At 50.2% G+C, this 121,115-nt stretch overlaps 2 protein-coding genes across 3 annotated transcripts; both read left to right on the top strand.

The window, feature by feature from the left end:
* Positions 1 to 11,591: 11,591 nt before the first annotated feature.
* On the top strand, positions 11,592 to 28,200 carry OAF (out at first homolog). Its single transcript, XM_036887610.2, has 4 exons — positions 11,592 to 12,298; positions 25,878 to 26,012; positions 26,254 to 26,434; positions 27,436 to 28,200. Exons 1-4 carry the CDS (start codon positions 12,050 to 12,052, stop codon positions 27,699 to 27,701), a joined length of 831 nt encoding a protein of 276 aa, XP_036743505.1. The 5' UTR covers positions 11,592 to 12,049; the 3' UTR covers positions 27,702 to 28,200.
* Positions 28,201 to 37,897: 9,697 nt separating this feature from the next.
* Positions 37,898 to 117,153, top strand: POU2F3 (POU class 2 homeobox 3). Of its 2 annotated transcripts, none has more exons than XM_057490386.1 (13): positions 37,898 to 38,119; positions 44,389 to 44,457; positions 66,344 to 66,378; positions 90,716 to 90,820; positions 92,016 to 92,118; positions 94,315 to 94,397; positions 104,545 to 104,727; positions 105,120 to 105,261; positions 106,805 to 106,968; positions 108,598 to 108,759; positions 113,753 to 113,819; positions 114,913 to 115,048; positions 115,946 to 117,153. In XM_057490386.1, the coding sequence occupies exons 1-13, from the start codon at positions 38,092 to 38,094 to the stop codon at positions 115,983 to 115,985; spliced, it is 1,317 nt and encodes a 438-aa protein (XP_057346369.1). In that variant the 5' UTR covers positions 37,898 to 38,091; the 3' UTR covers positions 115,986 to 117,153. The 2 variants fall into 2 exon arrangements, with proteins under 2 accessions (XP_057346369.1, XP_036743535.1); XM_036887640.2 differs by having other exon boundaries at positions 37,900 to 38,119; positions 106,805 to 106,941.
* Positions 117,154 to 121,115: the final 3,962 nt, after the last annotated feature.

The raw sequence follows: 121,115 nt of genomic DNA on the forward strand, positions 1-121,115 counted from the left end.
GGGAGCAAGCAGCGAGTCAGGATTTGAACCCAGGCAGCTGGCTATAAGCCCAGAGTTTGGCCCACAGCTGATCTCCCCCATGAAAATATCTGAAGGACCAATGAGAACTGTTTCTCTTGCCCTGGGAAAGCCTGTGCGCAGTGACGTGTTCCCAGCAGCTCCCCCAGGGACACAAGCCAGCTCTGCTCCCAGCAACAGGCTTGGCCTGAGGATGTGCAGGAAGGGCAGTAGAGCATCGGCTACAGGGAGGGCTCGGCTGCGCCCTCACGCTCTGCAAGCCCCAGGGCCTACCTCGGACGTCCCCTCCTCAGGCCCACAGGCCCTCCCACCCCCAGCCCATCACAGCCTGGAGCAGAGTCACACAGTTAGTTCCAGACACATCTCCTCCCCTCATGGGTGCTTTAGTTTGCTTCTGTGGCTCCGCCTGCATGAATGCCCCATCCCTGCATGAATGCCCCATTACAGCATCCTCCGGCAGTGGGGTTGATGTCACTTTAATGAGAGTTACAGCTGTCTTCAACTGTGACTGCTGCCTTCCGATTCACCGCCTGGCCTCCAGGAGCCGACGGGTCTTCTCTCTGGCAGTGCCAGGAGGCCCTGCTCCCTGGCCTGGATTGGGGTGGAGGGTAGAAGACTGCAGTCTCTTCCTCGGGCCCGCAGATGGCCAGCCCCAACTGGAAACATGGGCCCCAGGCGCCTCGGTGGAACCTGACAACAGAGGACAATAGGAATCAGCGTGCAGGGCCTGATGAATGTCACACCCCGACACTGTAGGCTTGGGAGAAGACATGTCTCCACTTTCCCGGCCCCTTCTCCCTGCATGTGCCCTGTGAGAACCAAAGTTCCAAGCTGGAGGCCCGAGGGCAGGGGAAGGTGGGGCATTCACAGAAAGCCTGTTGTTCCCTAGTTGAATCCAGATGTGGCCGGCAGAGGAGGGGGCCAGGGCTGGGGGCGGGCTGGAGGAAGGGGGCGGACTGGGAAAACAGGACACCCAGCGGGAGTGCCAGAGAGGCCCTGGAAGCATTTCTGCACTTCAGGGCCCTCGGACTGCACCTCCAAGTGTCACCCCACACTGACCTCCATTGTCTGTTAGTTAATAGGTGGTGTTGCCAATGGCTCAGCCCCTCGGGAAAAACTGCCACCATGTGTAGAGCGCTTACCAGGTACCTCTTACTATGCAGCCAGGATCCCCAGCTCTGTGGACCTTCCCCTCTGCCCAGCGCCTCCGCTGGAGCCTGGCTAGGGAGGCAGATACCTGGCAATGACCAGGGACAGGGTGTGGGTGGGGGCCCAGGGCACTGAACACATACTTCAGTTAATTCCCACAACCCAGTGAGAGAGGAGTTCTTACATCCATTTACTCATGAAGAACTGAGGCCCTAAGTCTAGTTACTTGTCCAAGGCCACATAGCTGGGAAGTGGCAGAGCTACAGTTCACACCGGGGGCTATCTGATCTCACTGCCCCTGCTATGCCACCCATTTTGGAGCTCTGGCATTTGCCCTCTTCAAGCAAGCCAGAAGTTTGGGAGAGGCTGACTGATACCATCAAATGTGGAGAGTTTCTAGACCAGTTCCTGGAAAGCTGGAGTCCGCTCAGAGTTGCCCCACAGTCATGCTGGAGACAGGCTCGCAGGGACAGATGTTGGCCGTGTGTGTATAATGCCCCAGGCAGCTTCACCCAGCCTGTGGCCTCCTAGGAGGTGGGAGTCGTCTCCCACAGTGCTGCAGAGAAGGAGGCCAGTGCAATCCGTGCGGCACATGGCATAGATTCTCCTAGAGGTTGTTGACCCCGGGAGAGGTCAATGGCCTGCCCTTCCCTACCCACCTCCTTGTTGCCTAACCCTTCCTAGAAATGGGAAGTCCACGATCAGGTCCAAAGGCACGAGTGAGAGAGGGAGCCACGGGCCGCAGCAATGTGGACATCTCCCTCTGACAGCCGCCTGGTGGGACCCAGCATAGAGTGAACCCCAGGCCCTGGGCAAGAGGCCATAGCTGGGGTGGGGACCCAGGGCTGTGCGAGTGCACAGGAGCTCAGACGCTGGAGTCCGATGGCCTGGGTGTGGCCCTAGTTCTGCAGCACTAGCTGTGTGGTTTGGAAAGACCACTGCGCCTCACTGTGCCCCTCTGTGAAGTGGGGGAAGTCACAGTTCCTGTCTCTCAGAGTGTACGTGGGTATTGAGTGGGATGCCATATTAAAGCATCTGGGCCAGCTATGTAGTGAGCGCTCAAGAAATGTTAGCTATTATTGTTCCAGATTCCATTTCCCCTGCCCCTGCCAATTCCAGCCTCAGTCTCTGTGAGCTTTTATGGGTAGAAAGAGGCTTTTGGATGAAATCATTCAGTTTCCCTAGCTCTTCCCAAAGCTCTCATTCCAAGGACCCAAGGGACCATGGAGGTATTAATTAACAAAGCCTCTGGACAGGCCCAGGCGGTGAGGGAGCCTTGTTGATGTTAATTGGTACTATCAGCTCTGTGCCCAGTCACGATGGAGCAGTGCAGGCTGCAACAGCATCTCTGGCCTTGGGGTTCAAGATCCACCCAAGAGTGCCCCCCGCAGAGTGGGTGCGATGGGTGAATGGGCAGGCAGCTCCTCCCCTCCTTCACCCTCACAGGGCCCAGCTGCTAAGAAAGGCAGGGGCAAGCAGAGAACCAGGAGGGATGGTGCCACCGCCTCCCAGGAAAGAGCTGGGACCCTGTTCTTAGGCAGCCAGTACTCTTTGAGTTGCAGCCGTGATGTGGTCACTCCATGCATACCAATGCCAGGGGCAGCAACAGATGCCAGTCTCTGGCAATGGCTCTCCACTTATTTAATGAACCCAGAGGGCCTGTTTAAAATGCACAGTCCCAGGCAAGGCCCTCAGTGGTCGAGAGCCAGGGCCTGTAGCTTGAACAAGCGCCCAAGGGATTCTAATGAGGCTGGTCTACCGGACCACACTTTTTTTTTTTATTGAAGTATTGCCGAACCACACTTTAAAGAACACTGGTCTGATTTTTGTGTGTCCAGTATTACTGACTGCAAAGCCAAGCACACAATAGGTAACAATAAATGCTGATTGATGGAATAAACCAACGAATAAGTAAGTAAGCAGAATAGAAAGAGGCTATGCATGATTCTATAGAGTCTAAACCAAAGATCTGCTTCCTCTAGGAATTTCCTCCCTTGGAGAAGGGGTGGACCCTACATCCCTGGTTCACTCCCTTTTGTGGTTGGGACCAGAATTTTCCTACTGAAGTTGCAAGCTGCTAAATTCTAGGGGAAGCTCTAAGTCCACCCAGAAGAAATCCCAGAGTCCCTCTCCCACCTCAAATCTATCTGAGGATTGCATATGCAGAAAAAATGCAAACACACACAAAGGCTGGCTTATAATTTCCAGAGTTGTAGACTCTGAAGCTAAGGATCCCTAATGGGCATCCTTTGATAGTGAGTCATTGCCAACAGCAGGGAGCTGGACAAGGGGAGGGCTGGAGAAGGCCTGAGGAGGAGCTGGCGGAAGGGAGGGGAGGCCCCCTGGGGCAGGAAGCCAAGGCAGGGCTTGAGTTTCTCCCCCCACCTCCCTTCTCCAGGAGAGCTGAGGGCCAGCTGCGGCAGCAGGGTAGGAGCTGGAGGCCTGAGGAACACGGGGCAGGAAGCAGGTGAGGGGACCCAAGAGTGTGCCAGAGTGAGACTCCACACTTGCTCCAGGGCTCAGAGGACAGGGAAAGCAGCAAAGAGGAGGAAGAGAAATTCTACCAAACTCCATGTGGTGCAAGCACCATGATGACTGTGCTTCGCATCCCATTCCATGCTCCACAGGCACTAGGAATTAGTACCCCTTTTACATGTGGGGGCGTACAGACTCAGTGGGTGTGGGTGTGCTTCACTGGCCCAGTTTCACTCAGCCAATAGATGGCAGGGCCAAGATGTCAAAACCACACCTAACAAACACCAAAGCCCAGATGCCCCTAATCCGTCGTGGGACCCGGCAGCGCTCAAACCGGGAACCCATCCCTCCAAGGGGCAGTTCTGCTCTCTGTCCTCCTCTGTTGCTAGCTACAGCACTTCACAGGTCCCCTTCTGTAATGTGCAAGAAATAAGAGGGGGATCCCAATGGGTGGTAAGAGCCAGATTCCTTCTCTGCCCCCGCCCCCATGGCCTTGACCAGGTACGTCCACCTCACCCCACCGAAGGTCTTGGGTTTGAAAGCTGCTGTGGTCTCCGACTTGCTCAAGGGCAGTAGGATGACCATGAGCACAGAGAGGGACTTTCAGGTCCCCAACTTCCAGGAAGAAACAAAACTTTGTTTAAGGTAAGAACTAGCCTCTGTGCAGACGAGACAGATACTGGGACATTTAGGAAGGACAGTAGGCAGAGCCTGACGCCCAAGACCTTGGAAGTAGACTTGGATCTTAGGTCCAGCCCCACTCCTTTCTGGGGTGACCTTGGGCAAGTATGTTCACTTCTCTGAGTTTCAATTTCCTTATCTATTAAATACCTGCCTCCCAGAGATATTATAATAATTAAGTAAGAAAATGAATCCAAAGTTCACAGGTTCACAGCAAGCAAACGAGGAACAGCCACATGGCTTCTCACCACTTCATCTTTAATAAGTGGGGCATGTGGGGGAAGTCATTTGAAATTCCAAATAGGAGACATATAAAATGAGGAATAATTTTTAAAAGCTGGGAATTGATTGAATCATCTTCTTTTCTCATATGTAAAATGGAAATCATAGTATACGTACCTCATAGTAGCACCCACCTATTTGGGATCTGATGAGAATTCATGAAAAGCCTATGACATTCCCCAGCAGAAAATGAGTACACATAAATATTGTACTCCTCTTCTCATTCACGTAGGGACACTATATGCAGGTCTTATAAGAGACACTGTCCACACTGAGGAAAAGGTGGAAACGTTAAATTCAAGTCAAAGAGATTTGTGTTGTACATTAGAAAGAACTTTCTAGTTGAAATTTGGCTAAGATGCTGTACTTACATAGTAGTAATTAAGTCCTCTCAGGATGTTATGAGGTCTTTCAAATCACAGACATTAAATCAGAAATGGAGCATTATCTCAGGGGCTACAAAATATGGCCCTGGCTGGAGGCACGCACCCAAGCTTATTTCAGGGGGCCCACCTTTGCAAAAATCATTGTTGTTATTCATATTATATTGATACATAGTAGAACCGTATTCATATCTCTTTTTAAATCTTTAATACAAGATTATATAGGAGCAAATGAATGATTAGAGTGAGCTATCAACTGTTCACACCATGGCATGCTCTATCACTATTAAGAATGACACATGAACCGTGTCAATATATGGAAATACGTGTACGAAATAATGTTGAGAAAAGCAGATCAGGGAACACAGAGCATGCAGTAATCACTTTATAAAAGCCAGACAGCTCAGATGATAATTTGGAAGCAATATTGATCAGGTTTTATTTTCTCTCAAGTAGCCAAAGGTCATTGTATACAATAAAAATATATACATACATGTATACATACATATGAAATGGGATGAATAAATGAAGCACAGGGGATTTTTAGGGCAGTGAAAATACTTTGCATGACGCTATAATGATGGATACATGTCATTACATTTGTCAAAACCCATAGAATGCACAACACAAAATGTGATTCCTAATGTACACCGTGGACCCAAGGAAGCAGTAGTGTGTCAGTTGAGGTTTGTGGTCTGTAACAGAGGTACCACCCTCTGGGGGATGTTGAGGGTGTGGGGGAGCTGGGTGTGTATGGGGGCAGGGTGTGTATGAGAACACACTTTCTATTCAATTTTGTTGTGAACCTAAAGTTACTCTAAAAAATAAAATCTATTAAAAAAAAGTTTAACTTTGTGGGGACATTAATTGCAAGTACACTAAATGTGTATATTACATATTATTTTCCTACCAATAAACATGGTATAGCTCTTTGTCCAGAAAAAAAAAATTTTTTTTAAGTCATGACAGTGATGGTGGTTCTGAGATCCCAGTTTGAGAGAAGGGGTGTTCTCTTTTCCCTGAGATGAGGAAAAGAGGTGACCCCCAGCTCCAGCCCCAACTGGGACCTGACCCTCCCTCTCGGGGGTAATGCAGGCCCTTCCCAGACTCTCCTGTCTAAGTCCCCATGACACCATCAGCCAGATAGGAGCCAGAGAAGCAGAGAGGCTCAAGGGCCCCAGGAGCAACTGAGACAGGAAAAGCTGATGACTTGGATCAGAAGTGGCCCCTGTCCAGGCCCACCCTGCTCCTACCCAGCCTCCTGATGAGAGGGCAAGACCTCCCCTCCCACGCCAGAACAGGTACATTCACTCTGTAGGAGCAGCAAAAAGCTGGGCTAAACATCCACTCTGTATAAATTTCCTCAGGACTTTGCATCAAGGAAAGGATATTTACCCATGAAAATCATAGTAAACACAAGGCACACCACCCTACCTGTTCCCTACTCTTGCTGAGAGCAAACTAAGGTCTCCCCTGGAGCTGGGAATGTGGCCCACAGCTCAGGAGCCAGGCGCCTCTTCTCTGGAGTCCCAGCGTGTGCGTCTAGTGATAGAATTGCCAGGGCACGTTGGGCCAGGACGTTCTCAGGGGCAAGCGTCTGTGTCTCCTGTGGTCTGCAGTATACTCTGTGCTTTTTGTGGTTGTCCAGGGCTGGGGAGCATCTGCAAATGGCCTGAGGTCTGTTTTGATGAGGTGAGGTGGCCCAGCCTGCTACTCTGAGGGACCACACCACCAATAAGATTCTTGAGGGCAGGGACTGTGCCTCAGATTCTCTTCCCCACAGCACAGTGCCAGGTACATGGGGCTACGGAAAACCTTATTATTGAGTGTTTTCTGTGTACAAGGCTGGAGTACTTGAGGTGGTTACAAAGAGGAGCCAGATCCAGGACAACCTGCCCTGAGTAAGGCAACAGAAACCCCGAGTGGTATGGCGGAAGGAGGCTAGACCGGGCTGCAGAATGCTAGGCTTCTAATCCGAGCGGCACCACTAACAGCGGGCCTCAGTTCCTTTGTATCTTTTTGTTCGCAAATACTGTGAAATCATTATAACAAAAGGAAGAGGGTGAAGAGCTTCCAAAAATGTAATCTAAGGGCTTCCCCACAAGGCTTCTCCACCTCAATGCACGGTGCCACCTAGTTGCCCAAGCTAAAACCAGGAAGTTGCCCTTGACTCCTCCCTCTTACTCACTCCCAGGGCCAAAGTTGTATCAAATCCCCTTTCTAAATTCTACTTCCAAAATGCAGCTGAAGTCCAACGCCTCTCTACATGCCTGTTGCCACCACCGTGGTCCAAGTCACCATTATCTTTCATCTGGATTGCTACAATCTACTTCCAGAATGATCTTTTTCAAATACAAGTTTGATCATGTCACTCCCTTACATAATGCATTTCAGTGACTGCCCATTGCTCTTAGGAAAACAAAACAAAACAAAAACCCACATCCTAACATGGCCAGCAAGGCCCTGCATTCCTTGGCTCCTGCGTTACTTTGAGCAACTCCCCCCCTCATCACACCTCGGGTGCTCTGTGACATTTCTGGGGAGCCACAGACTCAGGCCCCATACACAAGCTGTGCCCTTTGCCTGGCACATCATCCTTGCCAGTCAATCCTAATTCATCTTTTAAGCTGGCCTAGATATTGCTGCCTTCTAAGGCCCCCCTGGTCTAGGTTACAATCTCCTCTAATTCTCCATTGTACCAGTTAAAACCGTTGTAATTTAGGTACTTGCTTCTGCACTTATTTCCGTAATGACTACTTCCCTTGCCGCTGTAGGGTTCCATCTCGGGATAAGGAATTGTCACCTCTGCCTGTTCTGGCACAGTGTCTGACTCTACATGACTGGATGAATGAGTGAGTGTATGAATGAATGAGTGTCCAAGTGGAGGAGCAGGAAAGGCCTCCTGGAACAAATGCCATGGAGAAGATGGCTATGTAGGGAGCTTAGGAGTCCCGGTCCAGGTCCGGGAACAAAGACGCTGAGGGGCGCCTTCCCTCGGAGCTGCAATTACTCGGCTTCCTTCTCCTTCCTGAAAGTCACCGGCTCAGCCCAGCTCCATCCAGGCTTCCCCTCTGCAGGGCTTTCTGCCTGCGGAGAATGGCTGCTGTCCCTGCCTCTCTTTCCTCGCCACGCTCTACCCCAGCCTGCTGCCTCTGCAGTCCGCTTTCCCACCACACCCTTGGGTGTATGTAACTGAGTAATTGGGCGCTGCTGTAAAACTAACTCGTGCCTCTGCTTAGGCAGTGAAGTGACTGGAGCTCTACACATGGCCTCAAGAGACAGAGGAGAGCAGGCCCACCCCTCCCCAGGTCCTCCTCAGACTCAACACACATGGCCAGCCCTACCCGCAAGGGCCCAGTCACGGAGGGCTCTACCTCCTATCGCCCCAGCCGAAGGCCAGCCGCGGAAAGAAACTGCAAGAGGAATCTCTCCACGGTGGCCAAGACCAGCTCCCCATCACATCTACACATCTCTGGCTAGAGGCCATTGCTTCAGTTCCCTTTCAGCATCTGCGGGCCTCTGTCAGCACCCTTTTTCCTGGTCACAGGCTGGGATATGGCGTGGCTTTTCTCTTCCTGCCAAATTAAGGTACATTAAGACCAAAAAGCAAAGGCGAGGTGCCTCCTGAGGTTTGGCTGCCTACTTCCCGGTTTTGGAAATTTCCAGCAGCATAAGTCTGGAAGAACTAATGAGAATAAAGAGAAAAGGTGATCCTGAATGAGTATGAATATCTGTGCAAGGGAGGAGGGGGTCAGGTGTGGATCACACGAGGATTTAAGATTTGATATAGCAGGAGAGAATAAACTATATTAAATAGTAATAGCCACCATTTATTGGACCTTTACTACATGCTAAACACATTGTGAAGTGCTCTGTGCACATTTCATTTAATTTGCAAAAAAACCCAGTGAGGAAGGAATGTATGTGCCCATTTCACAGAAATAGGCCCACTGACTCACACAGCTCGTGAGCAGCCGAGCTCCAGGATTGACCTGGTGTCCTGCTTTGAAACTCTACTAGCAACAGCTTTCCTGGGGCAAGAGATCAGAAAAGAAAGGAAATTGGTTTATGGTATGGCAGAGGGCTTGAGATCAGAGGTAAAGAATGTTCTGACAATGAGGGCTATTTGGCTGTAGTCAGGGTAATTGGGCTTGTTAGAGCTCTTCCTCTCAGGGCCTTTACACTGAAGATGAATGGATGCTTCTATGCCTGGCTGGTTTAAGCAAAGCACTCTTGTGTTCCCAGCACGGGGCTGGCCTGTTTGAACTGACAGCCTCAGTGGGGTACAAGATTGCCACACATGAAACCATTAAGATTACGGTAGAAGATAGCACGGGCTGTGTGCCCGGATGGGGCTGGAAGAAAGCAAGGGCTATAGGCGGGCACATGCTTCTGTGGATAAAAGCAGCCTCTGCGGTCAGGCGGACTTGTGTTTGAGTCCCTGCTAGCTCCCCTTCTTGTGCGACCTTGGGTTCATTACTTAGCCTTTCTAAGTCCCAGTATCCTAATCAGTAAGAAGAGGCTAAGAATAGAGCCTACTTTCGAGGGTTGCCTGAAAATTAAATAAGATAATATATGCAAAGTGTTTGGACAAAATAAGGATACCATGAATGGTAACAGCTATAATAAGTATTATTGTTAGAGTCTAGAGACAGGAGAAAACAGCGCTGAGAGGAGCCATAGCTAGGAAGTCTTCCTGGGAAGCTTAAGTTTTGTCCTTGATGAGTTGCTCAGGTAAAATCAGAAGGAATAAGGGCATAGATAGGGCTCACAGGTGGAGTGAGACTTCACGTTCTTTTAAAAGAAAAATCTAGTTTGATCTGTGGTTGAACCAAAGACCTACTTGAGTATGGGGAAAAGGTGGGGGAAAGAGAGGTTCTTCTATCCTTGTTTGCAAACCCAGAATTTGAATAGAGACAAAGCTAGCCTCAGAGACCTAAAAAGGATACCAGACACACAGGGCTTCTTTACTTCTTGCTTCTGGGATCACCCTGGGTGAAGGGGAAGGAGCCTGGGAATATGGCTGGGGGCAGAGCTGACGATAGGTAGGGAATGGGACCTGAATCAGGGGAAGTTAGGAAACGTGGGTGAGTTCCTAATGACTGTGTGGGCTGACTCACTGGGCAGACCCAGCTCTGAGGCTGGATTGGGACGAGCATCCTGTTAGGCAAGAGGCCAGTTTTTAAGACCCTGGGCCTTTTAAATTCTACCTGCTCAGGGCTGGATTCTAGGGGAGCATCTTTGGGCTAATCCATCCCTCTCTGACAGCCTGCCTTATCTCCCTGATGTGAAGATAAACTCCCCCGGGGCCAGGATGGTTTTCCCGAGGAAAGATGCTGTTTGTTTTAGATCCTTTTTGCTTAACCCTCTGTCCATCAACCCCTTATATCAAGCATCATCCAGGTCTTTGTTAAAAATGCACATTTTCAGTTCTTTTCCACACAGAGTCTGACTGGCTAGATTTAGGGACCCATGTATCTGCGTGTCCAATGAGCACCCAGGTAATTCTTTTGCTAAGGCAAATTTGGAAAACACTGGGATACTCTCATGAATCCCTTTCAGCCCTAAATTTGGACAGCAGAGTGTAATAGGGGGAGCCCTGGGTTGGTAGTAAGGAGGCAGGTTCTAGGCCTCACCTTGCAATTCAAGGGTGCCTGGCTTAGCTGCTGGTGCCCTCACACTACCTGGGGGCCTGGATACCTGTTGTCATCTTTGGGATTAATAAGAACCCTCTGCTAAGGAACACCTAGAGGAGAAGGAGGCTGCAGAGCAGAGGAGAGTGTTCACCTTCTGCAATCAAGATCTCAGAAAGAATAGCAGGACACAGAATAAAGAGAGGTGAAGGGTGCAGCAGGTGGTGAGCATCCCCCCCGCCGGAACTTTCTCTTCCACAGGGTTGGCAGGACACTGTAGGTCTCAGCAACTCCCACTATACACACAGGGCACTTAGGCCCAAAGAATTTTTAAACATGCCCAAAGCACACAGCTAAGCAGAGGTCCCCCACCTTCACCCAGGTCACTGTTGGGGTACATGGCAGAGCAGGCATATTTTTGCAGTTGTGGGACAGCCCCTGACGGCCAAGTGCCAGTGTCCCGTCCCTGGACATTCTCCCAAATGGTCTGGAATCTAACATTTCCTGGATTTGCTCAGCTTATTACTGGAAGAGAGAATGGGGGGTCTGGGAAGGTAGGCAGGACAGAAAGGCTGTGGATGGGGAAAGCGAGGGACGCTGGTCTGAAAAGGAAAGTCTAATAGGGGCTCACAAAACGGGGGTGCTTTGAGGGCCGAGTCCGGAGAGGTGGTCTGACTTATCAAGATGTCCCACCGGACGGATGTCAAAGCAAGGCTACCAACTCATCTCCTCTGTCCCCACTTAGGGCAGTCAAAAAGCTGAGTGTGAGGTGAGGTCTGGCTTTGCAGAAGGTCTTAGAAATTCGCTGTGTCAGAGAAACTAAAAGACCAAACAAAACCCCTAAAACCCCAAGCCCGATTATTTCATCCACGTGGCACAAGACCCAGCCAAAAAAAGGGGGCGGGGGTAAGAGTCACCCAGCCCGCCCTTGCTGGGAGGAAGGGATTTGCTGGGAGAGCCAACTCCTGACGCAGCCCGGGCGCGGCCGGGGGGTGGGGCGGGGGTGCCGAGAAAGCCCTTTCCCACCCGGCCGCTCGGCGCGGTCCCCTCTCCCCGCCCCGCCGCCTCCCGGGGCGCCGCCGCGGGCCCTTTAAGGGCCGAGAGGTGCGCGGTCTCTTTAAGGCAGGTCCTGGTGGTTTCTGTTTTCTGAAGGAAGTGACGGGGGGTGGGATTGAATGAAAAGTGCAAAACCGAGCCTCGGAGCGCCGGAGTCGGGGGCCGCGGGAGCCGCGGCGCTGGGCCGGTGGGCGGGGGTCCCGGGAGCGCCGCGTCCGCCTCGGAGCCGCCGGGGGCGCGCGGCTGAGCGCAGCCCACGTGCGTCCGCGCCCCCCGAGGGGCCGCTCCCGGGCGCCCCGAACTAGCCTCCAACTTCGGGCGAAGTTTGGCAGCGCCGGTCCCCGCCCGCGCGCGGCGCGCCCGCCCCCGGGGATGCGCCCGCCCGGCCGCCGCGGGGTCCCCCCGGCGCCCGCGGCGCTGCTGCTCCTGCCGCTGCTCGTGCCGCTGCTGGGCGCCTCCCCGGGGCCGGGCGCGCCGGCCGAGCTGCGGGTCCGCGTGCGGCTGCCCGACGGCCAGGTGGCCGAGGAGAGCCTGCAGGCGGACAGCGAGGCCGACAGCATCAGCCTGGAGCTGCGCAAGCCCGACGGCACCCTCATCTCCTTCACCGCCGACTTCAGGAGGGTGAGGCTCCCTCGCGCGCGGTGGCACCCTCGACCTGAGCGCCCCCGAGTCGGGTCGCGCTGGGGCCTGCAGAGGGGACACGGGGCCAGGACTGATACGACCTGCCGAGGTCGCCCGGGCTCCCCGCCACGCCTCTGTGCCCGCTCCCCAGCGTCCACGCCCGACCCTTCACTCCCCTGCATGCTCTCCAGCCCCTCGCATTCTTTTCCTCTTTGCCCCAGGCCCCTCCTCACTGCCTGTCAAGCCCTTGCCCCACTTCCTCGTCCAGCATCCCCTCCGGGTTGCTGACCCTCCTGCAAAATAGCTGATGTGAATAACCCCCACTCCCTTCTTCAAGTAATTTCCATGTGCCTTAGCTGGAAAAACCCCAGGCATCAGAGGTCCTGGGTTCTCACTGTGTGATCTACAACAAGCCATTCTTTCTCTGGGCCTTCTTTCTTACCTCTATACAGGAAAATTAGGGAGCTCCTTGCCTCCCAGCCCTGACAATGTGGAGTGTGTGAACCACCTCTCCGTCTGTTTCACTTTCCTGGGCTGGGGAACAGGGGGTTCTCGGGCAGAACCGATTGTCCCTGGTGCCTCCCAAGATGAGAAGCAACCTTTCCTCTTTGGTCTGGACGGTTGGGAAGCTCGCAGCAGGAGGACCTGGGGAGAGGCCCTAAGTGAGGTCCCTATGCTTTGGTAGTGGTGCCGCTCCTTACCCTGCCTGACAGAGGTGCTGCCAGCCTGTATGTTTTAGTCCAGGTGGCAGGATGGAGACAGAGAGCAGCTTCTACTCACTGTGTGTGCGCGTGTGCATTGTGGAGGGAACCAGAGGCGGACCTGGCTGCTAAGGCTGGGGGGTGGTGAAGAGTCAGTGGGCCTAGGAGGCCTGTGAGTGGCTAACAGTGATCCCCAAGCAGGAATCCTGGAGGGAAAGAGGGCGGGTGGGGTGTAGTTACTCAAAGAGAGTCTGCTGATCTTCTATACACACTGCCCACCCCGCCCCCAGCCCCTTTCCTGGTAAAAAGGGGCCCTGTGAGGCTCCGTCTCTGGGGGAGTAGGCGAGGCTGATTAGACAGCACGGCAGACAGAGAAGCCCAGGCCTGCGGGACCATTGCGAGCCACCTCTCTCCCCTCCCTCGTATAGACAGGGCAGTTGAGAGGAGAGGGAGCAGAATTCGGGGCGTCAGCTCAAGAACCAGCAAAATTGCCATAGTTAGCATGGGGTGGGGGATGAGGGCCGTCCAGGTGACAGTGGATATAGGGCTTGACTGCTGATCTGTCCCAAAACTACTGAGTTGTCACTGACATGGGACAAAGGTGGACTTTGGCAGGAGGTGCGGCTCATGGTTGGGAAAGTCACAGTTGGGAGGTCACAGTTGGGAAGATCCTGCGGCCCTTTGTTACTCAGCAGGGCCAAGCCAGGTTCTCACATTCAGGTTGGGGCAGGTGAGGTTGTGTGTGTAGAGAGAACTGACAGGGCCAGAACACCTCCTGCCTCCCCATCCCTACTTCAGGGGCACTTTGTCAAAGGTGTCCTTTTCTTGGAAAATCCAAATAGTGGCTGAACTCCTTAGGGGGCATCCATTAAAACTTCCCCTGGAACTTTCCATTGAAGGCCTTTGTCCTTGAGGATGAGCCTTGGGCCAGGCTATGAGTGTCCCACCTTCCTGCCCACTGCCCGTTGTTCTGTGGCTGCTGGAACTCGGAGAGAGGCTTCCCCATCCCTGGGACCACCCCGGCAGCCAAGGCTATGAGCCGATGGGCAGGGCTAAGCTTTTATGGCCTCTAGCTACAACATGAAATATTTTATTGCTCTACCCTGGCGGCAAAGAGAGGGGAAAGCCCAGGTGGCAGCGGGATTACAGGGCTGGGGACTGGGCTTGAGAGTTGAGTGGGGGGCTGACCGCCCAGTCAGAGAATCCCTTTTGAGCTAACTCCAAGAGTTCCCTTTTAATCATGCAGCGGTTCAAACCTCCCCCCAGGTTTCTGAAGTCTGCTGCTGAGGTTGACCTCTGACCCAGAAGCTGGCATTTCACACCACCCCCTGGCATCTCCAGTTTCATCAGCAAGGGAGGGAATTGGGTGTGGAAGGTACAGAAAAAGAACCCGCTCTCCACGTTCCCTCCAACCGAGGTGAAGTGGAATAGCCTTCACCCCCACCAATCCGGCCTGCGTTGGTCAAAGCTTTTATATGGGCATCTCTCTGCGCCAGATCACTTCTCTAGTTGGTTGCTCAGTCCTCAAGGCCTCAGGCCTCACTGTCCTTGGCAGATTTCCACAAGAAGGTTCTATCTAGAAGTAATGAATTTTCCTGTAGAAAAAAGGTCTGGACATTGTGCTTCTTTTGTGTACCAAATCCATTTGGGGTGGTTTGGGAAAAGTCCCTAAGCCCACCTGGGAATAGTGGCATTTGCCATTTTATCACTTTGGGAGACAGCCCAGACTGAAATGAGACAGATCTGGTTAAACCCTGGGCCAGCTCCTTGATCTCTGCAAGCCTTCATTTCTTCATCTGTAAAACGGGGATCAGAATGTACCAATCCATGGTTATCATGAGACCTGAACAAGGTAATGCCTGTGGCCTATGAAATACTCTCTGTTCTTAGAGCTCAAGAGATAAGCCATTAGCTTTCATAAATGTGACTCATGCAGCATTTCAGCCTGGACCTTCTCTGCTAAGCTTGGACTCAAAGAGGTTGATTGATGAACCCACAGTCACACAGGAAGTTAGCACTGAGCCTGGGGAGCCTTGAGTCCCTCATTATAACCTTCTCCTCGAAGCACCATGTATTGGAGTTCTCCCAAGAAACAGGAATAAGAAGAGATACATACATGTATAGAGAGATTTATTCTGAGGGATTGGCTCCCATGGTATGGAGGCTGAGAAGTCCCACCATCTGCCATCTGCAAGCTGGAGGCCCAGGACTGCTGGGGATGTAGTTCCAGCTTCAGTCCGAAGGCCTGGGGATCAGGTGTGTTGGTGTCCAAGGGCAGAAGGTGGATGTCCCAGCTCAAGCAGAGACAGCAAATTCGCCCTTTCTCCATCTTTTTGTTCTGTTTGCACCAGCCTGGAAGATGCCCACCCACACTGGTGAGGACCATCTTCTTTACCCATTCTGCCAATTGAAATGCTAGTCTCTTCTGGAACACCTTCACAGAGACACCCAGAAAAGATTTTACTGGCTATCTGGGCATCCCTTAACCTGGTCAAGTTGACACATAAAATTAACCATCACACTCCAAAATTACTGGCCCACCCTCAGAGCATGGAGCAGCCATCTTGTTCCGCCAGTCTACCCAGGGCAGCAGTTATCCCCCTTGTTCTAGATGCATCGCAGCCCTCTGGCTGGCTGCTCCCAGCCCCCTCTCCCCAGCCCCTCCCACCTTGTCTGTTTGCCTCTAGCACGAGGCAGGGTTATAGAGTGGGCTGGCTCTTCACACACTGCCATGCTGCACTAGAAGCCTGTGAAGCAGAAAGAGTAATCAGTACACTGTATGACATGTAGCCTGCAACCCAGGCGAGGACTGCAGACTCCACAGGTAGCTTGGAGTGCTCAAACGGCCATTGTGCTTTACTGCAAGCCCTGCACGAAGGCAGCTGACCACCGGGCAAATTGAGGCCTGGCTCGGTGCCTTAGCTTAGTGACTCCCAAACTGTAATACACATTACAACCGCCTGGGGCGCTATGAAAAACCCTCATGCCTGGGCTGCACTCCATACCGACTGAGGGTGGAAGCCAGGCAACATTTTTTAAAGGGACCCTGATGATTCCAGTGGGCAGTAGGTTTGGGAGCCAGGGGCATAGCTGCTCCAGGGAAGGGGAGGGGACTTGGAGGAGGGGCAGGTTAGGCTGTTAAATGGAAGTAGAGCCCAAACTCAGTCGCCCATTTGAAACCTGTCATTCTTCCCACAGTAGCCCTAATGTGTTTGATGCAATGTATGGACATCAGGCCTAATTCTACATGCCTTAGGTACAAGAATGCAAATTCATAATGCACACCCAGCAGGCAGCGCTCCCCATATAGTCCATATGCTCTCTATGAAATGATCTCCATATGCACATACTCACTGGCCATATCCGATAGTGACGCGTCACCATCCCACCTCTAACCCGGCTTTTTGTCTGACAGGCCTCTGGTCTCCACCCCCCACCCTGCCACAGGCTGGTTTCCCTGTCCAAGTCTTCTTTCCTCTGCGTCCCCCCTCTAAGTGTCCAAAGGCTGGGGGAGGGGATGAGTCATGTTCCAGGCAGCGTGGTTCAGTGCTGACCGGATGGGGAGGGTGGGGCTGGAAGATATGAGAAAGTCATGTGCAGCTGCTCTGGGGCAGTGGGTGCAACAGGAGAGGGCAAGAAGGAGCCACAGAATCCAGCAGTGTGGCGGGCGGAGAGTATGAGGGGCAGCAGGCTGAAGACAAGATGAGGGGAGCCATTTGGCCATGCAGGTCAGCTCAGAGTCACTCCTGAGGGCCCCTGAGGAGTGGAAACTTGAGCACCCTAGGCACTGAGTGGCAGCGAGAAGGAACCGTCCAGAGAGTGCCGGAGTCCCTGCCTTGGGGCCCCTCATCTGGGGAGCAGGACCAACAGAGGAAGGTGCAGGCTGCGTGTAGTAGGACAGTGCTCACAGGGAGGTCAGACAGACGCTTTTAGGGCAGGCCCTCCCTGCCCTGTCTGTGTTAGGTCCCTGATAATTGGTGATTTGGTGCAGAGGCACGTGATGGATGGGCTCTCTTCTCGGGGAGCAGAGGGCAGTAGAGGTGCTTTCACAAGAGGGCCAGACCTTTTTGGAGTGCAGAGTGTTTTCTCCCAGGAGTTTCTGAGAAGTCACCAGAAGGAACCCCCCGGCTCATGCCCACAGGGCCCTCAGGTTCCACAGCCGTCCCCCTGCATGCCGGAGTTGTTCCCCCCGGATCAGGTAGCAGCCGCCTTGCCCCAAGGTTCAGAAGTGCTCCCTGGGGCTTGGCACGGATCTCCCACCCTTAACGTCTATGCCCAGGAGGAGTCCTGGCAAAAGATCCCAGCTCAGGCAGTGAGGACTGCTATCTGGGGACAAGTGAGTGGCCCGCTGGAAAGGAGGGGGCCAAGGGAGAAGCAGGGTTCTTCCATACCAGGCTTCCCAAGCTGCAGGGAGGCGGTGGCAGAGGGAGAATTCAGGACAGACTCTGTCCCACCGGAAGTTGGAGAGCCCGACCTGAGATGACAGTGGCATGTGTCTGTACGTCCTGCCCCGGGTCCCTCAGGCCACAAGCTGTTAGTAGTGCTCACACACGGCCTCGTTCGATCCTCACTACTACATCACAACGCGGGTACCGCCCCCACTTTGCAGATGTGCAAACTGAGGCTCAGAGCTATGAAGTGTCTTTGACCAGATCAAGTAGCTAATGATCCAGAATTAGGACCCAGGATCCTTCCACTGTACCCCGATTGTCTGTGTGTACACCATGGCATGTACATTGGCTCCTTCCAGAAGGCTGAAGAACTCTGAATAGGGGAGGGAAAGTGAAGAAGACAGCTGAAAAAACCTTGGGGCAGAGCTGCCAATCCACAGAGAACCCCTCCTCTGTGCAGATTTGGGCCGGGCCCCTCCCCCCTAGCTCAAAACCCCCAGGGGATCTGAGTACTGGCCCCTTCACAGCTTTGCGCCTGAGATGGCCTCTGGAGACATGCAGGTGAGAGGACTGGTTTTGAAAGACACTACTGAGGCCTCACTGTGTATATATTTTTTTGCCCTTTACTAGCTGTGTGACTTGACAAGTCACTTAATCTCTGAGCACCAGGCTCAGACTCAGCACAGCCACAGGGACAGTAGCCTGGTGCTCACAGGCTTGTTGTGAAAGTGGGTAGCAGGGGCAGCCCAGGCCTGGACAGGTCCCTCCGCCCCAGCTCTCCTTTGTGCTGTTAAGCAGATCATTTCAGCTCCTTTTTTCCTGCTCTGGGGACCAAAGTTCACTGGGAACTTCCATCCTTTAAGTTGGCAAGTGTTTAAGCGGCTGCCACGGGGGATCCTGATAAGGGGCACTGGGGGAGTGTCCGTTTGGGAATCTGGGTGGGAGAGGCGTAGAGCCCCATTTCAGGAGCCCTGAGTCAGCACAACAGCGGGGTGCAGTTGATCCACAAAAAGCCTCTCATTGTTCCCTGGGGCCGTGAGGACAGTGGTGACCTTTGCGATCAAGCTGACAGAGCGCTGGGGGATCTGGGGAGGGATGGGCAGGGGCGCTGCTGCGAGCCAGTTGCACTAATGCCCCGCAACAAGAAGCCTTTGTCCAGGTCCAGCCCTGAGGGTGCGCAGGCATCTCTAATGGGGGCAGTCTAAGGCCCTGGGCGCTGGCTTTGGGCTGACGCCTCCTTCCCTGTTCCTGCATGAGGAGACCGAGCAGGGAGGTGACCAGGCTCCTGGGCCTGCCCCGGGCTGCCAGTATGAGGCCAGCAAAGCATTGCTTCCTGGTTGCCTCTCCAGGCTGACCCCTCACCTTCCCAGCCCAGTGAAGCGGCCCCCTCTCTAGTCATAAAGCAGCCTCAGCCAGGAGCAGAGGAATAAATATTTAGATTGGCTCAGCCTGGGCCTCAAAATCATGCACTCTGGTGTGATGGGCCGGAGACCAAGATGGCTGAGGAACCTCCCAGGAGACAGCACAGCTGTGCAAGACAAGGGAGGATTGGCCCAGGGGCTTGTGACAACCTGGAGGAGGTGGCCTCCAGCCTGAGCTGTACAACCACCATGGGACTTGGGTGCTGGGAGAGAGCCACTGAGGGCAGGGGCTGCTCTGCGGTCTTGGCCCCTTTCATTTGCAGTTCCGCTGTGGGAGGCCAGGCTGACAGCAAGGTCTGGACAGGGGAGCTCGCCACCCCCGACTCAGAGCGGGCCATCTGGAGAAGGGGCTGGGGCAGGCGCCTGCAGGCTGAGCAGGCAGCTCCGAGCCTGAGAGGCTGTGTGCGATGAAGGGAGGGAGTGTGCCGCGTGTGAGGACGCTGTGAGACTGTGGGTGAGCAAGGGTGTGTGAGACGCTGCACATGAGCCTTGGGGGATTTCCAGGAGGGAGAGGGCGTGAGAGACTGTGAGGGAGAAGATATGCTTGGGAGACTGTCTGAGACTGAGAGAGAGGGGAGGGGAGGCTTTGCAGAGAGGCTGAGCAAGGAAATGCGACCATGTGATGCACCGAGTGGGCCACTGTGTGGGCCACTGAGTGAGCCACTGTGAGGCACTGAGTGAGCACCAAGTGGACCATGTGTGAACCTCTGAGTGGGCCACTGTATGAGCCACTGTGTGGGCCACTGAGTGAGCCACTGTGAGGCACTGAGTGAGCACCAAGTGGGCCATGTGTGAGCCTCTGAGTGGGCCACTGTATGAGCCACTGTGTGGGCCACTGAGCAAGCCACTGTATGAGTCACTGTATGGGCCACTGAGCAAGCCACTGAATGAGCCACTGTATGAACCACTGTGTGGGCCACTGAACGAGCCACTGTGCGGGCCACTGAGTGAGCCACCATATGATCCACTGTGTGAGCCACTGTGTGGGCCACTGAGCAGGCCACTGTGAGGCACCAAGTGGGCCATGTGTGAGCCTCTGAGTGGGCCACTGAGTGAGCCTCTGAGTGGACCACTGAGTGAGCCACTGTATGAGCCACTGTGTGGGACACTGAGCAAGCCACTGTGAGGCACCGAGTGAGCACCAAGTGGGCCATGTGTGAGCCTCTGAGTGGGCCACTGAGCAAGCCACTGTGAGGCACTGAGTGAGCCATGTGTGGGCCACTGAGTGAGCCACTGTATGAGCCACTGTATGGACCACTGAGTGATCCACTGTATGATCCACTGTGTGGGCCACTGAGCAAGCCACTGTGAGGCACTGAGTGAGCACCAAGTGGGCCATGTGTGAGCCTCTGAGTGGGCCACCGAGTGAGGCACTGTGTGGGCCACATGGGATGTACCACCGAACATAGTGTGAGCCCTGGGCAGGCAGGGAGGGCGTTATGGGAGGCCAGGTGCCACTGGGTGGAAGTGGGGGCAACTGCATGTGGAAAAGATTGAGAAACAACAAGTGTGTGTGGAAGGTCGTGGGCGTGTGGTCCGAGAGTGGGGGAAAGCAGGTGTCCGTCTGTGTATGTCTATTAGGGTTCCCCTTGGCTGTGAGCCGGGGACAGCCCCAACAGTGGCTGAAGTGAGAGAGCAGTTTGTTCCTTCTTTCCAGTCTTACCGAAGGCCGAGAGGCGGCAGCTGGGGGCTGGACTGACAGCTCCACGGTCGTCAGAGCTCCAGTGGGCTCTGTGGCACAGATGCTTCCGGGGGCCTTCTCCCCAGAAAGGCTGTGTCAGGGGCCTGGCACAGGGCACCTGCTTTTCCCAGAGCGACTCTCTGCTGTCTCTCAGGTGTTTACCTGGAGCCCCAGCACAGCTGAGCCACGGCAGCCTTCTCTCTGTGAAGCACAGTAGATATGGAAAAACAGCGTGGCAAGGGGTGGACACGGAGAAGAACAGAGTATCTGGACAAGGGCTAAGGCAGGAAGGTTAGAAGAGCATGAGCATCGCCAGGGTGAGAGTCACTGGTCCTGGCTCTGCAGCTGTGTGACGTGTGAAGGTCACATCCTTGCTGGAACCTCACTGGGTCACGAACAAAAGGATCCCCTAAACCTCCTAAGAGCCAAAATAGCAGCTATAGGACTGCCAGCTACAGGCAAGCCCAAGAGGAAAGAGCTGGTTCCTTGCTAGAGGCCAAGGGGTTGCCGGAGGCCCCAGAGCATTCGTTCATGCGTTCGGCTCATCAGTGTTGAGCTCCAGCCGCACCACCCAAGCTTCTGATTCGGCTCTAAACCACAGCTATGCTCATGTCACGTCCAGGCTCCAGACCCATCAATGCCATCCAGGGATCTGCTAGACGAAGCTCAGCCTCCTTGGCTGGGCTCTCAGCCTCTGAGCCCTGCCTCTCCTCCCGGCCTCCTCCTTCAGCCACATTCCCTGCCTCCCCCGACCCTGTCCCATCCCTGGTGCTCCCCACCACTTTGCTCAGAACCCTTCCATGTGCTTGTTTGTGCTTTGTTCATTCAGTATCAGATGCTTATTGAGGACTTGCTACATTCCAGGGGATAGTAATACACTGAAAATGAGATACTTTGCCAGCTTCAAGGAGTTGCTTCTGGAAGGAAAGACAAGTAATGAGGTCACTGCAGACCCAGTGGGATTCAAGCTCTAGGGGTTAGGGGTTGTAACTAGCTGAGACTGCTGGGGGGTGCGTGAGGGCAGCACTGGGGGGACGGGCCAGAGGAGGTGATGCATTGAACGGAGTCCTGAGGGATGATAGGAAGATGGGGACAGGGCATCCCCAGCAGAGGAAGCAGCTCATGGGAAAACATGTGGCATCATGGATCATTCTGGGAGCCACCACCTCTTTAGTTCAGTGCTCAGGGAGCACAAGAGGGGCGGTGCCCCGAGACCCAGATGCCAGCCCCTGTGGAGGGGTGGGTATAGTTTCTGATGAGGACAAAAGGAGGCTTTGAAGGGCCTTAGGTGGATTAAATGACAGTAGCATGGAAGGGTGAATCGGCTGGGGGTGTTCAGAGACCCTCACATTCTTCTGTCTTCTATAAATTCCTCTCTCTTTCTAGAAAGTCCCTTACCCTTTGGCTATCAAGGACCTCTAAGATGTCCCTCTTTCTGGGAACTCTTTCCTCCCTGCCACTTCCCAGTTTCCTATCCTTGAGGGGAAAGGAAGTGCTTCATCTGTCCTGTACCCCATAGCACTTAGCATACACCTCAACCCCAGGCCTTCTGTGGTGCACTGGCTGGTTATAAGAGCTCAGCCTCCCCCGTAGACCCTTCAGGTGGCCTTGGCCCCCTCCACTGCCCAGCCTGGGGCCTGAGAAGGCCCTGTCTTAGGGAAGGCTCCTCAATGTTCTCCCACTGAAGTGCTGATCACCTACAAGCCCCAGGGGAGTCACCTGACCTCTCTGAGCCTCAGGTGCATCTCTAGAAGAAAAGACTTAACTCTCTCCTCTGCAGGTCTGGAGCTGATGACAGTTGAATCAAAGCCAGGGGTTGCAACAATAATAGAGAAACTTAATGTTCAGCCCATTATGTTCTGAGACCTTTCACATATTTTTTACTCACAATAATCCCTTGAGATGTAAGTACTGTTAGTTTTACTCATTTTACAGATGTGGAAACGAAGGTACAGAGAGGTTAAGTATATTCCCCCAAGGTTACATGCCATCATCAAAGTCAGGATTTGAACTGGCTCCAGAGCCCTTGTTCTTAAGTGCTCTGCTATCCTAGAACATCGCTGCTCCTCTCCTTACTTAAAACTGCACGGGACTTCAGCAAACACCCACTATCTCCATGGCATATTTGCCACACTTCGCCTTGCCCAGATTTCAGCCTGGTACTGTGTGACCCACCTCTCCATGGTGGCCTGCTCTGGTGGCTGGAGGTTCCCAGGAGCTCATGGGAGAAGGAGCCTCACAGAAACCTCCCATCTTGGGAGTCCCAGCCTGTGCCCTGGTCCAGAGGAGCCTGCTTCCAGGCCCCTGCCATGGGATCTCCCTCAGCTATGCCACCTGCCTTGGGTGCTGGGCAACATCTGAGTCATCCCTGGAGACTCTTGGGTGAGGAGAGGAGGAAGCCTGGACCTAGCATCTGGCCAGATGTTCCCAGAAGCAGGAGGAACTGCCCTTCCCTCTGTGCTGGAGGGAAAGTCTGCTGAGCCTTCATAGTGAGTCTGAGGTACAGGGGGAGTAGAAGGCAGGAGGGACACGGACAGGGTGACAGAGCCAGTGGGGCTGCCTGTTCGAGGCAGGGGTCAGCAATTGCAATATGGCTTTCTGGAGAAATAGGACTAAGAAGACTGGAGAATGCAGGGTTTAAAGAGGCTCTGGGCAGGGTGGGCAAGCAGGATAGAAGGGTGGTCCTGTGTCATCTTACCCTCATTGTTGTGTCAAATGCTGTTGTTAGTCATGCAGAACCATAAGCAGGAGCTGCCACAGTCCTGGGGCAGGTCTGCAGAGGACTTACAGACACCGCCGGATGGGCATGGCTGGCAGAGGGAACTGAGCTCCAATCCTGACTCTGCCACTCGCCAGCTGTGTGGCCAAGGGCAGACTGCACTACCTCTCTGGACCCGAGCTTCAGCTCCTTTAGCTGGCATCACAGGAAATCAGACTAGTCGGTCTAGGAAACAGTTGTGCATTGTGATTGAGAGAGCACAGACTTCAGAGTCAGACTGCCTGGGTGAAAATTCCCACTGCATTTCCTCTTAGTCCCATGACCTTGAACAAGCTACCCATTCCAAACTCGGTAATAATCATCGTTCCTACTTCCTATTGTAAAGATTGTAAACAGGACAATACATCCTTTTTGACTCATAGTAACAATGACTTGTACCTTTCGGTTATAAGTGTCAATAAATCTTTCTCCTACACAAATAAATGCGAGATACAGAGGAAATGTATCTCAACAAGAAATCCTCATTCCCTCTCCTCACCTCCAGTCAGGTTTGCATTTTGGTAGCATTTTGTTGTTGTCTTTGACATTTGTTATTTAACATTGAGGCAGGGAAAATGACGCAAAATAGGTTCCTTTCACCCTGGGGTCTGGTCCAAGAATGCAAATGCTCTCTGTTAGTGGGCAGTGATGTCCCCAGGCAATAGACCTCAGACTGCAGGGTCTGGAGCCTGCCTATGGTGTTGAGGAGATGCTGTGAAACTCTTCTAAAAGGTCAGTGCTGAAAATCCCTGGGAGCTGGATTTTGGATCCTGCCTGGGGTCCTCCCGGGGACATCCGCCTGACTCAAGCTCTGTGAGGGGAAGTCTGGTATCGAGTCTCACCTGGCAGGAAGTGAGCCCACAGTGGGAAATGCACAAGTGTCCCAGCCTGCAGCCTCCCCTTGGCCGACCCGAGAGAATGCAGATCAGATGGCACAGGCTGGCAGGCCAAGGAGATTCCCATCCCATGGCCCAAGAACGGATATCCTGTTGATAGGAATCCAAGCACACTTTCACCTTGGCCACAAGTCTGGCATCGTAAGAAACCTAACCAAACCCTTCTTACCAGCTGGGCCTCAGTTTCCCTTGTTGCAATATTGATGGAAAATTTTCCCATACACTCCCCACACCTCATCATTCCAGAGATCACATATGGTAAAAGGAAGTGAGGGAAACACCCTCGTCAAGTCAGAGGACTTCAGAAGTGTGTGCAGCGACAGCAGCCACTTGTGTCAGGCCCCATGTAACATTTGCTGGTCTCCCATACTGATGGCAATCAGCCACGAGCACTTAGGGACCGAGTGCTGGGTGGGGCACTCTTTGCCCTCACAGCAGCTCAGTCCTCCCCACTACCCTGCCAGGTCAATTCATCCTCATGCCGTTGTGCAAGTGAGGCTTAGAGAAGCTGACAGGTAGGGCAGGGCACCGGCCAATCCGTTGTAGAGTTGGGGAGGAACCATGGATCCCACATGCCTTTACCAGGGACCTGGTGGCAACCATCAGCCCCTGTTCTGGAGCGCTCACGCTCTAGCAGGGGCTCAGTAAACATTAGTGAATGGGACCCCCTGAGTGACGCAGGCAAGGGCACGTGCACGGAAAGAGGAAGAGTCACGTAGGGCTGCATACTCAGTATCAGGCAGGGCCTTTGGGGTTCCTAGGGGAGAATGGTCACTGTAGTGATGGTACCTCCCTGGCAGGGGGCTCCTGACAGATTTAGACCACTTCTGACGGGGACCTGCTAACTTCTCACTGGGAGCAGTCAGCGGAGGTCAGAGAAGGGTGAGAGCGGGGATCTCGGGGGCAGACGGGTGGGCAGCGCACAGGATTCCAGCAGCCCCAGCCCACCCTGTGGCCCCTCTGCCTTCTCCCTCTGCTCCCCTGTGGCCTCTGCATCAAGCAGTGAGTAACAGGAAGGAGCTGTCGGCCTGGTGATGCCATTAGTAACCCGGTGGGGAAAGGAGAAGTGGGAAGGGAAGGGGGAAGGTGAACCATCCCAGCTCCTCAGGCGGGATGCAGCCAACCTGCCCTGCGTCTGCTCTTAATCCCGTCTTGCCCCGACTCCCTCCATGTGAGATGCAGGTAGCCGGAGCCTGGCTGATCAGAAGCACTGGGACATGTTGAGGAGCACCAGTCTTTAGGCCTCTCCCCAAATCTGCTGAGTAAGAATGTCGGCAAGAGAAACTCTAGAATCTGCTTGTAAATAGTGCAGCCCCCCCTCTGTGATGCCTCGGCCAGGGGGTACAGGGGCCCTGACTCACCCTGATTCCACTGGCATGGCCGTGCCACCGACGCATCGGCTACACAGGAACCAGGAGCCACCAGGGGGACCTGTTGCCTCCGAGAGGAAGTTGGTACTTTTGACCAGCTGTCTTTTGGAAAGCTTTCTGAGCACTTCATTATGTGAATTTTCCAGGAGGCTTTGGAATATCTGGAGTGTGTTCTCTCTTTTACGTCCTGGGTTTAAATGGGAAAGATACACATTCCTAGACCAGCAGGAGGGAAGTGTCTGCGGCAACGCAGCGTCCGAGCACGAGTCCCGTCCAGGGCCTGAGCCGGGCACTGGGCATGCTGGGGGGCCCTCCACCCTCGCCCGCTCCAGCCGGTCCCCATCCTAGCCTTCCCCGTTAGGATGTGAAGATCTTCCGGACCCTGATCCTAGGGGAGCTGGAGAAGGGGCAGAGTCAGTTCCAGGCCCTCTGCTTTGTCACCCGGCTGTACCACAATGAGATCATCCCCAGTGAGGCCATGGCCAAGCTTCGGCAGGTGAGTGTCCACCCCAGGCCAGCCCCCGCCCCGCTCCTGCCCCAGAGCCCCCACCCCTGCCTGCTGCCAGCCTGGCCGTGGAGCTGGACCTCCCCACAACCTCTCCCAGCCAGCGCCTGACCCACCTTAGCCCTCATCCCCGGAGCCCTGCTCCCCCGCTCTACTCCGGAACCCTTGATTTTGCCCCAGGACAAACCTCTAATCTGCGCCAAGGCCATAACTCTCAGGCCCCTCCATACAGAAAAACCCACGGGCAGTGCGGCAGGCCGAGGAGGTGCGGGGCCTGGAGCAGCTGCACATGGACGTCGCTGTCAACTTCAGCCAGGGGGCCCTGCTGAGCCCCCATCTCCGCAACGTGTGTGCCGAGGCCGCAGATACCATCTACACCCGCCAGGAGGATGTCCGGTTCTGGCTGGAGCAAGGTCGGCTGGAGCTGCCCACCGCCGGGTCATATCAAATATGATAGCATGCAAGGAGGAGGTGCAGAAGCTCAGGGGAGGCCTCCTGGAGGAAGTGACGCCTGTGTGGCTCTTCAGTGAAAGGAGTCAGCCAGATGAAAGGGCCCCTTTCCAGATAGGGACACACGGAACTGTGACACTGGTGGGCCCCGTGGGGTGGGAGGATCCCAGGCGGCTCCCGCCGCATCCTGCCCTCAGTGAGAACACAGATGGGACCTTCTGCCTTCCCAGCCTGTGCGGCCTCACTGCTGGCCCGTCTCCCGGTCCCTCTCCCAGCACTGTCCTCAGGTCCTCTGTGTAGAGGGGATGGAGATGTCAGCGGGTTCCTGTCCTTCTGCCCAGCTGGCTGAGCACTAGAGAAGTGCCTGGCCCTGTCAGGGCAGTGCTGGATTTAGAAATGCCCATAGGGTGGTCATGCCCTCCACACACACACAGCCCTCTCCAGTGGGTAGCTCCCCAAACCCAGGTGTAAGCCTGAGACTGTTCCCCAGAGGCTTGTCCTTCCCGTGGCCACTGAGCTGAGCCAGGGTCCAGGGTCCAGGTCACTGCCGTCACCCCCCTGCACCCCTCACACGCCACCCTGTGCCCTGGCCCCTCGACTTGCCCGGCATGTCTGCACTGGCCCTTCCCTGCCTGGCCCTCTCAGATATCCCCTCCTTTGCGTAGCCTTCCTCGGCTTCCCAGTCATTCTCCTCTTGCCTCTATTCCACCACATGCCAGTAGACTGATGTTTTTAAGCCAGAGTGGCGTCATGGCGGAGTGGAGGCCTTGAAGTCAGACACACCTAGGTTCTAGTTCTGACTCCGCTACTTGCTGTGTGACCTTGGCCAGATGAGAGGCCTGCCTGAGCCAGTTTTCTCACCTGTCAACCAGGGACGATAACCCTCCGATCATAGGGGTGATGGGATACCTAAGAGGCCTCCTCCCCCCTTCCCCCTGCCCTGACCTTTGCCCCTCTCCCCCAGGTGTGGACAGCTCTGTGTTCGAGGCTCTGCCCAAGGCCTCAGAGCAGGTGCTGCTGCCTCGCTGTGTGCAGGCGGGGGACCGCGGGAAGCCCTGCGTCTGCCGCTACGGCCTGAGCCTGGCCTGGTACCCGTGCGTGCTCAAGTACTGCCACAGCCGCGACCGGCCGGCACCCTACAAGTGCGGCATCCGCAGCTGCCAGAAGAAGTACAGCTTCGATTTCTACGTGCCCCAGAGGCAGCTGTGCCTCTGGGATGAGGGCCCCTAGCCCGGCTGCGGCCGCTGAAGCAGCTGCCTGGGGCCCGCAGCACCTCCGCCAGCCACTGGTGGGGGTGGCATCCCCCATCTAGGCCGTATTTCCCTCCCCTTCCCTCCCCGCGACCCCGCAGCCTCTGGGCCACCGCTCGTGACTGTGCAAAGGGGTGTGGTATGGGAGGGCTCCCACCCTGTGCCTTCCTGGAGAGAGAGAGACGGCGCTTCTCCAGACTCGCACCCCTCCCTTCATTTCCCCCGAAGTGCTTCTTTCAAGCAACCAAAACGTGATGGCCTGTGATTCCCCTCTTTAATCAACTCTCCTACGGTTTAGCCCCTAAATGGTGTCTAAGCCCGTTAACGGCCCCCCAACACCTTCAGATGCCCTGCCCCACGTGGGTCACTGCCCCAGAGAACTGGGGCGGATGCCACAGCCCCTGCACCAGCCCATGATGCATTCTCCTCACTGCTGGCCTCTGAGGCCACCCACGGGCCAGTGGGGCCCTCCCAGCCCCCGAGACAAGCCACGCGTGCCTTTCTCCTGACCCGGACTGCGCTGAGAGCAGGAGCCAGCTCTCTCCCTCTGAACAGGAATATTTTTGTAAGGTTCTGGGTAGGGAGGGAGCATGAAGTATGAGGAAAACTTGAATGCCAGATTTTTAATGCAAAGTATTTATCATTTGTACCAGAAATAAAAGTTTAAATTTTTACTTGACTGACGGGCACTAGACTCAAGAGTTCTGAGCAAATCTGTGGCCAATGCTGCCACCTGGTGGCAGCAGAAGTGTTCCTGTCCTCTACTGGTGACCAATCTTGGAACAACTTGTAAGGCACCTACTGTGTGCTCAACCATCGCATGGTGGGAAGAGAATGTCGGGGGGAGGGATTTCAGACAGAACTTCTGCACTTAAGGAGAGGTGACATGCAGAAATAAGAGATGAGCAAGCCGGTGGCATGAGATGGTATGAGATCTGTTAGAGGTAAGTGAAAACTCCAGAACCAGACTTCCAGGGTTCAAATCCTGGCCTTGCGTCTTACTATGCAATACTTCTCTGTGCCTCAGTTCTCTCTGCTATAAAATGAGCTTAACTGTGGGATTTAAGCGACTTGGGACACATCAAGGGCCCAGGACATAGCACTCACTGCGTCCCCTATTAATAATAAGGTTACTGTTAGTGACAAGAGCAGACATTTCCTCCTCTATAAACCTGAGACTAAACAAGGCAGCCTGAAGGCCTCTTTGCTATATAAAGAGGCTGTGATGTGAAGTGTTGCGCCAGACATTGGAGGGCCTCTAGGGAAGAGGAATTGCAGGCTGAAGTACCCGGTTGCCGGGGAAGGTTTCCTGGTGAGGGTGGGACATGCACTGAGGCTGAAGGATGAAGAATGGCCAGGGGGAGGGGTCTGTGTGAGCACCGGGCAGAGAGCAGAGCAGGTCAGGGGTGGGGAAGGTGCCAGGTGTCCCACTGGCGACCCGACTCTTTAGGAGGGAGGAGACAGGAGAGTCAGAGCCCTCCTCGGAGGCCTTGAGGAAGTGGGGGGCAGGGCAGACCCCCTCTGCTCCCCAGCACCAGCTGCTGCTGCCCCTGGGATCTGGGCAGGCCAGAGGGCTGTGGGAGCCAGGCTTGCTCGGCCGTGGTCAAGTCAGGGTTCGTGGGTGACATCCTTTTCAAATGGGCACACCTCTTTCTGAACCTGTTTTCAAGGAGCAGCTGAGCTGCTGAAAGGGAAGCTGCCTTCCCCAGGCCTCTTCTTCCTTGCCCACCGCCCAGTCTGGCCTTGGGTCCTGGGCCTGGACCCCTGCTCTGGGTGGGGGAGGGGCTTACTAGGAGAAGGCACCTCCCACCCTGTGTATGGGGTGGGGTCCCCAAATCATATACCTTCCCCACTCACTTCCAAGTAGCCAGAAATAGTACTTTTTTAAAAAAAAAAGCAATGTCTTCAAGACTTGCAGTGTTTTTCTGATCTCTCTTGGGAGTGATTAGCACCTCCAAGCTTGCTTATCCCTTCAGCGAGGGGGGCTTCTGGATACTGTCACCACAGACCACCCTGCCTGAGGCCCCTTCTTAGTTTTAAGGGATGAGAATTAAGATTCCCTGGAAAGTCCACTCCTGTCATCATTCCAAACCCTCCCAGCCTCCCCAACCTGCTCTGCCCCCCTTACACTCCTCTGCCCAGTGACTCACGTTTCAGTGTGTATTAGAATCCCTTGGGAGCTTGTTACGTAGCTGTAGATGGTCAGCTATTTAAGAAACACCTAGATAAGGCTCTGCTTTTATCAGGAGGGCTGTGTGGATGTGTGAGAACACCTGGGACTGGGAGAGGCAGTCTACCTACGGTGAGTATTCATTTCTCCGGTACTTCGGACTTTACAAGGCGCCTTCATATAAACTGGCTCACTGACTCCTAGTAGCAATTCGGTGGCATTTTATGGATGAGGTCCACCTATAAAATCATGTAGCACCAAGGTCAGATGGCTACTTAGAGCAGAGCTGGGACTCAACCCCTGGCCGCCTTACTCCATGCACACCCACTAGCCCGAATGGGTTTATCAGGTTGGCCAGCTGGAACCTCGCAGAGCGCAGCTCACCACGGGGAGGGCGGATGGGGAGTGTGGAGGACCTGCCAGGCCAGGCCTGCAGTAGCCATCCCTGAACACTTCAGGGGAGGGGGTGTCCACAGTTCCCCTGGAACTGGTATTGGCAGGAACAGGCACCTCATTGGTGCCCTTTGCCAAGGTAAGCAGGGCCATCGGGCGCAAGCCCAGGAGCACAGACCTCACTGGAGCTTCTTCAAGCCAGAGAAGATGAAAGTGGTGCCAGGTGCCCTCCAGCAGGATCGCCCTGGCCTAGGCTGGGCCTTGCTGTGCTTCTGTAGGTTTTCTTAGGCTCCTCTCCCTGCAGTCTTAGCCAAGGGAAGTCTCAAGGGGATGAACTGTGGAGCCACAAGGTTGGGGCACCTCTAACAGGGAGGGTCTTCATGGGACCTGGATGTGGTGGGTGGAGCCACTGAGGAGTCTGGTAAGAAGTGGGGCAAGAACCACTCCCAAGAAGCAGAGCTTGAAGCTAGCAGTGCATGTGAGGAATGTGAGTACCAGCCTGGTCCCAGCTCCGTGGGACCCCAGGTGAGTCCCGCCTTACCAGCCCCCACATTCCTCATCCACGAAGAGAGAGAGCCTTGCCGGACCACCTCTGAGCCCCGACATTGGTGAACAATGTGTATTTGCTGCCTGGCATTCTATGGCAGGTTATTAGCCATCTGGTACTGGTAGACAAGTGTATTAGTTACTGAGACTTACAAGCCACACCGTGCAGAAATGGCAAAAATGGAGAATTGCAATGGCCAGCACCTGGAGAGAATGCTGAATTGCCCTCCAGATGGGGCTCTCTGAGTTTGTGCTCTCACTGGCAAGTGTTTGAAAGGCCTGCCTCTTTATACCCCTTGCTGTATCAGTTGGGGTTCTCCGGAGCAAAAGCACCAACTGGGGAGAGAGAGAGAAAACCAGATTCATTTCAGGGAATTAGCCCATATGATTGTGATGATTGTGGGGTCTGGGTAGTCGGAAATGCTAGCAGCCCGGCAGCCTGGCAGCTTAGGCAACAGTTGGTATTGCAGTTTTGAGCCTGAAATCTGAAGGGCAGGTCAGCAGGCTGGAAATTCAGGCAAGAGTTCATGTTGGCTAATTGAGGAAGAATTCCTTCTTCAGGAAGCCTCAGTTTTTGCTCATTCAGCCTTCAACTGATTGGATGAGGCCCACCCCCATTATTGAGGGGACTCTCCTTGACTCAAAGTCAACTGCTTGTAGCTGTTACTGACATTTACCTTCACGGCAACATCGAGTGTTAGAGCAAACAACAGGGCACCATAGTCTAGCCAAGCTGACACAGAAAATTAACCATCACCCCTGCTATCACTGATATTATCATAGAGTATTCACCATTTTGACCTTAGGAAACATTGCATCATCCTAGGGTTTATTCTCAGATATCAGTTGTTGACTAAAGGCAGGGAACTGCCGTGCTGGTTGTTCCCCATTCCCCCCGACCCTGTGCTGGTCATTGCCCACCCTCGTCTGCTTTGCTCTGTACCCCAAGACACCAAGCTCTGGGTCAGCCTCACCCGGGTTCCGTCCCCTCTGGCTGAGCCAGTGAGAAGCATCAGAAATTGGGGGCAGCATGAGAGTGAAGCCTGGGCATGTACCCCTGCTCCTTGCCACATCAGCACCACACACCTGCACTGGCTGCCCGGCTCCACGGCTTCCACGGCTCCCTGGGCTCCTGGCCACTATTTCCTCCTCTTGCCCCCTCAGCCCCAGCTTCTCAGTGGCACCACCCTCTGGCTCCCTTGACCCTGCTTGCTCCTCTGTAAATAAGCAATGCCTTTGTTAAGGGCACACCGAGTGGAGTCGCTTCTTTTCCTGCAGAGCCCCTGACAGACACCAACAGCCGTCCCGCCCGGGATCCAGGAGCACGGACCGTGGATGGAAGAGGACAGCAGCGAGTGGGAAGCACAGCTCCCAGCAGGGACGTGGGCATGCCCTCTCCTTGGAGAAGGTCCAGGCCTGAAGGGGCTCCCAGGGGAGTGAGGGGAGGAAGGCAGCTCACAGGCCACCGCAGGCCCCGGCTCCTGCCGTGTGTCACGCTGGACGACCGGCCTGCCTCTGCAGCAGGCAGAGGCTGGGAGAAGTACCACTGCCCTTGGGCTCCCTCCTCTCCCGCCTCACGGGCAGCAGAAATGGCCGCCACGCTACGGCTGACCTACACCCACCCCTGCCTTTGGGATCCCCTTCTGTCAAAATGGTGGGGAAGTGTCCCTTCTCCCCGGTCCCCAGCCCCTGCCCCTTCCTCGCTTTACTTCTCTTTCCTGCCTTCCCCCATCTGCCCTGAGAGGACTGGTCTCTTTCCCAACTACGGGACCGAACAAAAGCACCTCACAACCAAGTTGCTGTCCACCTCTGTCCCCATTTCTCCCTGTTCCTCCACAGACTTCTTGCCAGAGACCTCCTCCTCCTCCCCAGCAATGCCCAGCCTCGGTGGCAGGACTCAAGGCTATGTAGCAATCAGTACCGACTCATCCGTTACTGAAGCCGGCCAACTGTTCCCAACCAAGTTAGGGCAGAGTCAGGGGGCCCCCTGCACAGGTACGCCCTCACTCACACGGGTGTTCCACCCCCGTGCTCTGCGATGTAGCCAGCCTCTCCTGCCTGGCGGCCACCCACTGTCGCTCACGCCCTCCTAGAGGACGCTGCTGCATATGCCTGGGCCCACTCCCACCTCTTCGCTCTTTGCTGGGGATGCCAGCTTAGATGTCTCTTCCTCCAAGTAGCCTTTCCTGCTGCCCGCCACCAGACTGTGGGCTTCCTGAGGGCAGGGGCTGGCCTGTGTTCCATTCCCAGCTCCTAGCCCAACACGCAGCTTCCGCAGGTACTCGGTGTACACTCTGAATGGCCGAATGGGCAAACAGCCGCCGACCTCCCGTGTGGTGGCGTCAGATGGGCATGTGCTCCGAAGCTCCCGAGGGCAGTGTGGAAGGTGGGGCGTTCCCACCAGCTCAGCTCAGCCTCACAGCAACAGGACAGCAGCCACTCCGGTGACCCGGCCAAGGCTGGCGAACTCCAGCTGGTGTTCCGTGGAAAAGCCCAGCCTTTGATGGGGGGAGTGGGCTAGAAGACCCACAGCCAGAATTCGATATTCCCAACTTACCTGGAACCGGGGTCCTCACCTATAACTCCCTCGGCCATGGGTGGGCGCTCACCGCAGGACCACGAGGTCTGTCCAGAGTCCTGCAGGTGGAGTGCCTGAGTCAGGTCACACCCCCCTGTCACCACAAGAGGGCGCGCTGGCCTTAGACTTGCCCTGAGCGTGCAGGTAGACCCGGAGGCTTAACCTGGTCTGCGGTCAGGCCTGGAGAATCGGGAAGGGATTCGCGGTCGCAGGGTTCTGCCCAACGTGTGATCAGAGTGACCGGATCCAGGCCTCAAGGTCAAAAAGGTTCATTAGAAGACACCGTTTTGTCCATTTTTAAATGTAAATACCCATTTTTATACACTTTTCAGAACCTTCGACTGCGATGTGGGCCAAGAGTGTGGGTGCACTCCCCCCCCAACCCAGAGGGGAGCGCGGGCCGGGCCCTGGGGGCGATGGGAAGTCCAGGGGTGCGGGCTCAGCTCTGGGAGTAGCAGGGGCAGGGACCGGCGCCGCGGCTTGACTCCCCAGTCTTTGCTGGTTCCCTCCCCACGTGCAGTCGCCTTATCCTGGTTTCCAGAACACCTCTTACTCTGTCACCCTGACACTAGCCCCCTCCAGCCCCATCCCGCAGTACTCGTCCCGGCAATGGTGCCGTCAGATTGACTGAGGTGTGATTTTAAAAGAGGCCTGCCTGGAAGTTCTTCTTGGAATCTGATGTTCCTCTTTTAGCTTTTTTGGGGGAAGCCTGAGCTTGGATCCGTTCCCTGTCGCCCCAAGGTGAGGAGCTGACCCCCACCCTGCACCCCCAGTCTCTTGGCCCCACAGCCCATCTGGCAGACAGAAAGAGCTAGAAGGGACTTGTTGCTTGGTGGCCTTCCAGGACGCCTTGCTCTCCACCCTTCTGCCAGCCCTGACAACTCAATCCAGCTGACATGACAGGATATGGGAGTGAGAAGCAGGGCCTGCAGCCAAGAAGGCCACTTTCCTTTGCTGAGGTGGGGAGTAGGACTGGGGGCACACCTCCCTCCCCCAAGCACCCTCTCCAAGGCGGTAGCCCATTTCCAGCGAGGAGCTGAAAGGGGAGGCTTGACTCCTGGAGCCTCCTGTCCTTGAAGCAAAAGTTTCTGAAGCGAAGTCAATAGAAATGTGTCCTGGGGAGCTAGTGGCTTCCTAGAGGTGCAGCCAAGGGGATCATATGTCACCCCAGGAAGACCAGGAGGACCTGGGGGGGGGATCACAGTTGATCACAACTTCGGGATCACAGCATCCTGGAGCAAGGCTTTGGCTGTTCTCTGAAAAAGTCCTCCAGCTGTTGAGAGAGGGTGGGGCTGGAAGGGAGGCAGAGGGGTTATTTGCATTCATTTGCATTTCATTTGCATACAGCTCTTTTGATGTCCAAAGGCACTGAAATTTCCTGTCCTTGCTTCTTTCCCCCTTTCCTCTGTTCCTTTCTAACCTCCAGGCAACCTCCAATCTCTCTCCTTTTCCCAGCTAATCAGAGACATGGAATTTTAGGCCCAGGGGGTTAGCACCGACCCCACCCCCCCATCTGCCCAGAACCCCAAAAGCTGGCTTCATGAGACTTTGAGTTCTGGAAAGGAGGGAGGGATAAGGGGGCCCTTTGAGCTCCTATCCTAGTTCATCTCATTAAAACAATCATCAAGCAAGTCAGAGAGGGAAGAATAAAAATCCAGGTCCAACCCTGCCCTTTACCCCGCACACATGTGTCTCCAACCCACCAAACTTCTAAGACCCAGGGAAAGCATGTGAAAGAGGAACAGGGCAAGGGGAAGGCTCTCTGCCCTGCATGAATTGCCATGTGATCTTGGGCAAGTCCCTCCCCCTGTGAGCCTCTGGTTCCTTGAATGAATGATCTCTACATCCCTTCTACCTCAAGTTACAGGACTGTGGAAGGGGGAAGAGAAGGGAAGGCTCAGGCTCAGAGCGGCTCAGGATTCAAACACTGGCTTTGAAGTCAGGCAGGCCTAGTCTAAACCTCAGTTGTGCCATCCACTAGTGCATTCATACCACCTGAATCTCAGTTTCCTCATCTATAAAAGGAGCCTAAAAATTGTGTCTTCCTTCTAAGATTGTGCTGACTAAATAAAAAGGTGCATGCCAGCATGGGGCCCCTTTCTTGGTGTATAGGAAGCCCTCAACCAGCATTTGTCAAATGAATGAGTAAAGGAACAAAGGTGAGGTCATGTCTGCCACCCTCCCCTCCCCCATCCTTTCCCACCTCCTTCCTCCCACCCCATGTCTGGAATCCAAAGCTGTGCTTCCAAGTGTGCACACCCAGGTCCCATCTCTGCCCCCATCCCTAAGAGCTCCACCCCACCCCCATCCCCAGGACTCCAGAACCCTGGGCTGCTGGTACTCTGGCCTCTGGAAGAAAGCCCAGAGAAGAAATGTAACTTTGCACACAGAAAAGAGAAACAGTTGCTAGATATGGTGGTCAGAGAATCAGACCCCCAGTGTACACAGCCATGCAAATGCTATGCAAATAGAGATATGGAAATCACAAACACATGGGCATATGAACTATGTGCAGGCATTTTTCTAGGATGGTGGCAGGTAAAGTGCAGTTGGAGATAAGAAATGGACCTCAGGGAAGGGGCCAAACCTGACGTGGAGGAGGGGAAGGAAAGGGCAGATACGAGGAGGGAAGGAAGGACAGGCTGGAAGTGTCCTAGGGGAGGGGGGAGGTCCCCGGGTTCACTAGGCCTTCAAGAAGTCTTTCCTGATTTCTTACTCCAGCCAAAGAAACAGGAAGAAGGTCCCCTCGCTTCTTGCCCAGAGGTGGGGAAGAGGAGACTTGTGACTGAGGGCCAGTGGTTTGTAGGACCTGGAGAAGCACTTATTAAGGACTTCCTCTTCCTCAGGGGCCCCTGTGGCACCCACAGAGCCCTTTCTGAAATCTGTTGTATACCCAGCACTGTGCTGCATGCTGTGCAGGTTAACAACCAGGTGGTAGGATAAGAAAAGTCCCACAAAACCCACTACCAGGGCTGTGAGGAACAATGAAGTGTTACAGTCAATAAGCACAAGATCAGATCAGATCACTTCCAACTTTGGAAAGGAGTTGGCATCTGAATTGCACATAGGAGTAGAGGGCAGCGCTGTGGAACAGGAGCCCTGACACTTACTGGCTGTGTAACCCTGTTACACAGTTGGGCCAGTTAAACTCCCTAAACCTCATTTTCCCCATCTGTAAAATGAAAATAATAACAGTCCAATTTATGAGTTGTTATGAGGACTAAACAAAGTCAGGTGCCTTGAAGTGTTGGTTAGTTAGCACAGTGCCTGTCACATAGTAAAAGCTTAATAAATACTTGCCAGTGTAATAGGGATTTCTGGGGTGGATGGTGGGTGGACATACCAGGTAGAAAGAACATTATGAACAAGACATAGAGGCAGAAAAGCCTAGGAGCTGTTCTGTGAGCAGGAAATAGTCCTGAGACTAAGGTGATAGGGGACCTGTTAAGGGAGATAGGGAGACCTTGATGGGGTTGATAGGGACCTTATCAACCTTGAGTGGAATACCTGCTTGGAAAGACAGCCAGGGCTTGCCCTGCGGTTGGCACATAGCTTTCTGGGCTTACAGGCAGCTGGTCCCGGGGCCTGGGCACCCCTTACTGGGACCCAGAGAATGGAAGCAAAGGGAGGGGGGTGTTCATGTGCTGAGTCTATGATGGGTGCTGCAAAGAGCACTGGAGTGGGAATCCAGCGACCTGATTCCAGCCAGTCTCCATCTGTCACTAGGGAATTGTGTGCGTTTGGATGAGTGGCTTCCCAGCTCTGTAGATGAGGGAGGTGGCTGTCCGCACAGCCCCTGACACTGGTCTTAACTTTCACACCATCCTCTCATAGGGCCTCATAGCAGCTGGACCTGGGTGGGGCAGGCAGGGGGCAGTGTCTTCACCTGGAGAATGTGATAATAAACTGGGCCCCTTCTAGGTCCCAGGATGTTGTGAGGATGCATCGGGGCTGCATAAGCTGCATATCCATAGATACCAGTTATGATTAGCACCTGCCCCGTTTTACAGATGAGTAAAATGAGTTCAGGGAAGTGAACAGCCTTGTCTGATGTCGCAGAGCTTGTAAGCGGTGGAGAGATAGGATTCCAAAAACCAGATTCTTTTCAGCAGCAACCCCCACCCCCCCACGGCTTCTCCAAACACTCCAGGTTCCTCGCGGTGCTTGCAGTTCGGGAGTCTGTCCAGAGAGCTCAGACCCAGGCTGGATAATCCGCCACGGGTTCCTAAAAGAGACGCGCTGGACCGGGAGCGTGGGTCGCTGCGGGCGCGGTAGGGAGAGGCCGCCAGGATAGGTTGGGTCAGACAGGTGTTCCGCAGGGTCGCGACCCGCCCCGGCAGCACCCCCTGCCCCCTCCCCTGGCCCCCAGCTCTTATGCAAATCGCTGCTTTGCATGGGCCCGGGGCCAGGCGCGGGGGCCCTGCCAGGGGGCGTGGCTGGCGGCCCCCGCCCCGCGCCGCGCCGCGTGCTCACCTGGGGTGTGTGGCAATCCTGGCCACGCCGAGTGCTGCCCGGGCTGGAGCAGCGAAGCGCGCGACAGCGGCAGCGACGGCCCCGGCAGCGGCTCCCACAGCGGCGGCGGCCGGGGGCGGGAGGAAGGAGACCCTGGCTTCCCAGGGGGCCCGGCTGGGGCAGACGCGCGGGGCCTGGGGGGGCGCTGGCTTTGGCCCCGCCTGGGGCAGGATGGTGAATCTGCAGCCCATGCACACAGGTGAGGGCGGAGAGTGTGAGCTCTGACAGGTGTCAATGGGCTCCGGAAGGGGCGAAGGACAGGGGTGCCGCGCCGGGGGGTCTTTTATCCCCCAGCGACCGGAAGAGGGCAGTGTGGATAGCGGGTCACCCAGGGGCGGGCGTGGGCAGGCAGGTGTTGGGGACCTTGGAGAAGAATGGAGGTGGGGGCTGCCAGGTGGGGGGCAGGAGGGTGTCTGGAGCCTCCAGGCCGGAGCATGGCCGGCCTGTGGGCCGTGGGAGTGCTGAACTGTTGGAGTCTCGTTGGAGGTGCCGGTCCACTGACTGCAGAGGGGTGGCTTGCTCAGCCAGGGGTGTGGACCTGGGAGTGCGTAAGTGAGGAAAATACGTGTATCCACATGTTACGTGTTTGGTGTCCCAAGTATTTATGTGAGGTGGGAGGTGGCGGCAAAGTGGGCATTTGTAAGGTCTGGGGGTGGGCTAGGAGAAGTGGGTGACACAGGCAGTTACAGAGGCACAGCTGGGGCAGGTGCCATGCCACACTTGGTTAGTTAGGGCTTGTGGCCACATGTGTGCCTGTGTATGGGAGGTGAATCCCGTTCCCATGAGTGCTGAGAAAGAATGTGGAGCAGACCCCAAACGTGGAGGTGTGCCCACCCACATCTCTGTGGAGCCTGGAGGTGCTCTGCGCTCAGCGCAGGTGGGACTGGGAGTCCGCGGGCAGGTGCTGGGCAGGAGCTCTGTGGAGCCCCAAGCGGAGCGGCCTGCGTGGGCCCCGTGGGTAGGCGCTTGCCCCTCTGCCTGAGGGGATGGTGAGAGATACATCCTCTGTGTTCCACGCCCCGTGGATTCAGATTCCTTCAAGTGTGGGAACCTAAGAGATGAAAACACTTTTCCCGGAGTCAGTGCCCCTGAGTGCATGGTAGGTGGGCATGGAGCAAACGCAGGCCCCTCCGTTCACCCTGCCGCTCCCTCCTTTCCCACACCCGGGCCAGGGCAGGGGCTGCTAATCCTGGGGCGTTGGGCTTGGCGTTAGGGTGCGCCTGCTGGAGGTCTGAGGGCCTGGGCACAGAACAGACTGGCCGTTTCAAACCAGCAATTTGCCTCTCAAAGACGATGGCACCTGATGACCTTTATTTAGGATTTCAGGGCTGCTGATGGGAATTTTGTGACCTGGTCTCCTTTCTGGGGGAGCAGGGAGGAAGAACGGAGAGGGGCAGAGCAGGCTGGAAGCTTTGGCCCTGTCTCGAGTCCTCCAGTCCTGAAGACAGGCAGAGATGGGTACACAGGGGGAGCAGGGTCGACAGTTCCCCAGGCGCACTTATGGCAGGGCTGAGTGCGAGGCGGGCTACCGGAGGGATGTTGACTCTGAGTAGGTTGCCAGGCGCCAGGACATGCCAGGAAGGGCTAGGTGAGGAGGGATGAGCCATCCAACTGGGTGTCATCCAGTGTTTGGGGAAAGTCTGTTTGCAGACCCTGTGGCACCGTCAGCATGGAGCTGGGCACGCTGATCTCCCTTCACTGCCCACCAGGAAGGCCGAGGTCTGAAGGGGAACAAGACTTGAGAAAGGTGGGCCTCCGGCGGGAAGTTCTCTAGGGCCAAGAGCAGAGACTGCCTGGGGATTTTCCATCTCATTGTCTACTGGCGGCTCCTGCTCTGGGGGAAGTGGGAGGACTGGGACAGCTGGGACTCAGCAGGGAAGCAGCCCAGGGCCTAAGAGGATCTAGCAGACAGCAGGAGAGCTGGTGAGGTCAGGCGAGCGGGCCAAGCCTTCCACCCTGTGGTCTTGGAGGAAGCTCCAGGCGGATGCTTCTGAGAAGCCCATTTGCCTCCCTCGCCCCTGTGCCTGGTAGGCAGGGGTTCCGGACACAAAAGGGAGATTGAACTAGGCCCAAAGAGGGGTGACCTCTGGGCGGGGTGGGTGTCTCCACCTACCTCCGGTGTGTTACCCGATTCCTTTCTCTACACTTACCTGCCTGCCCTCCCCAGACCACCTTTTTAGTCTGTCTCCCCCAGGGCTGTGGGGGTCTCTTTGCGAAGTTTCTGCCTCAGGCCCTCTGTGGTGTCTTGTTTCCCTTCAGTGGCCTCAAAGGGGTCTCTCAGGTTGGGACTTTCTGTGGAGGCTCTCTGCCGGGCCTCCACCTGAGGACTCTCTTTGCGGGGTCTTCTCAGTGGGCTTTTCAGTTTGGGGTCGTCTCTCTCTGTAGGGTCTTTGTAGGGGCCCAGGGTGGTCAGTGTGGGCCCTGCTCTGGGGTCTGTGAGGGATGGTCCCTCCGAGGAAACTCATTATGGGACCCTCTCTAGGGTCTCTCATCCAGGAGCCTCTGCATAGAATCTGGTTTATTCTGAGTCGTACTTCCCCTCACTGCCATCCTGTATCCTGCTGATTCTTTAGAAACAGCACTTCCCCCTGTGACCTCCCAGTGCTGGGCCCTTGGGGAGTCCTCCTCAGTTGATTTATTGGAACAGTTTGGGTGGGGAGGAGGGGGCAGGAGCACACGAAGCAGGGCATAGGCTTGCACCCAGGTCTCCCACTCTGACAGCTGCATGGGCACTGTGGCCCCTGAGTCAGCCTGTCTTTTCGCTCTGATAACCTGGGCACAAGCCATGATTCAGGTTGACCCGGGGCCTCAGCACTTTGTACTTTATAGAGCATCTCTCAGGCAGAAGCAAAACACCTGAGCAGGCATGAGGTCACCACACAGAGGGGGCCACCAGCCAAGGAGGGGCTCCCTGCTCCCAGGCCGAAAGCAGAGAGAGCCGTAGATGAGAATCAGATAGCCAGGGAGGGAGAGAAGAGGTGGAGGGAAACAGTGGGAAGCCAGCAGGAAGGGGCACCTGGTTGGCCCCAGGGCATCTCTTTTCTCTCTTCTTGTCACTATTTGCTGTCCCCCATCAGGGTTGAGGAAGAGGGATTGAGCCTTGCAGACTGATGTCAATTACAAGTCAGGCATTCCATTTAGGCTGGAACACCGACTTGTGGGAGGAAGTGGATTTCTCTTGAAGAAGAGGCCAGAGAAGTCTCCTCCAAGGGCGAGTTGGAGACACAGCTGGCTCAGAAATAGGACTGGTGGGTCCTTTGAAGTTCCTCTGGTAGATGTGCCCGTTCAGCGGGTATGAGAGGGAGAAGTCAGGGGGGAGCTCCAGTCCTTTCCAAAAAGCTGAAGATGGGCAGTGGCAAGAGGGGTGGGCCCTCAGCTTTCCCAGTATAGGACCTCCGGGGTGCAGGATCTGTAGACGCTCAGCCTGAAGCCTGGGGGAAATGCCGTGCCTTTGGACTTTGCTCCTGCGGCCTCACATAAACATCTTGGTTTGCAGATGGGTACGGAGGGGCTGCCTCTGGGTCATGTCAAGGCATGGTGCGGGCAAGGCCAGCGGTTAACATCTTGCGCCGGCTTGGGAGTATGATGGTGCCAGTGAAGCAGGTGAGGGTCGAGTCTGGTACCTTGGCTCTTGTACAGAGCAGCTGAGCCTCCTCCGGGAAGGGAGGGACAGCAAGGAGCCTACTCCATCGCCAGCCAGCTGAGATAAGGACAGCCAAGGAGCCTGGCCCCACCCCACACCTCTCTCACTCACGCCGGCAAGTGCTATTCTCTGACAGGTGAAGGGTTATGGCTTCTCGGGGAGTTTCGGTGTTGGCCCAATTTTAGGCTGAGACCAAAGAGTGTGTCTCACCCGTCCCCCTCAGCCTCCTGCCCAACGGGAACAGGTTCTCAGTATATGAGCACCCTATGGGACTCCAGAAGAGCTCCTGTAGATTATCTCAGCCTTCCCCCTACCCCCAATTCAGGCTCAAATCCTGGTCCAACCTCCAAGTGTCACAATGTGGTTCCCATAATTGGTACATCAAATGAGTAGATGTCCTGGCATCATGAGTCCATTGATGCCTTCAAAAGTTATTTTTCAGCATGATTAGGACTAATTTTTAGTCCTTTTAAGCTAATTTAAAGGATGAGTGAGATGGCTTTTGGTTATATTTGAAGGCAAGGCAGGGAATGGGTGTTTAAGGAGAGTTTGGGTTATAGGCATAACATTATGGTTTAGCTAAAGAGTTACCCTTCTTAAATGGCAGGAATTTCAAATAATTTGACTCAGCCCATCTGGTTATCATCCCAGGCCTACTGCCTCTTAAACTCTCCTTGTCCCCGTGAGCATTTTCCTACGAAGTCAGAATTTGGTGACTGGGAAAGGCTTCCCAGATAAAGAACAAACCACAATAGTGCTGAGACAGGAAACCTGAGCTGCTTATTGCAGTGGGAGATGGGGACTAACATCAAAGCCTAAGTCTCCGGTAGTTAATTCATTTACCACCCGGTTACTTTATGCCAGGGACTGTGCCAGGCAGTGTTCATTCAGCAGTTCATTTGCCCCTCACAGTAACTCTGGAAAGTAGCATTATTCCCATTTTTTGGTTGAGAAAATTGAGCTTCAATTAAGTGGCCAAGGTTCCCTAGCTAGCACCTTTCCAGCAGGAACTCCCTTCTCTTCAGCACTGTTGAAGAGTCCCTGTGGGGAAGTGGGAGCTGAGCATATCTGTGTTGGGCATTGCCCGGCTCCAGGGGGAGGACTTCACGGGTGGTACAAAGCAAGCCCATTTCTCCATTGGAGTAGAAGGTGAACAGCAGCAGAAGCCCTTTGCAGATGTGTCCAGGTGCCCCGTGCTAGTTATTCTGCATATTCGTGAATGACAGCCTACACTGAAAGTTTCAAACTGCAGCAGGAAAGACTTCAGTTAGGCTCAAGAAATGCCTTCCTAAATATGATACAGTGGGAGGGGTGGGGGTGTTGCTGCAGGGTCTCGCCTGGAGGTCAGCAGCCTATCCACATTAGGACGCTGTGGAGGTCTGGGGAGGCTGTATGGAACTCCAAGTATTTGCCTGGGGGTCATCACGTTGGTGGGTCACAAAAGTACTGCTCAAACCACAGTGGTTTCTAAGGCTGCTTACTTTTTTCCCTTGCTTCTGGGGTGTTCTAAGAGCTGGAAAAACTCTAGACCCTATCTCTGTCTTGTGGGGCATGGAAGTCACCCCTCCTGCCCTGCAGTGACTACAAACCCAGGGGCCACAACTTAAATCTCTGCCTGAGCTACACACATCATTGTACTGAAAGAAAGACAGAAAGTAGGTTTCTCTCCTCTTTTCCTGGGGCGGAGGTCCACTCTTTTCCCTCATCCTGATCATCTCCAGACCTCAGGCGTCCAGACTGCCAACTGCCTGATTACCTGATGCAAATTAAGACTGCCTGCTTAACTGGGATTGGCTGGGGAGCCGGGTATGCAAATTGCTTCACCAAGAATTTATCTGGTTTGAAAGAGTTAAAAGTGCTGCCCCCAGAGAAGGGGGGCGGTCAACATGATTTGAATAAAATATTCTTCTGTCTTTAACAGCTTCGGTATTTGGGTGGTTTAATGAGGAGAGTTGCAGAGAGCCTAAGTTCCAAGCTGCCTCTTTGCTCCTCTCCGCTGATCCTGGAGACTTAGGGGCCTCTTAGGTGGTGGCAGCTGTCTGTTGTGGGTAAATGTTTAATGTATTGAAATGAAGCAGGGCAGAGAGGCCAGACCAGCAGCACGTGGGGGCTGAGACGGGGGGCCTTCCGTAGGTACTCTCTCTGCCGGGCACTGACCCGCCCACCATCCTTTCCCCCTGGTCACACTGAAGGACTAGGAGAGAAGGTAAGGACCCCAGAGGGCAGGATCTCCAAGAAGGGCCACACAGGAGCTAGGATTTGATCCCCAGACAGGGGGCTGACCTCTGAGAACCAGACAGAAGAACAGAGGCAGGAACTGGGAAAGAAAGGTGAGAAAGCCTTGGGTCAAGGCACTCTTACCTCCCAGGGAAGTCAGGTATTATGAGGGGTAGGAGGGCATGGATATCTCTTATGCTACTTTAAGCACTAAAATGAATCCCCCAAATCCCAAAGGAATGAGGACTGAGAATGGGAAGCATTCTCTCCCACCTGCAACTCCGGCTGTACCCCTCCCCTTGTTAAATTTTTACCACCTGAGCCTGGCGATGGAAGGAAGTGACAGTGAATGATGGAGAAGGTGAGAGGCCCTGTGGTAGTGCACAGAGATGGAGGGAAACAGGCGGGGAGAAAGGCAAGTGTGGGAGGAGGGGCTATGTGCCCCAAGCTTATGAATATTCCAATGTTGTATGTTCGGGAATCAGGAATTTGAAAGTCTGAGGGTTGTTGTAATTACACATTCATCTTTGCTGTTTAGTTAAAGCCACATATATCATAGCAAGAAAAATTGTGACCTGTTATTAAAATCAGTTGTGCGTTCCCTGCAGGTATCAAGATGAGTGGCGATGTAGCAGATTCCTCGGATGCACACAGCGCTCTCAGCCAGGTGGAGACAGGTAAGGTCTTCTCTTCTGGGGAATGAAACAGCAAAGCATGGGCGGGAGAGGGTTGTTGGAAATCCGTCAAACAAGGTGGTATCTTTTCTTGCTTGGTCGTTCAGACAATCAGACTCAAAAGCAGCATCTTAGGAAATGAAGGGATTCCCTAGAGACATGGGAAATGACCTTGGAACATTCAAACTGTAGACAATGGTCTACTGTGGAACAAAACCTCCAGAACTAGGCTAGGAAAAGCCCAGATCATAAAATAAAAAATAAAAAAAACACACACACAAACAAAAAAAGTTTGAGAGGAGGTCACTCCTTGATAGGCCATTCCAACACCCAGAAGTAGCAGGCTGTATTCCCAGCTGTTTCTGATCGCCAGAAGGCAGAACCTGCCTTTCGTAGATGGGGACTAAGGCCTTTTTACCCCAGATTTCTCAATCGGCCGGCTCCAGGGCCTAACCAAAGAGGCCGGCATACAAGTGTTCCCCCTCCAAATGACATGTATGTGGGTGGTAAATAGACCCAGAAAGGAAGGCTTGGTACTTGGCCATGACTTTGCTTTGTAGAGAAGAGAAAGACAGGAAGGAATTGAGAAGAAAGTTTCATGGCTCTGCTTTTAGCTCCATAGTCCAGGCCTTGCTTTGAAAACTCCATACAATTAAAAAGAACCTAAAAGAAACATGAGTATAAATTATAACACCAGCAAATAACTTTTATAGCACCCCAACAAGACCTCAATTAGTCTTTCATCTGGATCATTAGAGACATAGAGATTAGAAGTGGAGGGGAATCATGTTCCCCACAGCTAAAATCTTTTCCCTAGCCTTCAGGTGCAGTCTAGTTTCCTTCTTGAAGCTAAGAGATTTGGGGTTGGAGACAAGATAATTAGGGATCTTGCAGGAGAAGGGGCATCTGCAGGGTGCATCTACCATGAACTTTTCTACCACCCAATTTAATAGAAACTGTCTATTTACACAGGTAACAATACACAGGCAGCTACAGGTTCTATATTTTGCTTTGTGTGTAGGGACAGCTGGGCAAGGAGAGTGTGAGCCAATTGCACTCATATTTCAATTGATTTATTAGCTGAGTGTGATTGCTAAGGGTCTGTGGAAGGGGCACCTGTTCTCCCCAGTTGAGAAGAAACTCCCCCTCATCCCCCACCCCCTGCCCAGCTGAAGGGCTCCAGCCACGCTTTCAAATCAGTTCACCTGGAGCGTCATGTGTCTCTGCTCTGACACTCTTCTGTAGAGATAAATCAGAGTCCAGAAGTCACAATTCAGGAGAAACTGGGTCGTCCTTTCCCGGCAGCAGGCTAGCTAGAACCAACTCCGTGCCCCTGGCCAGGTATATTGCCCCAGGGATGTGGGAACACAGCTATGAGAGTGTCCGTGTGGGAAGAAGATCACCCTTGGCTGGCAGCTCTGTTATTAGTTATGTGACCAAGTCAGGGTAACAGTGTTGGGAGCGAGACGGAGCAGCATAGAACCCTGAAAGGGAGCCAGGAGAGGGAGGGAGTTAATGACCCTGGGTGGGGGTGAGGAAGGTTAAGGTGCTATGGACAATCTGAGCAAGTCCTGGCCTCCTGTCTGGACTGTGGGACTATGTACAGACTACAATGAAGGAGAAAGAATCCAATCATAAGCTGGGACTCGTGGAATCGGACTGGCATCCCAGGGTTACTGCCAATTCAGTGTGTGAACTTAGACCAGCCCCTTTACCTCCCAGGAAGGCAGGAATAGATGGCCTTTGAAAAGTATGGATTTAGAATCAAACAGACCTGGGATAAAAATCACATCTTGGTTGCTTACTGGTTGTATGATCTGATAAGTTAATTAAGCCTCACCTCTTCTGTAAAGGGAGACCATTAATGCCCAGCTTAGAGAGTGGGTTGAGGGTTAGCTGAGATGATGTTGACAGCTCTGAGCAAAGTGCCTGGCCCATGGCAGCTGTGTCATCATTACCGCCAGTGGCATCATCAAGGTTCTGCGATTCTGTAATGAACAGAATCTACGCTCAGCACATTTGGGCTGCAGCTAGCTGGGATGCCCTTCTCTCCACCCAGGCCAAGTGGGTCAGCACTGAAGGTTGGTTTCTCTCCATTCAGCATTCAGGAAATGTGTGGGTCTCCCTCCCTGCTAAGGAGACTATGAAGTACTTGCTGTCGGGAACCTCTCCACCCCTGGGAACTTCACTTCTCGGGGGCTCAGTTCAGTGGCTGGTAGCATTCATACTTAGGTGATCATCAAATTACTGAATGTTTTTAAGAGCAAGAAAAAAGAGGTAGCTAATTAAAGTAACCAAACTTCCTGGAAAGCCGTTCTGACTCATTTTTTACAGAGGAAAGCTTATTATGACTCACAATGGTTACCAACTGGGTTAAATGACTTCCTTTGGATTTTTCAAAAGGCAGATTCCCCTTCCCAACGGTGCTTGAATTAAGGGGTAGTTTGTCTCTGGGTTTTAAAGGAACTGTAGACAAAGATGACCTAGAAAGCCCCAGTTCCCTGAGAGCACCCTCTGTGTTGTGAGGGATCCAGGAAAGGGAAGTGAATTTCCCCATCCACCCGTCAGGACTGCAAAGAAGAGCATTCTCAGGTCGAGGCACCCGACTCCTGGTTGGTAGAGGCCCGGCAGGGCGGCACAGGCTTCCCTTCCCCTCTGCCTATGGGAGTCAAGGCAGGGACAGGGACAGGGAAGCCCAAGGCCCCGGGGTGTCTTTGTGGCAGCCCCATGGAGCAGAGAAGGCTCCCATTCTCCTGCCCAGCGCTCTCCGCAGCCCCGGAGGGCTGGAACCAGGCTGTTTCTTGAGTTCTGAATTATCCACCTTTCTCCCCTTCCTTTTACCTCCCTCCTGTTGTTACTTTTCCATCATTCTTGAAGGTGACAATATTTTTTTCTGTTCTCAGCAGAGTGGTTGATAAGAATATACAGCCTTACCCACATTTCAAAAGCCCCCAAGTCTGTAACTGACAAGCCCCAGCCTCTAAGCCCTGTGGGTTTTGATCGCACTGGCCACAGTGTATCCTCAAGCCCAGAGTGGAGCAAAAACGGTGGGCTGGGGAGGAAGGGGGGAAAGGCCAGCCCCACTCACAGAGCCTCCTGCCTATACCCGCGGACATGTGCACATACCCGCTGCTCCGTGTGCATCGTCTCATGTCATTCTTACCATCCCCACTTCATCAGTGAGGAAACCGAGGCTCCGGAATCACAGAGCTTCTCACCGGGAATCAAACCCAGGCCTGTCTGGCTGCATTCGATTCTTATCCTGGCTCTGCCATTAGCTCCCTGTGGATTACTGGGCAAGGTTTCCCCACCCAGACCTTTGATTTCCTCCCCACAAAGGAGGGGTTTGGGCTGGATAATCTCTAAGGGCTGAATCTTAGAAGATGTGTACGTGGTCCTGCTTTTCCGGATTCCCCGTCGTGAGTGCACGCATCCTGTATCTGTGCTGTGCCCTGGGCGCTGCGCGCCCCTGCCCTGCCCCCCTTGGCACCCTCCCCAGTCCCCCAGCCTCAGGCACCTCCAGCTGCCTTGCTCCGCTGGCCCCCGACCCTATTCTCTGACCCAGCTGGTGGTCCCGGAACCAGCATCTATGCAGCCCTCTTGCGTCAGACGCTGGGTTCAGGAGGATGAGAACATAGCCCTCAAGGGGCTTTCCTCCTAGTGCAGGAATTTGTGGCGGAGGGCGTGGCAGTGCCAACCTGTGTCTGGAAGGGCATGCTCACGCACTGAACACCTGTGGCCCTTACAACAATTCTGTGAGGGTAGATGCCATCTTTCCATTTTACAGATGAGGAAATTGAGGCTGGTGATGGGGAAGAATGTTGGCTGATTATCCCAAGATTGCATATCTAGCAAACTAGAAGATTAAACCAGGATTTTTCTGGTGACTTTCTAGCCCAAAGATGGTGATGGGAAGACTGGGGACCACCAGGCGAACCAGGGACAGAGGACACATGAGAGTGGTAGGCTCAGAGGACAGCCAAGCCCTGCCAGGTGGGTCGGACTAGTCCAGACCCCAGGCTAGGGCTGAAGCAGGCTTATTGGGGAAGAGAGAGAAAGGCTCCCTCCCTCCTGGTGAACGGTAGAGGGTGAGACTCGAGCCTCAGAGAGACCTTCCTCCTTCCCTGCCCTCATCTTGACCCAGCCTCACCAGAGCGCGGGCCCCCCACTGCCATTTGACAGAGGGGTGTGGGGTGGGGTTGCAAGCCCCATGGAGTGAATGCCTTAACACCCTGTCCTGCTCAGAGATCTGGGAAAAAGGGCCCCATGAAGGGAGCCCAGGGGAAGAAAGGGGAGCTAGAGATGAGGGTAGGACTGGCCTCTGTCCGGCATCCTGCTGCCCTTCTCCGGCTTTAATCGCCTCGTCTGTGAGGTAGAATGGCCACCATCTGTCCCACCCTCCAGGACCACCAAGGCGAGTTAGCTCTTTGGCTTTGCAGAAAGTCTCTCACCTAACTGAGAACTTTCAATGTGGTTTTAAGAGGGAATGGACAGTGATTCTACAGCGGAGCACAGACCGAGAACTTAGTGATTCCTATACGGGTCCAGAAAAAGAATGAGCGACTGACCCAGACTAGAAACCCCCTCTGTCAGTTCATTCCTGGGGCATCACCATCTCCACCCTACAGAGTCCCCCAGAAAACAAGCGAAGCATAAAGAAACTGTCTCATCACAACCCAAAGGTGAGGTTCTAGGCAGAAACAGGAAGAAGACTTTCAGAGATGTGTGTGAATTTCAGCCCAAATATCTGTTGAATAAAACTGTTCTTTCAATGACAGAGAGGACAGGAAAAATCTGGGAAGCATTTGGGGAAGCTGGGACGGGGGCAGTGAAGAAGAATCTCTTGTCGACGGTCCTCTCTAAATAAGGTGCATGTGCGCAGACACACACATTCTCCGTCTCTCCCTCCCTCTTCATGACTAAATGACAGAGTGGGTGTGAAAGCACTTTGAAAAGTGTAGGCTACCATACAGATACGATCCATCATTAGGGTGATAATTATCAGAAACATCCAGGAGACAAGAGAAAGCTTTGTCACGGAGCCATGCGGGACACATCTGCTTGTGCCCTAGACTCGAATTTGCGCCTCATAATGTGGGAAGGCGGGCGCTGCAGGAAGACGGTGAAGGGCATTGGGGGAGGGCGGGGGGGTCCCGGGGGGTCCCTGGGATTTGAGCCTGCTGACTGGTCCTCAGCCTGTACCCGCTCTGTCCCTCACCTCCCTGGAAGAGAAAACTAAAGCCACAGTCCCTCCAGGGGTAGGGGGGCCTGATATGAATTTCTGAGGATTTCTTGTCCACGCCTCTTTCTTCCTTAGGAGGTATTTCAAAACCATCCCTGGAACATGAAAGAATCTACTGTTCTTAGAAACTTTCGTATTCATCATCTGCCTTCCATCCTAATGAAAAGCGAACCCCACCCTTTCTCACAGGACACAATCCTCAGTGCCCGAAAGTCCTTTCTTATCTCTTGCCTCAGATTCTCTTGCTGTAGCACTAGCCCATTGCCTCTCGTTTTAGCCTTCTCAGCCCAGAGTGGCTTTTGTTTCACCTTGTTTTCAGTGTGGCAGGGAGACTAGAAGGTAGGAATTCATCACCCAGGCTTTTCATTGTGGTTCTGCGTGCTGGGGATCTCAGGAGAGCGGCCTGTGGCCTCAGGGACTGCCTGTCCACCCCTAGCACTCAGAGAACCCTAGCAAATCAAACAGCTGCAAGAGCCATTCACGCTTGTACCATTCATTACCTTTTCTTACAACTCGCAGACACTTGCTCACCCGCCGATTCCCAAACCCTAGCCCACAGGGTAGACAAGGCAGGATCGTGTTGCTCAGGTGAGCCGCAGCTGCTGGGCAGTCCTACCTGGTACCTGTCCCTCTTCCCTTTGGAGGTCTCTCTGAAGGAAATGGCCCCCTGCCATCCCCACTACCATCCCTGCAGCCCCCAGAAGAACAGGGACCTCCTTGCTCTCCAGCCTAGGAGGGGACGAGGTGAGGGAGCCCAGTGGGGGCCACCAGGTGCTGCTGTCTTGACATCCGGAGCTCCACTTAGTGTCATCCATGGTCATTCCTCAGGGTGCTGCTTCTCAGTCTGGGTGCAGGACCAGTTGCTTTACTTTCAGTCTGTTATAGACGAGTACACAGACCTGCCATGCAGAACTGGTTCATAGCTCATACCTACCACCCATGTTCAACAGGGCCTGAACTTGTCTACACCCACGCCAACAGGGAATTCATGTGTTAGAGTGCTGTGAACCCTTCTAAATTCTTACTGTCCGTGTGTGTACCTATCTGGTTTCGGACCCTAATGAACAGCTCATAGACTAGCCCTGGCTGGTGGGCCACACTCAGAAGCGCTTGGCCTCAGAGGAGTTTGCTCTGGGGATAAGAATGCCCCTTTCCTTTGGTATTCCATGAGCAATGGATACATCTGCCCCTGGGTACATCATACGATCTTCCTAACATTCCTTGCACTCCCCCTGCAGACATTATGAGGACAATAACAAGGACGTCCAGCAGGAGAGGTAGGTCCCAGGCTGTCCTTTGCTGGCAAGGGGTGGAACGACACCCCTATGCAACCGCCTCAGGCCAGGAGACTGGGCACTGAGCTGCATGGAGAGGCTCAGGCCACTGTGGCTTTCTGGGCCTCAGCCGTTTGCTAAGTCACACAGCACTGCAGCCCCCCACCCTGCCCCCAAGCTCCAAGTAAATGCGTTTGGTGTCTTGGGTCCACCCTCTTCCTCAAGAAACAATTAGAGCAATGAACACCTGGTGTGGAAAAGTGCTGAACAAGTGGAAAAGAATTTAAAGAGAAATGAGCAACCAAATTAGGATGAGTCTTAGGGGCTTGAGAAGCAGCCAAGATCCAGGCAACTGAAAATCTCTGTCCTGCCCCATCCCCTGAGCACACAGACAGACACACGTACAAGGTCACACTCACAAAATCCCCACTTCAAAACCCTCAGGGCAGGATGGGGTCATACCCACAGGTTGTCTCCGCTTGAGTGTGGCCGCTCATTCAAAGGCAGGCCTGGGTCCTTGAGGGGTTTGTAACACACTGGAGAGGTGGGGAGATGGGAAATTGAAGGCTCAGACAAGCTTTTGCTAGTGGGTCTCCTGTGTTTAAACCACTTCCTCAGGAAAGGGCTTTGCCTAGGATGACCCATCCTTAGGAAGAGCTGTTAAGAGGGAGAAGCAGGTCCGTCTCCCCTCTCTCACTTCCCACAGCCACTGGGCTGGGAGAAGGGGGACAGAATCAGAGCTGAGTGTCCTTAAAAGGGAAGCTGCATGAGGTCATCCCTGCTGGGGTGACAGTCTTCCTCACTGGAGCCTGAGGGTCTGCAAGGAAGGCCAGCTTAGAGGATGGCCAGGGCCCTAGAGGCGGCTGGAGTTCATTTCCGGGGACTTCAGCCACAGCTCCAAGTCCTCTCCTGGCTCTTCCACCGGCTAGTGCTCACTGGGGGGGGAGCTCGTGGGGTAACAGCAGGGCCCTGGGAGGCTCAGGGAGGGCAGGCCTTTGTGCCAAGACTGGGGCATGGGAAACCGAGCTGCAGGCATCTCCCAAAAAGCGCCAGTGCTGTTGACTCAAAAAATAATAGGTGTTAATTTGCATGGCATTTTACATACAGGTTCCATGCCCCGCTTTTCATCTCTTACCACTGGCACCACCGAAGCCCCCAGGTCTGCCTTCTCTTGTCACCCCCTCTAGGGGTATTGCTGCATCCTCCGGACTCTAGAACTTCCTGCCCACCACCTAGCCCATCGTTGGATTAGCGTAGCCCAGAAAAAAAGAAAAAAACAACAACAGCGGTTGGTCACACTGAAGTGTGCCTGATCCAGATTTGCACAAGAGAAACAGGCAGGCAGTCTGGCAGGTCTGGGCCCCGCTGGGTACCTTGGTTAGGGGCATCCCACCTGCCTGCCATTGGCTGCAGCAAGGTCCCCGGCAGGGGGCTTACCCACCCCCGCCTGCTTGGGCTGGGAAGAGGAACAAAAAAGACAAGCCACAGAGCCCAGAGAGGTGCCGAAAGGAGAGGAAACCCAGTGGTTGCTATGACGATGGGGTCTTGGTGCCCAATTTGCATAGGCAATGATTTCCATACTGCAGGGTGAATTTCCATACCCCTGCCTCAAAGCCTGTTGGGGCAGGGAGGGGGAGAGGGGAGAGGTCGTTTGAAATTCAAATGAGTATGATTAAGGTTTTCCTGAGGAGGGAAGCTCGGACAAAAGGGGTTAAGCCAGCTGGCAGACGTCGGCTCGGAGCTCAAAGTTATCAAAGGGAGGCGGTGCTGCTAGGCTGGACCCTTCCCCCAGGTCACCGCAGGCCCCTGGAGCCCTGATGGCGGTCGGGCTGGGCTGGGTGTTGGGTGGCCTCTGCCCTCGGGGAGAACAGGCTGGGTCCCCATTCTCTCCAGTCCCTGGGCTTGGCTTCAGTGTCCTGGGGATGCTTCAGCTCAGGTGGACCCTGAGCAAGTTCTAGTTCTGGGCTCAGGCCTACGTCTCTCTGGTTATCCCTGACGAGTCATCTCAGTTGTTCTATCCATGAAATTGGAGAAACTGCACTTTCTAGTCTGGCCGAGGAGATGTGAGGACGTGGGCTCTGCCCTCATCTCTACCACCAGCCTGTGCCCATAGGAAGGCACTTCCTGTCTTTGGGCCTGAGTTTGTGTGTTGGTTTAAGGGTGTGAACTTGAGGGTCTCCAAGCTCACATCCAGCTCTCAGATGCTGTGAGCCGTGAACACTCTCTGATCCTCTGTGCACGCCAGTTACTATCGGTGCGACACTGCATGATGTAAATTGCTGTGGCCCTTCCCAATGCATTAGGAAGGGCACCCCTGCCCCAGCTCACCAAGGTGCAGTCATCAAAAGCATGAACTTCAGAGCTGTTTGAATCCTAGATTCTCTGCTTACTAGTTACATGACCTGGGGCTAGTTAACTCAGTGGCTCTGTGCTCAGCTTCCTGGTCTGTAAAAGGGGAGTTTTAATAGCACCTCCTTCCTAGGATTGCTGCAAGGATTAAATCAGTCAACTTTATAAAGCCTTGAGGACGGTGCCTGACATAGTGTAGTGCGATTTGCCAGTGTTGGTATCAGAGGGATAAAACGTCCCCACAGTGGGGCAGTGACGCAATAGCCGGTCCAGAGAATCTTGCTTAGGAACATGGACTGTCTCCTGAGCAGTCCCCGCTGCGAATTCATTCACGTGTGGGCAGCACACTGCCTTATCCACTCACACTTGCGAGTGGGAAGCACGCGTCACTGAAGCACCCCAGGAGAAGCTGCCAAAGCCAAGCAGAGACCCCACCCAGAGGCTGCCTGGGAGAGGTGCCTGCCGCCTCCGCCCACCGTGGGCTCCCGTGTTGGTCCTGGACCAAGTTTGTCTTCATTTCTCAGGAAATGGGGAAATAGCAGGAAGAAAGGCCGCCTCTTTCCAGGACCCAGTGCTAAGGGACACAACAGATTCGCTGGGACTAGATGATGCTTATAAAAGGTCTTTTTCCCTCAAGTTTTTGCAGCAGCTCCACATGAGGCTTCGTTGGGAGTGTGATGTGGTGTAGACAGCCTCGGCTGGTTTTGAGCTTCTACTTGGTGATTTACTAATCAGTAACCTTGGGCAAGTTGACTAACCTCTCTGAGCCTCAACTTTCCTCATCTGTGAAATGGGGATAATAAGAGACCTCGCTCATAGGGTGGTTGTGAGGCTTAAATGCTGTCGTGTGTAGAAAATGTTTGCTACAAAGCTTGGTGCATTGTAAATGCTCAGTATATGTCAGCTATTGATTAATCCTTATTATTTGAAAACAGTGTTCTGCGGCCAGAGTGTTTGAAAATTCTCTAATCTAGTCCCGTTCTCCTATTTTGTGGGGGAAAACACTGGGGTCAGTAAAGAGGCATCACTTTCCCAAGGTCACAGGGAGTTCGAGACCCATGTTTCTTTAGAAGCCCACACTCCGCCACCCGAGAGGCAAGTCCGTCACCCATGGTTTTATTTTGTTGTTTCACGGGACAAAGCGTTCCCTCTCCCTACCACCCAGGAACATGAGCCCCAGAGAGGAGAGGAAGATGTGACCTTGGTGGCATTAGACCACGTGAGGGGAAGGGCATGGTATCTGGACTCAGACGACAGAACAGTGTGATATCTAACAAGCCCCACACTCTCTGAGCCTCAGTTTACTCACTGGTAGAGCAGGATTTGCATAATTCTGGCCCTGGAGACCTTAAGTGGGGTGAAGATCAAGTCAGGTCTAGATATGAAAGTCCCTGCGAAGCAAAGGAACAAACCTAGCCCACGTCACCAGGCCCGTGAGTGTGGGCAAGTGCACTGGCCCTGAGCCAGAGGTTTGAGATCCAAGTTCCTTCCCTCCAGCCCTGGTGCCATGACCCAGCCTCAGTTCCCTTATCTGTAAAGCAAGCTGTGAAGGAAACAGAAATGTCTGCAGCAGCTTTTGGAGGTGTGAGTTTATTTACAAACGTGATACAGCTTCTCCTGCCTAAGCATTCCTACTGCACGGGCCCCTCTAAGCTGCAGAGGAGCCCTGCACGGCTCCAGGAGAAGCACAGCCCGGCCTCACAACCCCTCCCTGGTCGCTCTGCCTGCCCTTCCCTCCCCAGCTCCCCTCAGCCCCAGGAGGAGGGCCAGGAGAGAGGGACTCAGCCTCTGACCAACCTGAAACCTCTTCGAGCCTCTTCCCCTCCTCTGAGCGAGGAGTGGAGTGGATGGTGGTGGAGCTGACCTTTAAGATCCCTGGGAGCTGTTGTGGAGAGAGTCCAGCCTGGGACCTGGAGCTCTGGGGATTTGTTCCAGTGGTGCCATTTATTGCCTGTATGACCTTTAGTTCTCAGGGACTAAGTTGTCCTTCTCTGGGACTCAGTTTCCCCACCTGTAAATGGCAGGTGCAGCACCAGGAGTTCTGATGCAGCACAAACATGTTCCCATAGAGAAATAGCAGGGGGGGCTGTTTCCCCAAGACATGCTACTAGATGCAACCAGAACCCTAGGTTTATTAAGGTTATTTATTTAACTTCTTCCTTTAGAGCTGGGCTCTTACTGTTTTCCAGGGCCAGGGGACTATAAGCTGAGGCTTTGGTAGGGAACTCGACTCTTCTGGTCCTGCTCCTTGCTGCAGGGGCCTGAAGCCTTTACCTCTTTTTCTGGAACCTGGCACATCTGCCCAGGTGCTCCTTCAGCTTAGCCACTGACTGTGTGGCCCCACTTCAGCTCCGTGGTGATGACTGCAGATCAGTGTTTAACCAGGAGGAGATGAGGGGACCCCAGAAAGTCCCATCTCTTGCCCAGACTGCAAAGAAGTGGGGATTGTATTTCCTAGAGAATTAGAAGACCCTGGTGAGGAGCCTTTCATTTACCAAAGAATGATGTGACAAATTGCAGGGGGACGTGGGAGAAGCTTGCCCCCTCTTTTAGCAGAGGGGAGCAGCAGGGTGCCTTCTGTCTGCTGTGCTGGGGCCCAGGCTGACGCTCTCTGTGTCGCAAGGAGTCCCTGAGGTTGGTTGTGTTTACGCTGCCTTTCCCCCCCTGGGGATAGGGAGGAAGCAGCTCTAACTCATGAAAATCCACATACCCACAGACTGTCAGAGGCAGAGGGACCCTGAAGGACCATCCTGGGACGGGGTGGCAGATGGTATTCTCCAGGGGACCTAGTTCTGATCATCGGCTGGGGGTCACTGAGCACTGATTTCAGGAAAAGGAGGAGGCTGCAGTAATCCATTAGTGATGTCTGCCTGGGCATGGACCGCGCTCATGCTGCATCTTTGCATTTGCTGTCCATATCCTCAGAGGTAAGGTGACTTGACCAAGGATACTGAGCTGGCAGAGAACTGGAACTCGCATCTCCCAGCCCCACACCAGCGCTCTTCCCACAGTCCAACCCAGGCCCTCCTGTGTCCTGTCCTTCAGGTGTCTTCCTGGGCATTCCCTCACTCCTACAGTGGAGGTGGCAGGAATGTGCCCAGGAACTTTATTGTTTTCATATTTGAGGGAAATTGAGGCTATGGGGATTAAGCCATTTGCCTCCAATCCAGCATAAAACAGCCTTTGAGGTAACCCTCCAGCTCAGTGTCCCGTGTGTTCTCTGCACAGAACTCTGGCCATTAGGCAACACTTCCCATTGCTTAGAGGAATCCCAAGTAACAGAAAAGGTAGGCATGGTGTCTGGGGGGGACTGGACAGATAGATTTGACTCATTGAAACAGCCACACGTCTGTTCTGGTGGCTGGCTGCCCAGGAGGGCTTCCAAGGTCCCGGCAGCTTTAATAATTGCTCTCCCAGGAAGGGCCAGCAAGTTGTCAGGGGGTCATAAAGTGGTGCTGGAAGCCTTGCTGGATTTCCTGGGAGAGGAGCTGGTGAGAAGAGAAGCAGCCCAGCAAGGGGAGAGGTTCCGCCTCCCTGAACGCTTGGCATTGTTTACCAGGCAGAAGTGAAAAATCCTGCTCGAACAGCTCTCCGTTCTTGTGCTGCCACCTCCCTCACCCAGAGAATCGCTCCCCAGGCAAACTCATGTCCTGGTGTTGCCAAAACTATGCAAATCAGTGGGCCAGCGGGCCTGCGAGGCTGCCATGAGGCTCAGAGGCGGGAAGGCAGAGGGCTGGCGCTGCTCCTCGGGTCTGCTCTGCGGCAGGGTTCCGGCCCCGGAGCCCAGCACAGCGGCGCCTGCGCCCACCAGATGCCAGGGAGCAGAGGCCGAGGCGGGAGCTGCTGTGGACTCTCGGGCACCTCCTGTGCGCTGGTCCTCGGCGCTTCTTGTCGGGACTCCACTGGCCTGAGGAGGTTGCATCCAGAATCCTGGGGCTCCCCGCGAATTCAGTGTGTCTTTTACCCTCTGGATCACTTAATCCCATTTTCTGTGGACTGAGGTGTTGCCTTCCGGTTTCACCCAGATCCCACTCACCACAGCCCCAGCCTCCCTGTTGGCAGCGCTCTGGTGTCGACGAACAGTTCTGGGCACTGGTGGGGCCGGGGAGATGCTGGAGGTGCGAGGACAAGGCTGCGGCTTGGACGGAGTCCTCAGGCATCCTCCAGGTTCAAGAGACGTGACGGGTGGAGTCATGCGAGGGTGGGGAGTGCCCCCCACACTGGTGGTGGGGACGTGGGTTTTTGTCTCCCCCGGAGGATCATTCCCAACACACGCCCGTCCTTTAAAAGCTCTGTCACTTTGTACATATCACTTCACGTTGTAGATACTCAGTTACCTCACCTGTAAAATGGGGTGAGTAATAATGCCTCCCCTTCCCAAAGGCAAGGAACTTGCCCTGATGACCTCCTGAGGTCCCTGCCCCTCCCATGAGCCAGGGCTCCGAGGCGTTTGCTCTTCTCCTGATTTCTTGCTGGAAGGTTTGCAGCCCAGAGATTCCCCAGGGACCACGATAACCAAGGCAGCCTGTAGAGACCCTAGCTGCCCTTCCAGCTTGACACAGATCTTACCTGTTTGCCCCCAAGACCTCCAAATGGGATTCCTTTATGAGCCCTTCCTGCCCTTCCCCTCCCCTCTGTGTCTTTCTGCGGAATAAACCGGACGGAGGGAAATGGTGAGGACAGCTCTTGCATCCTTCCTGCGCTTCTCTCTGCAGATGCTGCGGGCAGTGACCAGCTTCTGGGAGGGGAAGGAAAGCCCTGGTACATGTCAATCAGCTGCACTGAATCATAAGACTTCAGAGATGGAAGGAATGTTAGAGGTCCCCTGAGATCCCCTTCTTGATGCCATCAAATTGCTCCTTGATTCAAAAATCGCTTTTGGAACATCCCTGAAATAAGCAGTCTCAGCTTGAATCTTCCTAGCGAGGGGGAGCTCTGTCAATATGAAACTGCAGGTTTCACTGCTGGCCAGTTCTACTTTTTACAGAACTCTTCCTTATACTGAGATGAAGCCACTTCCCAGAAGCGTCCACCATTGGCTCTTGTTGGGCCATTTAGAGCTGCAGGCTAAGCCTGATCCACTTCCTTCCATGTCATTATTTGGGGAGGCAGGAGAAAGCCACTGACATTTATTTGAGCACTTACTATGTACTAGGCGCTGTGAACAGTGAGCATGTGAAGCTCAAATGTTCCCTCATTGAGTTGTTTTTTTGAAGTTTTTTAGTTTGAAAAACTTCAGACGTACGTTAAAGAGAGTGAACAGTTGAATGAACAGTGATGAGAAGGTTTTATATAAAAGCAAGTGTTCACTTTTCTAAGCTAAACAACCTTTCATTGTCTGGTGTGACATCTGAGCTCCTTAATATCTTGGTCCATGGTCTCTACAGCCCAGTGCATCAGGGTCCTTTTTACAGAATGGCCTCCTGAACTGGGCACAGTCAGACCTGCATGTCCGTTATTGTTACAGCAGCTGCACCACAGTGTGCCGCACACTTTGGGCCAATACCGAGCTTTGATCCACTAAAACTCTCCTCTGGTTTTCTTTTTGTCTGAGATGCTCTAACACCAGCCTCCCCTACCTTCCTCTCCCTGGCAAGGAACTGCAGTATGTTAATTTCCAAATAATGTCTGCCGATAAACAGAAATGAGAATCATTCTTTCTTTTTCTTTTGGGGGGCTGTGAGGGGAGGTATATTGGATTTCTTTAGGAGGTTCAGCCTCTTCAAAAATGTAAAATACAGAGGATATAGATATTCTGATGGTCAAGTATCTTAACGTTCACTTAACTTGTAATCACCATATGTTTCAGTCGTGATCAGTTCTGTTGCTCTTGTTTGAGGTTGGTTATTGGTATACTGGAAGCAACTCTGTCAGACTTCACATTATAATACATAGCTTTTTTTTCCCTGCATTGTTGAGGTAGAACCGATAAATAAAATTGCAAGATATTTACCATGTATCTCATAGTGATTTGATATGTGTATACATTGTGAGAGGATTCCCACAATGTTTTCTCTCTTGAACATATGTCTGGAGTTTTTCAAACTAAAAAACTTTAAAAAAACAACTCAATGAGGGAGCATTTGTTAATTAACAAATCTATCACTTCACATAGCCATCTTTTTGTGTGTAAGAGAACATTTTCTTTCTACTCGCTTAGCAAATTTTAATTATACAGTACAGTGTTATCAACTCTAGTCACCATGTTGTCCACTAAATCTTCAGACCTTATTCATCTTATAGTTGAAAGTTTGTGTCCTTTTACCAACTGCTCCCTACCCTCTATTTCCATCCTTACAGCCCCTAGAAACCACTTTTCCACTCTCTGTTTCTCTGAGTTTGACTTGTCTTTTTAGATTCTACATGTAAGTGATACTATGCAGTATTTGCCTTTCTCTGTCTGGCTTATTTCACTCAGCATAATGCCCTTGAGGGGATCTGTGCTGTCACAAATGACAGAATTCCCTTCTTCCGTCTTTCCTTCTATATATATATGTGTGTGTGTGTGTGTGTGTGTGTGTGTGTGTTTATGCATACACACACACACAAACACACATATATATGTATGTATTTCTAGGCATACATACCACATCTTCTTGATCAATTCATCCATTCATGGACACTTAGGTTGTTTCCATATATTGGCTATTGTGAATAATGCTGCAGTGAACATGGGAATGCAGATATTTCTTAAAGATCCTGTTTTTATTTCCTTCAGATATATACCCAGAAGTGGGATTGCCAGATCATATATATTAGACAGTCTTCAAGTTAGAACATACCTTTGTGCCATTTGACTACTTTAGTTGACTACCCAATGTGAAGTAAAAAAGTAGATTTCTGGCTTAAAGTATTCATCAAAATGGAATTCCCTAATTTTAAAAATCTTTACTTTCCTTTTTAATTTTGACTGTGGTAAAATCTCATAACATAAAACTAAACACAAAAATAAAAGATGTACCATCTTGGCCATTTCTAAGTGTACGACATAGCCTCCCCCATCTTTTATTTATACAGTTGATTTTTTAATCTAAATGCAGAGCTTTCCATTTCTTTCTATTACATTTTATCTTGTTGGTTTTAGCCTCCCGTTAGACCCTACCAAGGTACTTTCTGACCCTGATTTCCATCATCCGGTTTTCTGTATTAATCTCCCTCTCTGCTTTGAATCACTTCCAAGTTTGATCAGCATCTATCCTGTTTGTTTGCCTAAGCTGTTAATTAAAGTCTAATACTCGGTTTTCTCTGTGCTGGACACTGGATTCTGTGCATTTATTGGGAAAATAATATGAGTATAGGAGTTGAGAAATCTGAGCTTTGGTCCTGATTCTGGTTCTCGGAGGCTGTGTGACCTTGGCAAGGGCTTCCCCTCTGAGACTGGCCTTCAGTGTCCTTACAGCCCTAAAATAATGTTCCTGTCCTGCTTTGTTTTTTCTGCCAACATCTGTCACCTTCCAGAGAGGGAAGTAGGACTTGGCAATAGAATGTGTTCAGGTTTCTGTAGATGGTGGCACCTGTGATTTCTTAGGTCTCAATAGAAGATTTGTTTTTGTAGCAGTTCCTTAGTAATTCGGATCAAAAACATAGTCATTCAACACCTACTGTGTGTTGGACACCTTTAGGTACTTGGGGTACAAAGATGAATAAGATACAATAACCCTGGCCTCTAGGAACTCACAATTTCATGAGAGAAACACATATACAACCACTGACTCTAAAAAATGTGATACATGCTGTAAGAGATATAAATAAAAGATATGGAAATGCAGAGGAAGAAATCCCTTATTTTGTTTTGCACAATTTTCATGGAGGAAGAGAAGAGCATTCCCATCAGCAGGAACAGCATGTGCAAAGTCCCTGATGTAGGACCAGGCTCAACCTGGTAGACAAATGGCCCAGGATGTCTGGAGATCCGCTCCATAACTGGATAACTTCCCAGCTTACAAAGCAGGGTCCCCTGCTTTATCTTACTTTACCATATTTCTGGGAAGTGAGTAGAATGGGAATTATAACCTTATTTTGCTGTTTCCAAAGCCTGAGGCTCTGGAGTTTCCTGCTTTGACCAAGGTCACACAGCTTGGGAGTAATGGGGCTAAAACTTGAACCCCAGTTCTCTGACTTCAAGTCTAGGACTGTCTCCAAGTATGCCCTGCTGTTCCTCCACGTAGCATCTTACAGAGGTAGAAAATAAGTTTCTGGTGATTGTGGACCACTATTTCACCCAATATAATAATTATATTGCTTCCTTTCTCTGAGAAAGAGTGGTGCCTTCCTCCGTGTTTCAGAGGTGAATAAACTGAGTCCTGGGAATGGTTTGCCAGTTACCCGCAATCGAGAGCATTAGACAGCAGCAGAGCCGCAGTGAGCTAGATCTTGGCCCAGAGTTCCCAGGCACCACCTCCCAGGCCTTTCCCGTAGGCTGGGTGGAGAGAGGTGCCAGGTGGCACTAGTCCAGAGGACCATGAGCAAGAAGCAGGAACAAGCACAGCAGTAAAATGAAGGCTCAGGCGGTTCCCCATCAGACGGATTTAGAGACAGAATCAACCATGTCATCAGAATCTAACTCATGCCTCTGTCCAACTACATCACCATCTCAACTTAGAACCCCAGATGCTCCGAGCTCCTAGCTCCGGGGACTTGAGCCACGGGAGGTGCCCAGCACTGAGCTCTGTGCTACTGTCCAACCCCCTGAAATGTCCTGAGGTCCGTCTCCTGGGAGCTCTGGCTGGGCTGGGCTCCCTCATTCAGTTATACTGGGATTCAAGGAAAATCAGACAGAGGAACAGATGCCAGGAAGAATGATTTGATGAGAAGGGAAACTCAGTCAATCACCAGGCCCCTAGTGGAACAGAGGCATCCTCACCTTGAGAGATCGTCTTGAGAAAGGCCACAGAAAAACTTCTGGGCAAGAGAAATTGTTAATTTTGTTGGCTGGTGAGTTTTAAAATTAATCCCTGAGTTCTGCCCGCTGAACTTTTTCATTTTGTGGATCTCAGAAAGAGCATGATAATGGCATTCACAGACATTAAAAGCAAAGACCTTTCTTAATTGTCCACAGACCCGATGACTGCTCCGTGTCCAAGGGTTTGCCGCCCCCCCCCACACCCTCTGTGTTTCTCTCACTTCCTAGGTCTTGTTCACATGTACATTACCACCCACTTCTGAAAACACTTCCTCTCTTCTGGCCTTCCTGGAGCGTCTGCTCTTTTTCAGTCTCTTTTGCTGGCTCCTCCTTCTCATCCCAGCCCTGACCCTTTCTTCCTCCTCCTTTGTAACCTCACCGAGCCCTATGGCTTTGAATATCACCGGGAAGCTGGTAACTGCCCGACTGATACCTCTGACCTTACACCTCTCCTGAGTCCAAATGCATTTCCCCACCTCCACTAGGATATCTAATTAGCACCTCAAACTTAACACATCCAGAAAGGGAGCTCTGGATTTTCTGCCACCAGCCTGTGTCTTCCCAAGTCACCCCCATCTCAGGGAACGGCACCACCATTCATTCTATCAAGAAAGCCCAAACCCTAGAAATCATCCTCCGTTCCCCTCCTTCCCTTGCACCCCAGCTCCCAACCATCCACCAGTCCTGTCAGCTATCGATTCAGAATGTGGTCTAGATCCAGGCCCTTCTCCTACCACCCGCTGCCACCATCCCAGCCGGTCCACTGCTGTCCCTCACCTGGGCCATTGCAATAGCTTTTGGCAATAGCCAATCAGTCTTGCTCTCAACTCCCTTACCCTCTAGAGCTGGTAAGTGAAGCCTTAAACACTGAATCCAGATCATGTCACTCCTCTGCTCCATCACTTCCCAGTGTCCTTGGTGTAAAAGCTAAAGTATTCTCCCTGGGTTCTCAGCTCCAGGTCATCTCGCTCCTGGTCACCCCATCCACTTGCTAGCCATCCTAGTCTCATCACTGTTGCTCAGCATGCAAGCCTGCTCTTGCCTCATCTGTCCATCAGGAATGATCTTCCCCAGACCTTCAAATGATTGAGTCCATCACTCAAAATGTCACCTCCCCTGAATGACCTTCTGGGCACCCTGCTTATGAATAGCCCTGACACCCTTTCCCCTGACCATGTATTATTGTTCTCCGTAGTAATTACATTTAAATGCAATTATATATTTGTTCTCTTATTCTTTTGATGTCTCGTCAACTAGCAAAGAAGCTCCGTGAGGTCAAAGACTTCTGTCTGTCTTCTCTAACAGTATGTCCCCAGTGCCTAGAACAGTGCCTGGCACACACAGTGTGCTTAGTAAATACCTGTTGAATGAAAGGATTTGCTCTTTTGTCAAAACTTTGATTATTCCTTATTAGCCAATTTTACAGTGTCACTAAAGGATTTTTTTTTCCTAAGATTAAAGCTCCTCAAAAAGTTAAAAACTTTTTTTCCTAAGATTAAAGCTCTTCAAAAAGTTAAAAATAGAACTAGCAATTCCACTTCTGTGTTTTTAACCAAAGAAAATGACAACACTAATTTGAAAAGATACACAGTGTGCACCCCCATGTTCATAGCAGCATTATTTGCAATAGCCAAGACATGGAAACAGCCTAAGTGTCCACCGATGGGTGAATGGATAAGGAAGATGTGCTGTATATATACAGTGGAATATCATTCAACCATAAAAAGCAAAAAATGAGATCTTGCCATTTGTGATAATATGGATGGACCTTCAGGGCGTTATGCTAAGTGAAATAAGTCAGAGAAAGACAAATACCGTATGGTCTCACTTATGTGTGGAGGCTACAGACAAAATGTGATCATAGATACAGAGAACAGATGGGAGTTGCTGGGTAGGGGGGCCAAAGAGATGAAGGGGGTCAGAAGGTACAAACTTCCAGCTGTAAAATAAGTAAGTTCTTGGGATGCAATACACAGCATGGCAACTATAGTTAATAACACTATTGCATATTTAAAAGTTGCTAAGAGAGTAGTTCTTAAAAATTCTCATCACAGGAAAAAAAATGTTGTGATTAAATATGGTGTCTTCCCAAGTCACCCCCATCTCAGGGAATGGCACCACCATTCATTCCATCAAGAAAGCCCAAACCCTAGAAATCATCCATTAATCAGACTTCTTGTAATCACTTCTCAATATAAGCAAATATCAAATTGTTACATTGCACACCTGAAACTAATATAATGTTATATGTCCATTATAACTGAAATATAACAAAAAGCAATTTTACCATTAAGTCTGTTCCTCTATGCAGAACTATTTTCAGTCTGTGGGCCCTTCCTACCTTTAGCTCCACTTGCAGATATTATGGATTGTCTTAGTTGATCTCAAGATCAGACTGCTATTCAGAGGTCACTTCGTCTCACCATATTCCTCTTTCCCTGAAGCCCGTAGCCCTTCCTTCTCTGCTCAGTTGCTCTTGAACATTCCTCACAATCACACAGGAAAGCACCCTGCTTCTCCATCATTGTTTAGAATGGAGCAGAGGAAAAGCAGCGTAAGTTAAAACTCCAGAGCATTTTATTGGATCCCATTCATTCATCTATCAGAGATGTTTTGAGCCCCTGATCTGTGTCCAGAACTGTGGTGGCCATTAAGGATGGATATCATTGTCCTAGTTTTCAAGGAACTCATAGACTAGTGGGAGAGAGAAGCATGCAGACAAAACGGAGTTGCATGACAAGTACCATATGGCAGCAGAGAGAGCTCCTGGGTTCCAGGGAGGACGGGGACTAACTCTGTGAAAGGGGAGAGTGCATGGAGACTTGGGAACATGAGAGGTGTGGAGCATTTGGACCTGAGCAAGCATTCTGTGTGGCTGGAGCTCAGGGTACCCTGGAGGGAGGGAGATAGGATCATTAGTGGCAGAAGACAAACCAGGGAAGATAGGCAGAAACCAGGTCATAGGGAGAATTGTATGTTTTGCTAAGAAATTTGGGCTTTATTCCAAAGCTGTTGAAAATCCAATGAAAAGCAGAAGAATGTTCTGATTGAAATTTTTTAATTCATTCAGTTGTTCATTTAATTCATTCATTCAACCATGTATTTTGAGTTCCTATTGTGTACTAAGCCCAGTGCTAGGTTCTGAGTGTATGGTATTTAACAGTCATTTTCCTTGACATTATAGGGCCAATAATTCATGGGAGCCAAAAGAAGAATCTTTGGCTATCTGAGAGCTACATGAGAGAGTTATATGAATAGGAAACTTTATGATAGCAAAGAATGGAAACAATTCCCCTAACAATAGATATATATTTGAGCAACTTATGATATGTTCATGGAATAGAATATTATCTAGCCTTTGAAAATGTTTGCAAGCATAGGAGAAAAATATATGACACTCCCTAATAATATTATTAGGAGAACTATTGATCATGCTCACTGGGAAAAAATGGGGTAAAAATGTATACAGCATGTTCTGTATCAATGAGGAAAAACAAGCAAAAAAAGACCATCAAATATACAAAAATATTAATTACAGCTGTCTCTCAAAACAATTAGTTTTTCTGTAACAAGAAGTTTTCTATATCAAGCACATATTTACTTTTCAACCCAACACTTATTGCAAAGGAGAAAAGATGAACAAAATAAGAAATGAAAGTCCTGGGAGAAAAAAACAGGACAGACACCTGTTAACCTGGCCTGATCTAGGTGGCCTTGCCCCTGGAGGGCTGGGATGGTGTGAGCACTTCTTGCCTTCAGGCGAGTCCGTTAGGACTGGCGGCTGGTCATTGCCTGCATGGCCATGAATGTGAATGTAATAGCTCTTTCGAAGGGAGTGCAGTAGAATAGCACTCTGGTATGGCACGTTCTAACCCCAATGAGCTCTATGTGACCTTGAACAAGTCAGGGTCCCCTTTCCCTGGTCATCCACCTCTCTGGAGGATATTTTCTAAAGACCCTTCCAGGAATGGGATAATCGGAGGATCCTGGCCACCCGGGAAGGAGGGGTTCTATTTCAAAATAAAGACAAGTGCCTCCTAACATCCTATTTTTCTCTGATCTTCAGTCTCTTCCAATTCTGTTAGCAACTAATATTTTCTTTTTCTTTTTTTTCTCTTTTAGGAAATGATCGAAATGGCTTAGATTTCAACAGGCAGGTAAGGACTTTCAGAAGAAAACTTTAATTCTATAAATGTGGGGGGTAACATGTATGCTCTGTCCAGTGTGGGGATTATAAAGAAGATTCATTATGTTTGAGGGTGTTTATTCATAGACTCATAGCTTTCAGGATTGGAAGGAGCCTTTAAAGTGTGTTTGCACCCCAGCACATCCCCTAACCCAAATCCACTGTTGGGGTCTCCTCTTCACTACCCCATCAAAAGAGAGCTGACCAATGGAGCAGCAATTAGATTAACTTCAGGCCAAATATGGTGCAGAATCTAAGACAACAGCTCTTTTCCTGCCAAAGCTCAGCCTGAGTTGCTTAGACGAATTTGGCTGCAGGGACCATGTGTGTGTAGAGGAACTGATGGAGGTCTGGAAGATGGGGTGCTCAGGTTCCTCAAGGAACTCCTGATTTAAAGTGGGGGGCAAGAGAGGGGACAAAACAGGGGAAACCGAGCCAAAAGAGCTGAGGAAGGAGTATGTAAGCTGGCTTGGTGGGACAGTGTAGCCACAAGCTTGGTGCCTTTGAAAGAAGCCAACATGGGGGGGTCAGGGAGGTCTTCAGGCAGGGAAGGTGGTAGTGGACAGATTGCATCTTTAAAGAGAAAGGTGAAGCAGAGGGAGAGGAATGTGCCTTTGAGGTTACGGGATGATGGGAAGCCAGAGGCGAGGGCAAGGACAGATGGTGGGAGCATTTGTCGAGAGGGGGATGTCTAAGACAGTCTGCGTTTTTTCAGCTGAAAAATTAATTTATCTCATAAGGTTTGTGGGGTGGGGGGCACATACACTATGCCATGAATGGGGATGCGAAGAGCATATTGACATGGTTTCTGCGCTGGAGGAGCTCACAGTCTAGTATGAAGAGTGAGAAAGATACAGGAGAAGGAGAGGGAGGGGAGAGAGGCTCTGAAGTGGGTGATTATAATGCAATCTCACACCTGCTCTACTAGAGATGCGTAAAAAGTGTGGTATCAAACAGGAAGGGGTACGGTTCATTCTTCCAGGGAGTTCAGGTCAGGCTTCACAGAGGAGGTGATATTTGAATCTAGCTCTTGAAGGAGCTTGAGTTTGTCCAGCAAAGAGTAGGGAGAGAAGGAGACCGCAAGGGGGAATGGAAGGCAATCCCGATGTGGGGGTGCACTGGATAACTCCCAGGGTTCCTTCCCACGCTGGCACTCTGAGTCCAGGTTTAGACAGGAGTCAGAGGCGGGGCTGGAAGTCAGACTCAGATGTGTGTTCTCCTTTAGCTGCAGAGTGGTTTGAAGTCACTATTAGCATTTCCTTAAAGACTCGCAACTCTGGGTACATCCTTCACAGTCAGAGAGAGGAATAATCTTCAGTGCTAAGCCTAAACCTCTTAGGTAGGCAACTTCTGCAATTTTGCTCATTGGGAAAGTTTGCTAACAAGTAGAGGCCAACTACTCTCGCTCTGCACTCGAGACCTAAAACAGGCATAGACTGCTGCAGTTAAAGAGACATCTAGGTTAGCTATGAGGAAGGACTTGCAGCCCACGTGGCTCGTTAAGCACTGGAACAGCTTCTCGTTCAGGGCGTTTAACTATGAGACAGATTCTAATCGGAGGGAGAGTTTGGCCAGGTTTGTGTCAAGGGCAGGAGGACAGAACAGGTTCCCGAGGATTCAGCGATCCTGAAGGTGGGTCCTGAGCAGGTGCGGATGCAGCCTGGGCGCTGTGCTTTCCGCCGTGAGGCCTCAGAACTCCAGCCCAATGTCTACCTCTCCCTGACCCCAGCCCTTGGATGAGATGCACAGGGAGGCGCCCATCCCACAGCAAGGTATGGCCACACCAGACGGTCCGGAGGTGGCCCGCTCCACAGGCCCGGGAGGTTTGGCTGCCTGTGTGATCTTTCTGAGGCTTAAGAAACCCTCGTGCTTGAGACATGGCTGGAGGCAGCTGCTCCGGCTCTGGGCAGCCCACAGAGAGGCCCCTGACCCTTTGAACGTCTGTGGGGGTCTGTTTCCCCACCAGCTGGGGGGACGTCTCCGAGCGTCTGCTGGGTGTGGGAGTCCCTTGAGTTTGCATCCCTTGTGATAGCCTCCTGGGGTAGGGGGAGGGTTGTTCCCTCCCTTGGGAAAGGCCTTTGGATTTCTCATTACCGACAAGAACAGACACGACGGATCTTCCCTTTAAAGAAGGGGGAATTTTGGAGGAAGAGAGGCTCACACGGGTCACACTCACTTACACGCTCACTGGGGCCCTTTTCTGCTCACCAGCACACACATCCACACCCTGCCTAAGGCTCCTCGCTCTCTCACACTGCCCCTTGGATGCCATCAGACACCAGAGCCCACACAGTCACCTTCACACCAGCTCCCCTGCAGGCCTGCAGGTGGGCACCCAGGGTTGCCCAGGTGCACTGGTAGTTATGCCTTCACTCTTCACAACATGGAAAGTAACACTCTGGCCACTACACTCGCTGCAAGGTGCTTTGGGCGCTCTATCTCATGTAATTCTCACTCTAAACCAAGCACTACTATCCCAATTACAGGTGGCAAAGGATTTGAGAGATTAGGTAATTTGCTGAAGGTGACACGATTGGCCAACTTGCAGCTTCTGGATTTGAACCCACATCTCTGACTCCAGAGCCCATTTTCCCAGGATGCCTTGCTGCATCCTCCTCTGCAGTCTCTCAACTCTCCTCTCCTTGTACATACACGCTGTGCTTAAGGAGAGGCCTGGGAGCCAGAGGCTGAGCGTGACCTCACTGTGACTAACTGGGAGGAAGTGGGAGGTAGAGGGAGGGGGGAGGGGAAGACAAAGTGGTTGTGTTGGAGTGGGCTCCACACCTGACCCAGAGAAGGGCTTGGCAGACAGGAGACAGGACAGCAAAGGATGCCACTGCCTCGGTGAAGCTCTGGTTGGAAGGCCCAAGCCAGTTGGTGCACCTGGGAGTCGCAGCCAGGTGCTGGGTGAACTGCAGTCCTAAAGCTGCATGACCAAGGGCCATGGGCTCCACAGGAAGTGCCTTGCTGAGCCTCCTAACTTCCTGGTCCCAGGAAAGATAAGACAAAGCTGAGAGGCAACAAAATAAGGGTAGATCCCTGGACCTTAGGGAGTCGGAAGTCCAGGATGCCAGTGCGGTTTCTGGCCCTCGCTAGTTGCTGCCCTTGTGTAAAGCCCTTCATCTTTCCGGGCCTCAGTTTACTTGTGAGCAACCGAAGACGTGTGCATGGATGGTCTTCAGGGCCCCTGAAGTCTGCAGGCTAGGGTCCCATCTTTTTTCTCATGCCATTTTCTGGCTGGTTAATTTGACTTCCACTCTCCCTTCATTTTTTTCTTTGAAGAGAAACAGGGAAGAGAGAATCCATTTCTTCACCCTGAGCTGCAGAGAGTGAGGGGAAATAAGTCACATGACATCTCCCCAGCCTTGATGATTTTGTGTGATCCAGTGACAAGAACCATTTGACAGTTAGGGGCACACACAGAAGGACCCAGCAGGCTGATTCTGGGGCCAACCATTCCTTCTTCTGAGTGTTTGGTCATTCATCCCTAAGCACCAGGAAGGAAGTGCCATTTGTAACATAAATTGCAATACTATGCAGTGGGTTCTGTAAGAGATCTGAGTGCTGAGCCCTCGGATGCTGCCTGAGAATACCATCGAATAGACGCTGTCTGAAGTGGACGGCAAGGGAAGAGTAGGGGGTTTGAATGGCCAAGAGGGCGGCAAGAATATTCCAGGTACAGGAGACAGTGAGTGTGAGGCTCACTGTTGCAAAAGGGCGTGGCTTCAGGGGCAGTGTGAGTTCCGCCTGGGATGAGACGGTGGAATATGGGGCTGCAGCTGTGGGCGAGGCCAGACTATGAAGAACTTTGAATGCCCAGCGAAGAGTTTTATCCTGTGGGCAGTTGGGAGCCACTAGGTGTTTTCAAGCATGACTAGTTTTACATAATGAAAGAACATCAGAGGGGGTGTGGGGGAGGAGGGAAGGAAGGTTGAATGGAGAGCTGATGCAAGAGAGGCCTGAAGGAATGCTGTCGTGGTAGGAAGGAGTGGGCAGTGCCAGGAGATGGATCATAGCAAAGAGGTTAAGCTCGCAAACGTGGGGCTGGACTGCCAGGTTGAATCCTGGCTTTGCTACTACCTGGGTGGATGACCCTGGGGCAAGTTCTTCAACTTTGGTATTCCTCAGTCTCCTCACCTGCAGAATGGGGAGAGTAGTGGTGCCTATCTCACAAGGTGGTTAGACAAACTAACTAAGGTTAAACCTCCAAACTAAGTAAAAATATAATCTTTGCCCAATTTATATAGAAAATGGCCTCTCTGGAAAAAGTCAGTGCATTTTAAGAGTGTGCAAAGACATTTTGTGCTTGCATAAAGAACACAATTGGGTAAGCAAATGCAAGTGTCTGGAACATATCTGCAGTATAAATACTTAGCTGTTGTTATGACTGTGTCAGTAGGCAGGGAGACTCGGATTGGAGAGAGATTTCTGCTGTAAGATCAAGGGGATTTGGGCAATAGGTTGGATGTGGGCAGTGAAGGAAAGGGAAGAGCCCAGCATGATCCTTAGATTCCTAGCTTAAGATGCTGAGCACTAATTGGACCATAACCAGAGATCAAGGAGACAGGAGGTGGAGCAAATTTGTCCAGATGATGGAAAATGGTGGAAGGGCAGGTAATGGGCTATGGTGCCCAATACATGTAAAAAATTTGGATCTGGAGCCCAGGAGACAGGTCAGGACTGAAGACACCTACTATGGCGTCACCACTAAATCATGTGAACTGAAGCGATGGGAGGGAGGTGGTCACCAAAAGGGTGTGCAGAATAGGATAGGGACCCTGGGCAGACCTGAAGAAGGTACACAAAAGGGACAGGCTGAGGACTAAGTGCCTGCAGGTGAGAGTAAGAAGGAAGGAATGGTCAAAGGGGCTGGAGGAGAACCACACTCACGAAGGAGAGATTTTCATGACAGTGTCAAAGAACGCTGTCAAAGATAGTGTGGCGCTCAAAGCCTGAAATGGTCTGGTTTGGCAGTAAGGCATGTGGCGTTGACCTACTGTAGTGCCCGTGATGAGGGCAGGTGCCAGGTGGCTGCAGCCGAGGGGTACTGGGTGTTAAGGAAGTGATGGAGACAAGGGCAGCAGAATTCCCTTCCAAGGGGCAGGATGATAAAGGGGCAGAGGGCTTGGCCTAAACGGGAGTCAGTGTGAAGGGTGGATGCAGTGTGGATGGGGACGGGCCTAGGAGAGGTAGGAGATGCAGTCAGTACAGGAGACAGAAAAGAGACAGAGGGCGGGCCTACTGGGGGTTTGGCCCAAAAAAGGAGAAGGGCTCTTCAGAGAGGGAGAGAGGGCTCAGTGCCCTGTCGGTGAGTTCAGTGGCCCAGGAGATAGCTCTCCATTTCCATTTCCTGCTCTTAGGACCATGAGGTAGCTTCAGAATGGTGTTGGGAGGTAGAATTAGCTTCAAAGGGGCTTAGCGAGTCCACGATGGTAGGGGTGCACTGGGGAGCCCCAAGCTGCTCTGTCTTGGTAAAACCAGATCCGCCAGCATCCAGGGCCATGAGTTTCCACCAAAGATCAGAGCAATGTTTCCATGTATGTTGTCAAACGCCCTCTTGCTAGAAGGCTTCTGCAAAGTTCTCTGAGGCCAGAAAAGAATCCGAAGCAAGTTGGCAGATGTTCCCGTCCCTGAGTTTCTTGCTCCCAAAGCTGAGATCAGGGGCCTGGGATTGTCTCTCGGTTCCAGGTTGACAGCATTCTCAGGCCACCTACACCAATACACCGCTGTCCTGTGCCCCCCTCTGGACCCCCACGCCAGTAACTGAGTCCAGAGCAGTTGGCCGCTGGGCCCCCACATAGCATTCAGCTTTAAATCAGATGAGATGCTCCTTCTCTGTTTTCTTGAAAATGAACCACCGTGATTCTCTGGCTGCTGATATGCAGCTGATTTGTAATGTTTCATGGCTCCATGGGGCATCTTCTCTAAAATATACAACACTCAGCCTAAGGAAAGGTCTCTTGACAATTCAGCATGATGGAGAGGAGTCTCCAGGGACGCCCATGAGGGAAGCACGGGGGAGGCAGGACCAGGCTCTCCAGCTGGCAAGTGAGGGCCTGCAGTGACGGCAGTGAGGCCCCTCGCCTGGGTGCCCTGGGAGCAGCCTCAGGAGAGCGGGCACCAGAGCAGCTGGCACAGGGGGGCAGGAGGGAGTCAACTGACCGAGGGTGACCCTTCCATTCCACCAGCCTGCACTTAGCTGAGTAGTGAGGGGTCAGAGGGGAGTACAACTCGGTGCCTGCCTGCAGGACTCAAGCCGGTGGGTAAGCAAATGCAACAGAGGCTGCAGAGGAGGAGGAGGGCGCCGGCTTTATGACAGTGCCAGTGGAGTGGTTCAGAAAGCCAGGCAGGGCAGTAGAGCTGGGCGTGGAGTGGGCTAAATAAGGTGGAGGAGGCTCTGAGTCCTCCTTGTGAAAGACCTTGGAGGGTGAGAGTGAAGGACAGTGAGACCCTCGTCCTCTGAGGCTTGTTCCCTGTGGCAGGATCCGGCTCCCGTTTCAGACTTCCGGCTGGAGGCAGGATGCATGCAGGGAACCCGCAGGCTGAGGCAGGGAAGAGCATGAGGAGCCGGCCAACCACAGTTTGCTCAGCCCTAGGGTTGGGTTTTAGAGGGTTGATATATAGAACATCCCTCCTTTTTTTCCCCCAAGCAATTGAAAAATAGATGCAGGAATCTGGCAGATGGTGCTCCACTGGGATGTGGTTTTGATGTAGGCCACAGTGGGGCTTTCAAAGACCTCACTCCAGAATTAAATGCACCCGCCAGGTACAGATAGAGCTGGTGGGGAACAGATCTCAGAGTACCCTCCGAGCCAACCAGCATGTCTGAAAAGAGGGCCCAGAAGGGGCCAAGCTGCACACACCCACTTCCTTCTAAATCTGTGGTGCTCAGCCTCATTAGACCCAGTGTCCCTTGTAACAAAGATTCTATAAAGCCTCTTTAATATCCTAGAATGAAATTTATAGAAAACAAGAAAAACCACTAGCATACACTAATTTGAATAACAGGTGAACAAAAAAATCTTAAATAAAATAATATGTATTTCAACAAATGAATCCCTGGGCACAGTCCCCTGGAAGATTCAGTGAGCTAGTAGGAGGCTCACGCCTGTATGCATGTGACAGACACAAATACAGACTGATAGGTATGCAATGTTGGCAGCTCAAGAACCATGATTTTCCAAAATGTTAAACAATTCTTGGTAAACCTCCAAACAAAGTAAAATATAATCTTTACCCAATTTACACAGAAAATGGCCTCTCTGGAAAAAGTCAGTGCATTTTAAGAGTATGCCAAGACATTTTGTGCTTGCATAAAGAACACAATTGGGTTCTAGGCTCCTATGATTAGAGGCAGGCTACTTTCTGCCTAAATGGAAGTTGTATGGGACGCAACACATGTTTCTTGTTTGGTACAGTCTTCTGCATGGCGGGATGTCTAGAATGCCTGTCCTCTGTCCAGTAAATGCAAATCAAGCCTCCTAATTAGTAACCCAGCCAGAAAAACCACCCCACAGGTTTCAGAAAACAACTTCCAGGTCAGCTACCGCCCCCAGTGAGGACAGCTGTTCTAGACCCACCAGGGAGATAAGTCACTTCTACCAGGAAGCAGAGAGGGAGATGTTCCTCTAGCTGTAGTCCTTCCACACAGGAAAACCAGGTGGTGGAGAAATGGAGGCTACCCCAGCGCTAGAAAGAGGCCCCAGGAATAACATGCACAGCTTCTGTCCTCAAAGAGCTTTCTTGCTACCCCATGAGGGAGACAGGTCTTCAGAGGTCCTCAAAATGTCAGAACAAGAGTCACGTCAACCAGGGCTGCCTCACCAGGGAACCACCAGGACTTACCGAGCGGCTAGGTAGAATATAGAACAGAATTTCCAGGCAGGAGATCATTGATGAGATTAAATGACCCCCTCCCCAAAAGTGATTTCACCACTGCAGTCAAGATAACATAACAATGAAAGTATGTATTGGTCCTCCCTGTGTGTAGGCAGCGAGTGTGAAATGTTTGATATTCCTTATTCCATTTAATACTTACAGTAACCCTGTGAGTATTTGGGATCATTCCCAACTACTATGCAGATGAGAAAACTGAGGCCCTGAGAAGATAAGGAGTTTTCCTACACTCATCCCATCCAGAAATGGAGAATTTAAAGCCAGGCCGCCAGACTGCAGACTCCATGGTCACCCCCTACCAAGCCCCTGCCCACTTAACGGTCTTGCTTATCGGAGGAGGTGGTCCGATGTCATGGCTGAGCTGATTGCCTGTGTTGGTTAGCCTCTCTGTGCCTTATATTCCTCCACCAAAGATGAGAACAGTAATAATGTCTATTTCCTAGGCATGTTGCAAGGATTAATTATAGCTAAGATGCGTAACTTAGAATAGTCTCTGATGTACAATAATCGACCAATAAACATGAGCTCCTGTTGTTTTCTGATGAATAAGAACCCATAATTTTCCCTTCCTCTCCTCTCCCTGCGTGACTGCTGAGCTGGGCTTGCACCCATTTAGATGGGCTGCAGACGCTACTAGAAAGGCAATAATCCCTCAGCCTAAGTCCCTATACCCACTGCAAGTTTTGGTGGGAAGTAGGTGATAAGTGTCCTTGCTTTCAGAGGAGGGGGGATTTGTCCGCCTTTGCCAGCCGGGCTTGGCACTTTGCCTAAGGCTTGGATGTCAACTGTTTCCTGATTGTGGCCCCAGGCACCAGCCCCAGTACTTCCAGGACAGAGCCTTATTGAAAACAAGTCTGTGAGGAGCAGGTAGGAACGAGAACAGCTATGGGTTCTCAGGAGGCCTGTCCCTAGTACACCCTGGCTTAGCAGACTGCCCCAAACACCACTACGAACTGGGCATGGAGTCTGGGACCTCACATTCTCAGGTGCCAGCACCGCCAGCCCACGGATGCATCCAGATGGGGAGTGGAGATGAACTGTTTCTCTCTGCTCAGGTATGGGGCGGGTAGCACTGGGAAGAGCAAAGTATCCAAACCCTCTCTCGGATTCTGTACAGATCCGAGCACACGTTTTCTTTGGACTGTTCGGTGAGCTGCCTTCAATAGGTGTGGACTGGTGAGGCTAAAAGCAGTGCCCAGCTCTGTCCCTCTCACATCGGAGTCTCTTTGGGGCAGGGGTTTTGAAAGGGAAGATGGATTTGTTCCCAGACAATCACAGAAGGCGTTCACACCACTTACTGAGTCCTTCACAAGCAATATCACATTTACACGTTATAGCAAACAGAACAGTAGCTTTTATAATCTCCATTTTACAGATGAGGGAACTGAGTCTTGGAAAGGTCGAGGGACTTGCTTAGAGCCAGGACTCAAACCAAAGTCGATGGCATGTGACAGGCACTTTGCATAAAGTCATCTTATTTGATTAACATTACTTACTCCTTACGACAGCCCGGTGAGGTAAACATCATTATTCCCTTTATACAGCTGGGGAAACTATAGCGCAGAGAGGTTAAGTAACTTACCCAAGGCGGAGCTCAGATATACTCCAGGGCTGTCTGACTCTGCACTGTACCGGGCTGCTTTTGAGTGAGAGTGGGAGAGAGCGTGACCACACGCCTTAGATGAGACGTGACCCAGTGTCACCCCGAGCCCCTCTCCTGGCACTGTACAGTCCTTCCCCTCATTGCCAGAGCTCTCTCACTCAGGCTCACTCCTGCAGCCCTCTCACGGCTGGGTCTTGCCAGCTGGGGTGGCAGAGATAGTATCTGCAGGCTCCAGGAAGGTTGCCAGGCAAAGGGTGGAGTGAGGAAGGGTTCCCACCCAGAGGGCTCCCCGGGTGCTGGCAGGAGTCCGTCCCGGGGCCTGTGCGTGAGAAGGCGGCAGGGAGGGAGGCGTGTTTGCCTGTGTGGATGCCCGCGGGGCAGGGGGTGGGGCTGGGCTGGGCTCTGCCCCCCAGTCAGAGGGCTGTCGAGGCAGCTCTAGAAGCCAGGCAATTACTTCTGCCAGAATGACTGCGGCTGAAAATAAACCTTTCCACCTCGAACTTCCTTCTGGTCCAGCCTAAGAGTGGCTCTGGAGGCCTCCCTGAGGGCCCAGGCGCTGTTTCTGGGTACCTGTTTGGTCCCTACCAGGTCACATCCCATTTCTGCTTGACTGCTTACAGAGGATTTCATTAAGCCAGTAGGATTTTTTTCTCACAGTAACTGTGTAAAATGGGTGTTATTACTCCTCTTTGACAAGGGAACTGAGGCTCAAAAGGGTGAAGTATCTTGAAATCAATTGGCAGGGCTGGGACTTAATCAGTTTACCTTTATTCAGGGTCTCCTTGATCCCTGGCCCTGTATTCAGGGCTGGTCTATTGTCTCCAAATTCAGCTGGTTTTGCTAATTGCAGCCGCTCCCATCATCCCCTGGACCTCTGCTGCTCGAGTTCACTTTGGGTGTCCCCCCCTTTCCCCTGTGTGGCCACTAAAATACCCTCGATTCACAAGAGCTGAGGATCCTTGACTTGTAGCCTGCTTTGCTTTCCTTTCTTGGCCTCTCCTGCCCTGAACTGGCATCTTCTAATATTTTCTCCACACATGTGGTTGGCATGGACTGCTGCAAGGTGTCCCTGGTTTTAGGCTTGCAGACGACAAGGTAGTGAGTGGTCAGAGGCTCAGCTCTGGCATCATGACACAGACCTGGATTCGAATCTTGTCTCTGCCAACAGGAGCTGTGTAACCTGGTCACTCACCTTCTCTAAGCCTCAGTTTCTGCCTCCATGAAATGGGGAGAGTAATAGCATCAACCTTATGGTGTTGTCAGGAGGAGGATTAAAGGAGATTTTGAGTGTAAAGTGTCTGGAACATAGTAAGCACTCTGCAAATATGAGTTGCGGTTGCTTTTAGCTGCTGCATTTCTATACCAGCCTAGCTCTGCTTCGCTGAATCTTTGCTCAGCCTTTGGGGGGCTCTGCAGGCCAGGGGTTCACCTTTTTCCAGGTGGCAGTTCTGCTCAGATTCCAGCTGCTGGGTGTTCTTACCTGTGCCGTCATATGTGACTCAGCCCATTACTAGAGCAATAATAAGAAAAATATGCCACGCTCAGTCGGTGCCTGGCAAACACACGCCTGTCTCACTGTACCTAAGAGTGGTTCCCAAAATGTACACAAGTCAAAGTTTTGTAAACTAAATCTTCTTTTTCTTCACCAAGAGAGCCTGCTATTTAAAGGAATATTAGACCGAATCTTTTCAAAAAAACAAAGACTGCCCTTTTACGGCCAGCTGGAGCTAAATGTCAGCTACAGGGTTTGCTTAGGGTTATATATTAATCTTGCTTTTCCCCCTGATGGCATCTTCTCGAAGAACATATGCAATCCCAACAAGAAAAAATTTCAAACTGCACACCCCCACTGTGGATGGCTCCTCAGAGGGTTTGGAAGTGGGCTTTGTAGGCCACTTGTACCTGGTACACTGAGGCCTGGAGAGATTTGGGCGCCCAGTCACTGGGGGGGTAAACAATGATTCCCACAGTGGGCAGTGGTGGAGTGCTCGCTTCTGCACACCCAGCTCTGGGCTGCGCCCCTCAGAGGAGGTGCGGCTGAGAGGATTAATCAAGCTGCTAGGGCAGGAGCCACCAGGCCAAGGAGGGTTAACACCACTCTATCGTGGGGGGCAGCGGGCGTGGGGTGGGGGGGCAGTGCAGCTGCCCAAAGGCAAGGCCTCCCTTCCTCCCTGACATGAGCCGGAACCAGCTTCCTTCCTGAGGATCCGGTGCTTCCCCTCCTGCTCAGCCTGGCAGCACAGAGGGTGGCTCCCTGGCTAGCAGGGCACTCCCCAGAGCCAGGCCTTGCCCCCGGGGCCTGGGAGGGACAGACTCTTTTCTGGCATTAAGCAAGTGGGGAACAGCAGGATCTGGGGAGGCCAACCTCATGAGAGGCCTTGAGGTCCCTTCTTTCCTGGGTCCTCAGGACCTCCCAGTACCACCTGGGGGCTCATTAGGAGCAGTGAGAGTCCTCTTTGAGGTGATGGAGGTGTCCTGAAGGCAGGGAGGGACAGAGAGAGGGACGGGCGGCACCGGCCTCTACCTCCAGCCTTCCTCCCCATCTCCCTGTGGGGATCTCATTCATCTTTTCAAACTTAGATGTCTTGTTCTCTAGGTAGCCCTCAGGGACCATCCGCCACCTTCTATGGCTTCTGCTATGAGTCGATCTTCTTCCCCAACCCGACTGTGAAATATTTGAACAACGGGCCCATACTTTATTTTCTACAGTAGAGCAATGCTTGGCACAGAGCAGAGATTCCATTAAGTGTTTCCTAAATAAATGGATTGATGGACAGTTGGGATGAACCTCCCACCTACCCACCGTCGCTCCATCCTGGGCACCATGAACCCCCATCTCTCTGCTTTTCAGGCCCTTCTGTTCTTCATGCTGCTCTGCTCCTTGTCGTCTTTCTGGCAGTCGTTGAGCCACAAAAACTCACCCCTTTCCCCAGGAAGGTAAGCTTGTTGGGTTTATGCAAACAGAGTACGCAGTGAGCTCCAGCCGGCCACAGCTCTGGTAAATATTTCCCAACTCTGCCCCTTGCTGGCTGGGGCCTGGGAGCTATTGGCCAAGGCATCTCAGCTGTTTGCTCAGTGGTTCCTGGGTGCTAGGAACTACCCTCCAGGGCTTCAAGGTCTGCAAATAGGATTCTGACCCACCCAGTTTTCTAAACTCTTTGAGGTTGGGAGTTGATCACCCAGCTCCATATCCTAAGGCAAAACAGGCCCCTTGCAGACAGCCCCATAGGGAGCAAAGTGGCTCTCACAGGACTGCCCACTCCTTGCTGTTTTAATGGAAACTGTGTGGTTGGGGGTCTCCAGTCATCTGATGCCACCGTGACTTTATTTTTCATCAACTGTGGAGACAAATCTACACTGAACCTCTAACTGGCTCAGTTAGAGACAGAGACATATGGACTCTTAAGGCTGAAGGGTCCCTCAGGGCGTCGCCCCTGTTCCCAGGAGGTTTCCACAGATCTGCTGTCTGGCGCAAAGGCTTTCTTCTTCCTGCCTTCTATCCTGTGTGTTGATACACTTATTTTATTCATAATATATTTTCTTACGACTAAGTTTGTACTGTCTGCAGTGACATTTTTAAAAATGTAGAGAATTTTTATAGAGCTAAATATATTCAATTTCTGCAGTCTGAGATTTTGCTTTTTTGATGTTAAAATAGTGTTTGTATGTAATGAAACGATCTGAGTACATGAGATCAGTTCCTTTGGTATTCTTATTTGGCAAAATAAAGCAACCCTATCTCAACTCTACCCCCAACCCCCCAGAAAGGAAGAAAGATTTACTTTGTCAGGAACCTGAAAAGCCATGGGGCCAGTGATTGCAGCACAGGCTAGCGTTGAGAGGGCTGCGCTGGTGGGCCATTCTTTCTCCTGATAGACCCCGGTTCACCTCCCTGTGGCCATCACCCCTGCAGGTGTCACTCTCCCTGCCTCGGCTGCAAGGCCTGAGTTCATCCCTTCACTTGGCTGCCCTTCCTTACTGGAGAAGAGCTGTCACCCCGAATCTCTCTTTTTACTTGCAGATTTCCAGAATTCCTTACATGATTCCATATATCAGGTTTCCGATTGCCTTGCTTGGAGCAATTATATACATAGTACACGAATGCTTTCTTTTTGTAAAAAAATGTAGTAACAGGGATAATAAAGACTTTTGATCTCCGTTCAGTCTCAGCCCTCTTCCCAGAGGTAACTCCTGTTACTAGTGCCGTGTGTATATGTCTAGAAGACTTTCTTCTCTGCACTTACATGGATGTGGGTCCAAACAGAAACATATGACTGTTTAAGGAGTTTTTTAAATGCGTATATATATGCATACACACACACACACACACACACACACACACACACACATATGTATAAATTATACTATGTGCATTCTTCTGCAACTTTCTTTTTAAATTTAAAAGTAAGATTTATAGATTGTTTCATGGCAGTGCATATAGAGCTGTATGATTTTTATCAATGATCACATAATATTCTAGTTTCAATATAATTTTACTCTCCCATTGCCCTGTCAATGGATGTTAGGTTGCTTTGAATATTATTTTTTTACATTGCTGTGATGAACTCCTTGAACTGGTTCGTGCCTTGATGCCTTTATACACATGTGTTTTGATCTACCAATCACACCCTTTAAGTATAGTATCCCCAAGTGCACAACATTCAATTCTCAGATGCCATCTGGCTAGGCCAGAGTACAGTGGAACCATTTGTTCATTCCTTCATCCATTTACTCAGTCAACAAATTTTTATGGAGCAGATACTGTATCTCTATTGTATCCTGATTCCAGTCATTTCCAAGCACAGATAAGACACCAGCGGGCCTGTTATCATGGAAATTACATGGTCAAGTAGGAGAACCTCCTCAATAGTCTACAGCTGTTAGTACAGGCCATCCTACAGATTTTGGGAAAGATGATGCCACACTGTCAACTTACATGCTTTTAGAGTTAGTGAATGTCTCTCAAGTCATTTTTAAATATAAACTGCTGCTTCCATTTGTACAGGTAATTTTCATATTCTAAGTAAATGCTTTTTACATTTGCCCCATCTATGCTTTATCATCTTACTTTCTTCTCTTCTTTCCATATTTTCAAGTTTTTGCAAAAAATCTTGATGTCTTTGTGCAAAGTACTAGCTAGTTGTGCTCCTCATGCAGAGATTTATTAAGTATGCATGCTACATCTTCAAGTTACTGATAATATTCTTGGTAAGACTGCACCATGAGCAGAGTCCAATGGCATAGCATTGGAGACATCCCTCCTGGATATAGTGACTCATTCATCAACCCTCTCTCAGCTCATATGACCCCATTTTGACCACCAGGGACAATGCATATATACATGTATACATGCAGACATACAATAATTACAGCATTCACCTGATCCTCATTTCCAGAATCCCTATATAACAGGAAATGAACCTAGTTTGTCCTGGCTTTCTAAGTCAGTGGGATACAGTGGAAAAATGGATTCTGGATCCAGTCAGACCTAGGTTCAAATTCCAGCTCTGCCACTTCCTGGCTGTATGGCCTTTGGAAAACCACTTGGCTTCTCCAACACCCAGTTTCCTATATTCTAGGACAGTTGAAAGTATGTATGCATTAATTCCCCATATATTCAATAAGCACCCACTAATGACAGGCATCATGCTCTGTGCTGGGCAGGCCATAGCAAGCAAGACAGGTCTCTCAGGTAATAAATATGCAGAATCATTATCTTCATATTGTTTGGGTGACAAAAAGAAGGAAGACCCTTCCTGCAACAGATTTTACAGACATGGAACCCTAACCCTTGAGACCTGGGTGAGAATCAGAAATCACTTCCCTTTATAAGTAGGGAAACAGACAGATTGTTAGACAGTCCCTTGGCTCCAGTTTACTCAGTCTTTTAGTAACTAATTGGGTAACTGCCCCCGAGCCTGAGAATTTTGCTTACACTGTCGATTGTGTGGGTTCACCCGCCATTGCGGAGCCCCATCTCAGGCTAATAAGGAAAACAGGACAAGATGTGCTCAATAAAAATGGAACCAAAGGGCAAGCCCAATGTTAAAGAGAGCTAGATATAGCAGGGCTACCGTTATCCAGAGGGCCAGCGGCCTCACCTATTTAAAACCCAGCTGAGAATAAGGAAGTAAAATGAGACCTCAAACCAGGCTCTTTCTCAGAGCCTCACACTTCTATTTTAGAAACAGTTGTAACAAGCTTAATGATCTGGTTTTTCCAGCCCTTAACAAATAAAAGCTGCAAATTTGAGCAGGAATAAAGGGGGCTGCTAGAAGCAAGCATACCAATAGCAGCAGATAAAAACCTGGTATGAGGAAGAAGGCAAAAAAAAAAACCCTGGAAAAGCAGCCCTGCAAAAAAATAAAAGAAAAAAAGCAATTGGGGGCCATTTAGTGCTGCAGCCAACAGAGGACCAACATTCAGGATCCCAGAGGGCATGACTGCTTTTAAAAGGAGTTCACAATTATGACTTGAGTCATTGACTAAATCATCTTTCAGCTACTCTTTAAGGGAAAGTATGTATATAACACCTTTTAACAAGATCTCTATTCAAAATGAAACTGATAAGTAGCTATCTAAAACTGCAACAAAGGGCCATGGAGCTTCCAGGGATAGATTTCAGTGACTTCCAAAATCTGCTGATTTGGGAAGGCCTCCTCAGAAAATCCTAGGAATTTGAGAGATGTGTTGAATTTTAAATCAGGTGACTTGGGTTCAAATCATAGCTCTCCTGCTAGGCAGTCACCAATTAGATGTCTGCTAGAACATAGTGACTTAAGATGCAGTGAGAGAAGATGGATTCCCAGTTATTGCTAAAAATAAATACACACACACAGGCATATCTGAATAAGTGTGCATTTATTTACTTAGATAACATGCCCTTCAACCTCTCAAGATTTCCCTTTCACCAGGCAAACAAGGAGACTCCACAACCAACTTTAATACTTCATGAGCTAAGAAGTTCTACACACATATATGAAATTTTGAGTGCTTACTATTTTCAACCTTAATTTTGTTTCTAATCTAAAATTAATAATTAGCTTTCAAAACCTGAACATTGCAGAAGTAAGTGGCTTAGTAAGTGAATACCTTCTAGAACCCTAAATTATCAGCCATCAATCATCAGCAGCTGGGTTGGCCGTGGTCTTTCAGATTATTTTCTGTATTCTTTTTGTCTTGCAGACACTCAACAGAGAATTCCTAAAATGAACAGTCCTTTGTGGTAAAGGATAAACCTTTAGAGGTGGAGATATACTTTCGATCCTAAAACTGTCCATTCTGTCTCCCCCAATCCATTCTTGCTGTTCTGGCCTTAGGTGCATCCCCACCACTCCTTATCTAGACAATCACAACAAATGGCTTTATAACTAGTTGCCCTGCTTCCATCTGTACTCTCTTCAAATCCATATCCCACACAGCTAGTAGCATAATTGAACTACATGAAAATCTTACCATGGCACTCCCCTTTGCTCTAGTTACACTTGTTATACCCAGAGCCCAGTCTTGACTCCTTGGCATGGCACACAGGGTTCCTCCGAGGGCCCCTCGCTGCCCTCGCACCCCACACAGCAGCAGGAATGAACTGCTTGTTGTTCCTGAACATGAAGTGCTGTTTTACCCTCTGTAACATCGGACAAGCTGTCCCCCTTCCTGGCATGCCCTTCTCTGCCTTCTCCCGGCAAACCCCTTTTATTCCCCCAGGGCTGCTCAGAAGGGCTTCCTTGCTGCAGAGCCTTCCTTATCTCATTCCTCTTTCTCTGCCCTGACGATGTGAATTGTGCACTGCTACATATACTTCTGATGCTCAAAGTATTGCACTATAGTTGAATCCTTTTATACTGGCCATCTCCTAATTAATCCGGGGAGTCCCCATCCATCTTCATGGCCCTAGTTCCCCTTGGTATACAGTGGGTGCACGCTAAATGTTTGTCAAACTGAATTGAACTGGGAATGGGACTTATGGGGCAGGAAACGCCTGCATTTAAGGCATGCCACATGGAAGACTGTCTACTCCACTACTGTCAGAGCAGACCTGGTATCAGAGGGCCAAGAGAGGTGCCTCATTTTATTTGGGATGTTGCAAGGATATAGATACAAGGACCTCATCTTTACTAGAAGACTATTCTCAAAGATGAAAATCCCAAGGAACACTGTTTACTTGCATTTCTAGCCAATGCTCAGTCTTTCAGGGACAAGCTTCCAGATCACAAGCCATTACTCAGGAAATGCCCAAGAGGATCCCATTCAGATGTGGTGCATATTTTACTTTCAGTCTCTATGCAGGCCTCCCAGGCTGCGCTTGTGGCAATGTTTGCACCACACGCAAGGCGCACAGAGGAGGCGGGGTCAACAAGCACATTCTGGGTGGAAGCCCAGTGGGCTGCTTCTAAGAGTGGTGTAGGCAGGCAAGGGGAGGGTCTAGAGGCCAAAGACCCAAACAGAAAGCCAGGCTCTGCTCTTCCTGGCTGTGCGACAGTAGGCACGGTACTCAAATTCTCCTACTACTCTCAGCTCCTACATTTTAAAAACTGTTTGATATGATTATTTTCCTCATCGAAGTATCATGAAGAATAAATGAGGATGCATTTGAAAGAGCTTTTAAATCTCTATAAAGTGCTAAAAAAAATTCCTTTCTCTCTTTCTTGAGAGGAGGCTCTTAGAACTGACCTGGTGTAGTATTTCACAGCCACACGGCGCTGTGCACACACTCTCACGCATCTGCGTGTGTGTGCCTCCAGGGTGAGCAGTGCATCTGCCCGACCTTTCATCAGTTTCCCTCTGTGCCCACAGTAACAGGTACCCTGGGGAGGGGTGGGGGCTTTCATGGCATGGCTCAGCCTTCCCTTTCCCATGCCCACCTATCTTCTTCATAACAAGGGAGGGAACGAGCAAATATCAAGGCCCTGGAATTTATTCACACATGTAAGAGTCAAGGACATGCAGACAGCGGGTTCCCTAGCCAAGTACATTATGTTGTCATATCAAATAGATGTGTATTTACTCCATATCTGAACTTAACCCTGGGTAGTAATGGAGATCTCTGAGTGGAGACTGTTCTTCTGACTCAGATTAAATCTCATTAGAGCAATAGGTTTAGGGTCATACTAAATTATCACAGGAGCCAGAGTAGACAGCAACATCAGATGTTAGACCTAGAAGGTAGGACCATGCCCTGGTGCAATGGAACGGGCTGAATACCGGGTCTCCAGGCCTGGCCTGGCTGTAAGTAACTCTTGCTGTATTGCCCAGAGCAAGTTATTTCCCCTGTCTTGGCTTCAGGAGACAAGGTTGTAAAATGAACCATTTGGAGCTATCTTTCCTTCCAGTTCTAATAGGGAAGAAGAGAATCAACCCTTGTTGAATGTCAGCCACACACTCGACATTCTCTGCAGTAAGCCACGTGACAAGTCTATGATTTCATAGCTCCATCACACACAGTAGGTGTCTGTTAGGTTCATGAGAAAGAACTAGGGAGTCAGATAGAGTTAGGGTGAAATCTCAGCTCTATTTTTTACCAGCAGTGTGACTTTAAGCAAGTTTATTGACATCTCCAAGCCTCAGTCTTTTCATGTGTAAAATGGTGACATAGTAATACTTATATGCTCACAATCTACTCCCACCTCTCTCTTTTGTACATTGTAAATTTCTTGAGTAGATTCCACCTGGTCTGTTTCCCTTCTTTCCTGGAGAAATAACCTAGGCCTAGAGAAATGAGTGAAATAACTTAATATTAGATCATACAACTAGTTAGAAGCAGGGAGGGAGCCCGAAGTCAGGTTTCCTGGTTGATCTGAACCTTGTGCTTGTTTCCTGGGTGCCCTTTCTGTTGTTATCATCCCAGCTCTGAAGAGGACAGCAAAGTCCTCCCAGGCTAGGCAGCCCAGGTGAAGGCAGAAAAGGCTGGTATGCTGGCAAACAGCCATCACACACCAGACACTGCCTAAGAATGGCCACTGGGCTCAAAATTAGTTTGGGGAGTTTGATTCAGAAACCACATTCAGCATTTCTTCTCCCACCATACCCCCTACCTCATGCCATTTCACCTATTTGGGGGCAAAACAGCCCTCTGGGTGGACAAATCAACATTTCTATGTGTTAGGGCTCCCTGGAGAGTAGTAGCTCTGAGCCCTTATCTACTAGGTCGGCTACCAGGAGAACTGGAAGACTAATTCAAAGGGATCAGGGTCAAAAAAAAAAGAATGCCATCAATCCAGCTCCCTGCTGGAAGGGGGCACTGCTGGCCTTCTGGAAGGCTGTGAGGCAATGCCATGGTTAAAGGTGTTCAAGTCCTGGGCACCATGAAATATTTAAGATGCATCCTCAAGAGGACACAGCCCCTGCCCAGAGTGTTTAAACTCCCGTTCACAGTCTTATATGCCAGAGGGAGAAGAAAACTTTTATGGGCTTAGAATGACGGGGATTTTCACACATGTGTTAGCACTAGCACTGCTCCGTCCTAAGAACTGAAGCCAAAGCATTAAATAACATGACTGATAAGCTTGATTCATTTCCAGAGAAAGTGCAGGTAGGAAAAACAAGGGTGCCTCTTTGAAAAACTTCTTTTCAGGAGGCATCAACTCCAAGCAGCCCAGACTCCTAGGAAGCCATTAGTTTAAGGACCTGCCGCCTCTTCTCGTCCTTTGTCTAGAGGTTTAATGCTGTCGGGGACGACATCCCAGCATGCATGAGCAAATGTACATCTGGGCTGATCTGTCACAGTTCTGACTGGAGACCAGGGCCTGGGCGAGGCCTTCTCCTTCGAGCACTTCTCAGGGCAACTAAAGAGGCAGGAGGAGCCTTGGACTCACGCGGAGCATCCCAGAGCCACTAGGGGAAATTACAGCCAGTGCCACCTGGGGACTCTCAGCGTTGTTCACGTGAAATGAGTTCCTTGCCTGCCCCATTCCACCCCTTGGAATATATTTTTGGGACATTTTCATGAGCAACGTGTTTGCCAATCCTTTACAGATCAGTTACCAAACAGAAACTCTTCCTCACTGCTGGGGAGAAGTGTAGAAGGGGGGGAAAGAAAAAAAACCTCTTGCCTGTAATTGAAGGCAGGTTGGGAGATGTTCACGCTTTGAAATGCTCCTTCTTGTGAAATGTTTATGAAACACTTTCCACAAACGAGTTATGCAACTGAGACAACAGCTTTGATCGTTTCATCGTCAGTGATCTATTCATTAGTGTGAGGCTGTTTCCGTGGAAAGGGCCATGTGCAAATGCCATGGGAGGGGACTGAGGATGAGGGCCCTGGTCCCTCACACCCCATCACATGGCCTCAAAAGATATGGTTTAGAAGGAGGTCCAAGTGAATGTCTGGGCCAGAGCACTGCTTTTTCCATCACCAGCAGTCTGTTCTCTCTCCTAACTGCGATGTTTGTAGTGTGGTTTTGTAGAACAGCGTCAGGGAGGGTCAGAGGACCATTCCCTTGTCAGAGTTTGCCACTCTCCTGTTATGGGACTTTATACCCTTCTCAGAGGCTCTCTGGGCCTCTGTGAGATGGGGAGGGGAACACCTGTCCCCGCACCTCCTGGCTGTGAGGTGAAGTCTCATAAGGAATGTATGCAGGGTTTCCAGGAACTCAGCAGGGGCTCTCTCCTCCCAGGATAAGCTACTGCTTCCTAAAGCGCCTGTGATACCTTTTCCTTCCCTGGTCACTGCCCAAGAGTCCCTATAATGCCTTTGCACAGCACGGTGTGTAGAGAAGACCCCACACTAACAAACCTTGTCTAATAGATGGGATGATCGGGGGCTGTGACAGGGCAGAGCCCTCTGTGGTGGCCCATGTCCCCAGGAATTAGTCCATCCCAAGCAGAGCCTGGACAACCACCAAGGGACCCCGGAAACAATCTTCCCCATTCCAGGCAGGCTGTGGGCTTGGTTGGGTTTTCACAAGTTAGGGGGAAATTGGATTTTCTTCCAATTTGCCTCCGGTTCTCACATTAGGAGTCAATGGCATCCAACAGAAATCTCTCTGTCTCATCTTCTAGAGCCACAGCCAACACCCAGTTGCCTGGAAAGGTTTCAATCTTTCCCATTCGACAGCAGTGAAGGGGAATTTTTGATTTGGGAAGGACTTTATGTATTTCTTTGTTTCTTGGCCCCTGACATCTTGAGCATGCAGGGGGGAGGGAGAGTTGTGGATGGCTGTTCCTCCCTTCCTCTTCCAGCTCCACTCTTTCTGGGACCCACTGACCAAAACGAAGATTGTAGAACTTGTCACAGGCAGAGAAATCTCCTTTATTGTCTTTCTCCTTGGTTTTCTTAGAAACGTCTTTTTGGGTGGGGGGGGAATACTGTCAGCGTCTCACATCCCAGGAGTAATGAATTATGATAAATGAAAGAGTAAAAGGTCAGTAAAGCAAAAACTCAGAGGAACAGGGTTGTTAAAATGCCCCCGACTAATACCCACAGGAATTTTCTGCTATCAGGCACCCCATTTTCAGAACCAGGAGGTCGGCAGTACCCCTGAAAGAGTTGGGAGGGCAATTGATCCAGGAAGCAGATGAAAGGGTGCATTTTCTTTTATGAGGGTGCTGGTTTCTGAAATTAAGTGTTGCAGGAAGACCTGGCACTGATTCTAACAGACAGTTCCCAGGTTGCTTTCAAGCCCTGTCATAGCTGCACCTCTTATCTCTCCATTGCGCATAATGAGTCTATAAAGGAATCCTGCCACTTGCCTCTGAGCTGGAGCCACGCCAAGCTGCCTGCGGTGGTTCCACCAGCGTGGTTTCAGCTCCAGTTTTCCATGTTCTCCCTCCGTCCCCCTTCCTCCGTCCTGTCTCACCTCCCCGCCCCCTGGGATGAGGGGGTGCCCTGGAGCAGGAGGGGGATATAGAAGGAAGATGAAGAGAGGGGAGGCTGGCCAAGAAGACTTAGCTTAAATAAAATCTCTTCTCAGAGCAAACCTGAAGGTTGGTGGTGGTGGCGGTGGTAGTTTTAAATAAGTAGTTTATCATCTATTTCTAGCTTTTAAAAACCTGCTAACAAATGTTTCCCCAGAATCTAGGATGTGAAAACTCTAATTTCTAAGGGGAGAACTAGGACACCAGAGCTTCTTAGACAGACATGCCAAGTGTGGGTGGGAGGAACAGAGGGGCGTTGGGGGTGGGCACGGGGGTCTCCTGGAGATGGCTCCCTGGTGGCCACGCCTTTCAAGTCTGCAGAAAGTCCAGCCCTCTGCTTCTGCTGTGCTACTTCCTATCTCTCTCCCTTCCTCTTTGTTTCCAAGGCTCCAGGGAGTCTCCCCAGGTTAGAGGAGAGGGGAATGATTTGTAAACAGTGTTCGGTTCTGAGAGAAGCATCTTACTGCTTTCGGTGCAACCAAGCCTCTTTGGTGCTGCTTAGATCTGCTTTACCTAAGAACTCTGCAGCAGCCTGGATGCGCCGGGTCTGGCCAACACGCTGCGGAACTGGAATGTATGATTCCCTGTTAGGACTGGAAGCGAGAAAGATCATGTCGAACCGTATAAACAGGTGGGGAACTGAGTCCCATAGAGGCTAAAGGATTGAGGTTCCATGGTAAGTGAGAATGAGAGAACTGGAAACAAGGTCTAGCCCCCGTTCCATGTTTTCCTGGCTGTTTCCCACTGGAGACTCTGGAGAGATGGGTTCTGTTTATAAATATCGAGGTGGGTTCCTATCAAGTGCAAGGCACTATATTTAGGTCATTCGCTCCTTCCTCAGGGTCTAAGGTCACTCAACAGGATCTTCCGAGCTCTCCACCAGGGGAAATTCTTTCTTTAGGGATCCACGGTGATTAAGCACAAGTGTAGCTGTTCGTCTGAACCTCTAACTTGGTTTAAACTAACACAGAAAGGGGAGTTTCCAGGGTGTCAGCCACGTTCCCAGGTAGACCAAGAAATTGTCGAAGCTGGGATCTCTGTAGTCAAGTTTTTTCATCAGAGGGTCTTCCGCATGTCTTTTATAAGGTGTGCTCTAGAGCCCATGCTCCTTGCCATATAATATGAATTCAGAGTTACGTGGCTTCCCGCCCCCTCGACGGACTTCCGGAAAGCTGCCCAAGGGTAGTTGCTGTCAGGGTAGGAGGAGGGGGGGCGCTCCCTGCCCTGCCTTGGACACCTGGGGGCCCTGCGGTGGGCGGGTGGGGCTGCCCCTGAAGGGTGGCAGAGGCTGGGGAGAGAGCCCCCACAGGCCCTCAGACTGTAAGTGCTGCGGTGACTGTAAGAGAGGCGTGTCTGCAGCTGTAGGGAGATAGTCAGGGACTGTCCCCCAAAGCCACATGGGCCAAGAGGGCCAGAGGCAGAGGAGGGAGGGGAAGCGGGCTCCCAGACTTTGGTATTTTGTAGACCAGGAAAATAAAAAAACATAAAATGGGGGAGATAGCTAAAAGGTTGCCAATTATGAGGTGGGGACTTTTTAAAATACCATTGAGGATCACCAGCATTTCAACAAAGAAATTCTAACATATACCACCAAGAAAAAAAAAGTCACTTAAGAATTTAAATGAAATGTTTCAAGTCACTGCAATATCCTTATTTTATCTCATTTCAATGAGGGAAAGCGTAAACCGCACTCCGTTGCAGCACAGCCTCTAGAAGGGTGTCTGAATGCTCCATCCATCTTGGTGGAGTCCCCTTCCTGCAGATGGCTAGGCCAGAGCGCCACTCACCTCCGTCTCTGACCAGCTTCCCTGGCCCGGGGGCGCACAGGCGGGGACATCAGGAGCCAGTTCTGTTCTCTGCAGGCTCGTTATTCCTGCCTGTGACCCTCTCTCACTTACCATGTCTGTCTGCCTGGGCAGGCCCAGGACTGACGCCCTCCTCCTGATTCCACTTACAGATTAAAACCGAGGACCTCAGCGACTCGCTGCAGCAGACCCTCACACATCGGCCATGCCACCTGAGCCAGGGCCCTGCCGTGATGTCCGGAAACCAAATGTCGGGGGTAAATGCCAGCCCATGTCAGGGAGCCCTGGGGTTCTCGGGCTCCCCTGCAAAGTGCTTGACCTCTAGATATGATTCTCAGTGAAATCCGGAGTGGTCTAAAGAAGTCCCTTCAGGGAATGAGAGAGACTAGGTCCCTGGATAGGGGTGGGGTTACAAAACAGTCCTCTTAAAAGTGAAGCCCAGCTAGTTAAATGAAGAAGAATCTCTACCTCTCTGGGAGGAAAAGGAGCCAATCTTGCCAGAATGATGGACCTAGCAGCTATGGGTCAGGCATCTACCAGCCATATTCCGAGGTGCCCTATGATGCCAGCCTCTGCTGTGGTTAGAGTTATATGGTTATATAGCCAAAATAGAACATGGTACTGGGGCAGGGAAGAAAGAGTACCTGGAAACAGTAACAACAAATGTCTGAGAAGGGTGGTGTCCAGGCGGCAAAATCCTTTCTTGGTTTGGGGAGGCAAGAGCCACCCTTCTCTGGAAATATTTAAGACTAGAATGTGCATCCTTCCTTCTCTTCTTCATTCAGCAAGGGTTTTCTTTTTGTTATACACAGATGTAAGCTTAGCCCTGTGGGGTCTCAGAGCTGGGGGGTCTAGATTGCAGGGGGCCCCCAGATCCCCTAAGTATTGGAATCGGTCTTTCCCTTTTCAGAACTAGCGGGAGGAACCCAGGGGAAATGGACTTTCTATTGAATCAGATTGGTTTTCTTAAGAACTAATCACTTGTCCCTTCCTCCAGAAAAGGTTTAGGCCCAGGAAATGGCCTAGATGTGACTTTTAGCATAAATCTCATATGGTGGCATGAGATTTAAGAAAACAGTGAACACTTGGGATTGCATGTCATATCGAGGGTAAACCTCTGAGAGATGGGTCATACCCTGTGGGCATCCTTGGCATTTACGGTCTAGTTGGGAGACAGGACTGACCCACACAGAAGTCAAATACCAAAGGTTTAAGTAACAGTAAGGTGCAAGGCATGACTTGGCTGAGTGCAGGAGGTGTAATAGCACTGGCATTAAGGGAGTAGCTACTATGTGCCAGACGTTGGGGACACACAGAGGTGCAGGGCCAAGCCGCCCCCACAGACTTGCAGAGTCCGGAGACCCACGGGGCTGATGGGCAGCAGGCAGATGAAGCCAGCACCCCCAGCTGGTAAACTCTGCGATGGACATGTGTGTCTCCCCCGACGCGCAGGACGTGACTTCCCTCCATCCGCTGCAGCAGCTTGTCCTCGTTCCCGGCCACCTGCAGTCTGTCTCCCAGTTCCTGCTGTCTCAGACGCAGCCTGGGCAGCCAGGTAAGAACTCTGAGGCCAGGGAAGGGCCGTTGCTTTCTGGATGGGGGAGCCCAGGCGTGGGGCATGAGGGCGCGTCACCCTTTGGTACTAAGGCTGGCCTGTCCGCCGCTGGGCCTGAAGAAGGAGCCCTGGTACCGCCTCCTGCTCTGCTTCCCCTCCCCACCTGCCTCAGTTTCCTGGCCAGGTGACGCTAAAGAACGTGGGCCGGAAGAGCTGCTTGGTAAATGCAGTACAGACAAGTCCCAGTTCCTTGGAAATCTCTCAGCCACTCTCAGGCTGTTCTGTCTCAGTAGTCGGACTGTGATTCCATCTCGATGGAGTGGCAGTGCCACCCACAGGCCGTAGGGAGGGTTTGCAGATTTTCCTTGGCAGGGAAGTTACCACTGAGAGAACTTCTTGGCCAAGAGCAAACAGATTAGAATATTCATGATAATAGTTAACATTTCTTGAGCGTGATATGCCAGGAGCTCTGCTGAGTGATTTTCCTGACATTTTTCAAAATAACTTTGTGTGGTAGAGAGTCATATTGTGTCCCTAGTGACCCACTAGAAAGTTCTATGACTGTCTGAAACCCATGTCTTAGCCATTACACTGTACTTGTCCTGCCTGCCCCTCCCTCGTCTTCACCAAAGTGTTGGAGGAAGTGTAAATTCCCCTCCCTTGTACAAACCCCAAGTGGAGGTTTTAGAATCCAAAATCCATAAAATGCAGTTCTGCCTTCTTCCTCAATGCCTGCTCAAATTATATATAGTCCTTGCCCTTAGTTCCCAACACATCACAGAGTATTATGGTGATAATAAATGACAACATATTTGAACCTTTAAGTATTTATTTTAGCTAAACAATATATATCATACTCCTGGAATAGGAAAGAGAAGATAACAGTTAATTCCATTTCTTTTTGGAAGATAGTGCTATGAAAGTAGCCCAGGCATAGAACCAATGAAATCAGTGTTATGATGTAGGGCAAACAGAACAAAACAAAACAAACTACCCAGTTCAAAATCTGGATTCAGGAAAACTCATTGGTTAAAAAAAGGAAGAATCACTAGCTGTGTGTCCTTGGGAAACTTACCTAAACTCTCTGAAGTTCCATTCCCTCCTCCATAAAAATGGAGTAATAGTAAAACTTTACCTCACAAGGCTATTGAGAGTTATTTTGACATAATGCACGTGAAAGGCTCTGTACATTTCAAAATGTGATGTAAATGTTAGATTACTATTGGTACTAGACCACCAGTCCTGGGTTCCTTATAGGAGTGTTCTTGCCTATTTATTCTAATAAGGAAAAATGAAGCCCTGACTTTTTCTTAGACTGAAGAACAGAAAGGTCAGCCTCAGCAGACGCTGTGTGTACATCAGTGACCCGGAACAGTGTAGGGACAACAGACACCCCAAGGCTGTCCTTTGTGCTGAGCGATTGGGATGGCCTGTCTTATTGTCGGCTTTGGTGATTTTAAGGTGCCATTCCCACAGCGAGAGTATGAGTTCCTTTCCTAGAGGGAGGCCACTGTCATGACCTCCAAGCAGGCAGAACTCTCTCCAGGCAGTTTTCCTGGAGAGGGAAGGAGAAAGTGGTCCTCAGGCAGGTCCACGAGAAGGTATAGTCTATACCACCAGAGAGAGTTTCAGTCTTCTCTGCTCTCAGCTCTCCCTCCCACTGTAGAATGTCGTTTCTGCCCAGGTCCTGTGGTCAGTGGTCCAACGCCCTTTGGAGCGATGGTGCATCCACTTGGTCCGACATCCTCGCAGATTTAGCTGGGCTTTGGAACCATCTCGGCTACTTTTGCAGGCAAAACAAAAATCCTCAGCTCTAGTCAAAATTCTTAGTCATTGCCCCCTGCATCCCCATCCCTCTTAGATTTCTTCAACCCTGGTTATCAGATCCCAGGGCAGGTTGTTTTGACCCTCATCAGCCTTTGCACCACTCCAAGCATGCGGGCAAGCAGAAGGACTGGTTTGGGGACCGCGGTTTGCAGATCTGTTTATCCCTGTGTCTGATTCACCTCCACCTGTGTGTGGCAATGCCTGGCAGTGCCCTGGGGGTACCTCTCCACTGGGCTCAAAGTGGGTTGAGGGACCTGATTAGGTAGCAGGGGGTAGGGACAGTTATCATGGTTCCAAAGTTGTAGAGCGTATCTTCCAGATGGCCTAGATTTTATTCATTTGTTCCTTTGTTCCTCCCCTTTCACCCAGGTCTGCAGCCAAATCTTGTCCCCTTTCCACAGCAACAGAGTTCTCTCCTCCTCCCACAGACTGGGCCTGGCCTGGCATCCCAGGTAAAAAACCACATTCTTCCTATTCCCTCTGGGAATAGCTCAGCTCTTGACAGAGTTAAGCTTATCCGATTCCCCCTGCCCCTCTTGACAGTGCACTTACCCTGCTGGGAAGAGGGAATAGCAGGGGATTATCCCTGTTAGCTCTTTGGAAATTCAAACCACAGATGGGGGAAACGATTGGCCCAATATCCATGGAGCCAGAATTGGAACCCAAAGATTCCAGCTCCAGGGCTAGCCTGCCACACAGCACAGACACCTCACTCCAGCCCTGGTCAGGCCTTAGCATCACTACTCTTAGAACCAGGGGTCAGCTAACTTTCCAGGGATGCCAAAGCGACCTCCAGCCCTGCCTGGGCACTCTGAAGCTCCAAACGAAACCAGAGTCTCAGAGGTCTGATGTCTCAAGACCAGGAAACCTGTGCCTCTCAGCTCTGGGCCTTTCTTAGACACATATTCTAGACGGTTGCCTGCAGAGGGCAGGGGAGCGGGTCAGGAGGACTGAGATCTGCAAGAGGAGGCATTTGCAAAGCTGCAATGACTCCACACAGCACCTGTTTGCCAATTAGAAAAAAGGCTGGCCAGAAGTGGCCTCACACCACTGTATACGGCTCAACAAGAACAACAGGTGCTGTATTGTAGCCGTCACTGCTCCCCTCGTCTGGGTGGGTGCCCTTGTGCAGTTAATAATCTGCACAGCTGCATGCCATGGCTCTGCAGAGACAGGTGTGCGGAAGAGCTGGGAATGACTGCAGACACCCTATGGTCCCTTCTCCGCTAAGTAAGAACCCCATTGATCCCTAAGGGCTCTGGCTTTAAAGGGCTAGAGTCCACTGAAGGCATCTCGTGGGGGGGTGGGGGGTAGAGGGTGCCACCTAGTGGCCAGTGGTAATGGGCACTTCAGAGTCGAAGGTCTTCCACTTCCTCCTGCGGGCTTCCTGCGTCTCATCAGCATAGGCTTAGATTTGGAAGAGATCTTAGGGTCCTCAAGATCGTTTTCACATAACAGGAGATCTGGGAGAGACCAGAAGCAGAGAGGCTATTTAGACGGTTATTAAGATCATCCGGGTTGCTGGGACTAAGGGACGGGCTCTGGGGTGTGGCAATAAAAATAGAGAGGAGGCAATGTCTGAGGAAGTTGAAGTTAGGACAAGGGTAAGCTGGGAAGGACAGAGAAGGGGTGGACCTCAGCCAACTCATCCACATGGGCAGAGCCCACCAGACTGGCTGCAATGCCTGGATCCCTGGGCCTGGGTTCCCCTCCTTCCTACAGAATGATGGATGTCTCCACGTGTTTGAGTCCCTCCGGACCTCACATAGACACAACATGGACTCTAGGTTTACGGGTCCATTTTTCTTATGAAAATAAACTAAAGAAAGAATATCTCCTGACAGCCACGAATGAAATTCAGGTGCATTTAGATAGCGCTGGAATACCTTTGATTTTTTTTTTTTTTTTTTTTTTTTTAATAATTATTTTTTATTGAAGGGTAGTTGACACACAGTATTACATTACATGAGTTTCAAGTGTACAACAGAGTGGTAGAACATTTATATACATAATTCTAGGTTCCAGCTATCACCCTACCAGGCTGTTACAATATCTTGACTATATTCCTTATGCTATACATTACATCCCGGTTACTAATTTATTTTACCATTGGAAGTCTGTCCTTTTTTTTTTTTTTTTTTTTTTTTTTTTGTGAGGGCATCTCTCTTATTTATTGATCAAATGGTTGTTAACGACAATAAAATTCTGTATAGGGGAGTCAATGCTCAATGCACAATCATTATTCTACCCCAAGCCTAATTTTTGTCAGTCTCCAATCTTCTGAGGCATAACAAACAAGTTTTTACATGTAGAACAAATTCTTACATAATGAATAAGTTACATAGTGAACAGTACAAGGGCAGTCATCACAGAAACTTTCGGTTTTGCTCATACATTATGAACTATAAACAGTCAGTTCAAATATGAATACTGATTTGGTTTTTATACTTGATTTATATGTGGATACCACATTTCTCTCTTTATTATTATTATTTTTAATAAAATGCTGAAGTGGTAGGTAGATACAAGATAAAGGTAGAAAACATAGTTTAGTGTTGTAAGAGAGCACATGTAGATGATCAGGTGTGTGCCTGTAGACTATGTGTTAATCCAAGCTAGACCAGGGCAATAAAACATCCACGTATGCAGAAGATTTCTCTCAGAACGGGGGGGTGAGGTTCTAAGCCTCACCTCTGTTGATCCCCAATTTCTCACCTGATGGCCCCCCTGCGACTGTGCCTGTCTTAGGTTGTTCCTCCCTTGAGGAATCTTACCCGTCTCTGGCTAACCAGTCATCTTCCGGGGCCATACAGGGAAATGTGAAGTTGGTAAGTGAGAGAGAAGCCTTTTTGTTTGAAAAAGTTAGCTTTTTACTTCTTTGCATATTTATGCCCTGTGGCTTCTATGCCCAGCATTTGTCTTGAGGTATCTTTACCACTTGGAAGAATTATGATACTCGGTAAATTTGATATGAGGCACGAATTCTATTTAAGGGTTGTAATTAGGAAGGAAGAAGAAAAGCTATAGAAGTAGCAGGCGGAAGAAAACATGGGAAGATTGATTATTTCTTTGATATATCTTCTTGTAGAGTAACTTCAGCATGTATAGGTTTTAAGCTACTACTTAAATTGCACACACACATTAACATAATAGGAGTATAGTTACATAACCAAAGCATATCTGTAATTACCAGCCATCTGCAGTGAAACCAAGAAAACCATTTAGGCACCTTAGGCATTTGTGAAAACTTATCTATGATATGGTGGATATTGTCCAAATGAACTTGAACAGTCTGAGAGAAATCAGACAAATTAAAACAACCCATTCCTGGGGACTGTTCACATGCCATATGTTCTTTTAACAATAAACAGTTTGTAGTTGTAAGACTTTGGAGCGCTACAATTTGCACTTCTCCAAATTCTTGGTTGAGTTCAAACAGTATAGATCCAGTCCAATTTTGTTGTTTTACTGTATGCACAGGCCAGCTTAGATATCTCCTTCCTCATTCCCATGGCAGGTCCAGGAACTGGTGGGATGAGTGCATCTACAGCTGTAGCAGTGCGTGGATCTTTGTTGGGGTTTTTTGATGATCATCTTCTGGCATGAGTCTTCCAGAGGGTGCAGATGTTGGAAGTTCTTTTTCATATCATATCTTAGTTCATTTTCGGGGTAGCCCAATTAGGCTTTGATCCTCTGTATAAACACAAACAGACCCTTTGCCTACACTTTTATATGCCCTTTATACCCTTGTGTAGAACTCGTTGGAGGTTACCACACAGGAACTGCCCTTTTTTTTTTTTTTTTTTTTTTTTTTTTTTGCTATCACTAATCTACACTTACATGACGAATATTATGTTTACTAGGCTCTCCCCTATACCAGGTCTCCCCTATAAACCCCTTTACAGTCACTGTCCATCAGCATAGCAAAATGTTGTAGAATCACTACTTGCCTTCTCTGTGTTGTACAGCCCTCCCTTTTCTCCTACCCCCCCATGCATGTTAATCTTAATACCCCCCTACTTCTCCCCCCCTTATCCCTCCCTACCCACCCATCCTCCCCAGTCCCTTTCCCTTTGGTACCTGTTAGTCCATTCTTGAGTTCTGTGATTCTGCTGCTGTTTTGTTCCTTCAGTTTTTCCTTTGTTCTTATATTCCACAGATAAGTGAAATCATTTGGTATTTCTCTTTCTCCGCTTGGCTTGTTTCACTGAGCATAATACCCTCCAGCTCCATCCATGTTGCTGCAAATGATTGGATTTGCCCTTTTCTTATAGCTGAGTAGTATTCCATTGTGTATATGTACCACATCTTCTTTATCCATTCATCTATTGATGGACATTTAGGTTGCTTCCAATTCTTGGCTATTGTAAATAGTGCTGCAATAAACATAGGGGTGCATCTGTCTTTCTCAAACTTGATTGCTGCATTCTTAGGGTAAATTCCTAGGAGTGCAATTCCTGGGTCAAATGGTAAGTCTGTTTTGAGCATTTTGATGTACCTCCATACTGCTTTCCACAATGGTTGAACTAACTTACATTCCCACCAGCAGTGTAGGAGGGTTCCCCTTTCTCCACAGCCTCGCCAACATTTGTTGTTGTTTGTCTTTTGGATGGCAGCCATCCTTACTGGTGTGAGGTGATACCTCATTGTAGTTTTAATTTGCATTTCTCTGATAATTAGCGATGTGGAGCATCTTTTCATGTGTCTGTTGGCCATCTGTATTTCTTTTTTGGAGAACTGTCTGTTCAGTTCCTCTGCCCATTTTTTAATTGGGTTATTTGTTTTTTGTTTGTTGAGGCGTGTGAGCTCCTTATATATTCTGGACGTCAAGCCTTTATCGGATGTGTCATTTTCAAATATATTCTCCCATACTGTAGGGATCCTTCTTGTTCTATTGATGGTGTCTTTTGCTGTACAGAAGCTTTTCAGCTTAATATAGTCCCACTTACTCATTTTTGCTGTTGTTTTCCTTGCCCGGGGAGATATGTTCAAGAAGAGGTCACTCATGTTTATGTCTAAGAGGTTTTCGCCTATGTTTTCTTCCAGGATTTTAATGGTTTCATGGCTTACATTCAGGTCTTTGATCCATTTTGAGTTTACTTTTGTATATGGGGTTAGACAATGGTCCAGTTTCATTCTCCTACATGTAGCTGTCCAGTTTTGCCAGCACCACCTGTTGAAGAGACTGTCATTTCGCCATTGTATGTCCATGGCTCCTTTATCAAATATTAATTGACCATATATGTCTGGGTTAATGTCTGGATTCTCTAGTCTGTTCCATTGGTCTGTGGCTCTGCTCTTGTGCCAGTACCAAATTGTCTTGATTACTATGGCTTTATAGTAGAGCTTGAAGTTGGGGAGTGAGATCCCCCCTACTTTATTCTTCTTTCTCAGGATTGCTTTGGCTATTCGGGGTCTTTGGTGTTTCCATATGAATTTTTGAATTATTTGTTCCAGTTCATTGAAGAATGTTGCTGGTAGTTTCATAGGGATTGCATCAAATCTGTATATTGCTTTGGGCAGGATGGCCATTTTAACGATATTAATTCTTCCTAGCCACGAGCATGGGATGAGTTTCCATCTGTTAGTGTCCCCTTTAATTTCTCTTAAGAGTGACTTGTAGTTTTCAGAGTATAAGTCTTTCACTTCTTTGGTTAGGTTTATTCCTAGGTATTTTATTTTTTTTGATGCAATTGTGAATGGAGTTGTTTTCCTGATTTCTCTCTCTGTTGGTTCATTGTTAGTATATAGGAAAGCCACAGATTTCTGTGTGTTGATTTTGTATCCTGCAACTTTGCTGTATTCCGATATCAGTTCTAGTAGTTTTGGGGTGGAGTCTTTAGGGTTTTTTATGTACAGTATCATGTCATCTGCAAATAGTGACAGTTTAACTTCTTCTTTACCAATCTGGATTCCTTGTATTTCTTTATTTTGTCTGATTGCCGTGGCTAGGACCTCCAGTACTATGTTAAATAACAGTGGAGAGAGTGGGCATCCCTGTCTAGTTCCCGATCTCAGAGGAAATGCTTTCAGCTTCTCGCTGTTCAATATAATGTTGGCTGTGGGTTTATCATAGATGGCCTTTATTATGTTGAGGTAGTTGCCCTCTATTCCCATTTTGCTGAGAGTTTTTAACATGAATGGATGTTGAACTTTGTCAAATGCTTTTTCAGCATCTATGGAGATGATCATGTGGTTTTTGTCTTTCTTTTTGTTGATGTGGTGGATGATGTTGATGGACTTTCGAATGTTGTACCATCCTTGCATCCCTGGAATGAATCCCACTTGGTCATGGTGTATGATCCTTTTGATGTATTTTTGAATTCGGTTTGCTAATATTTTGTTGAGTATTTTTGCATCTACGTTCATCAGGGATATTGGTCTGTAGTTTTCTTTTTTGGTGGGGTCTTTGCCTGGTTTTGGTATTAGGGTGATGTTAGCTTCATAGAATGAGTTTGGGAGTATCCCCTCCTCCTCTATTTTTTGGAAAACTTTAAGGAGAATGGGTATTATGTCTTCCCTGTATGTCTGATAAAATTCCGAGGTAAATCCATCTGGCCCGGGGGTTTTGTTCTTTGGTAGTTTTTTGATTACCTCTTCAATTTCGTTGCTGGTAATTGGTCTGTTTAGATTTTCTGTTTCTTCCTGGGTCAATCTTGGAAGGTTATATTTTTCTAGGAAGTTGTCCATTTCTCCTAGGTTTCCCAGCTTGTTAGCATATAGGTTTTCATAGTATTCTCCAATAATTCTTTGCATTTCCGTGGGGTCCGTCGTGATTTTTCCTTTCTCGTTTCTGATACTGTTGATTTGTGTTGACTCTCTTTTCTTCTTAATAAGTCTGGCTAGAGGCTTATCTATTTTGTTTATTTTCTCGAAGAACCAGCTCTTGGTTTCATTGATTTTTGCTATTGTTTTATTCTTCTCAATTTTATTTATTTCTTCTCTGATCTTTATTATGTCCCTCCTTCTGCTGACCTTAGGCCTCATCTGTTCTTCTTTTTCCAATTTCGATAATTGTGACATTAGACCATTCATTTGGGATTGCTCTTCCTTTTTTAAATATGCTTGGATTGCTATATACTTTCCTCTTAAGACTGCTTTTGCTGTGTCCCACAGAAGTTGGGGCTTAGTGTTGTTGTTGTCATTTGTTTCCATATATTGCTGGATCTCCATTTTGATTTGGTCATTGATCCATTGATTATTTAGGAGCGTGTTGTTGAGCCTCCATGTGTTTGTGAGCCTCTTTGCTTTCTTTGTACAGTTTATTTCTAGTTTTATGCCTTTGTGGTCTGAAAAGTTGGTTGGTAGGATTTCAATCTTTTGGAATTTTCTGAGGCTCTTTTTGTGGCCTAGTATGTGGTCTATTCTGGAGAATGTTCCATGTGCACTTGAGAAGAATGTATATCCCGCTGCTTTTGGATGTAGAGTTCTATAGATGTCTATTAGGTCCATCTGCTCTACTGTGTTGTTCAGTGCTTCCGTGTCCTTACTTATTTTCTGCCCAGTGGATCTATCCTTTGGGGTGAGTGGTGTGTTGAAGTCTCCTAGAATGAATGCATTGCAGTCTATATCCCCCTTTAGTTCTGTTAGTATTTGTTTCACATATGCTGGTGCTCCTGTGTTGGGTGCATATATATTTAGAATGGTTATATCCTCTTGTTTGACTGAGCCCTTTATCATTATGTAGTGTCCTTCTTTATCTCTTGTTACTTTCTTTGTTTTGAAGTCTATTTTGTCTGATATTAGTACTGCAACCCCTGCTTTCTTCTCACTGTTGTTTGCTTGAAATATGTTTTTCCATCCCTTGACTTTTAGTCTGTACATGTCTTTGGGTTTGAGGTGAGTTTCTTGTAAGCAGCATATAGATGGGTCTTGCTTTTTTATCCATTCTGTTACTCTGTGTCTTTTGATTGATGCATTCAACCCATTAACATTTAGGGTGACTATTGAAAGATATGTACTTATTGCCATTGCAGGCTTTAAATTCGTGGTTACCAAAGGTTCAAGGTTAGCCTCTTTAGTATCTTACTGCCTAACTTAGCTCGCTTATTGAGCTGTTATATACACTGTCTGGAGATTCTTTTCTTCTCTCCCTTCTTGTTCCTCCTCCTCGATTCTTCATATGTTGGGTGTTTTGTGCTGTGCTCTTTCTAGGAGTGCTCCCATCTAGAGCAGTCCCTGTAAGATGTTCTGTAGAGGTGGTTTGTGGAAAGCAAATTCCCTCAGCTTTTGTTTGTCTGGGAATTGTTTAATCCCACCGTCATATTTGAATGATAGTCGTGCTGGATACAGTATCCTTGGTTCAAGGCCCTTCTGTTTCATTGTATTAAATATATCATGCCATTCTCTTCTGGCCTGTAGGGTTTCTGTTGAGAAATCTGACGTTAGCCTGATGGGTTTCCCTTTATAGGTGACCTTTTTCTCTCTAGCTGCCTTTAACACTCTTTCCTTGTCCTTGATCTTTGCCATTTTAATTATTATGTGTCTTGGTGTTGCCCTTCTTGGATCCTTTCTGTTCGGGGTTCTGTGTATTTCCGTGGTCTGTTTGATTACTTCCTCCCCCAGTGTGGGGAAGTTTTCAGCAATTATTTCTTCTAAGATACTTTCCATCTCTTTGCCTCTCTCTTCTTCTTCTGGGACCCCTATAATACGGATATTGCTCCTTTTAGATTGGTCACACAGTTCTCTTAATATTGTTTCATTCCTGGAGATCCTTTTGTCTCTCTCTATGTCAGCTTCTATGCGTTCCTGTTCTCTGATTTCAATTCCATCAATGGCCTCTTGCATTCTATCCATTCTGCTTATAAACCCTTCCAGAGTTTGTTTCATTTCTGCGATCTCCTTTCTGGCATCTGTGATCTCTTTCCGGACTTCATCCCATTTTTCTTGCGTATTTCTCTGCATCTCTGTCAGCATGTTTATGATTCTTATTTTGAATTCTTTGTCAGGAAGACTGGTTAGGTCTGTCTCCTTCTCTGGTGTTGTCTCTGTGATCTTTGTCTGCCTGTAGCTTTGCCTTTTCATGGTGATAGGAATAGTCTGCAGAACTGGGACGAGTGACGGCTGGAAGGACTTCCTTTCTTGTTGGTTTGTGGCCCTCCTCTCCTGGGAGAACAGCGGCCTCTAGTGGCTTGTGCTGCGCAGCTGCGCGCAGACAGGGTTTCTGCTTCCTGCCCGGCTGCTATGGAGTTAATCTCCGCTGTTGCTGTGGGCGTGGCCTGGCTCGGGCAGCTACTCCAAAATGGTGGAGTCGCGTTGGAGCAGGAGCTGCTGGGAGGCTATTTATCTCCGTAAGGGGCCTCCCTGCTCCCTGCAGCCCAGGGGTTAGGGTGCCCAGAGATCCCGGATTCCCTACCTCTGGATTAAGTGGCCCGCCCTGCCCCTTTAAGACTTCCAAAAAGCACCCGCCAAAACAAAACAACGACCACAAAAAAAAACAAGAAAAAAAATTTTTTTAATTAAAAAAAAAAAAATTTTTTTAATTAAAAAAAAAAAGGTGGTCGTTCGTTTTTCTTTATTCTCCGGTGCCAGCCTCAGGCCTCTGCTCACCGGTCTTTCTGCCCTGTTTCCCTAATATTGGGGTCCCTGTCCCTTTAAGACTTCCAAAAAGCGCTCGCCAAAACAAAGCAGCAAAAAAGCAAAAAAAAAAAATGGTCGCGCGCTTTTCTTATGTCCTCTGTCGCCCAGCCTCCAGTGCCTGCTCACTGTTCTTGCTGCCCTGTTTTCCCAGTATCGAGGGCCCTGCACTCTGGCCCGGATGGCTGGGGCTGGGTGTTCGGCAGCCCTGGGCTCCGTCTCCCTCCCGCTCTGCCTGCTCTTCTCCCGCCGGGAGCTGGGGGGAGGGGCGCTCGGCTCCCGCGGGGCCGGGGCTTGTATCTTACCCCCTTCGCGAGGCGCTGGGTTCTCTCAGGTGTGGATGTGGTCTGGATATTGTCCTGTGTCCTCTGGTCTTTATTCTAGGAAGGGTTGTCTTTGTTATATTTTCATAGATATATGTTGTTTTGGGAGGAGATTTCCGCTGCTCTACTCACGCCGCCATCTTCCGCCCCACCTCTGATTTTTTTTTTTTAAGGCAAAAAAGCAAAACACTCTCAAGAAAGAAAATGGCAGTCATAAGAGTTTGGAATGCTATGGAAATTCTATGATGCCATGGGTCTCAGATGGCCCCTGTTATCCTCAGTTAATGCCCGTTGGGCACCTCAGTGACTTTACTTTGTGGAAAGAACAGCAAGGCAAACAACCGTTTCCTTGTCCCATCCTGAGATTTGTTTTTGGAATCTTTGTAAACAGCCCTGCTAGCTCCTTGTATGGTGGGAAGCAGAGAGGAGGAAGTTACCTGCTCAGAGTCACACAGTGAGTCATAGGTGAGAACCCAGGAAGGCCGCCTCGCTGTCCCCCCTCCCGTTCCTGCCCAGCTCTTCTAGCTATTCACTGACCCTTCATGGAAACCCGTGTCCTCTTCCATGCCATTGAAAAACCAGGAATCAAATGTCAGGGATCTGTCATCCTCTAAGAGGGCATATTAGCGTGAAATATCAGAAAATGCCATTTGCTCTGTTGGCTGTATGTGGACCTGCTTGGCATGTTATTTCCTCTTAGCCAGTTGGGCGCCCCGGGCTGCCAGGACCCCCGTTAGAGCCCCATCTGGAGGCACCCCAGCATCTTCCAGTGCTCAAGCACCTACCCAGCTCCGGAGGGGCCGACGAGCCCAGTGACCTGGAGGAGCTGGAGAAGTTTGCCAAGACCTTCAAGCAGAGGCGCATCAAGCTGGGCTTCACGCAGGTCTGTCTGCAGGGAGATGGGAGAGACCGGGTTGAGTGCATGGAGACTGGGCTTCCTGAGTAGAGGCTTCAGGAGTGAGCTGGGGTTCAGCGTGTTGGAGAATAGGGCACAGTTGCCATTGGCAGAGAAACTGAGGACACTACTGGTAGAGGGGAAAGAATGAGAGCCAGTCAAGGGCTCCGGTGCAAGGGTACAGCCCGCTCAGAGTCTTGGGAGAGAAATAAACCAATTCAACACTGTAGAGGGAAAACCCTGGGAAGGAGCCAAGGTGGTGGGTGGGTGGGTGCTCACAGGGTCCCCGGGTGTGTGACTGATGCTAGGATGGTGGGGGACGTGGACAAAGAAGAAAAGAAGCCTGTCTCGGGTTCCTCCCTCCCAATACCCATGTGCAGGGAGATGTGGGGCTGGCAATGGGAAAGCTGTATGGCAACGACTTCAGTCAGACAACCATCTCGCGATTTGAGGCCCTCAATCTGAGCTTCAAGAACATGTGCAAGCTCAAGCCACTGCTGGAGAAATGGCTGAATGATGCAGGTGGGCCTCAGGGGCATGCAGATGGATAATATTCTAAAGGATTCTGCAAGGAAGGGGCTGCAGGTTGGGGCTTTAGGCAGTCAATACAGGGCATCCCTTTCTTCTCCTCCTGAATCTGGGATCTATTGAGAAGCAAGACACGATAGAGGCAAGTGGAGAAGGAAACGTCAGCTTCATGACTGATAAAGCCCTTGGGAGGACATGGCTTTAGGTCTCTGGCCCCATTCCATGCTCTACCCCATACCTACCCAGCACAGACCTTAGGACAGCTCCCAGAGGCAAGGTTGGGGCCTGCAGAGCAGACGCACTTACCCACATTGCTGTCCGGACTAGGTCTAGGTTACGCCTCATGTCTGGTGTGGGGAGGCAGTCGGCACAACACAAGATCTTTATCTGACTAATTCAGTAGGTTCTCAGAGGGACGGAGACTTCCTGTGAGCTAGAAGGGTCAGGAAACCCATACAATGGGAGTGGAGTTTGCAGGAGGATTTAGTCAGGCATGGTGGCCAGGGAGGCGTTCCAAGACGTCACTCAGTATATGGGGCCAGACAATTCTCTGTGGTGGGGTGCTATCCTATGAATTTCAGGATTCTCAGCAACTTCCCTGGTTTCTACCCGCTATATGCCTATAGCACCCACTCCCCGTGGAGACAGGCAGGATTGTCTGAACCTCCGGCAAAATGTTTCCAGATACCTCAGAACATCCCCTGGGGGTTATCGGTGGTACAAAATTGCCCCAGGTTGAGAACCACTGGTCTAGGTGGAGGGGACCTGAGCAGAGCCAGGGCCGGGGCTGGGCTCCACTCAGTGGGACCTGTGGACCAGTGGCTACTGTGGAGAGGGAGGAAAGGTGGGATGGGCAGCAAGGGTATCCCCCTCTTGGAAGTCCCTCCACAGGGAAACTGGGAGGGGGCGAGGGATTTCCCCCCGGCAGGCTGGCCCTTAGGCGGCTTTTATTAGAGCGTTGACGCGGGAGGGTATGATCGGAGGGACTTAGGGTCAATGGGAAAGGACCTTCGAAGTCATTTCTAATATGATTCCCCCACCTGACACCTGTCCTTCCCAAAGGGGATTCCTGCCATGTATCACGCAGCCTTAACTCCAAACTTATGCTGAAAAGAAAACATTTCAACACCAACATGCAGCTGCCAGGTGCCACTGCTTTAAGCTCAAAGCACCAGCTCACATTTTGCTCCATGTTCACATCCAAGCATGCTTGTCAAAGAAAGACTCGAGTATTCCTTGTAGGAGCTCTGCCTGCACCCACTCACACCCACCCACATGCCACCCATATCTGGGCGTCCCTGAACCATGACCACAAATACTGGGGCAGAGCTGTGGGAGTCATGGAGGACCTTTGCCCAGAATACCAAGGAGAAGCAGGATTCCTGGTCTGTTCCAGTTGCCTGGAGTGGGGAGGGGCTGTCCTGAAAGTGCCGGCCCACCGGGAAGGGCTGTCGGACCTCAAGGCCCTTGACACAGGGCCTGACCTGGCCTCTCATTTCCTTCTCGGAGCTTCCTCTGCTCTTTCACCTCCCGACAGAATCCTCTCCCTCCGACCCCTCGGTGAGCACCGCCAGCTCTTACCCAACCCTCAGTGAAGTGTTTGGTAGGAAGAGGAAGAAAAGGACCAGCATCGAGACCAATATCCGCCTGACCCTGGAGAAGAGATTTCAAGATGTGAGCGGCCCCGCCTGCTGGGAACGGGTGGGCAGACTGCGCAGCTGGGGCAGCAGGCGCGAGGGCCCCGCAGCCACCCGCCTGGGAACGGGCCCCAAAGCCAAGACCCCTCCCTCTCCAGGCACCCAGTGTTCAGGAAAAGGTTGCCTTCATCTTGGGCGCTAGGCTCTTCTTTCCCCGCTGACCCTCTTGCCCTCACTTTTGGGGGCCCCATTGTCCCTCTCCCTGGGAGATTCCAAGAATGAGAGAGAGGGTCTCCGAAGACGGTGTATCTCTGTATCCAGTTGAGGTAAGGGAGTAAAGCCAAGGTGTTGTACATAAATTCTTTATTTTCTATGCATTTTTCATATTTTTCAAGTTATAAATGGGATAAATACTCATTATAAGTAATTAGGAAAACACTGGGAAGCAGAAAGGACAAAAATCTATCATCAAATACCATCTAAATGCATTTCCTCCTATGTCTTTCCCCTACACACATTTAAATACATGTGATCGTATTTTATACACACACGCTTTTGTAGCTTGTAGCAAAAGTGCATTCTTGAGCCAGTGTATAGAGGCTACTAGGACCAGCTCTGTGCCCCAGAGGAGCCCAGGGAGGGAAAAGGGAAAAACAGGTTTGGTCTAAACGCCATCTAATCAGGATCCCTTCGGTACCAGCCTCCAGAGCCTCCATCTGCATCATGCAGGTCCCTAAAGGACATGCCCATGGCCTAGCCCAGCCCTGTGGGCCCCGGGCCTCCAGATCTGCTGCCCATCCAGCAGCTTCTCCAGTGCATTTGGCTCAAGGACTTGATGACTGCATCCTGCTGGCAGGATGACAACAGCTGGCTTTTCCTTCTGATACGTTTCTCAGGCAGCAAGAGTAAGGGAGGGATAGGGGCTGAGGTCAAAGATAGGGTGGTGGGGAGGGATCAGAACAAGAGGGTGCTGACCCTTGAACAATGTGGGGGTTGGGGCACCAACATGTGCAGTCGAAAATCTGTGTATAACTTTTGACTCCCCCCAAACTAATAGCCTTCTGGTGACTGGAAGCCATACCAACAATAAAAACAGCCAATTAACACATATTTTCTGTTATATGCATTATAAACTATATGCTTACAATAAAGTAAGTTAGGGAAAAGAACATCTTTTTTCAAATTGTTGCATATCCCCCCCAATTTTTCCAATGTATTTATTGAAAAAAACATCCATGTGTAAATGAACCTGCCCAGTTCAAACCCTTGTTACTCAAAGGGTCAGCCATAATACAGCTGCAGTCTTGGGAGCTCTGCATGTTTTAGCTTTGTGGTTTCCTATTTTGAAGCAGGACAGGAAGCAATGACACAATTATGGAGCCTATTCTGTGTCCAGGCCCTGTGCTCGGCAGTCTGCACACATTTTCTCATTTAATCCTTACAGTAATCCTGTATGATAGGCATTATTCTTCTCACTTCATAGATGGCAAGACAGAGGCCCAGAGAGGTTAAGGAAGTTTGCTAAGGACACACACTAAGTGATAAATGAATGTTCCATCCTTGGTTTGATTCTAAAGCTTTTGATCCATCTATTGTTCTATCCTGCTGCTTGGGAACATCTGGCCCCCACCCCCTATCTTTGACTGTCTTCCCTTTTCCTCCTGACCCCACTCTATCCCTTTGGTTTCTGTAGAACCCCAAACCCAGCTCAGAGGAGATCTCCATGATTGCAGAGCAGCTGTCCATGGAGAAGGAGGTGGTGAGGGTCTGGTTCTGCAACCGGCGTCAAAAAGAGAAGCGAATCAACTGCCCTGTGGCCACACCCATCAAATCACCCATCTACAATTCCCGGCTGGTGAGTGACGGGGAACCAAGCTGCCTGTCAAGCACTGGGGAAGAAGATGCCTGGAGGGAATGACTCTTCTCCATCCTGGGGAAAGATGGGGACTGGGGGTTGAGGGGGACATCCAATAAATAAATAAGCAAATAGATGCTTATGTCAAATACATATAATTATAAAAAAGATGAAAGAAGGTAAAGGGGATAGAAAGTAATTGTGGGTCAGCGATAAGGTGACATTTGATTGGGGACCTAAGCATTAAAAGTGAATAAATATCTAGGGGAAAGAGCATTCTAGACAGAAGGACCAGTTAGTGAAAAAACCTGGCATGTATGAGGAACAGCAAGGAAGCCAGTGTAGCTGAAGTAGAGTGAGAAAGAAAGCAAGAAGTAAGAGATGAAGTCAGAGAAATAATGAAGTCGACCACCCAAGGTCTTGGAGGCCATTGGGAAGGTCTGGGCTTTAGTTTGCATGAAATAAGCTGCTGGAGGGCTCTGAGCAGAGAAGCCTGAGCTGGCTGCCCTGGGCTGCCGTGTGGAGAATCATCTGTGTGGAAGCAGCTAGAGTCACAATACTCAGGCTGAGAGTGGTGGTAGCCATGGTAGTATGGAGAAGTGAGTGGATTCTGAATATGCTTCCACCATGGAGCCAACGGGATGTGCTGATAGCTCAGATGTGGAAATGAGGCCAAGATGACTTCAAGGATTTGGGCCTCAGCAACCAGTTGGAAGGTGCTGATATTTTTTGAGATGATGAAGAGTGCAAGAGAAATAGATTTGTTTGGGGAAAAACTAAGAACTTGGCTTTGATCATATTAAGCTGAACATGCATCCTAGCATCCAAAGGGAAGTGTCAAAGAGATAGTTTTATCTATGATTCTGCTGTCAGGGGGAAAGTCAGAGCTCAGAATGACTTGCCATTTAGGCAGACTTGTATGTTTGGAGAGTGGAAAATACCTTCGTTCAGGAAAGAGATGGTGCCTGGAGGGTGAAAGTAGGAAGGTTCTTCTCTATCTCTGCGGACAATGATGGTTGAAGGTCAAGGGAGTTGGGGCTAATGATACCCTTGAGTCTGTCAGCACTCAAGGATGGGTGAAATTTAGCCTTGTCCAGGGTGGTACATAGTTATTTCATAAAAACTGCACCATTGTTCAATCTTTCACTAAATAGTCATTGAACATCTACTATAAATTGGTCTTTGTGCAGAGTCCTGGGGGTACACAAATAAATAATATTTGTTCCTTGTCTCAGAGGACTTCACTGCCTAGCAGAGGAGGCAGACAAATAAATGATAAACACATAATTTCTCTAGAACTTACAAGCAGCAGCTAACAAAGCCTTGGGACGTGGTGGCTAGGGAAGGCTTCCCCAAGGAGATAATTTATACCTGAGCTGAGTCTAAAAGGGCAAGATGGAGTAAAAAGGTAAATAAGTTGGGGTGGAGTCCTTGGTGAGAAAGTATGAGAACAGTGGAGGGAGGCAGGGAGAATAGGTGGCACATTCCCAGAACTGCAAGTGGTTCCAAGGGAGGAATGTTGAAAGATGAGGCCGGGAAGATCAAGCAAAGGCCAGCAAGGCTCAGGAACTTGGAGGCTTGGAGGAACCTCTGAAGGATTTTAAGCAGGGCATTGACATGATCAGATTTGCTCTTTAGAATGATTGCTCTGGCTGCAGTGTGAAGGGCAGTTTTAGAGGCACAAGACTGGTTCCAGGGAGACCAGTTGGGATGTGACTGCAGACATCCAGTAGAGAAATAATGGGGGCTGGAGCAAATCTACGGGGTGAGAGTGAGGGGATGGGAGAGATTCGTGGGATAATTAGAAGGCAGAATTATTAGGTCTTGGTTAACAAGTTGACGATCAAATGGGGGCAGGGAGAGTGATAAAGGAAAGGGGATGCTCTGGCATGACTCTCAGCATTTGGGCTGGGCTGATGGGGCTGGTGGTGCCATTATTGGAACAGACAAACGCAGAGGGAGGAGCTGGTTTGGGAGTAAGAGAAGGTGATGATTTCAGTTCTTTACATCATTATGATGTTCTGTGAGGCCTGTGGGAGACCAAGTGAGAATGTCCCTGGGCATTGGAAGCGATGGGTCTGGAGGTCAGGAGAGAAGCTTGAAATGGAGATATGGGTCAGGGAGGCATAAGCAGCCAGATAGTGGTTGAAAACTTGGGTGAGGACGAGCTTGAGTGTAGAGATTGTATGGAGGAAGCCAAGAGGAAATCCTAGGTCTCAACACTGGGGAACACCAGCCATAGGGGATGCGCAAAGAAAGAGGATCAAGGGAAGGAACCGAAACGAAGGAGCCAGAAAAGGCAACATTGCAATGAAGTAGATGTGAGAAGCCCTTGGGAGTGCTATGGAGATACAGATAAAAGACACCCAAGTCAGAATGAGGTCTAGGAAGGCTGACCCTGACTTTGTTTGAAGAGCAGATTAGGAGTTAGCAAGCACAACATACCAGGCAGAAGAAATGATCTATGAGAAGGCATGAAGTTATAAAACAACACAATCCATCTGGGGAGCCACACGCATTTCCATCTGGCTGAAGCCAAGGGTTTGGGATTAGGACAGATTGATGAGGGCTAGATTGTGATGAGCCACAGACACTAAATTACACGAATGGCTATGAGGAACCATTGAAAAGTTCAAGTTGGAGGCAACATGGTATTAATTAGTCATTCCTTTTAAAAATATTTATTGAGCACCCACACATGTCTGGCACTGGGATACAGTGGTGTACAGCACACTTGTGATCCCTGCCTACAGTCCAGCTGAGAAAACAGGCATTAAACAAATGCTATTTGTGATGAAGTCTCCAGAAGATGTAAAAGTATTGGGAGGGCCTAACCTGGTCTAGGGGTGTCGGGCCGCTCTGAGGAATGATGTTCAAACTGACAGCAGAAGGATGAGTAGACATTAATGGGGAAAGAGTGGTGCAGGGAGGAGACTGTAGGGAAGAACATTCTAGGCAGAGGAAAGGGTGTGTACAAAGGCCCTGAGGCTGGGGTGGTTGGGAAAAGGAAGCGTGGAAAGCTGGATGGGCAGGAACCCGGGGAGAGTGTGAATGAGGAGGCTGGGGCGGTAGGTCGGGGTTAGATTATGTAAGGCATTGTAGGCCATGTTAAGGAAATGGAATTATGTCGTAAGAGCATTGGAATCTTTAAAGATGAAGCTTTGTTTAGAGCAGATGAGAGGTAGGTTCTCGCTTTGGTTCAATCCCAACCCAGGACATCACTAGAAAAAGGCAGTGGGAAGCATGGAGGATCTCAGAAGGAACCTGGTTTGTCCTCACCATTCATTCAACACATATTTACCGAGCACCTGCAAGGTTCCAGGCACCGTAGTAGACACTGGAGATACAGATACAGTACCCTGCCCTCGTGAAGTCTACAGCCTTGTAGGAGAGAAAGATGTTAAGTAAATAATCACCTGAATACTTGAGATGTCATGAAAGAAGATGGGGAAAATGTTCTGATCCTATCTTCTCCTCAGGTCTCACTGAGACAGTCTCCTTGGGACTGGGACATAGTTTCTTCTGCTTCTGCTATGAAATGATCTCCAAGATATACAGTTAAGCCAAAAAAAAAGACAAAATGGTGCAGACCAATGTGAGCAGAATGTTACCACTTATATAAAAAATAACAAAGGGGAACCATTCATATATCTGCTTGCATATACATAGCTTGTCTCTAGGCTGGTCATAGTGACTAAATACATAATTTATTTAAAAACAACAACAGATTTCTTGGGTGTGGCAGCAGGTTGGGGAGGAGAAGAGGGAGATTCTTGATAACATCTCTTACCACTGCCCCACACCTGTCTCCACCCTTCGTGGGCCTCCAGCCTCCTGAGGAGGCTCATTGTAAAAGGGCAGGTAAATGAACACAGCAGAAACATTGTTGATTAGTTAGGAAATGAGTGCAGGCTGCATCCTGTTGGGATGTTCCACACTGGGGAAGGGAGGAATATTAAATCACAGCTCCCTGACCAGGATTTCCTTTCAATGTCCTTGGAAAACATTGATCAGAGCTTCCCCGGTCAGGGTAAGAACAAGCGGGAGGGACCATATGCAAATTTCAGCTCAAATGAAGACGTGAACAACGTCTAGAGACACACAGCTGTTCACAGCTTCCTTCAGGAAGGAAGGGAAAGAACATTTAACAAGCCTGGCACTCTTTGCCAGGCATTGAGTTGGAAGCTTCATGGACATTCTCATTAAATCTTAATTAAAAGAAAATATAAGAGAGTAATTACTGTCATAGTATAGATGAGAAAAACCAAATCTCAGTGGGGATAGGTAACTTGCCCAAAGTCACACAGTTAGTTAGTGGGGGAACCAAGATTCACCCCCAGATCTGTTGGGCCCTGAAGTGCATTCTTGCCAATCACATCCTGTTCTGGGTTGTGCCAGGACAGTAATACTGAGAGGCAGATGCCTGAACTGTGTGGGAGATTAAAATAAATTCTCTTGGGTCCCTTCCAAATATCAGAGTTGATGATGCTCTGAGGTCTCCAGGGCAAAATGAAAAGCTTTAGAATCTGACATTCAACTCTAGTTACCTCTGGAGAGTCAGTGGTCTGCTCAAGCGTCAGGCTAGGAAGCCTGCAACGGCGTTGTTAGGGCTGGGCACTCTGCTGCCCCGAGCAAAGGGGTCCTTTAGGAAGGAAGAAATGGGGACAGGAGAACAGGCAGCCACCTGCTGTCTGCCGCCACAGGGGCCAAGAGGCACGCCCCCCTCTCAAGACCAGAGCACTCAAGCTTGGCAGCCTCTACCCCGCTGTGCTGAAGGAGGGACAGAGCAGGGAGCTGCCAGAGCAGCGCGGGCCTGGACAGGTCCAGAGGCCTTCCTGTGAAAGCAGGAATGGTGGGTAGGTTTGGGACTAGGAAATCGTGAGGGAAGCTGAGCCCTGGTATCTGTAGTTGCGGGTCCAACATCCTGGGAGAAGCACCCAAAGTTAGAGAAAGGAGCAGACATGGACATTTACAAGCTTCTGTTGCCTTTCAGGTGTCTCCCTCCGGGTCTCTGGGCCCCCTCTCTGTCCCTCCTGTCCTCAGCGCCATGCCTGGAACAGGTGAGTTTTAAAAGGAAGCTTCTGAATAAACCTGAATTCCTTTAACGGGGTATCAGACCTGTCCCTGCCTAAGTCAGCATTCCTTAAATGGATTTTAAAGGATATTAACATTTGTGCCAGGAGAAAAAGGGCTCTGTGATCAAGGCAGTTTGGGAAAAACTGAGTAAGTGAGGTTTAAACAAGTAGTGTTCTGTTTATTTTAATTGCAGGGCTTCTGATGTGCATTATCCATTACTAAATAAGCCGTGAGGACAGCAGGTTTTTCCAAACCAATTTTCTACAGAACTCTATTTTTCAAAAAGTACCTATGGCATTTCAAAGGGCTAGATAGAGTGGTGACCATACCTCATGTACTCAGGGCAGTCCCACTGCTGGCCTTTTGTCCTGACATAATTATCAGTAGCACTGCCCTCTACTCTTCAAAGTATCTTAGCTCGGATGGTAAAATATATGTCACTTTATTTGTGGAACACTGTCTGGGAAACCCACATACAAGAATTCAGCTGCCATTCTACAGGGGATCGAAATGAGTTTCAGGGAAGTGAAACAAGTTGCCACAGGTCACGGCCCGGGACCCAGACTCGGATCTCCTCCCTCCCAGCTGTGGTCTTTCTAGAAGACCATGTATCTTTTCTTTGTGGTGAGGGGGATGCCAGAGAGGCTGGCAATCTTTAATTGTGCTCTCAGGTTCTCCTTTCCTCCCCTGTTCACTTTTCTTTCTTTCCTCCTCTCTTCCTTTCTGAGGCTGCTGCTTTCTCCCCTCCCTCCTCTTGGCCAGGGACTGCATCTGCCCAGCCCAGGGTGTGACCTGGAGGAGGGTGATTTGGGCATCTGTTCTTTTTATGTTTGGCAAGCCTCGGAGCTGCAGAACCAGCCCGGCCACTCTCCAGGGCCTGGGTTGAGGAGAACGTTTATGATGAGAGTCTCTCTGGGGCCGGGTGCTGGTTCTGACATGGCAGGAGGTGGGCAGATGGGTGGAGGGAGGGAGAGGGTGAGATACCTTTGGGAACACATGTTGGAAGGATCGTGTCGCAAGGTCCCAGGACTCAGCAGCGTTCATTTTCCGCTTGTTTTTGCCTCTCCTTGTCCTCAGTAACGTCATCCTGTTCCCCTGGGAACAACAGCAGGCCTTCGTCTCCTGGCTCAGGACTCCACACCAGCAGCCCCACTGCATCTCAAAATAACTCCAAAGCAGCAGTGAACTCCTCCCCCAGTTTTAACTCTTCAGGGTAAGATGGGGTTGGAAGGGGTCAGTTCAGTGACATCCCAGCAGGGCCAAGGGACATGTAAGAAGTTGGGTCAGTACCTTGGGGGAAAAAAGAGCATGTCATGGGGTTGGAAAAGGGGAATGGGGTGGCACGGAGGGGACAGAGCCAGGCTGGGCTTCATCCCCAGAGAGTGGGCTTTACAAGGGAAGCTTCAGCCAGTGAGCAGTCCTGGCAAGGGGCTGATGTCAACAAAGCCAAAATTTCCATTCTCCCTGGGAGGGTGGAAATTTACCAGACAGTCCTGTCAGTAGGGCCAACCCCTTCACTGGGCTTAGGAGTGCTCCACTTCATGGCAGGAAGCCTGTCCCAGGGTTTCTGAATGGGCCCAGGCTTCGGGTAGCTGACACCTTGAAAGAGGGAAGTGGGGCTGCTCCCACCTGCAATGCATGGTGGGAAGCAGCCTCTGGGTCCAAGAATCTCCTCTGGAAGTATTCTAAGAGCAGATGCCTGATGCCCAAAGCAGAGATTTGAAAGTGAGGTGATAGGTCAAAAATCTGAGCTTGCCAGAAAAGAGAAGTCCAGGTGTCTACACCTAGGCTCCTCAGCCACCTCTTAATTGGCCAATCACTGCACAGCCCAAAAAAGTGGAGCTCCTCCATCCACCCCCACCAAAAAGAGAGAGCCAAGTCACATAATGTACATTTTTAAAAAGTTGTTTTGAGATGTAATTCACATACCATACCATTATAAAGTGTTTTTAGTACACCCACAAAGTTGTGCAACCACCGTCACTAAATCCAGAACATTTTCCTCACCCCAGAAAGAAACCCGTGTGCCTGTGAGCAGGCACTGCCCGTACCCATCTTCTGTCATCCCATTAGCAGCTTTCTGATTGACTTGTATCTCCCTTCCGTCCAGATCTTGGTACCGATGGAATCATCCCACCTACCTCCACTGAGACCAAAATGTTTCTCCTATTCTACCTGGCCTGGTATTACCCACTGGAAGGAAGCAAATCATGCCTTCTCCGTATGGACAGATTACTTTTGGAAGAGGGGAAGAGAATCACCACTCTAAATGGACCCCAACTCCCCTTCATCCTGAGCAAGGGCTTCTGGAGATCCAGTCTGTGGCTGAACTATGTGCTGACTCCCAGAGCTCTTGAAATGCACCCCCCACCCAGGAGTTTACCAACTTTGGCTTCCTTTCCTGTGCCCTCTAGGACTTCTTGCCAACACCTTCCAACTCATCTGTGGGCTGCCTGGTGTGTCAAACGACCGGACAGGGAGATGATGGTTTGGGCTCTGAACTTAGCCACAACCTCAGAACTGATTCTAAAACCTGTGAAATGATTTGAATCTGATGTCTCCCACAAAGCCTTGACAGTTTCTCTGTTCAGCCAAGTTTTCTGACCACATAGTCCCGTCACTCCTTTTTCCTCTTGAGCCTCACCTGGTTTTCCAGACCCAGATCCATTCCTGTGTTCTCCCAGTCCCCTCCTCTTTGCAGAAGGCTGAGATGCCCTCAGTCCCTGGGGCACAGCTCCCTGCCCACAGGGGCTCTTCCATCTGCTACATCTGCCCCAGAGTTCAGGAATGCTCTTCTCTCCATCTCAGTCCTTATCTCTTCCCCTCTCTCCCATCTCCTGGCTGCAGAAGGAAGAACACAAAAGTAAACATGTAACAATTATGCTGGCAAAATACCTGTATATAGTAGCCCTTTCCTGTTTTTGCATTATGTTTTTCTCTCCTTAATGTGGAATTTTCCAGCAAATTGTTTAACTCAGGTGTGAATTTTGAAGATGCCTCTGTAATATTTTATCATCTTTCCAAAAAAAAAAAAAGAAAAAGAAAGGAAAAAAACCACCAATGTGTGAGATACTGTGCAAGCCTCCACAAGAGGTGCCCCATGGGCTGGGAACCCTCGTTGACTTCTCGGGGAACTTTCTCTCTAGTTTCCTTCTTTGTGGGCCAGTGTGTAGAGATGTAACATGAAGCCAGTCCAGAAATGGTAACCTTTTTTTTTTAAAGACTGCACATCCAAGAAAATGTTGAGATTCAAAGGAATCTCTGTTCCTCAATAAATTTGTACAGTGATGATATAAACTATTCCACTCTTGATAAGAAGAGGTTTAGATTATTATTCTGTGTCTTTTGTTGCAGGGGTGTGTGCATGCATATAATGAAATGGGCAGAAGAAAATGTTTGCAGTGGGTGCTTCAAGTCTTTTACTCCCCAAACTGATGCTTAAAAAAATGACATACATTAATACAGGGCTCTAATGAGCTCAGTTCTTAACTTTTTGACGAAACTACCTTGGGGGCAGGGTAGGTAAGAGATTAATTTTCTCTTTTTCTAAGTGGGAGAATGGTAAATGTTTAAGGTCATGTCCTTTGCAGATTTAAGAGGTGGAGTCTGAGGTGAATAGCTCATATCTCAGATATCCTGAAGGTCAATTATTCCTTATTCACAGTGGAATGCAATAGATATTTAAGGCAAAGGATAATTCAATAATCAAATATATTTGGCTTTGGGATGCACTGTGACTTCTGGTGAGTGGGTGTGGGGCAAGGAAGCCATTCTTGTGGTTTTTCTTGGATTAACAAAAATTTAAATAGTTACCATCTGTGAGGTAAGCATTGACCTCTGGGAAAGAGAGGCCCTTCAGAAATGTAATGGCTGATAGGGAAAAACTAAAGCTGGGATTAAACATTTATTGCAAATAGCATCCACATTGGAAACCTATACACAAATTATCAAGGTTTAACTGTTTCTGATGTTTGAATGGGGTTTATATTAAGACTAAAATTTCGTGTCGTAAAGTGGGACAAAGCTTATTGCTGGTGGTTACTTTCTCAAGAAAAGATCTAATTGAAAGGCACTAGGTATGCAACAAAGAGACATCAAGAGGAGCCTTCAACAGGAATTTAAGGGGACTGCTCTGCCACCTATGAGCCCATCTGTGCATATCTATGCCTACATACACATGCGTGTGTTCATCCCTCCTTATAGAGTCATGGATGCCAGCACTGACCCTTTCCTGAAGCAGTCCGAGCTTGGCATCTTGTTCAGGTGAGTGCTGAACACTGGTCTCCTGCACTATCCATGATGATGGTTTTCATCCCTATGACCTCTCAAAAAAATTTTTAGAGCAGTTTTAGGTTTACAGCAAAGTTGAGAGGAAGGTACAGAGATCCACCATATGCTCCCTACCCCACCTGCACACACCTCTCCCATTATCAACATCATTCACCAAAAAGTACATTATTTTTTATTGTTTTAGCAAGTAGAGGAAGGTGATCTGTTTTTTTTTTAATTAGAGTATCATTGATACTCAGTCTTATGATGGTTTCATATAAACAACACTGTGGTTTCAACATTCACCCATATTATCAAGTCCTTATCCCTTCTACTGCAGTCACTGTCTATCAGCATAGTAAGATGCTATAGAGTCATTACTTATCTTCATGCTGTACTGCCTTCCCCGTGACCTACCTATATTGTGATTGCAAATTATAGTGCCCCTTAATCACCTTCACCTCCCTCCCTCCCCACCCTCCCTAACCCCTCCCCTTTGGTAACCACTAGTCACTTCTCGGTGTCTGTGAGTCTGCTGCTATTTTGTTCCTTCAGTTTTGCTTTGCTGCTATATTCCACAAATGAGTGAAGTTATTTGGTACTTGTCTTTCTCTGCCTGGCTTATTTCACTGAGCATAATACCCTGTGGCTCCATCCATGTTGTTGCAAATGGTAGGATTTCTTTTCTTTTCATGGTTGAATAATATTCCATTGTGTATATGTACCACATCTTCTTTATTCATTCATTTATTGATGGACGCTTAGGTTGCTTCCATATCTTGGCTATTGTAAATAGTGCTGTGATAAACATAGGGGTGCATATATCTTTTCAAATCAGGGATCTTGTTTTCTTCAGGTAAATTCCTAGGAGTGGAATTACCGGGTCAAATGATAGTACATTTTTTTACCAAGGATGAACCTACATTGACATATCATAATCAGTCCATAATTTACCTTAGAGCTCACTTCTAGTGTTGTACATTCCAAGGGTTTGGACAAAAATATAACGACATATGTCCATCGTTATATTATACAGAGTATTTTCACTGCCCCAGCAATCCTCTGTGCTCCACCATGCCTCCCTTCCACCCCATACCCTGGCAACCACTGATCTTTTTATTATCTTTATAGTTCTGCCTTTTCCAGAATGCCACACAGTTGGAATCATATAGTATGTAGCCTTTTCACACTGGCTTCTTTCACTTAGTAATATGCATGTAAGTTTCCTCCATGACTTTTCATGGCTTGGTAGCTTTTTTTTTAAGCACTGAATAATATTCCATTGTCTGGATGTGCCACAGTTTACCCATTCACCTACTGAAGGACACCTTGGTTGCTTCCAACTTTTGGCTATTATGAATAAAGCTGCTATAAACATCTGTGTGTAGGTTTTTGTGTGGTCGTAAGTTTTTAATTCCTTTGGGTAAATACCAAGGAACATGGTTGCTGGATCTTATGGTAACAGGATATCTAGTTTTGTAAGAAACCACCCATTTTCCAAAGCGGCTGTACTAGCAATGAATGAGAGTTCCTGTTGCTCCACATCCTTATCAGCATATGTTGTCAGCATTCCTGACATTGGCTCTTCTAATGGGTACATAGTGGTATCTTGTTTTAATTTGCATTTTCCTGGTGATATGATGTGGGACATTTTTTCATATGCTTGTTCCCTATCTGTGTATCTTTTTTGGTGAGGTATCTACTAAGATCTTTGGCCCATTTCTTAATTGAGCTGTTTTCCTACTGTTGAGTTTTAAGAGTTCTTTGTGTATTAGTCCTTTAATGGATGTGTCTTTTGCAAGTATTTCCTCCCAGTCTGTGGTTTGTCCTAATTCTCTTGGTCCTATCTTTTGCAAAGCAGTATTTTTAATTCTAATGAAGTCCAGCTTAGAATTTATTTCTTTCATGGGTCATATCTTTGGTGTTGTATCTAAAACGACATCACCATATGTGGGGACATCTAGGTTTTCTCCTATATTATCTTCTAGGAGCTTTATAGTTTCGTGTTTTACATTGAGGTCTATGATCTATCTTAAGTTCATTTTTGTGAAGGGTATAAGGTCTGTGTCTAGATTCTTTTTTTTTTTTTTTTTTTGCATGTGGGTGTCCAGTTGTTTCAACACCATTTGTTGAAGACACAAGACACTGTCTTTTCTCCATCATATTGCCTTAGTTCCTTTGTCAAAGATCAATTGAGTATATTTCGGGGGGTCTATTTCTGGGCTATTTGACCATGGTTTTTATGAAAGAAATAAATAGAATTGTAGCCTAACTGCTCAGCCTCCAGTACCTTCCATTGTCTGTTGACTTGGATAGTTGCTGAACAGTTAAGCCTGGAAGTGGGCACAGATTCACCTTGCTGTCTGCATGGTTCCATAAAACTCTAAATTCTAGTGAACTTTAGCTGACACTTGGTTAGCTTCTTTAGCACCTAATTAAGCACAAGAGAATCATTGTCCAGGGGAAAGAAAGGAAGATTGTTTCTGCTGGTTTTCAAATTTTCACACTTCAATCTTTAGCTGACTCAAGATTGGTGGGCCCAGCTGCGGCTCCTAATGCTGAGGACTTTCCGTCCAACTCAGAGAACGAACTTAGTTGAGGACTCAAATTAAGCACCCTGTCCTGAGCCCCCAGGTTTGGGGCTCAGGGCCTGTCCTCCCTGTGTGCTCTGCATGCTCCTGTTTATCTCGTGTGCTGCATTTGCTGACTTCTGCTTCTCCTGATGGACTGTGGATGCTCCTTGTAGTTGAAGCTCTTTTTCCCTGTGTCCCCATGACTGGCATTGTGACTAGTACATAACAGGTAATTATTATTTTAAAAAATAGAATTCCTTATTCCTTTTCTACCTCTAAATAACTTCTCGTGCTCGCCACGGAGGTTAGAAGCTGGTAATACAGAAAAATACAATGCACATCAGTCGGAGAGTCCAGTCAAGTGGAGGTGGCATCTCTGGGTGGTTAAGAGCATGACCTCCAGAGCCATTCATACCCAAATCTCCTTCCACTAATCAT

Source organism: Manis pentadactyla, chromosome 13 (genome assembly GCF_030020395.1).
Source record: "Manis pentadactyla isolate mManPen7 chromosome 13, mManPen7.hap1, whole genome shotgun sequence".
NCBI lineage: Eukaryota > Metazoa > Chordata > Mammalia > Pholidota > Manidae > Manis > Manis pentadactyla.

What these genes read in the sequence shown, in the direction of transcription:
- OAF (XM_036887610.2), top strand. Translation starts at nt 12,050, where the DNA reads ATGCGCCCGCCCGGCCGCCGCGGGGTCCCCCCGGCGCCCGCGGCGCTG. An exon ending in TCACCGCCGACTTCAGGAGG is followed by an intron (nt 12,299 to 25,877) that starts GTGAGGCTCCCT and finishes CTTCCCCGTTAG; the next exon opens with GATGTGAAGATCTTCCGGAC. An exon ending in CCATGGCCAAGCTTCGGCAG is followed by an intron (nt 26,013 to 26,253) that starts GTGAGTGTCCAC and finishes CCCTCCATACAG; the next exon opens with AAAAACCCACGGGCAGTGCG.
- POU2F3 (XM_057490386.1), top strand. Translation starts at nt 38,092, where the DNA reads ATGGTGAATCTGCAGCCCATGCACACAG. An exon ending in TCTGCAGCCCATGCACACAG is followed by an intron (nt 38,120 to 44,388) that starts GTGAGGGCGGAG and finishes CGTTCCCTGCAG; the next exon opens with GTATCAAGATGAGTGGCGAT. An exon ending in CCCAGTTTTAACTCTTCAGG is followed by an intron (nt 115,049 to 115,945) that starts GTAAGATGGGGT and finishes CCTTCCGTCCAG; the next exon opens with ATCTTGGTACCGATGGAATC.